This window comes from Alligator mississippiensis, chromosome 5 (genome assembly GCF_030867095.1).
Source record: "Alligator mississippiensis isolate rAllMis1 chromosome 5, rAllMis1, whole genome shotgun sequence".
In the NCBI taxonomy this organism is placed as follows: domain Eukaryota; kingdom Metazoa; phylum Chordata; order Crocodylia; family Alligatoridae; genus Alligator; species Alligator mississippiensis.
The window spans coordinates 128,366,498-128,510,676 of NC_081828.1; the positions used below are offsets into that span (position 1 = coordinate 128,366,498).

General features: G+C 45.1%; 1 protein-coding gene across 1 annotated transcript; it reads right to left on the bottom strand.

Annotated features, from left to right (window-relative positions):
* Nucleotides 1-11,955: 11,955 nt before the first annotated feature.
* On the bottom strand, nt 11,956-55,558 carry NPSR1 (neuropeptide S receptor 1). The gene is made up of 8 exons (XM_059729352.1): nt 55,537-55,558; nt 55,001-55,104; nt 53,903-53,996; nt 46,153-46,354; nt 17,458-17,534; nt 15,287-15,376; nt 12,611-12,791; nt 11,956-12,479 (listed from the first exon to the last, which is right to left on the bottom strand). Exons 1-8 carry the CDS (start codon nt 55,556-55,558, stop codon nt 12,389-12,391), a joined length of 861 nt encoding a protein of 286 aa, XP_059585335.1. The 3' UTR covers nt 11,956-12,388.
* Nucleotides 55,559-144,179: the final 88,621 nt, after the last annotated feature.

The window sequence follows — 144,179 nt, forward strand, 5'->3', positions numbered from 1 at the left end:
CAACTTGAAAAATGGCCCACGCATGCAGTAGTATTAAAAGTATTTCATAGAATAATAGAAAATTAAGATTGGAAGGGACCTCAGGAGGTCATATAGACCAACCCCTCCCCACCGTCTTCAAAGTAAGTCTATCCCAAACTAGATCATCATAACCAAGGCTCTTAAAACCCTTCAAGGATGGAGATTCCACAAACTCTCTGAGTAGCCTGTTCCAGTGCTTTACTACCTGCCTCTTGTGAATTTTTCCTGATACCTAACCTAAATTTCCCTTGCTGCTACTGGAGACCATTGCTCCTTGTTCTGTCATCTGCCACCACTGAGAACAGTCGAGCTCCATCCTCTTTGAAACCACTCTTCAGGTAGTTGAAGGCTGCTATTAAATCCTCTCTCAGTCTTCTCTTTTCCAGACTTAATAAGCCCAATTCCCTCAGCTTGTCCTCAGAAGTCATGTGCTCCAGCCCCTTAACCATTTTCATTGCTCTCCACTGGACTCTCTCCAATTTGTCTAAATCCTTTCTGTAGAGGGGGGCCCAAAACTGGACACTGTACTCCAGATGTGGCCTTACCAGTTCTAAATAGAGGGGATTAATCAATTCCCTTGATCTGCTAGCAACACTTGTACCAATACCTCCCAGTATGCCATTAGCTTTCTATGCAACAAGGGTACACTGTTAACTTATATTCAGCTTATTGTCCAATATAACCTTTGGGTCCTTTTCTGCACAGCTGCTGCCCAGCCAGTCAGTCCCCAGCCTGTATCGGTGCATGGGATTGTTCTGTCCTAAGTGCAGGACTTTGCACTTGTCCTTGTTGAACCACATGAGATTTATTTTGGTCCAATCCTCCGATTTGTCAAGGTCCTAGCCCTAACCTCCTGTGTATCTACTGTTTCCCCCAGCTTGGCATCATCTGCAAACTTGCTGAGGGTGCACTCCATCCCATCTTCCAGGATGTTGTTGAAGATATTGCACAAAACCAGCTCCAGAACCAACCCCTAGGGCACTCCACTAGATATCAACTGCCAACTAGACATCGAGCCATTGATTACTACCCTCTGAACCCGATGATCCAGCTAGTTTTCTATCCACCTTACAGTCCATTCATTCAACTCATCCTTTCTTAGCTTGCTTGTGAGAAAGTTGTGGGAGACCATATAAAAAGTTTTGCTAAAATCAAGGTATACCCACTGCTCTTCCCACATCCACAGAGCCAGTCATCTCATCATAGAAGGCAATCAGGTTGGTCAGGCATGACATACTATTGGTGAATCCATGCTGACTGTTCCTAATTACTGTCTTCTCCTCCAAGGGCTTAGACATGAATTCCTTGAGGATCTGCTCCATGGTTTATCCAGGGGCTGAGGTGAGGCTGACCAGTCTGTAGTTCCCCAGATCCTCCTTCTTCCCTTTCATACAGATGGGCACTATATTTGCCCTTTTCCAATCATCCAGGACCTTTCCTGACCACTATGAGTTTTCAAAGTTAATGGCCTGCATCTCTGCAGTTTCATTGCCCAACTCCCTTGGGTGCATTGCATCTGCCTCATGGACTTGTACATGTCCCACTTTTCTAAACAGGCCCTAACCTGTTCTTTTGCTACTGTTGGCTCCTCAGTTCCACCCTAGACTATGCTGCCAGGTGCAGTAGTCTGGGAGCTGACCTTGCCTGTGAAGACTGAGGTGAAAAGGGCATCGAGTACTTCAGCCTTTTCTATATCCTCTGTCACTAGGGGCGCTTATACACATGATGAAAAGTTCCCTCACACAGTACACGTACGTGAGTTTTGGGGGTTTTAAATGAGTTTGCATTGTTGCAAACTAAACTACATCCCGATGTAGTTTAGTCTGCAACACTGCAACTTGGAACATTGCAGCCATTAGCCAGCTCAACCCCCCAGGCTGCAGGAGAGGCAGGAGGGCTTTTCAGAAAAAAAGAATTGGGCTTCTTGCCACTTCTGCCTTCAGCAGGCTCCTGCAGCCTGGGGCCTCCTGGGAATGGGCTGGCTTTACCCTGGGGAAGTGCAGGGAGGTGGCATGAGGGCAGCTGGATGTCCTGGCAGCTGGAGAAGGTGGCAGAGAAAGGTTTCTACAAGTATGTCAGCAACAAAAGGAAGATCAGGAAAAGTGTGGGTCCCTAACTAAATGGGGGAGGTAACCTAGGGCGCTTGCACACGTGACAGGGTTTTAGTTCTAGGGTTGCATTTTATGCCCCCTAAATCTTTTTCTTGTGTAAAACTCTTTATAAATTTCAGCTTAGGTTGAACTTGAAAGTTCTCAGACCAAGAAGCTACATTTTCTAACCAAAATTATTTTGTCAATATATTCCCAAGCAACTCTTCCCCCTGCATAGAGATAAGCACCTGGTAAGAGGGTATAACTTGGCTATACATTCAGGGGAACTGAGAACTATTTCTGAATGGCCAACCAAATTCAATATCCTTTATAATTATGTTCTTCATTTAATGGACTTAGGCACTTGACAAGCACTTGTCAGCAGAATAATTTGAAAACTACCATTTTGGAAACTAGTTTACCCTATGCTAAAGTAAGTCCATCTCTTCCAGAATCCTGCTTATCTTAGAACTCTGGACTCCTTTATTCCATGCTTTTAAAAGCTCCACTTCATAGCAATTCTTGCTCACAAAAGGGAATAAATCATGGAATTTCAATGGGTATTCTGTATGGGTTGGGTGCCAATTTGCTGTTTGGCCATTTCAAGTATCAACTTGCTTTTGCTCTCCAGTGGCTTCATAAAGCAGCTTTTAGCTTTTAAGATGATCTAGGGACTTGTATTTAATTATCAGCGTGATGTGTTTGTGAAGGATCCAAATCCTTAAATGCAGAGGCAATGAGTTGAATCTGTGGCTACTTTGACTGATGAGCATACATGTCCCTTTGGTATTATCCTCTGGTTTCCAATATGCACTGTTCGCCAGTCATGAAATGCATAATGTTCATAGGATTACAGGTTCTTCACTGCTTTGGGAAATCTTGTGTGTGGGAGTGAATTTAGGCTAGTAGCAAACTCCTTAATAATTAAATGGAACTTGATTGCCTTTAAAAAATCACTATTTGGAAATGAATTTGATATTCTAGCATTAGCTTTTTGAAACAAAGACTTTTACATCAAGGCAAATAAAAAGGACTGCAAAGAATGGGATTTGAATATTTTGCAGTTTCAGGGATTCAGTGCTGACATAATGAGCTGTATTATATGGAGAGTTTAAGAGATTAGTTTCTAGGTACTCTGCTGAGACTTTCCTTGAGGCTGTGCTGTGACCCAATGATTTTAATGTTGGACTATGTTGTCACATAAATATTGCTGTGGACCAAGGTCCATTTAGTTCACTATCTTATCTCCAGCCAGAGTCACTCATACGTTACAAAATAAAGTACAGCGAGCTCCAAGATGAACTAGATCTGCTGGACAAAGGTATTACTTAAGGAGAGACAGTCTCTCCTGGCTTTTTTTAGTGCCTCAGTAAGCAATAAAGAAAATGAAAAACAAGTTATAAATCCTCTAAACATTGCCCCAGATCTTGCAGTGAGTTTTTTGTGCCAGTAGATTCTTGTATTCACATGGAGCCTTACTGAAGCAATTTTGATCCATGCAAACACAGAAATGGCCTATAAGCACCTCATTTAAGGACTGAGGCTGCTATTTATTGGGCCTGTGTACTATGAATTATGCTCCAATCCCAGTGCCCACTAAGACAGTGCACTAGAAAGGATCTTTTGGGTGACCTACTTTAGTTACTTGTTGTTGAGGCAATCAAGTCAAATAATTTCTTTAATAAATTGCTCACCTCTGTCTGAAAGCTAATTGGGTTGTTTGCCCCCAATATGACTATTGAACAACTATTCCAGAATTTATTTCTTCTGCTGGTTAAACACCAACATCTAATTTCCAGTCTAAATTGTCACTTTGTTTCACATTTAGTGTGTTTGTATGTGCCAATGTTGTCCTTTTAATTTAAATTGTTCTTGCCCTTCCTTGGTGTTTACTTCCCTGATGTATTTAAGAAACAATAATATCCACTCAGCCTTCATTTTACTCTCCATTCTCTTGAATATCCTAGTCACCCATCTCTATGCCTGTTCCATTTTGAATTCACCATTCTCTAACGTTGTGATGTGTTCCCGGTTCTTCTCCATTTCAGTTGTTTCTGAAAATTGATCAGTAATTTGTTCATAGCAGAAATTCTCATCGGTGCCTAGGTTAGGGGCAGGCAAAATACGGCCTGTGGGCCAGATCTGGCCTGCCAGGCACTTTTATTTGGCCCACGGTGCCAATGAATTGCACCCCACCCAGCCCTTCTGCCCATGAGGGTGGGAGTGAGGTGCCTACATCTGCCCCCAACATATTCTATTATGCCTTGCTCCCACCCTCGTGGGTGGAAGGACCCAGCCCCACTAGCACTGGGTGGTGGAGCTGCTGCTGCATGCTTCCCTGGCATCCTGTTCCCCCTGAGTAGCAGGTAGGGAAGTGGTAGGGCAGGGTCACAGCTGGGAAGTAGTGCAGAGCTAGGGGGTTGGGGCTGGTTGCAATGGGGAGCCCACGCCCAGGAGGCAGGAGCAGTATAGAGCTTGGCTGGGCAGGGTGTGGGTGGGAAGGAGGGTGAGGGGCATGGGGACCCCTCCCACACTTCCCCTACAGCACAAAGCTCTGGCAGCAAGCAGGGGCTGCAGCATCAGGCTGCTTGTGCTTGGCATCACATCATGGTGAGGAGCCCAGCCCCTGTCAGGCAGTCTATATTATGAGCACTCCCGCACTTGCGTGGCATGGGATAGAAGCCCTAGGTACTAGAGCCGGCTGGGGCAGGGAAGGCAGCCAGCTCCTGGGCCTGGGGCTTCCTTCCTGTGCTGCATGAGTGTGGGGAGTGCTGGCAATAGAGACAGCCCAGTGGGGGCTGCGCTTCTTATTGCAATGTGCGGCACTGGCCAGTCACCATTGCCCCCACCATGGGAGGAGTTGGGGGGGGGGGGCCCTGCACCCCTGCCACCCTGCTTCACACCCCACAAATGCCACCCTCCCCAATACTGCCTGCATTGACTGCAGGAGAGGACAGTGTGTTCCAGGGACCAGTGTGTTTCAGAGCCATACACCCACACCTCACAAACGCCATACAACTCCCCAACATACCCTATCACTCCCATACACAGCCACACCCCCTCACAAGTTCCCTCCACATCCCACCCCCCCCACACACACACACACAGATCCACCATACACACACGCATCCCTACCATACACACACACACACACACACACACACACAACCCCACCCCCTACACAATGTAAAAGACTAAGACTTTATTTTTGAGTGATTATGCAGTCACCTCTATGTACAGTATGCAAATACAAATCATGACAAAAATATTTTTTGTAATAAAATTAAAATATGTTATAGTAGGTGTTTAACTTTTCATGTAGGATTTGATTTTGTTTGGTTCTAAGATGGCAGCCCCTCTCCCCAAAGGAGTAGTTCTGGGGGGCAAGGGAAGGGACTTCCAGTGGCAAAGGTCAGGGGTTAGGGGGTGGGACTTCTGGTCCCAAGATGATGACCAGGGAGCAGGGCAACCATCAAGGGATGGGGCTACCCATGTGGTCCGTGATAGCTCACCAAACCTTGTTAAGTGGCTCTCTACCTGAAATAATTGCCAACCCCTGACCTAGGTGCAGAAGCCTTTCTTTTGTAATGTTAAATTTTATCTCATTCCTATTACTCTAATTCTCAGAGTTACCCAGTTCCTTCTGTACAATAATTCAACCCTCTTCTATTAATGATTCCTCCCAACTGTGCATCATCAGCAAAGTTCCTTAGCTCACTCTCACTTTTTGTGCTAAGGTCGTTAATGAAAATAAAATCAGTCCTAAGACCCATTCTGAGGAACTGCATTAACACCTTAGTAGCACACTGGTATTTCTTTATTCAGTACCACCTGTTGTCTCCTTTCTTGTCAGTCCTTTACCTACTTCATTATTCCTGTGCTAATCCCTTATTAGCCTAATTCATTTCCAATGAGGCACCATGTAAAATGTATCACTCAAGTCCAAATAACAGAGATATACCACACTTCCTTTGTCTAGAAAGTCAGTTGCCAAAGCAAGCTATCAAATTAAGTTGGCACAAACCATCTTTGATCAATCCACATTGTTTTTTTTATTTGATTTTACATTTGTTTCACTGAAGTCTATGGAAGCCCCATATCATGTGTCTTGATCTATACAGCATATGAAATCAACCATCTCTCTGCATAAATATATACAAATCTCTGTGTGCATAAATAAACACATTTTATACTTAGACTAAGTGTCAAGACAGAATGAGAAAAATTAGTTGATGAACCATTCATCTACAGCAGCTCTTCTCTAAACTGAGTGTTTTATAAAATACATGGTATCTTGCTGAAGCAAAGAAAGCCATTTTGAGAGCACACGGAAAGATATTCTGGTATTCAAATTCTAGTTATAGCAGTTATTCAGTTTATTGCATTAGTTTATTTTTGTTTGTGACACCTATTTTGTTGGAAAAAATGGGTGCAATGATTTGTTTTACTATCGCTTTTACAAAGGCTTCACTTTGTCATATTTTTTGTTAATTCATCAGCAGTTCTATTTTCATCATAGTTTTTCAGAGCGTAATGGGGTACCCTGTTGCGAGTTCGATGTTTGACATTTCCATCCCCCTCGCAGCACAGAAGAAAATCTATCTGAAATTTAGATGATGGTTTCCTAAAATAGTTTAATATTTTAAATTAGTTAACACAACTAGACAGGCACAGCCCTCCTCTCATCCCTCCCCTTCCCTGAAAACCCAGAAACAAACTCTCTAAGCTAAAATAAAGCAAGCCTGGGAAAAGTGCTTTCTCTCAAGTTATGCTGCTATGTTTTGTAATGCTTGCATACAATCTCTGTAAAATGCTTCTGTAATAAGGAATTGTGGATTTAAATAATTGAAGTAATTCTTTGGCCAAAAATGATATTTAAGTTTTTTTAATTATGGAAAAGATAATCTTACTGATACGCTTGATCTCATGAAAAAAATATGCCATTAAAGAGGAGATATTTGCATCAGCTGTTAAAAAATCTACTTCAATTTGCATAATCAAACAAGGTTTATTCAGTTGTCTTTTTCAGGGAACAAGCAGAGTGTAAAGGATTATAAAAAAACCACATAAACTTTTGCTTACATAGGAATGCAAATCTTTTTCAAGAGAAATAAACTCAGGTCAGAGTTTATAGTACAATATACCATGAAATACAATTGATCAGAGTGCATTGTCATGCAAATATTTAAAAATGTCTTACAGTAAAATAAACACTATAACTGGCCCATCTGCTAACTTGGTAAGAAGGTATTTAACTTTAAGCTTGAAAACACTAAGAGAGGAGGATTCCCTGAGAGTTTATGGAAGGGATTCTAAATGATGAGAGCATGGCATAGAAAAGCTTATTTTCCAATAGATTCCAGTTGAAGGGTCCGAGTCATGTATTTACTAATATTGGACAATAAGCATTAATATCTCTTCACCTTATTTTAACATTGAAGTTCTTATCATATGGCCCTTTTCAGTAACTCTTCAAAAATCCTCTTAACTCATTTCCTTTCTCTGGGTTCTTTTAACAGTTGCCTTATCCATGACTTTCCAGTTGTGACTCTATTAATAATCTCATTACAGTACTGCCAAAAGACCCTGAATGCATCAGATCCCCTTCTGATAGCTGCTACACAAACATTGCGAGAGCCATCTTCTTCCTGCTGTATGTAGATCCTACTAACAATGCATTCCTGTTGGATTTATCCATGTAAATATTCAACAGAGAAAGAAAACATGTGGGGCTGCAGGTTGGAAAAAGAAGGAAATTCTAATTTAGTCAGAGATTGTGAGCTGAAAAGGAACGGAAGATTATAGGAAGGTGAACAGGTGATGCATGTAGTTAGAAGATGTAGGGATGAGAAAATAATTTAAATTGGAACCAAACTAAATCTGAATAAATATGAAGATTCAGTCCTTGGCCTTGGCTGAAGTTGTGAGCAGGCTCAGCTATATCCAGCTTTAATTAGAAGAGGAATTTTTAAAGATAAAAATGGGGTTATAATGTTTAACATAAGAAGGCTTTGTGTGCTGAGAACAAGGTGGTAAAATCGGATTAGTATAGTGAGTCTACAGTTTACTGCCATATTTCCCTTGATGGGAATGCAAATGAGTACCAATAACAAAAAAAGATGTACAGAAAACAGCACAAACAATATGGTATGGATTTGCACAGAAAATGAAAGCCTCTATTAAAACAAGGATTGCTTTCTACAAGTGAATGTCTGGAAATGGTGTGCTTTACCTGGGAAATGGCCAGAGTCCCAAAGGACACAAAAGACATCTAACAGAATGACAGGAACAATATTCTTCCCACCATTACCCTTATTAGGGAAAAAAAAAGGTAGGTACTACTGCTCTGTTGCCACCAAATGGAGTAGAATTAAGATTAAGATTGCCAAATTGTACATCTGACACACCCTTATGAATGTGAGTGTTCCATCCTCAGGAAGGACATTGAAAAACATCTTGAAGGCCTTTGAATTCTGGTGCTAAAGGAACATGCTTACAGTTAGCTGGCTGATTAGAATAACAAATGGATATTGCAGAGGATGGCATTGGCCAGAGAACAGATGGCTGATATAGTAGTTCAGACTTTGCGGATCTGTTGTGTGACAGTCTTCCAAGGACTCCCTACTGCCACGACTACTAAAAAACAGGAGAAAAGGAAAACTATTCAGGGAAAAGAGGAGAATTGGCTAGATAGATAGCATGACAGAGTGGACTGGAACACAGTGAAAAATGGAGACACCGACTATGACCTGGGACTGAGAAGTAGAAGGTGGTAATCAACAACCACCAAATCAAAAACATCAGTCAACCAACAGAAGAGATTTTACCTTATGTATGGTAGAAAGGTAAGGTTACTTATTATAAACAATACGGTAAAATCTCTATTATCTGGCATCCCCTGGGAATGGAGGATACTGGATAACAAAATATGCTGGTTAATTGAGTGGCCCGGCTGCCGCTTCTCCCACCGTGTCCCTCTGCCCCTCCCGCCCCTCCTGCTGCATTGCCACCCATCCCACGGGCCCTGCGGGACAGGGAGGTGGGCCCTGCACAGCCCTGCACAGCCTGTTATGCTCCCAGGTCATGCTTTGCTCTGGGCTGTGGGGGCTTGGAGAAGCTGGAAGTGCTCACCATGGGCACTTCCAGTTACACTTTTCCTTGCAAGCCAGCATACCGGTTAACAGTGCATGCCAGCTTGTAAGGTGCTGGTTACCAGAGAGTTTACTGTATTACCTAAACTTTACCTACATTTTCTACAGGGCATACTTAAATGCAGAAAAGACTGATGTAAAATTAATTAATTACCTTCAATAAACAGCTAGTTGTCAACAATGAACACTGGATAATACAAAATAAGATCCAAAGGTGCCTATACACACCACAGGGTTTAATCCTCATCAAATTAAATAGGTTTATAAAATTTAAACTTGTTTACTTTGCAGTGTCACATCAGTGTTTGCGCACACTTGGTTTTTAAATGAATTAAGCCTGGTCCCTGGTCGGTGCCACAGGAGAGTGGGATGGTCCAGCACTGCCCTCACCCATGCCCTACCAGGCCTGTCACCCATGCCCTACCACGCAGCTGTGAGAGCATGGAGCCGGCAAACAGCACAAGAAAAAAAAAAAAAAGCAGAAGCAATTCAAAAGTGGTAGCAATTTGAAGGGGTGAACAACAAAAAAGTCACAGTACCATCTGGTGGACAAAGGACTCATTACATGTCTTTGAGTGCTTTTGTGTTTGCATGCAACAAATCCATGGATGTGATGCATTAATTCCTAGTGAGCCAAACTAAACTACATTCATGGAGTTTTACTTTAGTGTACCAGAAAGACTTTTAAAGTGTCTGAAAAACCCGCTCATGCAAACAGTCCTGCCGTTGCAGTGCAAGAAAGAGCAAAAAAACGTGTCATGTACAAAGGCCCTAAAGGTATGATGCTGTAAACACGTATATGTGTGAATTGTTTTATGGACTTTACTGAGACTCCCTGGCCTTACATTACAACACAAAAGCCCCTGTATTATTGGTAAACGATTTAAGCCACCTGCAAAAATGCACTTCTATAAATGCACCATTCATTATCTTTTAAACATTCAGGGCAGGATCCACAGCTGGTATAAACCAGTAGATTCCAAAGCTTCCAAAGCACTTGGTTTATATTGCTACTATTAACATATTCATTTGTATCACCTTGATGATTTGGCCTATTAGTTATTCCTTCCTCTTCTTTGTCTTGTTGTATGCTTTGAAAGTCATCATGTAGCAGAATCAAGCTCTATGAATAAATCCAATTGAAGGTGATTTGACTGGAATGATACCCACACTTCATGTCAAATGTATTAAATCAGGCCCCTGTCTGTAATTGCTATCTGTATCAATTGCATGCTGTGCAATAGAGACCTTCAGGACAATCTTTAAAAATAGTTAGAAAATTCTGATAAAATTTATTTACATTCATACATGCCACATAAATACCTACTAAACACAGTCTGAGAGTAGAAGGCCAAATTCAGTGATAGTGTAAAGATATGCAATGTCCCCTTTACTCCACGGCTGAATTTGACCCTGTAGGGCAGGGGTAGGCAAAGTTTTTTGGCTGGAGTGCCAAAAAACCCACAATGTCTACCTTGTAAGGTGCCGGAGAGCCGGCATGTCACAAAAACAAAACTGGGGTGGGGACGGGGGGGGGCGGTACATGGCAGGATGTACTACATATTTAATACAGTTAATAATCATAAATGTTGCTGCTTCTTTTTTTTATAGTAAATACCAGGTTTTCTAAAAATTCTAAACCTGGTGAAAATAAATAAAACTTCATGTACTGCCTTTGTACTTGTGATTTTTTTTTTCTTGTTAAGCATGTTGTGATGAGAGGGGGAAGAGAGGGAGAGAGGAGCGGGGAGCAGCAGGCACTGTGGGGAGTCACCCCAGGCAGGCTGGCCTGGCCAGGCCCTCAGAAAGGCTGCAGCCAGAGGACAGTGGGGGTCAGATGGGGGCAGGGGCTGCCCCAGGGCTCTGCAGACTCAGGCCACAGCCGTGGGGGGAGGGTGCGGGGGCCAGCAACACTGGAGGTGGGGCCCAGCCAGCCCACGCAGCTCTGCAGGGATGGAGTGCAGTTACCCTGCCCATGAAGGGATGCTGCCTTGCTGGGGCAGGACTCTGGGCTCTTGGCCTGCATGCCGGATATAGTGCAAGTGGGAGCCGCAGCTGCAGGTTGTTCCTGTTCCCCCGGGCTCTGGGAACAGCCGCCACAGCCAGTGCTCAGGGCTGAGCTGGCCAGAAGCCTGCAGCGCAGCGGCTCTGTACAGTACCTGCCCGTGCCCCAGCCCTGGCCCCTTGAGGGGAGCTGTGGGTGGGCAAGGCTGGGGTCCAGGCATGCTGGGGCAGCCGCGGTGGCTGTTCCCAGGATCCAGGGGACTCCCACAGCCAGTACCTTCTATCGGGGACAGCTCTGCCCTGATTGCACTGTGCCTAGCATGCAGGGAGGCTGATTCTGGAGCCGGAAGCCCCCCAAGCCTGGCATCCTGCCCCAGCCAGGCAGCATTCCCTTCTGCCCAGGGTGGCTGTGGCCTATCCCTGCAGAGCTGCACAGGTGAGGCCAGGCCCCACCATGGGTGCTGCTGGGCACCCACGCCTGCATGTTCACTGCAGCTCAAGCCCACAGAGCCCTGGCAAGTCTCCCACTTCCCACCCAGCCCTCGCCTTCCTAAGGTCCCAACTGGGCTGGCTTGCCTGCAGTGCACCCTCCCCCCACACCGCCCAGATCCTGCCCTAACCACCCGGCCCCAGCACTCAGCACCCCAGTGCTGGCGCGCCCAGGTGGAACAGGGTATCTTCCTGCCTGGGTCCAGGGCTCTGTCACCCACTGGAAGCCTCCAGGGTAGTGGCCCTGCGCAGTGCTTGCCCCAACACCAGCCCTGTCTACCTGCAGCTCCCACCAGGGGCCAGCCGAGCAAAGGGCGGGGGCTGTAGGACACAGCGTCTCTGCCTGTGTGCTCCTGGCTCCGCCCCGGTGCCTGCCACAGCGCTGGGACTTGTGGCTGCAAGGGAGAGGCCAGAGCAGCAACTTAAAAAACAAAAATTAAGCAATTTCTTTGCATGCCTCCCAGCGTGTCAGGAAAAATGTCTCTATGCCATGCGTGCCAGGGGTTGCCGACCCCTGCTGTAGGGTTTACCATGAATGAATCTGCAGTGCTATTCCAAAAGACATATGCTGCTGAACATGAATGAGTATTTGCTTTCCCCAGACACTATTTGTGTGATTTTAATACACATGCACTAGATGTATTCAGGGTTGGACAGAACCTGCATCTCCTGCCCATCAGTTCTGTCTCTGAAAGTTCCCCCTAAGTTTCTTGCTCTTCTTTCCCTAAAGAAAATAAAAGGTAAAGTTAAAAAAAAATCCTTTACAAAATGGGTAAAGTTCAATGATTTTGCCGCACTCTTTTTGGCAGAGGGGGATGGTCCAGCATAAAGGGTATTGGCAAAAAAAAGAAATACCTAAAAGGGCAGCAGGGATGATTGCTGAAGACGCAGTATATGAGGGGATTGATGGCACTGTTTAAAGATGGGAGATTCTGAATTATCACGGATGCATAGAAGCGTTCTTTGGTCTCAGGAAGTACATTAAAGTTGTCCAGAATATCAAAGAGAAAGTAAGGACTCCAGCAGAGTACAAATGCTGCAAAAGAAAGAGAGACAACTTAAAAATGTGAAGTTACATGGGATAAATATGTGAGGAGATCATCATAACATTGACTTGGGATTATATCAAACAGTTTGGTCATATCAGAGTCTCTCTCCCCATCAAAGCATCTTAATTAAAAGATTATTTATGAAATCTTCTAGTAAATGTATTCATAGATTACCAACCCCCAGCTCAAGGCAGGATCACCCCTGACTAAACTGTTCCAATTAAGCATTTGTTTAACCTGCTCTTGAGAATGTCCAAGATGGAGATTCCACAATTTCTCTAAGTATCCTCTTCCAATGCTTGACCACCCTCATAATCAGAAAGTTCCTCCTAATCTCCAATTTAAATGTCCCCTGCTCAGTCTTGGGACCTTTGCTCCTATTCCTGTGCCCTACTGTCCCAGAGAAAAGTGGGTCCCATCTCCATCCTTTCTGTAATTGCCCTTTAGGTATTTGAAGACTTTTCTCAAATCCTGCCTCAGTCTTCTCTTCTCCACACTAAATAACCCTAGTTCTTTTAGCCCCCTCTTCCTAAGTCTTGACTCCCAAGTCCCTAATTGTTGCTGCTCTGCACTGGACTCTTTCCAAACTGTCCACATCCTTCTTGAAGAGTGGGGCCCAAACCTAGAAATAGTACTCTAAATGAAGCCTCACCAGTGCTAAAGAGACCAGAAGAATTGCTTTGATTTACCAGTGATAATAATAAAGTCCAGTAGGCTATTGGGTTTTTTGCAACAAGAACACACTATTGTCTCATATTCAATTAATGGCTTACTATAATCCCAGGTCCTTCTCAACAGTACTGCCATCTAGCCAGTCATTCCTCATTCTATATTTGTGCAGTTATTCTGTCCCAAGTACAGGACTTTGCAGTTGTCCTTGCTGAATTCTGATTAACTGATTGATTTCATTGCTCTGAAGAACATATTTTCCAATGGATGCTTGTCTGAGTACATAAGAAATGTATGTGGAAGATGCAAAGTGTTTGCCTTTTCATGTGAAATGTCATACTCACTGCATCTTTACAAGCAGACCACGGTGAGCAGTGTGCCATATGTTTCTTTAAATTACAGAGGTGCCTGTCACAGGTCCGGAGAAAGAGAAAGAATGGCTATAGACTGTTCCACAGCTATAATAATAGCAGTGTAATAGCTATACACTGTTACTACATCCTTGTAGGCTGAGATTTTCAAAAGAACTTTTGGGTTTTCACAAGCCAGTTTCAACTGAAATACCAACAGATTAAGGTCCCTAGTTCCCTTGGACTCCTTTGAAAATCCCAGGTGATATAAGCGAGTTGTACAATAAATTTCAACATTTAATAGAGTTACCATAGTAGATGTTGTCTGACAGCTTTGTAATGGTAGGAATCTCTAAGAAAGGCTTTTTTTTCATTGCAAAATGGACACATTTCAACCAGCTGTGACCTGGATCTTGTGAAAAACTTGAAACAGAGAAATGTATTTCATGTGTGTGAATACTACTGCTGAAATATTAAATAAGTATCTAAACTGATAGTTACTGCCACAAAATAAAGCACTCTAAATGCTGTCCTTAAAAGGAAAAGATAAATGCATCTCTGAGCATGTAGCTATAGGGGGGGCAGTTTTATGATTACAGGCGTGGATGTCAGCTATGTAAGTAAATGGCTACAATGGTCTCCCTGTGGTGAAGCTGCTGGCTAATCACAAGCCCCATGTAATGCTACATTAATTTTTCTTCATATGCTGTCAGCATTACCATTATGCCAATGTAATCTTGTCTCCTTGGGAAATGAATACTGAGGGACACGTGCACTGAGGCATTTGCTACATGATTTGGTAGGAAAATTTATTGTTCCCATTAGATTAATCAGCACGCTTCTAATGTCAATTCAGATTGGTATAGAATTGAGTCGTCACCCCATCCATCCTACTCTCCAGACTTCTGTAGTCCCAGCAGATGTAATCCACGGGAAATGAAGCTGATGTGTAGCAAATCTCAGCATGTTGAGGGTCAGACCAATCACCATATTTGGGATCAGGAAGGAATTTTATCTCACGGTCAGATTAGTATGGACTGTGGGGGGTTTTGCCTTCCTCTGTAGTGGTGGGCATGGCCCTCTGCCCTGGACCTCTTGAGCGTATACTGACAACGTTTTACAGGAGCAAGACACTGGCTGCTGTGGTTCCTTTGCTTTACCTGTGGCAGCTTAGGGCGTAAATCTGTGTTGAGTCAGCATTGAAGGTAGTCTTATGTAGAGTTTAGATTATGGTTGTATGGGATGGTTTGAATAGGGATGATCTTGCCTCAGGCAGAGGGTTGGACTGTGGGGTTCCTTCCAGCACTTTAGAAGAATTATTTATTATAACCCCTTATTATTCAGGTTTCTTCCTTTTTAGAAGAAACCTGCATAACAGGAAAACAATTGCCTGTCTTTCTATGCCATGTCCTTTCTCATTATAGTTGTAGATGTATAGTTGCCGACTGTATCGATTTACTTACCAAGAATAATTACGATGCTGTACTTGACGGCTTTAACTTTAGCTTTGGATATGAGGCCTCGATTAGTAAAACTAGCGCAGAATTTGCCATCTGTGGAAATAAGAGAAGGAAAGTTCAAATGTAGGACTCACCCAGCAAGGGATAAATGGAGTGATGAAAAGTGATGGAGGAGTGCCTTGAGGCTAGAAAAAGTTGAGACCCACTGCTCTACGCCCTCTTAAAATCAGGCACCTAGAAGTTGCCGTACACTTTGCACCTAAACCTGGAGCCAGGAAATATCACAAGTCACTGTTGAAAATCTCAGCTCAGATTTGCATTTACAGCAACAACAACGGTACTTTACACGAGGCAATTTGTGAAAAGCCTGAAAAGTAATTTTTTAAAAAAGATCTTGGCAAACAGGTTTATAATTCATTTACCTGCATTTTGTTAAAACAAATTAAAAGCGGTGTGATTTCATTTATTCAGTCTTGTTCACTGCTTCACTGTTTGATGCCACATGTAAACAGGCCCACTTCTATGTTTTTCACATTGACTTAATAATGAAAAGAAACCTTTTGCTCAAGCGATTTTCAGATGAGGTATACCTCAAATTGTAAAACCCTGGACAGAGTTCTGGAAATCAAGTGGAGTTCCACTGCAGGGAGTTTGAGAAGAGAAACAATTCCTAATAGTCGAATAGTAACCTTCAAATAGTTTTGGGCTTGATTTTGCAGCAGTTATGGATATTAATATGGTTCAACATAGAATACACTTTTGGAGTCATATTTTTTTTTATTTGGGTAACCTTAGGTTAGAAATGAAATGGCCCACTATGTATATTTTAATGTTTTCTGCACTTCTTACAGGACAAGCTTGTCAAGGCTGTGTAATTGATGTAATCAGATTGGAACCAGTGAAAATTCCCACCCAGAAGCCTGTAGAAGCCATTAATGTTAATGGAAGTTAAATATTTGTCCGAAGAGGAGCATATACTTTAGAGATGTGAAAGCAGATTTTTCTTCTTAAGCCAGTTGAGACTGCATCCTAAGGTTAGGAAGTGGTTAGAAATCCAAACCATCCCCGTTCAAGCTGGATAGATTGTGTTAGCCCATGTAAGTCTGCGATTGGCTGGTTTGATGTTATGATTCAGTGATGGCTATGTGGAAGGCTCATGATGTTATTCCTTAATGCTTATGCATAAACAGGCAACAGTGTATGCATTTATATACTTAATTTGGACATGCAAATGTAGGGTATGCTAGCATTAAGAATACACATGCAACTTTTGGAGGTGAAATTTATTACTAAATAAATGCACTATGCACATCATAATAGCATGACACTTGAGTAAAGTCTGATATTTACATTGGAAAATTTAATTCTCTCTCTCTCTTTCTCTCCGGGAATAGTGGACTGCAGTAAATTTCTAGAAAGAGTAACAATTAACTAGGTTTAATATACTAGCCTAGTTATAAATGCAATAGTTGCATTGCTTAGGACCTTAATTCAGCTGGGGTCACTGATTGCATATTTTTAGTTTTATAAAATCATAGAGCTTTTTTACCTGTCTTAGAAGAAAGGTTCTTTCAACTTCCGAGACAAATTATTAATGTTGTGTGTGTGGGAGTGAACAGGTTGGTGATGATGACTGGTGAGTGGAAAACCTCCACCTGTCTGTAGTTTGTGTTCCGATCAAAAACTCAGATATTTCCCCAGCCACCTCCAAATAGAAAAAACCTTTTTGACCTGCATAATTAGGATAGAAATCTCAGGAGGAAGAGGTCTTCTTGAGGTATTTTGACATTTGATTTATTTCTGGGCCTGACTGGAATCTACAAGTGCACAGGCATATCAAAATATGGTAAAAAATAAAGATTTTGGTTGCAGAAATGGGTTAAAGCTTTAGAGGGAATATTAGCTCTACCCCCATTTCCCCAAACCAGTTTGTTTATCCCTTGCAAAAATAGGATTATCAAAGCAAGGAAATTATCCCAGTCAGTTAGAAAGGTGTTGTGAACAGGCAAGAGTTAAAAGATAAGACTAGGTGTTGGACCCTAAATTATTATTAGATGTTGGACACCAAACAAAATTCCAGGTTCATACATTTCTAGACTTTGAGGGAAAAGGAAGTGTTTCCTGTTGCTGGGAATAGGAAAATATAGATCAGAATTTTATGTATTGAGACTCACCAGAGCAGTTGGACATAACCACAGTTTGAGCTTTACTCTTCATCCATATGGTTCGAATCACGATGGAGTAAATGACGCTGCAGCAGGGAGAGAAGAACCATGAGGTATGGTAAACTGAACTGAAGTTCTTGTTTTTCTCCTGGAGTAGGCACAGAAGTCTACCTACATGGAACCCATTATGAGATCAGGGCTTAATAGGAATAACAGTAAATAATACCTAGCTTTCATATAGTGCTTTTCATCAGTAGATCTCAAAGTACTTTACAAAGGAGGGCATTATGCCTTCTCTTAAATGGGGACACCGAGGTCTGCAAAATGAATTGTTTTGGCCAAGGCCACATTACAGCTAGAACTAGATGGAGAATTTTATGATGGAGTTTTTTATGCTGGAAAGTGTTGATTAGTTCAAATTACATTTTTTTTAAGTGTATGCCTATGCCAGTTAGTGACATTGTGTGTTAGCCACATCCAAGACTGGGGATTTTGACCACGGTTTGCCAATGCCCCTGCTGCGACTTAGAAAACCTAGTTTCCTAGTTAGAGGGACTTGCTCCTCCATTCAGAGTCAGAATAATCACCACATTTAAGATGCGGAAGGAATTTTACCCCATGGTCAGATGAGCATTGGCTGTTGGGTGGGGTGGGGGAGAGGGCTGTATTTTTTCTGTATGTGTGCTTCTCTCCCTTGGATCTCTTGAGCATATTTTATCAAACTGCTTTCTGTCCTTCGTTGATAAGACATTGACAGTACCCTTATCCCTCTGATTAACCTGTGCAAATAAAAGGTTTTTTATTTTGGGTTTTTTTATATATATTGCATGCATTATGCCTGGTAGTTGTATATGACAGTTGTTCCCAGAGTTTAAGATATGCAGACTCTAGGATGGTTTAGGTAGAGAGAATAGGCCGTCTTGTTAGGGACAGAGCAAGACTACTCAAGAAGAGGTTAGTTATGAGCTATAAAGTACAGGGAGATTAGTGGAAATATTTGTTAGATTGTAACCAACCCTGAAGGACACAGTCTGTATTAAGTCCTGATTTTTTGCTGTTTGGTAGGATTATGATTTCTTTTCCCAGGCCTGTCTTCTGGAAGTGTTTTGTAAAGTCCCTTTTAAAGTCCCACCCCTCTTTTAGTTAGTAAGTACTCTTTCAGATAAATGATTTTTCTAGGAAGATCTGGGGAACTACTACAAGAGGCTTTTTCATAAACTGTCCATATAAAGGAAAATTAATCTCTTTTATATTTAACTTTCGGGAAAAGTTTGAGTAATCATGTTTCCAGTGTGCCAACCCATCCGGCCCCAGAAACTGGCCAAGAAGCAATAAGGAGTTCCCAGATTTATATAAAAAACCATAGGGGTTAGGGCCACAAGCCAAAGGGAAGGAACAGGGAAAAGGTAAAGAAATATCAGCACTGTGGTAACACACACTCGGGACCTTAATTTCCCACCCACACATCTGGAGGTATCCCCAAACAAGCCTTTAGTCTCTAGAGTACTCAAACAGCAGCCTACAACTGCCCCCAAGTCTGAGTCCAGCTCCCTGATGAGTCCTGGATGATCAAGCTGGTGAGATCTCCAGCTCCACTGTGCAGTCCTCTGCGTAGGGCTGACCAGCTTCCACATGCACGCTGCTCTCTCGTTCCCTTTCTCTAGCCTCAAACCCTCTCTCTTCTTCTCTTGCCCCCCAAACCTGGGGGGTTTCTGGGAGTTGCAGTCCCAATTAACAGTCATCACAGTGTTGTGATGCCCCCTGGTTCCTTCTACTGTTACACACATCACGTTCACATTACATCAGGAACAATTTTTCCTAGAAAACTATATTCCAGTGTCCTTGCATAAAATGTAGGTGCATGCGTATGCATTCATGGTTTCATACATAATAGCCAAAGAGCCCAACCTTCTTTCTTTCACCCTTTTCTTCAATATTAAGCTTAGACTTTCCCTTCCTCTTTTATATTATTGCAAAACTGTCTGCTGGCATAGTTTTCTTTCACTTTTTTTCTTGCAACCTTGAACATTACGATGTCATAGGGATCACGGAGACCTGGTGGGACTCCACCCATGACTGGACCACGGGGATAGATGGCTATACCCTGTACAGGAGGGATCGTGTACAGAAAAGGGGCGGGGGTGTAGCTCTCTATGTTAAGGAAAGCTACGCGTCCCTGCAAGCCGATATTGGTGACCAGGGTGGATGGCTGGAGACCCTCTGGGTTAAAATCCGTGGGGAACACGGCACAGGGGACACAATGGTGGGAGTCTATTACAGACCTCCCACCCAAAGTCCTGAGCTAGACCAGGAGTTTGCCCAGGAACTGGCTGAGGCAGCTTGCTCCAGGACCATGGTTGTCATGGGTGACTTCAATTACCCAGACATCTCGTGGGAGGATCGCTCAGCAAAATCTGAGCGGTCGCAGAGCTTCCTCTCGTGCGTGGATGACCTCTACCTGACTCAAGAAGTCTATGGGCCAACGAGAGGCAAAGCGCTGCTCGACCTGGTGCTGGCTACTGGGGAGGACCTAGTCGGCGACCTAGTGATTGATGGGAAGCTGGGTGACAGCGACCACGAGCTGATCGCCTTCACCATCCGCTGAAAAGCTGGTAAGTCGGTCAGCAACACGCAAGTCCTTGACTTCAGGAAAGCCGACTTTGACAAGCTCAGGAGGCTTGTCAGTGAGGCCCTAAGGGACTGTGACCACAGGGAGAGGGGAGTTCAAGAAGAGTGGTTGCTCCTCAAGGGAGCGATCCTCAATGCACAAACTAAGTCTATTCCATCTCGGAGGAAAGGCAGCAAGAGGGCACAGCAGCCCCCCTGGCTCTCCAGGGACCTAGCAGACCTCCTGAGGCTAAAAAGAAAGGCCTACAAAGGATGGAGGATGGGAGTCACCTCCAAGGAGGATTATTCTGCACTGGTCCGGTCCTGTAGGGAGCAGACCAGGAAAGCCAAGGCTGCAACTGAACTCCAGCTAGCTTTGAGCATCAAGGACAATAAAAAGTCCTTTTTCAGATATGTGGGGAGCCGGAGGAAAAGCAGGGGCAACGTTGGACCCCTGCTGAACCAGATGGGGCAACTGACAACTGATGCCCAGGAAAAAGCCAACCTATTAAATAGGTACTTTGCGTCGGTCTTTCATCAGCCCCATGGGACGCCTGTGCCTGCTACAGGGCCGGGAAGTCCGGGTGAGGGTGATCCCCTGCCCTCCATTAATGCTGACTTTGTGAAGGAACATCTTGAGAAGCTGGATACCTTCAAGTCAGCCGGCCCTGACAATCTTCACCCCAGGGTACTCAAGGAGCTGGCGAGCATCATAGCCCAGCCTCTAGCGCGGATCTTTGAAAACTCTTGGCGCTCTGGTGTAGTGCCCGATGACTGGAAGAATGCCAACGTGGTGCCTATCTTCAAGAAAGGGAGGAAAGTGGATCCGGCTAACTATAGGCCCATCAGCCTGACTTCTATCCCGGGGAAGATCTTAGAAAAGTTTATTAAGGAGGCCATCCTTAATGGACTGGCCGACGCCAACATCTTAAGGGATAGCCAGCACGGGTTTGTTGCGGGTAGGTCTTGCTTGACCAATCTCATTTCCTTCTACGACCAGGTGACCTATCACCTGGACAAGGGAGATGAGATTGATGTCATATATCTTGACTTCAAAAAAGCCTTCGATCTGGTGTCCCATGATCGTCTCTTGGAGAAACTGGCCAATTGTCGCCTTGGGTCCCCCACGATCCACTGGCTGGAAAATTGGCTCCGGGGTCGGACCCAGAGGGTAGTAATTGATGGAAGTCACTCATCGTGGTGTCCTGTGACCAGTGGGGTCCCCCAGGGCTCTGTCCTTGGACCCATACTGTTCAACATCTTCATTAATGATGTGGACACTGGAGTCAGAAGCGGACTGGCCAAGTTCGCCGATGACACCAAACTTTGGGGCAAAGCATCCACGCCAGAAGACAGGCGGATGATCCAGGCTGACCTGGACAGGCTCAGCAAGTGGGCGGATGAGAATCTGATGGTGTTCAACGCTGATAAATGCAAGGTTCTCCACCTTGGGAAAAAAAACCCGCAGCATTCTTATAGGCTCGGCAGTGCTATGTTGGTTAGCACTATGGAAGAAAGAGACTTGGGGGTCATCATTGACCACAAGATGAACATGAGCCTGCAATGCCATGCTGCGGCTAGTAAAGCGACCAAAATGCTGGCTTGCATCCATAGATGCTTCTCAAGCAAATCCCGGGACGTCATTCTCCCCCTGTACTCGGCCTTAGTGAGGCCGCAGCTGGAGTACTGCGTCCAGTTTTGGGCTCCACAATTCAAAAAGGATGTGGAGAAGCTTGAGAGAGTCCAGAGAAGAGCCACGCGCATGATCAGAGGTCAGGGAAGCAGACCCTACGATGACAGGCTTAGAGCCCTGGGGCTCTTTAGCCTGGAAAAGCGCAGGCTCAGGGGTGATCTGATGGCCACCTACAAGTTTATCAGGGGTCACCACCAGTATCTAGGGGAACGTTTGTTCACCAGAGCGCCCCAAGGGATGACGAGGACGAATGGTCACAAACTGCTATAAGATCGTTTCAGGCTGGACATAAGGAAGAATTTCTTTACTGTCCGAGCCCCCAAGGTCTGGAACAGCCTGCCACCGGAGGTTGTTCAAGCGCCTTCATTGAACACCTTCAAGATGAAACTGGATGCTTATCTTGCTGGGATCCTATGACCCCAGCTGACGTCCTGCCCTTTGGGCGGGGGGCTGGACTCGATGATCTTCCGAGGTCCCTTCCAGCCCTAATGTCTATGAAATCTATGAAAATCAATGAGTCATTGTTATTTCTTTTTTTGCTTGTTCTAAGGCTAAGAATTCATCTTATTTTCTTCTTCTTTATTAAAACCTTTTCCTCTGTCAAGAAAGTTTCCTATAAATCCTGTTTGTATGGCATTGTTGTTTACTCTACCTCTGTAACCCAATCTCTTATGGGCCAGAACAATATCTACTTCAAATCCAATTTCTTGTCTACTGTTTGGTTATGGTATTTCCTTTAGCATTGCATTCTTGAGTACATTGCATTCTTTCATTTTTGTTGAATGGAAAATACAGGGGAGGTAACATTCATTACTATGTGACAAGACAAAAAGTTTAAGTAACATGTAACTCCATAGATAGGATTAAAATTTTGCTTTCTTGAGCTCTCCCTTTACCAAGTTTTGAATTCCATCCAGAGCTTCATTGCCTACTAAAATGATGATAAAAGCTAAATCTGGAAGTTTTTCTTCTAGTCTTACTCAGTTCCAATTCAACTTTAGGATGAGTTTTACTCAAGCAAAGGCTATATACAACCTTGAGGAATTAGCATAATCAATAATGCAAAATAATTATAATCAATAAATGTTTATTGCATTTAATGCACAAATGCTTGTGTGCTGCTTTATATGATGAGGGATTCAATGGCACTGCACACCTTCTCTCTATGAGAACATTTAAACACAACCACTTCTGGGACAAAGGGTAGTAGCCAGCCAACACACAGCATTGTGCATGATGCACATTATGATGTGATTGGAATAACAGAAACTTGGTCGGATAGCTTACATGACTGGAGTACTGTCATGGATGAGTATAAACTGTTCAGGAAGGACAAGCAGTGGAGAAGAGGAGGAGTTACTCCTTATGCAAAAGACCTATATGATTGCTCAGAGCTCTAATATGAAACTGGATACAAGCCTGTTGAAAGTCTCTGGGTGAGGGTCAGAGGGGAGAGCAACGAGGGTGATGTCATTGTGGGTGCCTGCTACAGACCACTAGACCAGGAGTATGAGGTAGATGAGGCTTTCTTTAAACAGCTAGAGGAAGTTTCCCAATCACTGGCCCTGGTTCTTATGGGGGACTTCAATCACCCTGACATCTGCTTGGACAGCAGGAAAGAACCATCCCAATGCACAGGAAGACTAAATATGGTAGAAGACCAGCTTGGCTTAGCAGGGAACTCTTCAGTGAGCTTAAACACAGAAAGGAAGCTTACAAGAAGTGGAAACTTGGATAAATGACTAGGAAAGAGTATAAGAGTATTGCTTGGGCACGCAGGGACTGAAATCAGGAAGGCCAAAGTGCAATTGGAGTTTCAGCTAGTAAGGGATGTGAAGGGTAACAAGAAGGATATCTACAAGTATGTTAGGAGCAACAGGAAGATGAGGAAAAGTGTCAATCCTTTACTGAATAGGGGAGGCAACTAGGACTGTGAGATCTGGAGAAGATTCAGCCCAATTTGGAGGCCGAATCTCCAACTCTGAGCCCAATCGCTAGAAGCTTTAAACTTTCCAAATTGATTCGGAGCCTCTGAATCGATTCAGAAGAGATTCAGCAATTTGGAAGACGGTCTTTATGGGTAAACAGAAACTTAGAAGAGAGAGGGGGAGAAGGGAAGTGAGGTGGAGCAGTGGGGGAAAGACTGTGACTGTGATTTCTCCCTGACTGCTGTTCCAATCACAGTGTCTGGGGGGAGGGACATAGAAATAACATAAAAGCCTCTGTGTGCAGGCTTTTCTGTCCCTTTCCTGAGCTGTTTCTGACTGAGCAACAGTGTTTCAAAGGTACAGTGGCTACTGGCCTGGCTTCCTAGTCGGTAGCCTGCTACTTTTTGCTGTTAGAAAGGATTGGATAGGATATAGCTTAGTTTATCTTAGCACCTCTCTAGTTTACTACTTATCCAATTAATTTCTTTCTATTTATGTTTTCTTTTTTTTCTTTTTTTTGCAATACTCTTAAAAAAAGAAAGCTTGGTGTTTTCCCAGGCAGTGTGATCCATCACTGTGCAGGGAAGCACACATTATACATACTCACACATCATAGAAGAAGTCAGATATTCATAGAAGAAGAAGAGATTCAAAACCATATTATATATAGTGATTAGTTATTAATATTATTATAGTTAGTTTACATAAAGACTAAAGACAACACAGAAGTCAGATAGAGATTCAGGTTGAGATTAACACACACAACACAGAACTCAGAGTCCTAGAAGAAGGAAATATATTATTTTAGGTACACATTACAACACAGAAGAAGAACAAGAAGTACAGTAGTAGTCACACATTTGCATTAATAGCACATCGCAGAAAAAGACACCATATATAGTTATTAATAATCAAAGCAGAGTCCAGTGCATGCAACACAGAGCAAATAAAATACACAGCACAAAAGGAGTCACACTTCACATTCATAATTCGTAGTAAATAAATACATCACAGCACAGAAGAAGACAGACAGCACATATTTTTTACATAGTTCTTAATAATCACTAATCAATCAAATGTGATCAATCAAAGAAGAGTCCAATGCATGCAACACAGAGGAAAGAAAACACACATCACAAAAGGAGTTGCACACACGCCTTTTGCAGCACAGTAAAGATTAATATGGAGCGTGCTGGAAAGGCAGGTGCCAGGTCTTCTGGCAGGGGAGGGGGGGGAGAGGGGGAGAGCCAGAGCTGAAAGTTCTCCCCCTCCCCGCCCCCGACACATCCTCTTCCCAAGCAACCATGAGGCTTCTGCTGCCAGTGAAAGCAAGGAGGTGGGAGCAGTACCTGTACCTGATGTCCTGGCACCTGCACCACCTCTCCTAACTCCAGAAAAAGGCATCAGCAGCAGAATCACTGTCTCCTCTACCCCAATGTCATCTCCCAGTGTGAGCCTCCCACTGCCAGAGGAGGAGCTGGAGCTGGAACCAGGGGACTTGAGCATCCTGGCTCAAGCAATTTTGGGGACCAAGGGGGAATCAGAGTGGAGTGCCCCGGGGGTTGGTCCTGAGGCCAGTCTTGTTCAATATCTTTATCCATGATCCGGAAGATGGGATGGAGTGCATGATCAGCAAGTCTGCAGATGACATCAAGCTGGAGGATAGGACTAGGATTCAGACAGACCTAGACAAACTGGAAGATGGACCACAAGAAACCTCATGAAGTTCAATAAGGACAAGTGCAAATTCCTGTACTTGTGATGGAAAAACCACATGCACTGGCACAGGCTGAGGACTGACTGGCTAGACAGCAGTTCTGCAGAAAAGGGTTACAGTGGACAATAAGCTGAACATATGTGCCCTTGTTGCCAAGAAGGCTAACAGCATATTGGGCTGCATTAGTAGGAGTGTTGCCAGCAGATCAAGGGAAGTGATTATTCCTAGGGTGGCCATATAGGACCATGGAAAATCATCTGTACGTGGGACCAGGGGCAGTGGGAGTATATAGTTAGGGATGGTCTTGTTTTGCATGGGGGGTTGGACTAGGTGACCCCCTGAGGTCCCTTGCATCCCTAATTTTCTATGATCATATTGGTGAAACAGGCAAAATGATTGTAGGACAACTTTTCGTAAGATGAATGGTGTCCTGGTAATCTTGAGTCTCTGACTTTTTCAGATTGTTTTATTGTCTCTAGACAGAAGGAACAAAATCCTGTCTTCACTGACAGACAGCTGTGCAGCGTGATAGTAATGGGCTAACTGATTATTTTAAAAGGCATGAGGAATTTCCTTCCATTCCATGGCCAGGCATCTCTTAGCAGACCACTGCAGCATACTGAAGTGTGATTAGTACTTTGCCTTCAACTATGGTTGATATCTATGTCTACTCTGGTGCTGCTGAAGGCATCCTCTGTATTCACCAGCCTAAAACCTGGCCTTGCTCCTTTTAACAGAAATCCGTGTCCCTGGAGGTTACATTATCCATCTCAGAGCATTACACAAGAGCAGTTTTTGGAGTCTGCTATATGCACCAGAACAAAAATTGTGTCCCATCACAATCTGCCTCTGGAATTTTAGCTTTTGGGGCTGGTAGGTGACACTCTGAGCATATGGACATACATATATTTGGAGTCCTTTTGAAAGAGGAAGGTTTCATGTAACAGCTGCTGTCCTTTTGAAACCTCCCACTTTTGAAAGAGCTTCACATATATGTGTGTCAATACCCTGAATTAGATACTCTGAATATCTAGATCCCAGAATCTACAACTCTTTCTGTGGTTTCCTTTAGGATATGTGTCTTTCTGTACCACAGATGTCAGAAAGTAATGTTAGGTCAAAGCTGACTTCCACAATGGGGAAGAATTATGAAGAACTGTCCGTTTATACATAATGCCTAGTGAGGATATGAATATCATAGGATTTTTTTAATTGGTAGGAGATAACTCTTGCTTTTTACATTTTCATCTCAAACATTTCACAATAAATGTCACAGTGCTCTTCTCACAGTACTCTAGAGAATGAAAGATTGAGTCAGTCCTGGCCAATGTTGAGAATGTTGGAGGGTAATGAAATATACCAAATCTAATGCTTATAAAACTAAATTATTGCATTAATTGATATTAAGCATCTTTATTTTTGTCATCGCTCTTATTCTTCAACTGCTCACTCTCCAGCATGCTGGGGTTCTCTGTATCCCACTGAGGTTGAAAGAAATAAGATTGGGAGAAAATTAAAAACTAAACTAAATCATGAAGTTGTAGGAGTAATACACTGTGGCTTCAGACAATAGGTTTGCTGAAGTAAAGGCCTTGAACCCTCTTCATGAATAATACACATTGCACATTTTGTCTGGATAGTACATAATGTACATGCTATTTCTTTTGATCATGATTTTCAAAAATCAAGAGTTCTATTCATGCTTGCTACAATCACATTGACGGCTAATGCAGTTATACCTGGACTGATTTTTCTTTTTGTTGTTACTGTTTATTTTCTAGACGTAGATATTAAATGATGCCTGGAAGTGATTGTGACTTATTTGTTCCTTGATTGGTAATGCTGAGAGGTATTGTAATGCTGCTGTCAAGCTGAGTTTAAAAAAAAAAGGCAATTGATACATAAGTTTACAAATTCTTCTGGTTGGCTGCTTTGTGATGCACAACGGTGCTTTAATTTTAGTTGGGACTCTTAGTGTTACTGCAATTCAAATTATGATTATAGTGCACTGTTTAGTTCTACTGATCTATTGCCTTTTTGTCTGTTCTTTTTTCAGCTACAATTCCACAGAGCTAAACAAATGTAAAGCCTTTATGTTTTTGAAAAGTTCAGGGTATCTAAAAAATTCAGGTGCATCAGTGGGAGTTGTCCTTTTCAGTTTAATTAATCATAGACATCTGCTTACGCATGAAAATAAGAAGCTTTTTTTAATTGAAGGACGAGGGGAAGGAGAGGAGGGAAGCAAAGAAAGAAGAGTCTCAGAAAAGGAAAGAAATTCTCATTTGAAATTAACTAGGATAGCAGCCAAAATGAATGAAGGTAGACAGATGGGTAACAGTTTAAAATACACAGACATTTTATGCACAATTCTAGGCATCTTACAACCTTTTCTGTACCTTCTCTCTGTATCAAAAGATTTAGTGTTGTATTCCTGGTGAAGATACAAAGGTACCTTGTATGCAGACACACTGCAGCCTTGCAATCTCAACAAAACTCCTTTAGCAATCAAGGAGTTTGACATTAATTTGGATGTCTAGAATATTCATGATTACAGGGGTGGGGTGGGGTGGGGATAGGAACTGTGGATAAAAGTCAACAGGAGCTTTGCCATAGTCTTCACTTGGATCAGACTTTCACCCTGTATAACAAAATCTTAATCCTGTCTGCGGGAGACCTAGAATGAAAATATGCAAATCTGAATTAAAATGGAATCTAGACAATTTGGGGGGGAGTCAATTTGGGCAAGAAACATCTCAGGGACAGGACATGACTAGTTATTGGTCTGGAGATATGGTGAGTATCAATAATTGATCAGATCTGTATATGCAGAGAGAACAAAAAGCTCAACAAGATGGTGTTCAGTAAGCAGTCATGTAACCATGGGGGAAGATGAAGGAGCAGCCCCAGGCACTGCCTTCAGCAGAAGGGAGGAGGAGAGACAAAATTAGCCAACACAGCAGCTGGCCTGTGTGCTGCTGCTGAACCAAGAAGCAGAACTTCCCTATTGTGCCTCTGTCAATAACTCAATGTTTTTGAAACTCAAGCAAAAAAATTATTTGGACTAAGCCTGGTGCGGACATGGAGGGGATGTAAATTTGTCTATTATACTGCATTGTCTGTATGGGTTAATTTGTCCCTGTTGTTAATTTAGAGAGACAGAGCTGCTCTAGTAACTTGGGGGTGGTTGTATAGGCTCTACAGTAAGAATTCTAAATGGCTAATGCATGTTAGTGAATATTTATAGGACTGAGCCCACAGTCTATTATTTCTAACTCTAGCATCACTTTTTTTTTGAGCGGAAAAATATCTGCTGGTTAAGAATATCATCAGAAGCAGAGAGGAAAATATACTGGCAGAAACCAGATGTCCTAGCTAATCTTTAGAAACCAAAACTGTATTTTATATATAACAACTATACCAGAGGCGGGCAACATACAGTCCACAGGCTGGATCTGGGCTGCCAAGTAATTTTATCTGGCCCACAGGCACCCACCAATTACTTGTACCTTGCCCAGCCTGCATGCCTCACTCCCACCCTCATGCATGGAAGGGCCTGGCCCAGCCAGCATGCACAGCTTGTGGGTAGAGCTGTTGCTGGGTGACCTGCTCAGCTTCCCTAGCCTAGACACCTCCTCCTCCTGTCCCTGCTGCAGTGCTCACTCTGGGAGCAGGTAAGGAAGTGGCGGGGGAAGAGGGATGGAGCTGCAGCTGGGCGGGAGCATGGGGCTGGGATTGGCAAGAGCATAGAGCCCAGAGCCCATGCTCACGGGGGCAGTGGGAGCACGGCACGTGCGTAGGCACAGTATGGGTGTGTGGGGTATGTGGGAGGGTGGCGGGATGAGGACCCCCCCACAAACTCCCCCTGTAGTGTACAGCCCCTGCCACTGGTGACAGCAGCAGGCAGCAGGCCCTCAGGGTGCTTGTGGCCCATGAAGACACTGCTCCAACCAGTTCAGGGAGCTGCACATGGTGGCAAGGAGTGGAGCAGGCCAGTCCACCTCTTATCATGGGGAGCTCCCCACAGTGCATGTGCAGCTCCCAGCCCTGGCATGCCACCAGGGGGAAGCCCTGCAAAATGGAGCCAGCTGCTTTCCCTGCTGCCATGTGCAGGTCCTGAAAAGTAAGGGGCGAGGCTCCCCTCCACTTCTGGTGGAGTCCCACCAGCTGCATGTGGTGGCAGGGAGCGACACCAGGCCACCAGCTCCATTGTGCAGGGCTTCCTATTGGTGGCACATAGGCGCCAGGAGCTGCATGTGCACTGTGAGGAGCCCTGTGCGATAGAGGTGGGCTGGCCTGGCTCTACTTCTTGCCTCTATGTGCAGGTCCTGGAAATGGTTGGTGCTGTGTGCTGCTGGGTGGCAGCACCTGCATGGGCCACAAGCACCCTGAGGGCCCGCCTGCTGCTGCTGCTGCCACCACTGCCAGTGGAGGCTGTGGTCTCCACACCTCCCCACCCTCCTTCATACCCTGCAAACCCCACACACCTACATCCTTCCCCCACAACGCCCCCACATGTACACACACCCCACAACATACCCTACACCCCCACACGCAGCCAAACCCCCCACACACACACCCATACACCCCCCCACACCCCACCATACACATACACCCAACCCCCAACTACTCCCCACAGACTCCCACACACACATTATAAAAGAGTAAGACTTTATCTTTGAGCTATTATGCAATCATCTCTATATACAGTACGCAAACACAAATCATGACAAAATATTTTTTGAAATAAAATTAAAATATGTTATAGTAGATATTTGACTTTTGGTATATGATTTGTTTTTTCCCTGGTTCCAAGATGGCAACACACCCCTCCCAAAAGAAGTACTTCCAGGGGCAATGGGAGGGATTTCTGGTGGCAAAGGGCAGGGCAGGACCAATGGTGGCAAAGGTTAGAGGCAGGACTTATGGTCCCAAAATGGCAATGAGGGGGTGGGGTAACTGTCAAGGGGCAGGACTACACTTACAGCCCTTGACAGCTCACCAAAACTCATTAAACAGCCCTCCAGCCAAAATAATTACCCACCCCTGAACTATACTGTAACAGTAACTCATCTAGTCCCAATACTAACTACAAAAACATTTATATATGTGCTTGAATTGTTTTTATCTAACTACCTGTTACTCTTTTTCTTTGTTCTGTACAGGGCCACTTGCTGCATTCATGAATGATGGCAATGACTCTGTGACAAAACACACTTCTAACTACTCAAGCCAAAACTTGCTCCAAAAAGTGGCATAAGAAGCAAGGGGGAGTTTCCACTTTTATAGAGAAAATCATAGGGGTTAGGATCACAAGCCCATGGGCCAAAGGGAGGGAATGGGTAAAAGGTAAAGAAACAGCAACATTGTGGCAACATACACTCAGCAGCTAAATTTCCCCCACATACCTCTGGAAATGTTCCCAAACAAGCCTTTAGTTCCTCGAGTGCTCAACCAGCAGCCTGCAGCTGCCCCCAAGTCTGAGTTTGGCTCCTTTAGTCCACAGTTGTGATTGATTGAGCCAGTGAGATCTCCAGCTCCACTGCGCACTCCTCTGCATAGAGCCGACCAGTTCCACAAGTGCGCTGCTCTCTCTTCCCTTTACTCCAGCCTCATTTCCTCTTCCTTTTTCCCTTGTGCCCAGTCCCTGGGAGTTTCTGGGAGTTGCACTCCAAATTAACAGTCAGCACATCTCTGCAGACTGCCCTTTGATTCCTCCTGCTGTTTACACACATTACATTCACATTACACTATTTTTATTCTTAGCCTTTGAGTCATTCTACCAGTCTTTGTGTCATATAGCTTTTATAGCCCTCCAGTGTTTTTAATATTGATATTTTTAATTGATTGCTTATTTTTTTCTACTCATCATTCCTTTGCTGCAGCTTGAACGTACTCACTGGAACACTGGTATTTAGCATCTGAGGAATATTCTTTCTGTATTTGAAAATCAAATTTAAGGTTTTTATGAGCTTGAATTCATAAAAACAAGTAGTCAGGGTAGTATTGAAAATAAAAATATAGAAAAGGTTGTATCTGTAAAATACTGAGAACACAAACCTGTTCTCAATTTTGAATTTCTGAATGCACAGAAGTCTACACATTTTCAAACAGCAAATAGGTATTGACTATATTAATGATTGGTGTGTCAGAATGAGGTAAGTAAGAACCCTAGAACCCTTGGGCATTTATACACCTACATTTTCAAGCTGTGACAACAATGGAGATCTGGGGCATCGGAGCAGACTCAATTAATCAAGCCTGCTCCGTATGCGAGCTGATGCTCACTGCGCTGCATCTCATGCAATTGTATAAGTGGCGAAATGCGTGTCAGCACACAGAAGTTGTGTTTAAACTAAAACACCTTTGATTTGTTTTAATTCAAAAGTGTGCCACCACCATTTTCTCAGCACTGATGCTCATTTTGCCACTTAGAGAACTGCATGTGATGCAGTGCCAGGCACTTTTAAAAGTGCCTGGCACTGCGGCACAAGCATGTGTACAAATGTCCCTAATTCTCTGGCCCAAGATAAGTGACCTGAACAAGTCAGGTTTTGAAAGTTTTGTATGACATATTCTAGCCTATAGTCTCTGTTTTGACCCCTGGTTAACCTGCATGCCTAGTAATTCCTAAGGGACATTCAGGATCTTGAATTACTATTGCTATTTCTGGGAGTTATAGATGTATGGCATTTGTCAGCATTTGGCCAATTGACTTCATAGCACTTAGTCTAAAATATGACTACTGCTGGTTGTTTAAAGACATTCCTGACCATTTTCATTTCAAATGTGTTACAAACTCCAAAATAAGTGGCATTTTTACCCTGGCAATGACTAAAGAAATGGGACAAAATCGAAAAACTGCGAGGAAGAATATGTTCTGCCATATCTGATTCTTACCCAACCAAAACCAAGAGATTAACAGGGTTTTTTTTACAGAGTTAACCATACTTACTTCTGTATTTATCCCTAGCTGAGCTGCAAAAGCATTCACAAAACCACATGACTTTTCATGATTTTCATGGCCCATCAACCCATGGTTGCTGAAAGATTCACCAGTCTTGTGAAGTCCATAATTTTCACTGCAACAGTTAGCTCAAGTACGAGTGACCCAACTGCACTCACCAACTGCTGAAGCTTCCTTAGCCTGACGAAGGGTTTTTGAACCCGAAAGCTTGCTTAATAAGTATTCTCCAACCATTTGGGTTGGTCTAATAAAAGATATCAAATTCACCCAAGGAACCTTGTCTGCCAACTGCACTCAGGTTATCCAGAGAGATCTGATTAGCAGCATAGAGTGATAAAATGAACAGAGTAACTGGATTAGCAGCAGGTGAACTGTTATAACTTGAGTTGTAGCATACCCATTGCATAGTCAGCTTGGCCAACACACCTGAGCTGTGAACTCCTCATTCCCCTCTACACAGACAGCTTCCTCACTCAAGCTTAAAACACCACTTGAACTGACATCTTTCTTGTAGGAGCTAGGTTGCGGGGCAAAGCTCAAATTATAGCTCAAACTAACAGTTCAGTGAAGACAACTAGGTTGATTTTTTTTTTCTTTTCCAAGAGTTCAAATTTTTCCCAAACCTCAAATCGAAGTGTTCCTCAGGGTGTATTAGATTACAGGTTATAATTAGATTATAACTATTATGATGATGTTTGGTGTTTCTTTAAATGCATTTATGACACTCTGTTTGGTGAGTAAATTTGCATACTAATCTATTGCTGAGACTGAGGTTACAAAGAGATGGAGATGTTACTTGCAGGAAAAAGGTCTGTCTAGATTTAGAGTATGTAGAGTAAATTGTCAGTCACAAGCAGGCAGAATTCATGAGTCCAGTCCCTAAAACTGAAACTGTTTTCTTCTAAAAATATGACATTAATAAGTATTATTTTCTACTTCTGAGTATTATGTTGACTTCTGAGCCTTTAGGGAGAATTCAGGTTATGCTTTCATTTTTTTCATTTTTCTGCAACTGGCAGGTCTAGGAAGGTATTTTTTATTTTTAACAAATTTGTTTGTACATTAACACCTTCATGGTCTCCTGTATCACTATATTTTTGCATGCCACATGGCTACAAATAAGACATGCAACTTGTTTTGAAAGGCAAAATGAAAAAAACATGAATGCAGGCCGCAGAGAGCAGGGGCACAGGCTGTTCCTTGAGATCACTCAAAGGCTGCTTGTAATCTTCACAGCTAAAGATTTAACCAGGCCATAGATGCTGCCAAATTGGCATTAGCTTTTGGTTGCTCAGCCAAAAGCTGCTGCCAATTCAGCAAGGGCTGTGATGGGTTAAAGCTTGAGCTGTGGAGTTTGTAAGGGAGAGAGTGAGTAACACTGGGCATGTCTACATGTGACACTACATCACTGTAGCAGTGTATAACAGTAACATAGCATTGGCAGGCACAAACTGTGATGCCACGGCTACATTGCGGCAGCAACACACTCCCTCATTATAGTGCATGGCTATGGTGATGCAGCAGTTAAATTGAACTATGTGCTGCTGACACAGCAGAGTATGGGCTGTTACTGCACTGCCATTTACTACTTTCAAAAGCAAGTACTAAATGATGGCGCAGTAACAATGGTGCTGTAGGAACACATGTAGATGTGCCCACTGAGCAGCAGACTCGACCTCTCTTGTATACAGCCAGAGCCCAGCACATAGCCTGCCCTTGGCAACTATTATAGTATCCCCAGGCATCCATTATAGCGCCCTATGCCTCCATTATGGTGCAGAAACCAGTTTCCTCACTTAAAACATGCACCCCAATTTGGATGATTAATTTTGGGGAAGAGTGCATGTGATATGTGAGAAAATATGGTCTGAAACATAACACCTGTTGTAAAGCTTGCAATTCAACACACGAATTTGAACCAATCACTTTGGAACATGGCAAGTGCTAGAAATTAGCTATTTCAAATGTGGATGGGTAAAAGGCGCTTATGAGATGTGTATAGGAACTGGACTATGACAAGTAAAAGCTGTTCAGCTAAAGTTGAATAGTTAAACTAAATTACACTTTGCATCAACAGATGTACAAATTTATCCTCTGGTTACACTTTTGATATAGCCTACCAGAAAATATACTGTCATTCATTGCAGTACATTACTCTGGAGTGAATGGTCTTTATGCATAGTTAGACAGTAGAACTAATTTAAACTAATTTAGAATTAATTTCACCTGACAGTGCCTTAAAAATATTCCAAGTATCTGTAACACTGTTGAATTAAAGCTGCTTTGACAAGTAAATGAAGCAGATATTCCAAGGAGTTTATTGCAAGAATTCATCTCTCCCTATCTTCATATACATTTTATGTTGTGAAATCCAGTAAGTGCCTGACTTTCTTTTTGGAAACATTCTTTTTTGAGATACATATTAAAAATAACTAAAACTAAATATTAAAAATAACTAAAAATAACAGAGCAGTAAAACTGTCTCAATAAGAACATTTCACCTTAATTATTTGTATCTGAGGTGTTCATATGGGTTTTGGAGTTCTTAATAGCATCTTAATTTAAAGGCCATTTTAATTATGAAACCCTGGAAAAAATATTTGCAGTTTAGTAAATTATGCCTTTCATTTTCATAATTACTGTCATGGTGGTGGAATATTCTACATGGTGATGTGCATATTTGCTAAAACCAGATCCCACTTCTGCTTTTGGGATTCATTTGTGATCAAATCTATAATGCATTGAAGTTTTACACTTAAATGTTTTTAAATACATATATGAATGGGAAATACAATACAAAGAATAAGCTCTTTAGATGAAAATTGGATATTGGAGTATTTATATATTGCTGTTATTTTAGATTAGCCTTTGAATTATCTTGACTTCCTAGGAATTATTTAAAAAGTAGCTAATTCTGCCTTGATGTATATTGATGAGTGCTTTTACATAAGTAGCAGATGAGATAAAGAGCTTTTGAGTGTGGAGGTTGCAAAATACAACTGTGTTCTCTAAAACTTTGTTATTTTCAGTACCTTAGAATATAACAAGCTTTTCATGGTGCATGGTATTCCCTCACTATAATGTTGCAGCTGATTTTACTCCTGCAATACGCCTCTATAAAGTAGTTAGTCATGTCTCCCCAACTGAAGGAAAAGAATGCTGTTGAAGTTGAGGAATAAACTTAAAAAAAAAAAAGAGGGGAGGGGGAGAGGTTCTTTCTTGCAAAGGTATCACAGAATCCTATTGAAGACTGCCGAGACTAGATAATTAATGAGGTATTGATGAAAATTAGCTATGAGAAATGGCAATAATGAAGGTTTCAAAAATATATGTGTTAGTATAAGTGTAATTATGGAATGTATTTGAGAAGAATGGTTTGGTGCTTAGGATGGTAGCTTACAGCATGGGAGGTATGAAGATAAGTCTCTGCTCTAACAGACTTTCTTGGTTAGATCCACAAAGGGAATTAACTGTTGCAATGTCTTAACTGCAGAGGGCACTCGGCCCACTGTTAGAATTACAGCCTCACATTAGACACTATAACCTCCTTGTAGCATGCATATGAAGGAGTTATGCATCTTGAAATGGGATCCAAAGCCAGCATGCTGAGTGCAGAACTGCCTAAGTTAGGAATGCTAAAGAGAGAAATGGCATAGAGGCCTCAGCCACCAAAGGAACTTCATCACTCATGTCCACCTCCAGTTTTTCAACACAACGCCTGGGCTACAGTTAGGTGCCCTAGCCAGATCAACCATTGTCTTCATGGATACTGGAGAAGGACATGAGGATGCACCCCAATATACCTGATAGCACAGTAACAGACTAGACCAGTGCTTTGTATGTTTTATAATGAGGTGACTTCACCTTTTGGCCCTGTGGGCCAGATGAGTGGTGCAGGGTCAGTCCACAGGTGAGCTCAGACCCTATGCACCAAGCCAGGGCCTGCATGCCCAGACCCTCATGGCAAGATTGGGCCCTGGTGCTAAGAGCTGCTTCCATCTGGCCCCATCTGCGGGGATCATGGTCTGGGGGTCAAGCACTGTCCCTGCCTAGACCTGTGTGCTAAGATTGGGACCCTGTTCTGCCTCCTCCCAGCCCCACGTGCTGGGATTGTGCCCCCCGCCCCCCTAATCTCCAACCAGCCTTACAGTCTGGGATTGGGGCTCCAGGGCTCCATCCAGCCCTGCTGGCCCTGTGCTGTCCTGTGTGCCTGACCCAGTATGCAGGGCCATGGCCTGCAGGGCCCCTCATGGACCTGTTGGGTGTCCCACAGGCTGGATGACCCAGTGCCATGGGCTGGATCTAGCCTGCAGACTGGTCGTTGAGCACTCCTGAACTAGACCATTTCTTTGGGAGTGAAGGAGAACAACTGTCAAATCCCCATTCTGCCAGTCAGTGTGGTAATCTGAACTCTCATCTCCAACATCCCAGGAGAATGCCCTACCTATCAAGCACTTGGCTATAATAAGAAGTATCCCTGTTGTGTTTAAATTATTGCTCCCTTTTATATTATTAATTAAATGTGGCTTATTAATATTTAATTAACATTTTATTAATATGTTCCCATGCCCAATTAATATTTCATAATTCACCCAAGGAGAACAAAGTCAGCAGAAAGGACTGAGAGGCTTCTCCCTTAGAATAACCAGTAACCTTGTGGTGAGTACTTTCCCTCAAGATGGGAGAAGACCCAAGTTAAAGTCTGCGTAATCAGGCAGATAAGGGATTTGAAAATAGGATGCTGATTCCCAGTGTGAGAGCTAGCACTTATGATGAAACACAAGTATGTCTGACTGTCCCAAGAGATTCTGTCCCCACCTGTCTTTTAGCCAAACCTTAGAAGTTCTCTGATAATGCCTTCAGGTTGACTCCTCAAGCAAGATAGGTGGGGCTGTCCACCTATCTAGTGTGAGAATCCCGGTGGGGCTTCATTATGCAGTGAGGCTCTAGGAGCTCAGCATACTATAGTTGGTTTGATCACCAAGATGTGGGTGGTTGATTACATTTTTAACTGTTCTCTTTAATAGGGAAAAATTCAGCTCAGACCAAGCTCATACCTGAAGACTTTTTTAAATGCTGTAGTTATGCTGTAGTTCAAAATACAGCATAACTAGAGATATAGGGATATTGGAACTCTCCTTGCCTTCTCTCTACTTTTGACTGCTTAGGTGCTTCTAAGTCTATGACTACAAACTTTAAGGTAAATGCCAACCTATGTTGATCCTCGTGTCCTATAGAAGAGAATGGCTGTTCTGTAACAAGAAGTGTATCATAGTGAATGCATGTGTAGACATTGGCAGACAAGGTTCCTTGGATGAATTTGATATCTTTTATTAGACCAATCAATGGGTAGACATTAAACCTTTACATAGATAACATAGATAAGTTACATCTGTCTCCTGCCTTTTTGTTTTTTAACTTCTAAAACTAGATTATTGCAGTGTACAAGAAATAACCATCTTGCCAAGGAGGAAAGATTGATTAGATGACCTGAAAGGTATTTTTCCACCTCTGTGATTCTCACTATTTTAAAGGGGAACAAATGATGATCTTGCTAATTTGTGACAGCTGTGCAGTCTGGCACTGAGAATGGATTGCTTAACAAAGTTAATGTGGCTATGAGCAAAATACAAAAGTTATTGCTTTCCTCTGGAGACCAATTTCAGGCTAAGTTTAACCAGCATTAAAATCTTCAGCTGACAGATGCTCCACTGGAACAGATGATTTCAGCCACCAAAGGTCCCAGGGTTTTCCATTTTTCATACTGATAGAGATAAATCTGTTTTGACTGGAAGCAGTAGAACCAGATAGCTATGATTAAACAATAAAAAACTACAGAATGCTATTTAATTGCCAAAGCAGCTGAAAGCACATCAAGCTACCTGGCCGCTTGCTGACATAACATTACAACAGCATGATATTACAATACTCATTAGCCTTTGACTTACCTAAACAGTGCTATCATTTCTGGAAACAAAGATCAGAAGCAGCTGGTTCTACTTATATTATAATAAAACAAAAAGACAATAGAGGCTCATGTGCTTCCAGCATCAGCTGTGGTGGAGACCAGGGAGACTGATTGCACTTTTCCCAAAATGAACTGTCCATAAGGCATACAGGTACAGCTCTCCTTTCAAGGACCATACAATATGCCTCCAATTTATGTGAGGAAAGGTATCACAGTAAGGCTGCTTTTCCACAAATAATGAAGCCCAGAGACAAAAAAGAAATCCTCTTGGGATGTTTGTACCAGAAGAAAATGAAGTAAACAAAGTGAAGAGGTAGAGACCGCTCCCTAGCTGTTGTCTTTTCAAAGACGTTGAGAAATCTTGCTCTTGTCTAGGTCAGGTACGCAGCATTAGATTCTATTTTTAGCACTTTGACTTGCTAGAGAAAAATTTTCATCTATAAAAGTGTTTCACTCCTTTATCTGAGCCTTTCCCTATGAAGCTGAACTTCACCTAGTCTTGGTCTCCTTCCACTTTTCCTTTCCCTCAGATGCTAAGGAATGGACTACCTCTTGCACGGGACAGCAATAAATATTCCACAAAGCAACTGAGAACCAGAAGTAGCTTTAAAAAGAGAAGAAGTTATTAGAAAAATAAAAGTTAGACTCTGTCAAAGATAAAAGTTTCAGGATGTACCTAGGTCTAAAACTTCACCCAGCCTTGCCTGAGTAGGCTAGAAGCTTTGAAATTACAGTAATAGTAGGAATCACTAGAATCTGGGAAGAAAACACTTGCATTCTGAGCTGATTCTATTCCTTGTGAAGCTTCCTCTGACACTGGGTGCGTCTACACAAGACAATTTACTGTGCAGTAGAGCAGTTTACTGTGCAGTAAGTGTGTGCATCTACACATGCACATGTTTACTGCACAGTAAGCTGCTCTACTCGCAAGTAAATTTACTACCTGCAAATGCAAGTAGTAAATTTACTCATGAGTAGTTACTGTGCAGTAGTAGATGCCAACCAGGAGCAAACTCCCAGTCAGCTCTGGTGCCAGGAGGCCAGCCTTATGTTATGCCCAGGGTCCTGAGGATGGGAGCCTCTCTAGCCCCAGCCCCAGACCTGCAGGCACTATGAGCTGTGGGTCACTCATGAAGGGAGCCTGTGGTAACCTCTGGCCATTGGCTCCCCCTACACAGGCCACAGGCCAGCTCTTCCAGCCTGCCTGCACCTGGTGCCACTCCCCAATACTGCATTGCCACACAGCTGCCACGGCTGTGCCATCCAGCCCCGCAAGATGCTGCAGGCTCCTGGCAGGCCTGACAGCACCTGGGCCTAGCTGCAGCCAACTTCTGGCCACCAAGGTCAGCACCAGCTGGCTGTAGGCAACAGCAGCCTGCCTGGACCCTGCAGGTGCTGTGGGGCACCACCTCGCTGCACAGCTGCCAGTCCCACAGCATGCCCCATCGCTGGGTGCTGCAGGCAGCTGCCTAGGCCTAGCAGCACCAGGACAGCTGCACAGAGGCCCAGTGAGCCAACACGGGAGCCATGATGGCATCCTTGCCAATGCCACATGCTGCTTCCCAGGGCCCCAACTGTTTCATGGAGGATCCTGGGGACCTCATGGCACTATGGGGTGAGGCTGAGGGGCAGAGGCAGTTCACATGGGGTGGATACTCTAATGCACATGTGTACGAGGGGTTGTGAGGCTGAATGTGGGGAGCACAGGCACAGCTGGTTGGTGCGGCAATGCTGCATAAAGGTCAAGGTCTTGCAGACACAGTGAGTCACCATCACCAACTACAACCATTGGGTGGGGAGTGCCTGCAAGTCTATACCCTTTATGTGGCAACTGGATGCCATCCTCATGCCCTGGGACCCAGCATACTGCAGGATGAGCGGCCTGCCCAAGCCCCCACTGCAGCCTGGCACTCACGGTGATGTGTCGCAGCCTGTACCACCATCTCTCCACCCTTGGCATCTTCCATCAGGTTGGAGAGCCTGGGCCAGCACCTGCCCCATCATCTCCACAACCTCAGTCCCAGCCATGAGGTGCAGGCAGTCATGTCCCCACCAGCCACCAGCAGTACCAGCTCCTCCCCGGTGGGGGCTGGCCCTGGAGTGGCTCCCTAGAGAGGCCCTCTGCGGGCAGGGTGTGGGTATGGGCAGCTCCATTACCAGTCATCCAGGAGCCACACAACCCCCCAAATCTGGTTGCCATGAGCTTGGCGGCAGCACAGGAGACAGGCTGGCCTGCAGGAGAAGAAGGTGGGTGTGGGGTCTAGAGTTGCAGTAGCAGGTGCTTCAAGGAGCTAGGCCCATCATGGCCTGGGAACAGGGTGAGGGAGGCAAGCTGCCTTCAGCCAGCACCCAGCAGCCTGCTGTCCCCTGGGGAGTGAGTGGGGATGGGGCTGGGGTGGTAGCTGCCTAGGCCTACCCCCATGGTCTGTGGACAGCCGTGCACACACGACCCCGTTTGAAGCCAGACAGTGCACAGCCCCCTGGTACAAAGCATCTTATCTCAGAAATGTTGCCAACTCTCACAAACAGCTTGTTTCTCATGGCTCTGTACATCCTGCAGCTGCATGCAGGGAAGAGGCTGAGTTGGCAGCCTGGTTGCACCATCAGGGTCACCAATGCCCTTAGCCACAGTCCTATAAATGTGCCAGCTCCACAGGAGGACGACTTAGAACTGGCTGTTGATAGCCTTGGAGGACCAGCTGGTAGATGCATGGCCATGGTGGGCAGAGGACATCTACTGCCAGGACGCATGGGACCAGCACTGAGAGGCAAAGGACCAGGCAGACTGGGAGTTTAAGGCACGCATCCTGGCCCTGGAGAAGCATCATATGGAGGCCCTGGAGTGGCAGGCTGTGCTTGCTACCAGGGCAGTGGAGGTGATGGAGGAGGACTGCTGCATGCTGGACACCATCCTGATCCTGGCCATTGCCTTTGTGCCACCCACTGCCCTGCCTACCCCCTGACAGCTGCCCACTGCCCAGAAATACGCCCTCTTGTGGGCCTGGGTGGAGGTTCAGTGACATCTCCATTGTCTGAGAGCCCCTGCCACAGACCCACCCCTGGGCTGGGCTGGGCCCAGCCATGCCTTTTGCCCCAGCTTCACACAGCTGCAGAGCAGGATCTAGGACTGCAAAATGGCCCTTTCCCTGGCCACTGGCTGCCAGAGGGGGAGCTACCCATACTGGAGACCGGCAGCTGCCATTGCCCCTGGGCAAGCCCCCAAACTGCCAGGCTTGCTACAGTTTGCCTTCCCATGAGGGAATAGCCCGAGGCCAAGATGTTGGTCACCTGTACCTGGGCTCTGCCCACTAGGCACCCCACCCCTGCTGCCCCCACCCCAGGAGGGAAAACACAATTGCAAATGGTTTATATGGGGAAGAGGGTATTTTATTGGTGGTGGGTAGAGTTGGTGGTGGAGGGGACAGGGGTTTTTTTTGTTGGGGGGGGGAGGGGGTCTGTGTGAGGGAAATAAAGTATTTTTCAAAGAACTGCCCACAGTGAATGTGGCACTGGGGCGGCGGTGGTGGGGAGGGTCTGTGGGTGGCTGTCCAGGTGGGCTGCAGCAGGGAGTGCCGGAGCAGGTAGGTCAGCCAGCACCTCTTGCACCTGGTGCTTTGCCCTGACTGGCAGGTGTGTGCTTCACCTAGGGCCTTGGCTGGGGGGGACGGGGTGTCTGCTGCTGTCCCTGCTGCTGAAGCTGGTCCTCCTGCTGCCAGGTGTCCTCTGCCCGCTGTGCTTCCTATGCCCAGGCCTTCTGAAAGAGCTCCCCCGAGGCTTCACAGATGTTATGCAGCATGCAGGCATGACAATGACCTGGGAGATGTTGGCCTCAGAGAACTTGAGGTGGGCCATGAGGGTTTACCAATGTCCCTTCCACCTGCTGCAGGTGTACTCCACGAGGGTGTGGGTCTGGCCCAGGCACTGGTTATAGTGGGCCTGGTGGGGGTCCAGCTGGCTGGTGTAGGGCCACATGAGCCAGGGGAGGAGTGGGTAGGTAGAGTCCCCAGTGAGAAGGGGTGGGATCACCATGGCACTCAGTTGGAGGACTGGCACCCTCAGCTCAAAGTGCCCATTCTGTACCAGGCCTGGCAGGGTAGAGTTCCAGAAGATGCAGGTACTATGGGCACTTCCCACCCAGGTGGCACTCACATTCACAAAGGTGCCACAGTGGTCGGCGATGGCCTGGAGCATGATGGAGTGGAAGCCCCGCTGGCTGTAGTAGGGCAGTCACCATGGGATGGGCAGATGATGGGGATGTGGATCCCATCCAGGCCCCAATGCACTGGGGGAACCCTAGGGTGCAGAACCCCACCACCACCACCAGGGTTTTGTGCATGCAGAGCACCATGTGCCCCAGCATATCCTGGAGGGTGCCACACACCTCCAGGATGGCCTCCCCATCAGTGACCTTGCCCACACCAAGTAGCAAAGGCTGGAGGGCATGGCCAGCTTCAGCAAGGTGATGGCCAGCTGCATATCCATGGGGAGGAGCTGCTGCATGGCAGTGTCCTGCTGCTCCAGGTATGGGCAGAGCTGCTCCAGGAGGTCCAGGAAGGTGCTCCAGGTCATCCAGAATGCCTCCAATCACTGCTCTTCATCCCAGATGGCCTGAACAACATGCAGCCACCAGTTCTGGCTGGCTGGGCAGGCCCAGAGGCAGCAGGGCTAGACACCCAGGAGAGTGTGGACAGCCCTGGCAGTGCATCCAGGAACATATGGTTGGCACCCGCGCTGGGGTCCGGTCAACAAAACAAGGTCCAGGCAGCAGCTACATGGTGGCAGGAGGCCTGGGATGGCACAGTGTGGCCAGCCAGGTGTTTGTTGCATGGGGGGAGCCAGTAGGGCCCAGTTTCCCATGGGTCTGATAGCGATCACTGTGGCAGGCCAGCAGGAGCCCAGGGCACTGAGTATCGCTGCCAGGGGCAGAGGCTTGAGCAGCCATGGTGCAGGGAGGCAGAGGCTACAGGGAGAGAGTTGCCATGCTCCTGCCTCCTCACTGTGCACACTGCTCCTGGCCAGAAAAGCAGTTGGCCAGGGAGCGCTGCCTTTTAAAGATGGCCTCCAGCTCCCTCTGGTGGCAGCAGAGGCCTGATGCAGGGGGTCTCAGGAAGTGGGATCAGTTTGCTGCTTGGAAAGGCAAATCTGCTCCCACTTCCCTGCAAATGTAGATGCCTCCCCAGGAGTGTTTACTTGCAAGTAGTTTATTCATGAGTAATCTGCTCCCAGTCAAATGCACGTGTAGATGCACTCTGAGTCCTTGACCAACCTCTACCAGAACTGAAAACTGCTTCTTCTCCCTGCATCTCTCTCTTACTAGTCTAGTCATTTAATCAGTTTCTAGCATCCAGACCAACAGGTGACATAGCATGTTACATGACAAATTAACTTTGCCCAGCAGCAGTACCCGCAAATAATCCATGGGAGGCTGCCTCTTTAAACAGAAATATTCTAGCTACTTGTATGTGATACCACAGGGGGTATAATTAGCATGGGCTGGGCTATTTAACGCTATCATTCAGCAGTGCTAACTAGTTTGTCTGAAGCACTCTATGGACATCAAAGATACACAGCTTTCAGTTTAAGAGGCAGCCTCCATGGTGTATTTGAGCGTTGCAGATTGTTCAAAAGTGCTGCTGCCTACTGCCTCACTGGCTAAGTTTGCCCTTAGATATGTCCTCACTCTACAGTCTTTTTAAATCTGTCTTGAAATCCATTTCCTTCCTTGAAATGGAAACTCTTGTAGATTTTATATTTTCTAGCCTATTTTGAACTATTCACCTGTTCCATCCGATTGCTCCAATACTTGGTAATTCACCCCTGAGACTATCACTTAGTTGTTTATCGCAGTTGGGAAACTAATACAGCAATATAACAAAATACATAAATTTCACACATCAGAAAATTCTTATCTATTTCTGTAACAAATAGGTTATTCTGTATCCTAGATGGTACAAATAAAATGCCAACTTCATTGAATCATTTGATGTTTGTAGCTGATTGAGCAATAGCCAGTCACCAGTTCCATTTTGAAAAATACAGAGCTTTTAAGGCTGGAAGTGGCCTCTATGATTATCTAGTTCGAACTGCTGCAGAACTGCCGACTGAGTCTTGCAGTGTTAGGGGAGAAAAGAAAAACCCTGTCTGATTTTCTTGTTACTGTTCACTATATGGTAGCTATTGCTCATAAGAAATAAAACTTTTGATACAAGAATAAGTCTGTAAAACATATATTTGGGGTCTGAGCCTCTTCTCATTGCACAGGGCAGGATCAGGACCCCTGTTGTGCGCCTTTATTCCTGAAACATCATTTTGTCTGTGCAATGCTACATGGGTGCTTCTGCTTTAGTAGGTGACATGTTTGAAGCAACTTGGGCATTTGTTTTTTGTTTTTTGTGTAACTTGCCCACTGTCACCTGGTGGCATGGATGCCAGTGATTAATTAAGCAGCTAGTAAAGAACAACTTTACCACCTAAATAAGCATCCATATCTATTCACCATACAGTTAATTTAATCATTGATTTACCTGCAGAGAAAAATTAGTAGTATTAATATATTAGGTAGGGATTTTCAACCACGATATTGCGGCATCCTCGGGTGCTATGCGATCCTTTGAAGGGTGCTAAAGGAGGTGTGAGGACCTAAGCAGATAAGGGCAGGCTCAAGCTCTCCCTGCTTAGCCACTCCCCACCCATGTTGTCCTGATCTTTTGCAAGAAGGTAAGTAAGCACTGTAATAAATAGATTAGTTTTTGAAATGGGGTGCCACTTACCTGACAAAAGTTATGAAAAGGCTCCCAGAGCCTTAAAAGGATGATAACCATTGTATTAGGGGATTAATATACGTATGAGGAAGAATTATTTAAGGGATTTACAGCATATGAAAGATACAGTGTTCAACAGGGGTGAACTGGTTTCTAATTTAAGGCCAGAAAGTATGTATTTTCTAGCAGAATTCTTCCTATTTATTCTTGCTAAATAAAAATGCATTAACAGTTCAAGTAGTTCAGTATAATATCTAGCAATGACCACTGACAGATGGTGTAATGGAAGACCATAAAAAGCCATAAAGTTTTTCTCTTCGCACCCCTCTGTAAAGTTTGAGATATTTGGTGACCTCTACCCCATTCCAGTTTCTACTTAAGAATTTCTGCCTGACTTTGGGCAAGATATTTAATTTTTTGGTGACTCCTTTCCCCCAGTGAAAAGTGGGTGGAAGTATTCTTCGGCCTTGTTGATGTACATTTGTTTTTTTTAAGGTGCTTTGAGATCTCTAGATGAAAGTTACTACAAAACCTATATATCTCTTTCCCTATTATGCACCTAGTTGTATAGTACCATCAAGTAAAATGACTTCCTGATTGCTGCTAAGAACCAGTTTGTTAATATGCTGAAGCTTGAGAACTCAGGTGGCATCAAGTTCACATTAATGTAATTTGAGTAAATGAAGTTTCTGTTCTTTTATTAAGTGTGAGGGGTTTTTTAATGAAATGTCAAATGAGTGACAGTATGGTATAATGAGGTCTGTGAAGTCTGCACTTTGGAGAGACATCCACTTGTGGATTCTATTCTTGTTCAGATTAACACTTTTTACTATTAAAACTGCATGGAAATCACCCGGTGTAATCGGTCTGCTCTGTATATGAGACAAATGAATAAACTGAAGAAATACAGAGTTTTACTCTGTACCAATTTATATCAAAGCAGCTTTTATCTTAAACTTTATGAATGGGTAGTAAATTAAAAGACTGAAGTGACTGAGCACCTGACAATGACAAGTTTTTACTACCAAAGTACCCATCAGGTATTGTTATCCTCCAGGACTCTTACCTGATGATAATCAAAGGAATGAAATATACCAGAAACGCAACCACTGTCATGTAAGGTATCCAATAGGAGTCATCTGGCCACAGGGCCCAGCACTGCACTTCTCCGTTAGATAGTTGCCGCTTCCCAAATATAATCAGAGTCGGAATCGAAAACAGGAAAGAGAGGCTCCAGGCCACCACAATAAGAATTTTTGCCTGCCTTTCTGTTCAACAAATTCAAACAAACTTTGTTAGTACAGATGTGTTGGCATTTCTAGGTTGTTTCTTTGGAGAATCTCATCAATTCATAGGCATGCATGGAAGAAAAGGCCTTGGGTTGGGGAAACTGGGATTCTTTCCTGCAATCTATTGCCACTGCAATGGAAGGAAGCTTAGTTTTTAGGATCTAAACCAGTTGCTTTATGATATTGACCTTGCTATTTTAGGGTAATAGAAGTCAGCTGAATTAGAAGTACTATGACTAAAGATATAGGGCAGGTGCAACAACTGAGAAGTGAGAGAGCTCATAGATTCCAGTTAGACAAAGTAGCCACCTCCAACCAAGGTGATCTGGGCAATTACCTGGGCAAGTACCTCTCCAGCAGTGCCCACTCATACAGCTGTATCAAAGACAGGGTTGAAACAATAGCATGTTAGTAACAAAATAAAAGAAGCCTCCATGCTGCAAGTGAGACAAGACAGCTGAGAGGACACTTAACCCTGGAAACCAGGCTCCCCAGTAACCCACCATAAAGATTAGCAGGAAACTAGGAAGTGTGCTGAAGTGAACCTGTTTGTATTACGTCAGAAGTTCACTGAAAAAAAGAGACCTTTCTGCAAAACTACTCAGGTTCAACACACCTACATGTTTTTAATGAAAATCGTTTTGGGCTTTGGCAAGAAACAGATATCAAAATGTATTTTAGGAGAGATTAGAACAGCTAGTAAATAGAGCAGCACTGATTCATAGCTGTTGAAGATCTCACTCATACTCACACACAAATATGCTGCTGAGTTCGTGTGATTCTATACACCTAGATATTGTCCTTGAAATCACTTTAAAATGTGCACATCTATACTACTTAAAACTCAATCCTTTCCAAAGAGCAATATAAAAGTAGATAAGAACAGTGTTCAAAAGGTAATTTTATGCTTTATAAAATATCAGCTGTAATATTTATCCTTATAATTTTTAAAAGCTTCTTTTGTTCAGTGTAGGAGAAGCTTGTTTATTTAAAGTCCTCAGAGAAATTCCATAACAGTCAGGTAAAACACGGGGGTTAAAATAGTGGCATTAACATCATGTAGGGAAATGAATGGTGGAAAACAGCACAAAGGGGCAACAGATTACATTAGCAGAAGGCAAACTGCAAGTCTCATGAAATATTTTCTATAGAGAGCTCTTGTAGACCATGAAGTGCAGACCCATTTGAAATATTTGAAATTACAATGGTTGATTTGCAGGAAAATATACTCTAGAAACACACCTGAAACAGAAGAATGGATAAGATGACCTGCAAGTTCTTTTCCAGTGCTGATTGTAAGGGCTATACATTTGTACACGATATGGGAAAGTTGCCTAGTGGTATTAATTAGACCTGGGTGAATACTTGGGCTGAAAAATTTTTCTTGTTCACTGACAAAAATGCAAATTCAGGCCACCCAAACTTAAATTAATTTGTTGAATTGTTTTGGCCAAAAAAGAGAAAAAATATTCTGAAATTCCGAAATGTTTTATTTTGAATATGCTTTGCTTATAAATCGAATGAATTCAACCTTCAAAAGTTAAAACCTCTCCAATTAAACATTGAATTTTACCTCAAACACTTTTATTGTCATTTCCCCAAATAAATTAAAAATGTTCATTTTGGAAAATCCCCACCACATTTTGGGACACCTGGGCAAACTCCCAAATCATTTATTGTTACAATGTTTGTTAGATCAATGAACTGGGAATAGGATGTACATAATCCTGCCTCTAGCAAAGAACTCCTCATTGTCCTTGTTTAAGCCTTTAACATTATTGTGCCTTATATCCACCCAGAAAATTGTCATAATATTTAATTATTTATGGCCAGTTTTTTTATGCTTATTTTCTATGAATAATATTTTGCTTCTCAGGTAAGTCCACAGAAATTAATGGGACCACTCATGATCTGGAGTGCATCAAAACATAAGCAATGTCAGATGTAGGGTGAGGAATTCCACTCAGGGGGAATCATGATGTTTCCCTCATTTTTTTTTTTTCATTTTAAGGTCTTGTAATTAAAAGTTTAAAGCAAAGTTCCAAACATTTTGGATCACCACTTTTTTGATCCATTAAGGAAGTTTTCTACTACGATACTCTGGAATTTTCTCTCCCTGTCCATTGCTTCAACACATCCTGAATTTGTGCCCTTTTGCTGCAAAATGCAGGGCTTGTTTATGAAGTGTTTCTCTGAGGTATGGTTTGAAGGGAGGCTCAAACTTTTTTGGTTTAGTTAGTGAGTTACTTTGTGACTACTTTTGTTTAGCTACCTGATAAGTAATATTGTTATAAGGGATAAACAAAATCCTATAACATCAGTCTCTGAACATGACATTTTAATCAACTAACTCAAAAAAAATGACGCCAGTTTAAATTGAGAACCTTTATATGATGGCCACAAATAGCATTTAGTTCACATTGGGCATGTCTACATGTGCTATTGATGTTATAAAGGCTTATTGCGCAGCAAAATACAGTAAGCCTTCCCTGGGAGCATGTCTACACATGCTCCCTGTGCTGGGGTACAACTGGGGCAGCTTGGTACAGGGCTACTCCTAGGGTTTGAATTACACTTCAGCTCTTGGGGAGTCTATGGCAGTGGCAGCCAGAAGGAGCCGCTGCTGACACCACCACCTGGGCTGTTTAGAAGGCTCAGGGCAGGCAGGGGCTGACCGGCCCGCAGGGGTGTTCTCTTCTCTTATGGGGGGGCTCTTGTCTCTTATGGGGGGGTTCGCCCCCCCCAAGTTCCCCCATAATTCAAACCTTGGCTGTTCCTACCCTGCTCTAGCCCCCTGCAGCAGCCAGGAAGAGCTTCTGATGTGCATGAGGCCAGAACCACTCTGGCAGCTGCAGTGGTACCTATCTCTTGGCCCTATGCACACCTGGAGGGATCCTGATGTGCAAAGGGCTGGGAGACAGCTGCCATTGCAGAGCTCTCCCAGCCCTGTGCATATGGAAACAAACTCCATGCCCAAGAAGGCTTCCCCATGCAGCTGGGGATTGTTCAAGAGCTGTTCTGCTTCTGGGGCAGGTCCCAGCCAGCTGGCAGCTGGGTGGGGATTTCCCTGAGCAGCCCAGGGCTGGCTGGGAGCTGTCCCAGTTGTGGAGCAGCTGCCAGCCAGCTCTGGGATGCACATCAATTCCCTTGAGCAGTCTGTGGCTGGCTGGACAGAGATTTCTCTAAGCAACTGGGGCCTGACCAGGAGTTACCCTGCTTCTGGGGCAGCTCCAGGCCACCCTGTGGCTGGGCAGAGATTTCCCTGAGAAACCCAGGGCTGGCCAGGAGCTGCCCCAGAAATGGTACAGCTCCTGCCCAGCACCCAGCTGCATGGGAAAATACCCACTCAGCCTGGGACTGGCCAGGAAGTTAAGCTACCCAAAAAGTGGAACAGCTTCCAACCAGCCCCTGGCTGCATGGGGAAGCAGAAAGTTTCCAAATCCTAGTGCTGCTAGGCTCCTGTGGGAGCTGAGCAGTGCAAGGACCAGGGAAATTCCCCATATCCTGTGGCCCGCTGGTGTTGGGGCTGACCAAGAAGAAATTTTGCTCCAAGTCAGCATCTAACCATGTGCTACTGCACAATAACTACTGCACAGTTAATTTACTGGCAGTAGCTAGCTGCACAGTACACTAATTTACCGTACAATAAATGTTGTGCATATGTAGACAGTGACACTTTACTGGGCACATCTACACATGCATTTAATCTGGAAGTAGTTTATTCTCAAGTAAACTACTCAAATAAACTACTAGAGAATAAAAACTCCTGGGCACATGCCTACACGTGCAGGGATGCAGGAGCAGATTTGCTGCTCCTGGCAGCAGATTGCTCCCATTCCCTGCTGCCCTGCAACCAGCCCCTGCAGCAGCCAGGAGGAGCTCTAGGATCCCACTGGGTGCTACCCCAGGGATCAGGAGACACTTGTTCCTGATCCTGGGAGCTGCCTCCTGCCAGGATGCATTCTGCCATCAAATCCCAGGCCAGGACAATGTCCCTCTGCCCTGGAAACAGACAGCTCCTGGTCCCCACTCCATGGTCATATGGTGGGAGCTGGGAGATCCTTCTTTCCCAGCACCAGCTCCATGGTTGTGGGGCCAGCGCTGGGAGATCCGTATCTCCCAGCTCAAGCCCCGCAGTTGCCGGACCCAGGCTGGGAAATCCTTCTCTCTCAATGCCAGCTTCACAACTGTTGAGCTGGCACTGGAAGAGAAGAATCTTTTCTCTCTCAGCACTGGCCCTATGACTGCAGAGCTGGTGCTGGGAGAGAAGGATCTCCCAGTTCGGATCATGCAACTGCAGAGCTTAGGCTGAGAGATAGGAATTCCCCAGCGTGGGCCCCATGACCATGGAGCTGGCACTGGGAGATAAGGATTTCCCAGCCCAGGTCCTATGACTGTGGTGCTCAGGCTGGGAGATAAGAATCCCTCAACCCGGGTCCCATGACCATGGGGCTCAGGCTGGGAGATACGGATTTCCCAGCCTTGGCCCAATGACCATGGACTCAAGCTGAGAGAGAAGGATCTCCCAGCCCCGGCCCCACAATCACAGAGTGGAGTGGAGGCTGAGAGCTCCCTGCTGCCAGGGCAGAGGACATTGTCCCCACCCAGGCTTTAGTGGTGAAGCCTACCTCAGCAGCAGGCAGCTCCTGGGGGCAGGGAGAAATCTCCTGCCCCCAGCTGCCTGGCTGACCAGAAACACATTTGCTCCCAATCAAGTGTCTACGCATACACTAGTTTGCAATTACTAATCTCAAATACATTTTCTACTTGCATTTTCAGGTAGCAAATTTACTCATGATTAGAGCCAATTACTGCACAGTAAGCATCTGCATGTGTAGACATGGATGCTTACTGTGCAGTAATTAGCTCTGCTGCACAGTAAAGTGCGTCTCAAATGTCTTGTGTAGCTATGCCCACCATGCAGCAAAGCATCCTGTGTAGACACACCCATTAAGCATCAATTGGGAACTGCCTACCCATACATCCCCATCCTAATTCTGCTACTGTCTCTCTTTATGGATTTGTTCATTTCACTGACTTCTCTGCTTCACAGTCTCTGTCAATAAACTAAGAGAATGTGATTTACCTAAGCTGTTGTGAGGATCAATTATGCAATGTTGGTAAAGACTTTACATTATAAAAAAATGCTTCAGTAATCTATTTTTTATTATATGTTTTATTATTTATAATTAGTTTGATTATTAAATTAGAAGTCTATAGAAAACAAAGAGCAGATATTAGGACACAGGATTTACTATTGCTTTGGTTTTTCTATAGTCACTTGTGCCTGTGCAAAATGAATATAAAATAGTTAATTGAACTATCAAAGGTAACTATCAGGACTAAATTGATCTGATTAAAAAAAGAAATAAATCACATTCCCCTCCCCCATGAAAAAATGTTTTGTATTAAGTTAATGAACATTTTAATTTAATTTAAAATGAATTTGTTTTTCGTTTTGACATGAAAATAAAGCAGAACATTTTGCTTTGGGGAAGCAGACACTTCCTACCATTTTTATTTCAGCTACCAATAGAAATATTGAATTATTTGCACAGCTGTATTTAGTAACAATAATCTTTTTGCTATCACTAGATCTTGAAGTCCTTTACAAAGGAAAGTAAGCTTCACTATCCTATGGAGGGAAGCTGAGGCACAGAGGCTGCATTGATGAAACATTGGGTAATTACACCTGTGTGCAAAGGGTTAATAGGGATATGTGCAATCATTTTTATTATTATGTATATGAAAATTACTATTTCATTCTGTTAGATGATCAGCTCCATCCACTTTCCTTCTGAAGCATGTGTAAATAAGTGGGAAATGGCAGTGTCCCTCCACTGCAGATATTAAGTACAAATTTAACATTGTCAGGTTAAAGTGGAATTTGGCCTTCCTTTGGTCAAGGTTTCCTATCACATTCCAAAGTGGGGTGGAAACCGGACACCTTTATGTCCTCTATTCTTCTCTTCTTCTGGAAGAGAAAAAGAGAGAACATAAAGGTATCTGGTTTCGTATCAATAGCGGACAGAGGACAGAGTAGCAGAAAACCGGAATGTCCTCTATGATGGCCACCCTATTCCAAAGTGATGCCTATAGGAATTTTCAATTAGCCATGCAGTTGGACAAGGCTGGTGTTTTTGTTTTTCTCTCTTTAAAAAAGATCATTAGAGTTTGCTACTTGACAGAGATTTGAGGAATTAGTCCAAGTTAAACCTGGCTCCCGGCATTGCCAAACAGGTCAGGGGGTAGCAATTTCTTTCTAATAAATCTTTCATTTTTATTTTCTTCTCTCTTTTAGGTTTTTTGTTTGCCTGTTTTGTCTTTACCAGTTACTTTAGTGAGGCAGCATGAAAAACATGGGCCTCAGTAGCTAATAAATCAAATCGTTTTTCAGCATTCTTTTTTACATTTTAATGTAATAAATTATTCTGTAGCTCTTGGCGTTTGAGATATTACACAAAAGAAGAGATAATTTGATTGAGCCTGTCAGGGGTGCATTTGTATGACACAAAAGGCTCCTCCCTCCTTGTGCAAGGAAATTTATGATATGGGATTAATTCTTTAACCTTAACAAAATTTTCTATAATACTATGAAGCACTGGTAAGGCTTTTCATGTCTTCAAAGTGCCTTACAAAGATTAATTAAATTGGTTCCTCACTATTAAACACCTCTTCCCTAGAGGTAATGGAATAAGAGCTATTATTCTTATTTTACACATGAAGAACCTACAGTGGCAAAATTAATCTTCATATTAAGCACCTAAATCCACGGTCAGAATTTTGAATGTCTTGTGAGCATACTCTGACATCAGTGGGAACTGCTTGGCATTTTTGAAAGGAAAAGTTTCATTTTAGTCACTCAGTTCTGGAAATGTTGGCCTAATTATGGGAAATGGTACCAAAACCTACACATACTGATGCACATGCTTTAAATACAGAGGTACTTGTTCTGATTGATTAAAGGATGTTAAGGCCAAAAGGGGGCTATTAAACTGAGACAGGCTGTAGAGTTTCATTGTTCCTGTAATGTGGGTAATAATTTATGTTTTACTAGAGTATATTTTCTAGACAGCAACAATTGGGGTAATGCTTGTTTTCCTCAGAACATCATCTCTGGATTTACCGACCCCAGTACATCATGGGTAGCATTAGGCTATAAGCTCCTTCAAGATGGAATTGCATCTTTCTGTTTGCACTGTAAAGCAGCCAACACACTTTATCATACTGATAGTAATATAATAAGTGAACTTAAAAAGCTTTATCATCACCACTTTGAATGGTCACTTTAAAAATAGTTAAATTCCCAACTCCTTTACCCAAATGATTTCATGCAGTGACATACTGGTGAATCTCACCTAGTGCTTATGATTGGACTTTATGTCCCCACTTTAATAACATTAATTTAACATTATTAAAGGATCAATAGCAACAAGACTGCTCCTGTCACTAAAAATTTGTTCATTGAAATAAAGCTGTTAAAACATCATCATTTCTAACAATAGTGAGGTACAAAAATTCTCCTACCTCCTTGCAAGAACTTCATTGGATAAACTATGGCATGGTATCGGTCTATGCTAAGTGATACCAGGACGTAAGTAGAAGCATAGAGAAGGACAACCTGAAGAAATAAGAGAAAATAGCATTTTTCTATGAAAGCGCTTTAAACCATGATAGTCTCAATATGTGAGATTTGAAAACCTAACTATTTGCTTACCAATACTTATGGCAAGAGTTTGCTACTGTTCATATTGTACATTATTCCACGAGTAGCTACACTGAAATCAATCAGTGGGTCTACTTTCTCAATAAAGGTACTATTGAATGTAACTGAGGTAGAATCTTTCCCTAAGGCAGCCAAAGATTTCATTTGGTATGTCATGCTATGATATGCCTGTCCGTGGTGTTCATTGCCTTTAGTTAAATGATCCTGAACACAGTACCAAATGAGAATGTGTATCCTCATAGCTCAGTTATGATTTTCCCTACCCGATAGTATGTGGGGAGCTTGGCTGTTTCAGAGTTGGTTGTTATTGGCTTGGCCCTTTAACTATAATATAGGCATCCAAGGTTTAAAACAGCAGTTTTATGAAACACCGTCAATATCAAATCTCAAGAGTGAATCAAGTACTGCATAAAAGTATTATTATTTTGAGTCTGTTACACACATTCACAAGTATTTTGAATCATGACTCATTATTTTCAAAGAGCAAGACCGAAATTAGCTCCCAGTTACAAAGATATGAACATGAAGTAACTAAATGAGTTCTGTGAGGTTACATTCACTTTACCCCACGTATTGTGAAATCAAATTCTGGCCTTCTATGTTTAGAAAGAAGACACAACCAATTTTTTGGAAGAGGAAAAAGGCATAAAAGGATTTTTCAAAAGCACAAATGTTAGATACCTAATTCTCAGTGAACATTAATGGGAATTAGCAGGCTTATTGCCATTTTTTGCCTTTGAAAATATTTCCTGAATATAAATCGCTTTTAAATGGAGTGTTTTTGTCCTAAATAGCAATTTAATGAGGAACTGCTATTGCCACGCATGAGGTTACAAAACTGTGAGCTCTTATCTGTGTTTTGGTGTATACATATATTAGATATTGCATAGTTTCTGTACCTGCAAATAGCGAATGACTCGGCAAACAAAATCAGGGGCCATGAAATCGCCAGTGAAGCGCCAGATAATATCAGTCATTATGTTTATCAGTCCTGTGAAAGAATCTACAAGAAAATATAAATTAAGATACATCAATAGAGACAAATGAGTATAGTTTATCTGTAGGCTGTAGTGTTCCAGTAGTATGTATTATTGTACCGTTTTATCTGTGAAAGCTCCTTATTCTGCTGAAAAAGCCAGCCATTTTGTGATCTGTTCAGTGCAGACTGTTACAAAGGTTGGGAATACACCAAATGGAGACATTACTTTTTTTCCTCTTTTATCCTGTTCTCTTAATCCAAAATGAAACCTTTCAATGAGAAAGTAACCATTTTTTTGTGCATAGAAGAATGTAACAATGACAGTCTTAGATTTGTATGTGGGTAAAGCCTAAGGACTTTGCATTAGAGTTAGGCAAAATGTTCTCAATCAAAATTCACACAGTGCTTAATTCTGCAAGGAGTTGTCTCTACGTAGTCCCACTCGACCTCACCTACCAGCAGATTCTAGTTCATCCATCCCATTAGAAATCTCTTTCCTTTTTTATTCAGAATCATGGAATTCTAAAGGAATTCCATTTTTAATTCCATGCTTCTCAATATTAACTACTGCTATATCTCCCCCACACCACTCCAATTGTATCTTCTTGTTTACCAAGGTAGCATCTTGTCTGGTCTTTGTGGATTTGTGTAACTCATGCCGGAGCACTAGGCTGGGTGATGTGCTGCATTTCGGATCCTCAGGGTGCTAGTAGCTCTGGGAACCCCCTCAGGCAGATCTGCTGACTGAGGTTTCCCATGTAGAGGTGTGTGCCTTACCCTCACTGCCCAGGAATTTACTCCAAACCCAATGAACGCATTGGTTTCTTTATAATGTACAACTATATACAAAAAATAAATGATTAAGCAGCAGAAGAAAAATATATATAATAACAATAGTTAATAATAAAACCAACTCTTTGAATAACATTTACAACTGCAACATTACGTGGATAATTCCAATACACTGGGTAGACTCACTTGTGTCAAACAACTTCAATAATTGCATTCACCTGCTTATAACCAGGGATCTTGGTTTTCCCTGATAAAAAATTGCAAATTCTCTGATAAACCCCCCCAAATCCGTGATTAAAATTAAAGGACCCTGACAGCCTGCCCAGCCCTAGTGGTGTGCCTCACTCCCCCCATAACAGGCCCCCCCCCCCCCCAGCCTCACACATGCAGGCACAGACACTGACACACAGGCACAGACACAGATGCACACATGCAGACACAGACATGCACAGGCACAGACACGGACATGCAGGCACACATGCTCACACAGGCACACAGGCACAGACAGAAATGCAGGCACCAACATACAGGCACAGACATGCATGCAGGCACAGACACAGATGGACACACACACACACACACACACACACACACACCCCCCAGCAGGTAAGTGTGTATGGGGGAAGGGGCAGGGGAAAGGGAAGGGGCTGGGAGGAGCCAGATCAAGAATGGGGTGGGGGGAGTGTGTCTGTCTCTGTGCCCGCTCTCAGGAGCAGGGTCAAGGGGACGAGAGCAGCAGTGCTCCTCTGCGAGCCGCATATGCACTATCCAGCCAGATGCAGGGGGAGGTTTCACACGCAGCAGCTGTCACTGCCCTACACCACTGCCACTGCCGCACACCGCGTTGCTTTGCTGTGGCCAGATGCACATGCAGCACTGTGGGCAAGTGGTGCAGCAGCAGTGGTGTGGCAGCAGTGCCACAGAGCAATGGTGGTGATGGCTGCCATGTGCGAGTCCCCCCACATCAGTGCTCCTCTGTGGGCCGCACACGTGCTGCCTGGCCACACGCATGCTGCCGCTTGTGCACAGAGCTGTATGCATGACTGGCTGTGGCAAAGCAGTGCAGGGTGGCACCACAGGGCAGTGGCAGCTGCTGCATGTGAGCCCCCCAATCTGTCCGGCCATCTGGCCAGGTGGTGTGTGTGTGGCCCACAGAGGGGCACTGACGACAAAGCAGTGCAGAGCATGGCAATGGCAATGGCAGTGGTGTTGTGGGGCTGTGGCAGCTACTGCATGCGATTTTCCCCCCACCCCATCCAGCTGAGTGGCAAGTGTGCAGCCCACAGAGAGGCACTGCTTTCCTCACCCCCCAACCCTCCTCCTGGGAGTGGGCACAGAGACACATTCCCCCCTCCCCCCATTCTCAATCTGATTCAGCCCCCAGCTAGCTTCCCCCCAATCCTGCTCTACAACCCACAAGCCCCACTTACCTTACAGGCTCCAAGAATGAACAGTGAACCTGATCCAAGCTTTGGGTGAGCACGAGCCTCAGGCCCCACCCTTCCCCGTCTGGACAGGGCTGGGGGTTTCCCTACCCTTCTGCAATTAGCTCTTGCAGACTGGAACTCTGCCAGCCTGCACAGCTCTTTGCAAAACCAGGAAATGCATGGGTTTCTCTGCTAAAAGGTAAAATCCACTTTTTTCTGATAAAAACGGGACATTTGTGGTTTTCTCTTTTTCCATGGGAAACAGAAAACTCAGATCCCTGGTTATAACCCTTTAAAACAGTTTCCCTTCTGGTCAAAATCCACTCCCCATACAGTAAATGGCAACAGAACTATAACTACAATCCACCACTAGATGGTGGAGGTGAGGCTCCTGTTGCTCTGGGTACTCTGAACTACCTTGGTCCTTCCTGGCCTCTGTGAGATGAGCATCCAGTCGACTGTTGCAGGCAATAGGCTCTCTTTTATTCTTTCTGAAATACAGCTTCTGCAAACATTATGGGATTAGGTGTCCTCTCACACCCCCCTATGGTTTGTGTCCTTTCAGCCTGCCCCCTCTTTGGACTCCCCTCCCAACACTTCCACTCACAGATAGGGGATTTCTCTATGCAAGTCCTTGTTCCTGCAGCCCTGAGCTCAAACAGGGGCTTCCTGCCACAGGTCTCTGACCTGGCAGCTTCTCCCACCTTCCAGTCACCCTACTCGCTTTGCTGACCAACCTTTTCTCCACTTCTCCTGGACACCTGTGTCCAGAAGTTGTACAGCTCCACACCCAGTGGGGATTCAGCTCCTCAAGGGGAAACACAGGCTCTCCCCTGTCCTGGTGTCTTCTTCCTGAGCAAGTCTCAGCTCCCTTTCCCCTGGCAGGGGGCTGTGTCTCTACCCCCTCTCTCCAGGCTGGAGTTGGACACTCCTCTTCTCTTTTCCTGCTCTCATTGCTTTTCCAATGCCAGACCGCAGCCAGCAAAGCCAACTGCACCTTGTCATGCATCCAAAGATGCATCTCAAGCCGGTCCAGAGAGGCGATACCCCCCCTTTGCAAGACATTGGTCTGACCTCAACTGGAGTACTGCATCCAGTTCTGGGCACCGCACTTTAAGAATGATGTGACCTGCCTTGAGAGGGTTCAGAGGAGGGCCATCTGCTTGGCTGGAGGGCTACAGGGCAGGCCCTATGAGGAGAGGCTGAGGGACCTAAACCTGTTCAGCCTCAGCAAGTGGAGGCTGAGGGGGGATTTGGTGCCTGCCTACAAACTGTTAGGGGAGATCAGCAGCAAATAGGAAGAGTCCTGTTCCCCCCAGCAGCACCTGGGGTGATGAGGAACAATGGGTAGAAGCTGCTAGAGAATAGGTTCAGGTTAGAGATTAGGAGGCACTATTTCACTGTCAGGGTAGCTAGGATCTGGAACCAACTTCCTAGGGAAGTGGTCCTCCCTCCTACTTTGGGTAAATTCAAGAGGAGGTTGGATGAACATCTGTCTGGGGTCGTGCAATCCCAGCGTGCGCTCCAACCAGTGATGGGGAGTTAGACTAGATGATCTATTCAGGTCCCTTCTGACCCCTAACTGCTATGAAACTATTAATTGATCCAAATTCCAATTGGACTACATTGGTTAAAGAAATCCTTTGGTTATTGACTGACTTTACTGTGTTTAGTTTCAAGTGCAAATCAAACTGGGATCTTTCTAAATCATAGAAGCATGTCCATACAAGACATTTACTGCATGGTAGACTAATTAGCTGGGCAGTAAATGTCACACATCTGCACATGCACCTCTATTAGGCTGGAGTAACTGAATTTTCTCTGCACCTGCATAGTACTTGTAAACACAAGTACTGTCCTGCTGCAGAGATTTTTACTCCACAGTAGTGCACAGGTAAGCCATTTCTAGATGGCACTTTTTAGTGTGCTTAAAGAGGGTTAAATGTCTTTTGCACAACTTTAAAGGCATTGTTGTTTCCACATGCAGCAGCATATTGCTTGTTAATTCAGCTGCTGTAGCACATTTGGTGGTGTAATGTGACTTAAATGATTTTGGCATGCAGCAAATGACTTTGGGGTGTTGTAAAGTAAAACACCTCCGAGGAGTTTTAGTTTCCTACCCTACAGCTGCAGAGGGAAGCAGGGAAGCACCAGACTCCATGCAGCTCAGGGGCTGTGCAGACAGACCGTGCAGGCAGCAGTCCAGGAAGGCAGGCTCCACAGAAGGGAAAGAAAAAAAAAAAAACAGAGAGCCTGGTGGCTCCCCCCCCCCCCGAGCCTTCCTGTCTGCCTGACTTGCATGAAGGTCCAGTGCTTCCCTCCACAGCTACTGTGTCCCCTGGGACTGCCTGAGCTGGGTGCCTGGAGGCGGGTGCTACCTGGGGGGGCGGGGCCGCTGCTGCCAGAGGGAAGCACTAGCACCCGCCCCCCGGACAAGTGTTTTATAACCTCAGACTCTATCAAAATTTAAATCTATGTAGATACTACATATGTATCTACAAATATATATACAGACATACATATATATATATATATGTACATATACACACATATACATATACACATACACACACACCTTATCAAATACTTAGACTCATAATATCAGATTAAAGATTTTAATATAACTCAATAATTTTAGACTTTATCAACTTACACTTATAAAACATGAAATATAAACCATACAATACCCAGCACCCACTAACAAAATATAAGGCACAACACCCTTGAATATAATATACTCTTCTAGGAACCCCAAGCCCAGGCTGTTCTGGAGCATTGGCTCCCCCGGTGCCCTTCAGCATTGGTTCCCCCCAGCCCAGCCAAAATATCCTGTAGTGCAAAATAAAACTTAAAACTTGGGGAAACCTGACCTTCTGGGATTCCCCTTGAGTGGTTGGCTTCCCTGACCTGGATGGATTCCCCCTCCCCTGTGGGAATCCCCATCCCTGGGAACTCACAACTCCAGGGAGCTGGATGAAGGGTCCGTGTCTCTCTCCCAGTAAGTTGCCACCTCTCTTGCCGAGGCTTCAGCTATCTCTGGCTCCCTCTGGGCCTGACAGCCACCGATGGCCCTGTGCACCAAGGGCTTTACTCTTCTGCTTGTCACTGGGGACCCAAGCAACCCTGCAGGGTTACAGGGTCTCGGTTTCAAACCAGGCCCTCTGTCCGAGGCTTTAGCTTTAGATGCCTGGCCTTGTGCCAGTGGTGCTGGGGGTGCAGGGGGGTTGTCCCCAGTCGCCCCCAGTCACCCCACGTAGCTCCTAGGGCCTGGGTCCGCTCCTGGACCCTCTGTGCAGCATCACCTACACCAAGTCTTCCTGGCCTTCTGCCAGGGGTTGGAGACCTGAGCCACCTCATACAGCTCCAGGCATGAACACCGGGTGCCCCCAGAACCTGGAGGGGCATGGTGAGTTTCCGCAGGTGGCAGCAATGCCATTGGTGGCAGGAGTGTGGCAGTGGCAAGCAGGGAGCTCCCACAGGTGGCCGCAGTGCTGTTGGTGGTGGAGGGGGTGGCGAGTACCACCCAGAGGTCAGTGATCATCTGCAGACACAACTGGCAGTAGCCAGCAGTGGCCAGCAGTGATCACAGACTATCAATGAGGGGGATGACAAACAGCGACTGTCCACAGGTGCCACCAGCAGTGTCAGCAGTGCCTTTTCACAGGGGGTGCACCGCCATGCTCAGGGGGTGCACGTGCACCCATGTGCACCTCCTATGCATCACCAATGGCTCCAGGGCCTCAGTCCCACTTGGACCACACTGTGCACTGAGATCCTGGCCACTTACCAGGGATTGGGGGACCTGAGCTGCCTTGTGCAGCTCTCAGGGTCCTTGTCCTTCTTGGACCCTGTCAGGGTGCAGACCCGAGCTGCCTCATACAGCTTCTAGGGTCTGACTCCATGCACCAAACTGTGCACCGCCAGCGCACTTCTTAGCAGTGTGGCTGTGGGCTGCACCACTTGCTGCTCCCTCTGGTGAGCAGGTCTTCGGGCTCTTCAGGGCTACTGCTCTGCCCTGCTGGGCAGCTCTCTCTAGCTCCTCTTAGTCATGCTCTCTTCTTCATCCCTCAATGCAGCGTGTCTGTGTGTGTGCCAGGCATGCTGTTCTTTTATACCTTTCAAAGGCTCCAGCCCCTGGATTGCAAGAGGACCAATCAGGGTGAGGGGAAGTATATCCCTCACCCAGGTTCAGGCTCTTTGCCTAACCCCAGGCAAGGACAGGGCAGCCTCTCCTCCACCACCACCTGATTGGTGGGAATGTCCCACCAATGGTTCAAAGCAATTTTGAGACAGTGAGTCAGGCTGCTACTGGCATGCACGCCACATTAATAAGTGCATTGAACAGCACTGGGCCCAGGACAGACCCCTGTGGGACTCTACTCAGAATTCCCTGACATTCTGATATGTCTTCATTTATAATTACCCCTTGCTTCAGCTACTGAGCCAATTGTCCACCCACCTTATGGTAGTTTGTCTAGCCCACATTTTTCTAATTTGTTTATGAGAAAATCATGTGGTACTTTGTCAAAAGCCTTGCTGAATACAGTACATCTACAGCATTCTCTTCATCGATCCAGCGTGTTATTTTTCTGAAGGAGATCAGATTGGTTTGGCATGATTTATTTATAGTAAATCCATGCTGGCTGTACAAGATCAGCCTTCTCTTCTCTATATGCTTGCAAATGGACTCCCTTATGATATGCCCCAGTAATTTCCAGGGTATTGAGGTGAGGCTAATCAGTCTTTAGTTCCCCGAGTCCTCCTTTTTGCTTTTTTAAAAGAGACACACCATGTTGGCCCTTTTCTGGTCCTCTGGTGCTTCTCCCATTACCCATGACATCATAAATATTGTTGTCAAGGGCTCCAAGATCTCTGCCAGTTCCCTCAGTAGTCGGGGATGAAGTTCATCAGGCCCTGCTGCACTGTTTCTTTTGGTATCTAATCCCTCAGTTTGTTCCCCTCCTTATGGAAATAATCCTTATCAGCTCTCCAGTTTCAGCCTAATTTTTTTGTGAAGACTGAGGCAAAGTAGTTGTTGAGCAGCTCTGCTTTCTTTACATCTTCTGTTGCAAGTTCTTCCTAGATATTTAATAGTGGATCCACAGCTTCTCTGGCCTGTTTTTTTCTGGCCAACATATTTATAGAATCTCTTCTTGTTGTCTTTAATTGTCTTTACCACATTAAGCTTATTTTTTCACTGTTCTGTCCTAATTTTGTCCCTTCAGGTTTTTGGTGTTTTCTGGTAAGCTTCCTTATTGACCTTTTTCCATTTCCTGCATTCTTTCCTTTCACATTAGTTGCATCCTAGTAGATTTTTTGCACATTCCTTGGTCTCTAGTCATTCTTCTTGTGGTTCCATCATATCAGAACAGCTTCTTATTGGGCTTCTAATACTGTGCCTTTACAAGCTTGTAGCCCTCCTGCCTGCCTTTATCCTTCAGTATTTCCTCCCATGGTACCATGCCTATTAACTCCATTATTTCTTTGAAATCTGCCTTTTTGAAATCCAGTGCCTTAGTTTTGATGACCTCATGCTTTCCCACTGTTAGGATCATAAATTCTATCATATCATGATCACTTCCTCCCAAGTTTTCCATCACCTTCACATTCTTCACTATAGCTTTAACTTTTTATCTTCAGCCACATGAATTCTGATCTGATACCTTCTTCCTCCTGAACCACAGAACAAGTGTATGTATTATAACATACAAGGAAAAACCACCCATCACCTTTTCTCCCAACCCTTTCCTTTCAAAACAGAGTATAACCCTCAAAATTGACATTCCACCAAGAGTTGTCTTACCAAGTCTCTGTGCTACTAATCATATCACGGTCTCTTTCACAAACTGTGACTTCCAGCTTATCTTGTCTGTTCTCCATACTTCTCGCATTTGTATACATACATCAGACATATTTTGCATTCTGACCTACTTGTTTTCTTTTTGCATCACTTAACCAAAGAGGACTAGTTGAATCATAGATGAGTATTCAAAACAGTGGATTCTCACTTGAAGTCAAATTCATGATGTGAACTGAGAAAGCAAATAGTGCATTCATTTTGCATTCACTTTCTACCAGCATCATAATAACATTCTTAACAGGGAGGCAAGTTTATTGAAGGAGTGAGTGTTAATTAAAAGTTGAATGTTCTCAGTAACAGAATTTTAAATGCGTCTCTCATCCACACTGGCTTTCTGGTAGTAAGAGATAATAAGGTCACTGAATCAAAATACCTTAGATTTCAGTTTTAGAATAATAAAGAGTCAAATCAATTTTGTGCACAAGCCCTTCACAACATCCTGTATAATATAAATGGGTTGGCATTACATATGAATTGAGTAATTTCAATTTATGAACAAATTTGTAAAAATCATGTTCTGTTTGTAGAAGGGATGAAGTCTGGGGAAAAGATGTTTGCTACAAATAGTGATTATAGACTGATGCATCTACTGTAGAATTTACATATTTTAAAGATCCTTACTTAGCTGCTAATGAGAGGCAAGGATTTCTTAAGATGATATCTTTTATTGGACCACCTATGTAGATGGAACAGAGTTAGACCCTAAAGCTTGTTGGTAGAGCTTCCTAACTCTAATTAAATTAACTTTTTATTGCTACCACTTTTTTGCCTATAGAATGGGAGTAATAAACACTACCTGTGAAAGAAGTTGTGAAGATCAATAACTTGTATTTACAAAATGCTTTGGGATGCTCAGATAAGTGCTTTACAAGACCAGGGAGCTTTTTGTTTATGGTAATTACTGGCTGTGTCTACACCTGTACTTTACTGCAGAGTAGACTAATTAGCTGCTGAGTAAAGCATCACCGTCTACACATGCAATGGTATTAGGCTGCAGCAAACTAATTAACACCACCATAAGATAATATTCTCATGGATGTTTTACTATTGAGAACAGTACATCTACACATGGGTGCATCTACACATGTAGACACTGCACCCAAGAGCAGCTTACTCTGGCTCAAATTGCTCTGGAGTTTATTGCTTCAAATTAATTGAACATGTAGATACACCCATTGGGCGTGTCCAGATAAGTGTACACATGCCTCTTGCTCTGCCTCAAACCCCTGAAAATTAGACCCCTGGATATCCAGGGGTCTAAAAAAAGCACTCTGCAATAGAGCGGAGCAAGGCACAGTTCCAGACCATGCCCGGAGCCAGTCCTCCAAAAGAGAGGCTCTGTTTCAGCCAGAGCGTCTCTTTGGTGTTTCTCCCGCCCCTGGTGCTATCCAAGGTAAGTGTGGGGGGGGGGGGGTTCATGGCTGTGGGTGGGTGAGGGGTGGCAGGGGGGATGTCCCCGGGGCTGCTGGAGGTGAGGACCTGGCCCAGATCCCTGCAACTTGCTAGCCTAGCTTTGCACTGGAGTGGGTCACACGGCTCCGGGAGGCACGCACAGAAGCCATGCCTCCCGGAGCCCTGTGACCCACTCCGGTGCAAAGCCGGACTAGAGAGCCATGTGGGGCTGGGCCAGGTCCTCATCCACCCACAGGCACAGGGGACAGAAGCAGGAGCCGGCCCTGAGGCCTGGCCCATGGTGACAGGACCCAGCACAGCACACGGTCCCTGAATGCTGCGCCAGGTCCTTCCCGCTGGCCAGGCCCCTCCTTATAGCAGCAGGACTTGGCCTGGCATGTGGAGCCTGCGTGCCGGGCTGAGCCAGGCAGCATGAGCAGCCTGGGGCCAGTAGGACCTGGCTCAGCTCCGCATGGTCCCCATGTGCTGAGCCAGGTAGCATGAGCAGCCTGGGGCTGGCAGGACCTGGCTTGGCTCTGCGCAGTCCGCGCACGCCAGGCCAGGCAGCAGAAGCAGCCCAGGGATGGCAGAACCTGGCTCAGCTCTGCATGGTCCCCACACACTGGGCCAGGCAGCATGAGCATCCTGGGGTTGGTACGACCTGGCTCAGCTCCGCCCAGTCCCTGCACGCTGGGCCAGGCCAGGCAGCATGAGCTGCATGTTTCCCATGTGCTGGGCTGGGTCCTGCCACTATAGGAAGGTCCTGGTAAGGTGGTAGAGCAGCCCCAGGGGCAGCAGGATCCAGCTGGGCCTGGCATACTGGGTCTAGCCACCATGGGTCCGGCCTGGCCGGGCTGCAGAGGGGCCCCAGGACCTAGCTGGGCCCAGCCTTCAGTGCCCGCATGCCATGCTGGGTCTTCTTGGCATGGGCCCAGCCCAGCCAGGTGGCAGAGGAGCCAGGGTGTAGCTGGGCCTGGCCTGTGGGTCCTGCCACCATGAGACCACCCCAACTGGTGGCAGGAGCAGCCCCAGGGCCAGCAGGACCTGGATGGGCTCAGCACATGGTCCCCCCACTGCCTCTGTGAAAGGTTAGTTACAGGCCCGGGGGGGGGCAGGGGGAGGGGGGGGGGGCAGTTAGGGCCCTCCAGGGTGCCTGGGACCCTGGGCAGGGGCCCTGTGGGGGGGAGCATTCCATGTGCTGTGTCAGGGGGCTGCACCCTGTGGGGGCCAGGGGATCCACCCCTCCTGAGCAGCCCCCCCTCCCCCACACCCACAGTCCCTCCAGCAATTGCCCCACACCTACCCACAGACCAACCCACACACCCCCATCACACACCCATCATGTGTGAAGAAAACCAAAAGCACACATCAACACATATAGGTTTTTTTAATTTATTTTTTCATGATGATAGAGACACTGGTAGGCTTCCACATTGCTTTAACATTGTAAACATAACAATAAAGCATTACCCAACTGATCGTCATCTCTCTCTCTGCGTGTGAGTCAGTTTTTTGTTTTAGCTGTGGAAGGACATGGATTTTGGGGTATTTTTAAAAATGGATTTGGGATGCTGCTGCAGCAGTCCAGCTGGCACAAGGGGTAGTGTCCCCAGGTACCAATTGACTGGGCCCCAGAAGCTCCTGTCTGTTTGTATCCTTCAAGTATCATGGGCTCTGAGGCCCACCTGGCTAACTAATAGCCCCTACTGCGTGGGGCCAGTAGGTGAAAGATACAACAGAATTCTTGGGACAAAAAAAGGCAAAAAACAGGATAGGAGCATTGTGTGGGTCAGAGGGTCAAAATGTGAAAACAAATGCATCGAGGGGGACACTGAGCAGAGCCCCCCAGGCCACACCCACCGGTCCTCAAAGACATCCAAGGAGCTGGTGGGTGCTGCCCACTGGTGCTCTGCCTGGAGACATGCACAGACAAGTGAAAGGAAAGTGACCCTACAGTCTATAGGGAACCTTCCCATCCAGAACCTCCTTCCTGGTCAAATACAGGGTGCATTTGGCGAGGGCCAGGAGGAGGTTGACCAGGAGGTCCCGGGATTTGATGGGGCCACGGATGAGGTGACCAAAAACAAAAAGGTGGGGGGTGAAATTCAACCAGAACCTCAAGAGGAGGCTTAGATGTAGAGGGGCTACAGCCTGGTGCACTTGAGGGTCATATGCACCAGGGTCTCCCTCTGCCTGCAGAAGGGGCAGGAGACCAGGGTGTCCATGAAGCTCATCACATACACACCCGTGGCAATGGCTCTATGGAGGAGCAACCAGCTGAGGACCCCAGTGGCTCATGGGATGAGGGTGGAGTACAGACTCAGCCACTGGGGTGCCCCAGCCATGCCCTCGCTGAGCTGGTCCCACCACTTGGTGTCTGGGCAGGACACAAGGGCGGCATGAGAGACAGTGCAGTGCACAAGGGTGTAGAAGTGACAGCGATGGACAGTGGAAAAGCAGACCGGTCTGGTGTCCTCCAGTCAACTCAGTTGGTGGAGCAGGGAGTGCCATGAAGCTGGGCAAGACGCTGGCCCCACGACAAATTCCGGTGGGCTGAAGGACATGGGGGGGCGGGGACCACTGCCATGCAGGACCTGGTCAATAAAGGCAAGGGCATTGGGAGGTAGGGCAGATTTCACCTCCTGGACCAGACAGCAGGTTGCATGTGTCATGGGCAGACCCATGCACTGGGCCAGTGCAGAGGGTTCCACCCACTCCTACCTATTGTAGTCTAGGAGGTATCCAATACAAGTGACGCCAGCCAGGATCAACCTCTGTCACAACCAGGGCACCTCTGCTGCCAGCATCTCCAGCTGGGGGTTCCAGAGGAGGGGCTCGATGAGTAGGTTGGCACCCTGGGCAACTGCTGCGGGGGACCTGGAGGCAGAGACCAGCCTCCAGGCCCAGAGGAGGTCCTGGTAGAAGTTTGGCAACCTTTGCAGGTCCTGCAGGGAGAAGCCCCGTAGGCTGAGGAGCTGCCAGACATATCAGAGCCCCCGGAAGTGGAGAAGGAAAGCACGCCCCAGGTGGTCCCATGCCATGTGGCTGCCGACACCATATAGCAGTCACTGCAGGGCCTGAAGGCAGAATGCCAAGATCTGGCTGTGCAGACAAACCAGGCCCAGGCCGCCCTCCCGCAGGGGGAGATTTGGGGCTTCTGCAGCAAACCAGTGCTGTCCTGGCCAAAAAAACTTCAGTGCCCATCTCTGGAGTCCTGCCAGAACCTCAGGGGGCACAGTCAAGGTGTGTAAGCAGTGCCAGAGCATGGACATGACCAGCTGGTTCAGCATCAGCACTCTCCCATGCAGGGAGAGACATTGCAGGAGCCCTGCCCATGCCCAGAGCCGCTCCATCACCCTTACCTCCAGCTGGTGCCAGTTCTCTGGTGGGGAGGGGTCTGTGGGGGACAGATAGACCCCCAAGTAGAGCAGCGAGCCCAAGCCCCAGTGGATCCCGCAGAGTGTGGCTGGGAGTGAGTTCATCTGTCACCTACTGCCAGGCCAAAGCTCTTGAGCCAGTTGACCTGGGAAGAGGAGGCCACCAAGTACAATGCCTGACAGACCTCCCCCTGTGCCGGGTCACCTGAGTCCTGGACCATGAGGAGTACATCATCAGCATATGCTGACAGGACCAGTTGCACTGCTGGCTCCTGGAGTATCAACCCATCCACAGGAAAATGAGCATCCACAGGAGAACAAGGAAGGGCTCCAGGGCCTGACAGCAGGCAGCCTTGATGCACCCCTCTCCTGAATGGGGTGGGCTCTGTCAGGGTCCAGTTTAGCTTGGCCAAACATTCTGCAGAGACGTACAGCACCTGGAGAGCCCGCACAAAGTGGGGCCCCAAAGCCAAAGGCCTGCAGCATGCCTGTGAGGTACCCATGATCCACTCTGTCAAATGCCTTCTCCTGGTCCAGGGATAGAAGGGTGAAAGACAGGTCCTCCCAGCATGCTAGCTCCAGGAGATCCCAAACCAGGTACAGGTTGTTGAAGATGGAACATCCCGGCATTGTGTACATCTGGTCGGGATGGATCACGTCCATCAGCACGGACCACAGGTGCAGTGAGATGGCCTTCGCTACCACCTTGTAGTCCATGCAGAAGAGGGACACAGGACACCAATTCCTTAGGTTGCAGGGATCTCCCTTCTTCGGCAGGAGGGTCAGCACGGCCCTCCAGCATGAAAGGGGGAGCTCCCCTCTTCTCTCGGATTTGGCCCAGACTGCATCAAGGTCCAGGCCGGGGACATCCCAGAAAGCCTGATAGAATTCCGAGGTCAGCCCAAAGATGCCTGGAGCCTTGTCGCCAGGCATCAGGCGGAAGGCAGACAAAAACTCAGCCACAGTGAGAGGAGCTTCCAGCCAGTCCTGGTCACCCACACTGACCTGCAGGAGTCCCTCCCACAGGGCCTGACAGGCCTTGGAATCAGTTGGATCCAGGGAGAAGAGCTCTTCATAGAAGGCCAGCACGCGCTGGTGCATCTCGCCTGGATCTGTGAGGGGGGTGCTGTCATCTGCCAGAAGGCAGGCGATGTACTTCTTGGCCCCCTGCCTCCTCTCCAGGGCATAAAAGAAGTGGGATCTGTGGTCCATCTCCCGAAAGAGCTGGATGCGTGAGCAGACAAAACGCACCGCAAGCACAGTGGTTGTCCAGAGCATGAAGCTCTTCCCACCTCTCCTGACATTCTCTGCAGAGGGACGGGTTGGTTGGGTCAGTGGCCAGGTGCCTCTCCAGCTCTAGCACGTCCCACTTGAGCTGCTCCCAAACCTCCTCCCTCTTCCAGGTGTGCCCCTGAGCATAGCCACGGCAAAAAAGCCAGATGCTCACCTTTTCCACAACCCACCATCTCCGAGCCAAGGGGAAAGCTGCCCATTGCTCCTGCCAGGCCAGCCAGAACTCCTGGAAAGCCTCCCTGAAACCCACATCCTCCAGCAGGCTAGCATTAAAATGCCAGTAGGCCGACCCCAGATGCCCAGGCCCCAGTGTGGCCTGGGTCCAAACAAAGTGGTGATCACTGAAAGGGGTTGGCCAGATGCCAGAGGAGTGGGCCCAGGTAAAGTGTGGCAAAGAGATATAAACCCAGTCTAACTGGGATTGGCATGCCTGCTTCTCCCCCACCCTCACGTAAGTGAAGGTAGGGGATTCAGTGGGGTGACAGGCACGCCAGATGTCCCCCAGGGAATAGTTCATCAGGATCTCCCCGAGGATGCGCATGGTGGCCTGGTTCCGCTCTTTGCCTGACCCGTCTCATGCATCTAGGACGACATTAAAGTCCCCACCAAGGACCAGGCATTCACGAGGGTTGAGGGTGCCCATGTATATGGCCACCTGGTGGAAGAAATCTGTGAACTCTGGGTCCTTCATGGGGTGTACACGTTCAGAAGGTTCAGGCCCAGCCCCCGCACCTGGACCCGGTGGTACAGCAGGCAGCCCGGCACCACCTCAACATCCTGGAGAACCTCCAGCTGCAGGGCCCAGGGAGAACAGGGTGGCCACCCCAGATGAGGTAGCTAAGAGGTAATTTAAAAAAGACCCTGCCTCCCCATTCCAACCACTAATTTGGTTCATCGGCTAGAGTCATCAGGGTCTCCTGCAAGAATACCATGGGGTACCCCCCTCCCCCCCGAAGGAAGGAGAGCACCCGGCACCTCCAGAGACCCTTCCTGCAGCTGTGGACATTGAGGGTCGTGATCTAAAATGACCTCAAGGCTGGGGGGCGTGGAATAGATGGTTCAGAAGGGGCCTCATGCATCTCAGCGCCCACTGTGGGGCCCGCCGGTTCACATAGCATCCTCCAATACGCATAGAGTGCATCTATGAAACTGCGGGCCTGCCTATAGATCTGAGCATTGCAGCTTTTGGGCCCCTTGCCTTCCCCTACCAGTGCCCTCGCAGTGGTGAGGATGCTGTCAAAATGCCCCCAGCAGTCCAAGGCTAGCAGTACCTTGCTGGCGGACCAGCGGGTGTAGTCATGGTCAAGAAATGCAAGTAGCTCATCCCTGGGGACTGCTAGGACTGAGAGGTCAGCAGGCTCCATGGAGCCTGCTGGTTCTCGGGCGTCTTCCTCCTGGTCCTGGAGCTCAGAGGGCTCTTCTGGCACCATCTGAGGCCCCCGGTCCGCTAAGACCAAGGACTCTGGATGGGATTGGGAGAGCCCTGGAGCCCCCTGGGACAGGTATGGGGGTAAGGGTGGGGGTGGGGCTTCTTCACAAAATGGTGGGGTAGAGATGGAGCCCTGGGGGGTCTGTTCAAAGTCCCCAAGATCAGCCCATTGATTAGAGGACCCTAGCACGACCTCCTCTGGTGTGGGACTATGAGGCAGGCTGCAAGTGAGATTTTCCTGGGAGGGGGAGGGAAGAGACCCACCAGGCACCGGGGTGGCTCTAGCGTCTGCCTCGGGGTCCTGGGAAAAGGGACCTCTGTATCCCTTAAATCAGAGGGAGGAGGCTATTTAGCAGCCCCAAAACCTCCTCCGTGGTGATCACCTGTTTGATCTTTCCTGGGGGTGGGGTGTCAGGCACAGCTGGGGAGGCCCCTTGAGGCTGGGCTGCTCCTCTCCTTCCCCCCATGTGGTGGTCTTGGGAGGGGAAGAGGAGTCCTCCATGTCAGAGGGCTCCAGGTGTGCCCGGGACTTCCTCTTGCCTTTACACCCTGAGGGGACCTGAACCCACTCAGCCATGGGGTGGTCCTCAGGTGGACATGCTCCAGCAAGAGAAGGTTAGGGTTGGGGGGGGGCAGCCACAATGGGGGTATGACTAGGGGCAGGGGTGCCCTGCTCCCACTCTCCCCATGGTTGCTGGTGCCCTCCCTGGGACTCCACTAGACTTGATTGGGAGGCAGGGTCCCTTGAAGTCACAGGTGGGCTCGTAGTTGTGGCTGGGGTGCCAGGAGGGCCTGAGGGGGGTGAGGCACTGGTGGTAGGGGCACCCCTTTTTCCAGTGGGACTCTCAGATGCCCTCCCCACCTGGCCCAGGGGGCACTCATGATGCGAGTGCCCCAGGGCACGGCACCAGAAGCACCGCGGGTCCCCCAGTGTATAGAAAATCCTCACCAGGGCCCCCTGATAAGGAATTATCAGGCACCCCTCAGCCTCCAGCTGCACTCCTGCCATCAGTTGGATCATGACCTGGTGATGGAAAGAGTGCACGTGGCAGAGGCCACGGTCTCAGCACCCCAGTGAGGGCCACCACCAGGAAGATAACTCTCCCCAGGGTTTGGAGTTGGGGGAGCAGGGCCCAATTGGGGATATAGGGAGGGCACCTGGTCCCTAGCTCTTCTAGAGGCTTGAGGGGCACATACTCGCCCTCCACCATGAGCCCCCTCTCCATCACCTTTTGTGCAGTGGCCTCCAAGGCAAGGAAAAAGACCCCCTTGCCATGAAAGCAGGAGGCCAGCACAAGCCAGGGCCTGCACCCAGGTCTCAAAGTGCAGTTCTCCCACTTGAGCAGTTTGCACTTCACCCCATGCCTGCGAGTGAGTGCTGGAGAGGGGGCCCCGCTGCCTGAGCTGGAAGGGTTGGTGGTGGAGGGTCCAAGCCCCCCAGCTTTGGGTCTCCCTGCAGCTGTCTGTGCATAGCTGTGGTTCCCCCACCACCGGGGGGCCATGTTGGTGGGACCTGAGCTAGGGCCAGGGACAGGCTGAGTGAGTGTGCTGGCTGGTGTAGTGTACGTGGTCCCCTCAGGCACTGGTGGTCTAGGCTTCAGGGCCCTTGCCCTTCTTACCCCCAGCTGTGGAGGAGGCTGAAAAGGAGCCCTTCCCACTGCCCTTGCCCTTGGTCCACAGTGATGGGAGAGGGGGCCTGGGAACCCCTCTGGGAGGGGGGGCCTGGCCAGTGGTGACCCCCTGGCCCTGTTGGCTCCCTACCAGAGTCCCACCTGCCCCTGCAGTGGAGGTTGCAGGCTTCTCCATCCCTGGAGGAAGTTGGTTGGACTCTGCCTCTGGGGTGGAGGCTGCAGGAGCATGCATCCCCTTGGGGGCTTGGCTGGGATCCACCCCCATAGTGGGGGCTAGAGGAAGCTCTGCGGGGGCATCATTGTTTCACATGTGCACAGAGAAGACAAAAAAGAAAAAACAAAATATCCCGCGGGGCTGACGAATCTAGTAGGGGCAGAAAGGGGATAGGGAGGAAGGGGGCTGAAGCTCACTGAGCCACAGCCCTACAGGAAAAAAAGAACTGGGAGGCCTATGTTTTGAGAATGTGTGTGGGGGTGGGGGGGGGGAAAAATGCACACACACAAGGGCTGGGGAAACTCAAGCTGGTTTACTGAGCCACACAACAAACACCAGGTCAGGGGGAGTGGAGCACAGGACTTACTACACAAGGGCAAAAAACACACATTGAAGGCTCCTGAGGTAGGTGTAAAAGATGGCTGGAGCTGTGGAGGGGCTTTGTTTGTGGAAGATCTGTCCAGAAGCCCCTCAGGCCTCCAGCTGGTCACTCAGCAGCAGAGCAGGAGGCAGGAAGACAAATCAGGATCAGATGCAGTGAGGTAGCTGTGGGGGAGGGTAGGAGCAGTCAGTCAATTAGGAAGTGATCCAGTGCAGGTGTGGTGTCAGGTGGTGCAGCAGAGAATCTCCTTCTCTCCTGAGAGGGGGCAGCAGCAGAAATAATGGTAGCAGCAGCAGCGATAGTAGGAGCCATCTAGTTTAGCCACTTAGGGTGTGCTCCTGGTGAAAGTGAAGGTGAGGGTGGTCTGCCAAGGCAGCTGGGGCAGGCAAGGTTCCTTTAGGATCCAGCAGCGATGGTGGGGGAGGGGCCCACAGGTAGCACAGGCTCCTTCCCCAGGCCGTCCCCCGACCACAGCTTGGTAGCGGGCTGGGCAGCAGACCAGGAACGGGGGTGTAGAAGCTGGGGTGCGGTGCAGTGCAGTGGGTCCCTCCCTGAAGGAGGTAGCAGTGTGCAGTAAGGGACCCCCCCTGGAGGGGGACAGCAACAGCACCCACCCAAGGCAAGAAGGGGTGCGGCCAACTTACTCCAAAAGCTCTGAGACCAAGCCAGCAACTAATAGTAGCCAGAGGCAGGAAAGGGCCTGGCCATCTTCTCCCCAGAAGCTCCTGCGACCAAGCTTGCAGCAACCAGCCACAGCAGCAGCAGCCTGGGACAGGAAGAGGTATGGCCAACTTCCTCCCAGACGCTTCTCCCCCAGAAGCTCCCGAGAACAAGTAGCCCAGGGCAGGTTTTCTTTATGGATGGGGCTAGGGCAGGGCAGCTCTTTATACTGCTGGGGACAGCACAGGTGCTGGCCCCAGGCTCTAGCTCCCCCTGGCTGCAGAACCAGGAGGCGGCAGGCAGGGTTATTTTGCCCCAAGTAGCACAATTTGCTCCACAACAAAGTACATGTCCGAGCATGTGTGCTGAGGCAAAAAACCCCAGCTCAAACTTGCACCACTTCTATTTGAGCTGCTGCAAGTGCATGTTCTTGTGTGTGTGGACGCGCCCATTGTGTACAAAAGTGGAAAAGTGAAAAAGTAAGAGAATTCAAAATTTCTTCCTTCTCAAATAGCTGCATGTGTACTGTAAACCATATTACATGCTGGTGTATTGTTAATTAAAATATCATCCATAACAGATTAGATCAGATAGCATATATCTGTATCAATGTGTCAGATACTTTTGAACTAGTTTGTCCAGACCATTCATAATAGAGGTGTAAAATATTTGCAGAAATTTCAACTTATGTGTTCTAATTTAATTTTGAGCATGGCAATTTTCTTCCACATGTTACACGAGCAACAGTCCCTGCCCTGAAAGCATAGCAATAATGTTATTGCAGCACTGGATGTCAACCTATGAAAACCATTTAGACAGCTCATATAAAGGTGAAGGTGTTGCTTATAACCTTTAAATATGCAGAGTCAGAAGTGCATTGATGCTCATTACAGATCATAATATGTTGAGATAAGCTGTATTTGAATCAGGACTCTTGTTTTTCAACCTGACAGCTGCTGTTGTCCTACCAATCAAGGTGGTTGGACTCTGGTTTTCAGTCTAATTCAAGGGGACAGATACTTGAATAGTGTTTTGTTAGGAGCATCAGGAGAAGCTGGTGATATGCTCCCTGGAGTTGCCTCCAATATCTTGTACATAAGGTTCTAATTAAAAGTGTACCAAACAATTTGACACTGTTTGACATCAGCAAATGGAATCCTTCCAGCCCTCAAGGATCTTAGGAGCTTCCTGTCAACATGTAGCTGCTCAGGCCAAACGGTTTGCACACCTGTCATGGGGCTCCTGGCCTGTATGGAGAGCTTCAAAGAGCTCCCACCACAGGAGGAAAGAGCTCTTTGGCTGTCATTTCAGTGCAAGTGAATAGAAAATAATCAACCTGTGAGATCTCCCTATTGTAATACTATAATGGATTTATTGAGAAGTAAGAGATTTTGCTTCATGAAGAGGAAGAGATGCAGTGTTTTGACATGTCTGTAAATTAAAATCTTGCCCTGCAGCCTTTTGTTTAGCTTTCATTATAGGCCTAATGCCCTATGTGGCGAGCCAGTAGGGGGTGCTCCTGCACTGGGCCACCCACCTCATTGTGCCCAACCTCCTTCCAGGCTCTGAGTGCCTCCCAGAGGGTGTCTCACATCTAGCCGATCCCCTTTCTGGAGCACACCCGCTAGCCTGGGGTCTGGTCTGGTCTGATCTGGTCAGGGTCTGGTCCGATCCTGGTACTGTGCCCCCTAGGAAACACAGGCCTAGTAGTCCTTGAGGGTATTTGACCCACTTCAAGAACTGGGGTGCTTCTCTCAGTCTGAAGCACAAACAGTGGTCTCCCTCAGTTTTTAAGTCTCCCATGCTAGGTACAAAGGAGAACTTTATTGGTTACAAGGAGTAGGTTTGGAATAGGGTACAGGTTGATCAGTATCAGAGAAATCCCATAGAGCAAACAGGGTGGCCTGGGTAGCCTTTGATCATTCATCTGAGTTACTGCAAGCTATATATCTAGTTAGATCTCAGGTATCTTACTCACAAGTATCATCCAGAGGCAGGTAGAGTTCATTGATCATGAGTTTCAAGAGAGAGAGCAAGTTTCAGACGGTCCAGCTCTTCTCTTTCTGAGTTTTCATCCTGGTTACTGCTCTCCTCCTGGGCAGTCCTTAACTTATACAGACCTTATGATCTCATTTACCTGGTCCAATGAAGGCCAGCCTCTGTTGGCCAGCCAACCAATTTGAAATGCATCACTGGTTGCTGGGCAGATTGGCAGGGTCTCTAGAACAATAGGGAGCCCAAGCCCCTCACCCAGGTGTGTGATGCCAGTCACGTAGGCAGAGGGAGCAGGTTTTCCCCCTCCCTTAGGAATGTATCCAACTCAAGGTACCTAAGGAGATAGAATGTCTGCCATCTGCAGGGTTCATGTTAATCAAACCGTCACAGAGCAGAGGTTTTGGGGAGAGACAGAGGTGGCATTCTGCCACACCCTACGTGCTCTCATCTCCTTAAATAACACCACTGGTGGTTCTAAATACCTAAAATCTCTAAAGATCAAGCCATATTTGGGTTGCTAATAATTTGCCTGGGGCAAAATTGTATAGTGTAGCATGCTCCAGTTTCCAGTAATACAAGTTGACTTGCAGATTTCCACCAAAACAAACAACTATGTTTGATGGGGTGGGGGGGAACAGAGCTCTTTCTCCTTTTAGTACATTGGTTGATTGACTAGCATGAAAAACTAGAAGGCTGGTACTCAACTCCGTTCCCCTCCCCCTGGACCTCTGCTTGTAAGGTGCAGCTTTCCTTATCCCCGGCAAGCCTGTTACATATCAGTAAGAGTGTTTGTTTCTTTTTTTTTTTTCCCGTGAGAAGGCTACTGTATTCATTCATGAAACAGGAAAGGGAAATCCTGTCATTTCCTGCCTGGCTACCCTATCCCACCAGCTAGTGAACCACTGCCTCTGCAAGTGCATATAAGGAAAGAAGAACCTCAAACCAGGAGTCCAGTTAAAGGCTGACATGGATGACCATCTCAGCTCAGAAGCAGGGGGAGCACCAGACTTGCACCCATAGCTTCCCCTGTCAACTATTCACCCTGATGCAAAACAGAGACAAGAAGGGAAGCCAAGTAGACTACTTGCCACTAGTAGTGAATTAAGCCACCAGTCTACAACTGCTCTTCTTAATGTGAAAGAAAGCAACTGTCCAGTAAAGAAGAAAACCTCACATTAAGAAGAGAAAACAATCTCCAAGATCCAGAAAGATTTGCTCTCCAACCTCTGCCCCAGACCAGGCAGAGACTTAAACTCAGAATTTTTCCCATCTCTTTCTCTCTCTCAAACATCTCCCCCACTCCTCTTCTCCCCACTAGACTACCAAGGGTGTGAGTTACTCTACTGTTTTTGCCTGGGACTGAGGCACTTACACCAGATTTGGGACAGGACCATGCAGTGGCTCTTCTCTGATCTGCCTCAAGAATATATGGAACATGTGCACTGAACAACTTCCCCCTGGCCTGTTATACCAGTTTTGGGCCTGGGAGGGAAAAATAGGCCTTTTTTCAACCTAGATCCATCAGTTAAATTCCCCAGGGCCTTTTTTATTTTCTCAGACTCCTCTATTTATTCAGAAAGCATGAAAGGGATGTCCGGTCATGACCTATTCTGTCCTAGCCAACTGTAGAGCCTGCCTTCTGCTCTCTCCCAGCTAATCAGCCCAGCCCACCAACTAGAGATCCACTCTCACTGCCAGAAGCATAAGAAAAGGCCAACCACAAAAAGGGATTAGGTTGGGGGCTGGCATGGAAGCCCATATCAGTTCAAAAGCAGGGAGTCACACAGTCTTGCTCCTCTTAATCAGTGGACTACCACAAACTATTGTTAAGGGTGTTCAAGTTATTCATGAAAAAGGAAAGGGGAAACTAGGTCTCCTACTAACAAAGAAAAGGAAGACTACTAACCCACCCAACTCTGGTTGGAAGATAATTTCCATGATATCCCTCCATCCCACTCCTACAGATCATTAGATTTACTTATGATGCCAGAAGGCTTATGTTCAAATCCCCTTGTTTTGGCCCTTGGAAGAGCCCTTCCTTGTCCAATGTGGGCCTGCTAATTATGGGGCTGGGGACTTTTTGGGCTACTGTTTGCTACCATGCAGTAGTGATGGCAATTTTGATCACATGCGGGTCTCCTCTACTAACTGCCATATCCCACCTGTTTGGAAAGCCATTCTCTCTGCAGGTAACTGTAACCAGAAAAGCTGGCCTGGACTTCCATCTCCACTCCAAAAACTAGAGCAGAAGAGATACTTGGACCTATAACCTTGACATCCCACCACTGGGATGAAGTGGTCTGTTGCCCTTGACTGCATATGCCCTGCAAGAAGATAGGCCCCTTCATTAGCTCTAGCAGTTTTGAGCCTGGCAGGACACGTTGGGTCTTTCCTTGTCACCAGCCTGTTGGTGAACCTGCAGACCATTTTTCTGCTGAGGCTATTTATTTATTGAGCATGGAGGGGTTATCAATAACTCCCTGTTCTGGCCCAGTCAACTGTTGATCCTACCTAGCTAAAGGCTCACTTACTGCCAGAAGCACAGGAAAAGGGCAACCGTAAACCAAGAGTGGGTGCAACCTCATCCCGGCAGAAGCACACATCAGAAATAAACAAACAGCCTCAGCAATTAGAGGCATTAGCAGAAACCACTGTGTACACATATCTTGCTTTCTCTACTGCTGGTGGAGTTGGGATGCCAAAGCAGGTCTCCTACACAGTGGCCCTTTTCTGCAATGCCTCAAAAACCATTCTATAAAGGCAATCTCAGGCTGAAAAAGACCCATTTCCCACTTTAGCCCAGAAAATAACAAACTCATCTGTGAAAAGTAATGACCTGTGTGCTTGACTTCCCTGCAGTACATGTTATGATGCTGGGCATTGGTGATGTATAGGGGGTGAATGCAGGTACACGTGCAACCCCTGAGCTTGGCAGTGCACCCCCTGCAAAAAGGTGCCACTGACGCTGCTGGCAGCACCTGTGGGTGATTGCCATTCACCACGTTCCCCCCCGGGCTGCCAACACTGCCGGCAGCATCTATGGGCGGTCCACAATTGCTGCTGGCTGCTGCCAGCCAACCACCAGTGGGTGCTTGCCACTCCCACTGCCGACAGTGCCACAGCTGCCTGCAGGAGCACCTCACTTGCTGCCGCCACGCTTCCACCGCTGACAGTGCCGCTGCTGCCTGCAGGAACTCGCTGTGCCCCCGCAGCCTCTGGGGGCATGCAGCGCTCATACAGCTGGGAAAGGACTATTCTTTCTTTCCTGACCCCCAAGTAGCTCAAGTGAGTGCTTACACAGACCTGGCTCAAGACTCACTGAATGGATGGGAGCCCTTTTCCAGAACAGAAGCCTGGGAGAACTTTCTCTGTCAGATACATAAAAAGGTGTAAAGAAGGAAAAGTCTCCTCATTGTCCCTGTACTTGCCATTACCGATCAGCTAAAAGAGACTTTTCTTGCTATAAGGAGAGCAGTTCCTTAGCTTCATGGCAAAAGAACAGACCCCAGGGCAGGGAGTTTGAATAGGAATCCCTACTCTCAAAACCAGTCTGATCAGTTGAGGGTTTTCTGAGTTCTTTGCAACAGAAGAATTGCTCTATTATTTGTATTATTTAAAAAGAGTGAAAGCTAAGAGCTGGCACACTCCAAGGGGGTGCCTTGGGTCTAAATAGGAACACTTTACCTTCTATTTAACTAATTTATAACAAATATATGCAAGCATAAACATTTGCCTGACTTAGTCCATGTGGTACTCTTTTGGTGTCTTCAGCCTTCTCCTGTGCCCCTCATACAGCACGCTCCGATAAGTTTCTACTCCAAAGTTCCTCTACCTGATGCAAAGCAGAGCTGAGAGAAAAATCCAGGTCTACACACTGACCTGGGAAGTGCCATTACTCTTCTTAATATAAAGGAGAACAACACTTTAGCCAGGTAGCTAAGGACACATTTTAGGGAAGAGACAGGAAGAAACCTGAGCTTCCCCATGCCAGGTACAGTAGGAGAGACTCAGCCCTTTTCCCTGTTTGAGATGCACAAAAGCCACTGAGAAGTGGTATGTTGCATCCACCTGGGGCATAGGAGCATCCACGTGTCAAGTAGACAGGGCTACCTAGCAGCTGCACCTTCTCCAAGAATACAGGAACTTTGGTGCCACAGTATAGTCACCAGTGAGTGACTGGTTGACAAACACTGCAAAGCTGACAAACTTACTGCAAAGGGCTGGCATTCAAACTCCACTCCCCTGCCTGCTTGGAGTCTAGTATGGGAAAAACAGCTTTTCTTATCATAGGAAGCTTGTTAGACACAGCATTAGGCCTTTTTCCTGCTGACGCTGCTATATTTATCTATGGAGCAAGAGAAGACGATCCTGGGTCACTGTGTTGTCTTCCAGCCAACTGCTCCACCCCACCAGCTAGACAGCCACTCTTGCTGCAAGAGGTATAAGAAAAATTGAAACCCCTGTAAAGGGTATGGTCTGAGACTGACATGGGCCATCTTCTAAACTCAAAGGTAAGGGAATCACAACAACCTGCCCCCAAAACCTGTTCGTCTTACAAACCACTGGACTATCACAGGCTACTGGCATTGCTGCTAAGAGTATTCAAGTTATTTAGGAAGCAAGAAAGGAGAAAGCAGGTCTCACTCATAAGCCAGAGGGAGCTCTGCTGGAAGAGGTTAACAGTTGCCATGCCTCAGGGCCCAGTCAACTGTCCTATTCTACCTGGCTAGAGGGTCACACTCATTGCCAGAGCCATAGGTTATAGTGGACCTGAAGCTGAAAGGTGGTTGGGGACTGAAGTTGGACTCTTATCTTCCACTTTAAAGCAGAGAAGCAGGACAGACTGCTTATCCTTCCACGTGATGAACATGAACTCCTTGTACTGTTGCAGGCTAGAGCCTACACAAGATGTTTAAATTATTTATGGAGCACCCAAAGGAAAACTAGACAAGTTCTGAGCATGCTAATTTTTAACTTGTACAGATGCCTGGGAGGTCTACGAGCCAGGTGCAGATATCTGTCCAAAATGAATGTAATCAATAAAGCTGAAATGTGCTTTCCTTAATAATGAAACCTAATGAACTACATTCACTAAGGAGTGTGTAATCTGCTGTCTAGGTCACTGGGTTAGGTCCTGCAGGCTTCTTGTGTGACATTGGGGAAATCACTTTTTCTAAGCTAGAGGTAGCCATTCCTTTCTGCCCAAGACCTTTATCTGCCGTGTGTCTATAGGTTGCTGGCTGCCACACAAGAACTGTATCTTATTGTGTGTACACACACAGGAGTGAGCATAATGTGACTTCAATCTCAACTGCAACTCCTTGAAGCTACTGGAATAAAACTAAATATCTAAAGCTGATGCAATAGTGTGCGACTCTTCTTGGCTTCAGTTGACATTGTCATATGGCAGCTCTTCTGAACTGCGCAAGTTGCAACACTTTCAGTGAATTAACCTCTTTCTCTCTAAACTTTTTAAAAATAGATAATGATTTTCTTCAATTACTTTTTCTGTTGTGCCTCATGCAATGGATTTCAATCAATGGATGGCTCTCTAGCAGTTTCCTGTGTTTTTCTTTGATTATTCTGCGTAGATAAAATTAATGCTGAAGCTGTAATTTTTCAGCAAGGTGGCAAAATATTTCTCCTTGAATGGATTACCTAATTGTTTTACAACCTATTAACATAAGACTTTAAGAACATAAGAACAACCATTTGCTGGGTCAAACCACAGGTCCATCTTGCTCAGTATCCTGTGTCACACAGCAGCAGAGAGTAGATGCTGAAAAGGAGAGTGAAGCATATATGACCAGGGTTTTTTGCCACTGGTCCCGTCTCACTTGCAGCCTCTAGCATTTGAGGTCTAGGAAACTCTCATTCAGAGGCTGTATCCCTAACTTATGTACTCAATACCTACTGAAGTCCCTTTACCTCAAGAATCTGTCCAATCCCTTTTTTAATTTAGCGAAATGGGTTTTTTTTCCTTTCTTCTGACATAAATTTTGTGTTATTCTTCTCTGTGCTCAGAGGCAGACCCATCCTTCCCTTCCCATTCCTATGCCCTCTGCCTGCTACTTCCAATATCCCTGATGTCTGCACTGTGCGGGGGTTGAGCCCTGTTCTGCACCAACTGGGCTGCATGGGGGCTGTGCTCAGCCCAGGACACTGGGAGTTGTGGTGGATTGGTGTGTTCCATTTTCCTATACCTGCTCCCTGGTGGCAGGAAACAGCCAGGGGAGTAGGCAGAGGGGGACCCTCCTGCACACCACCACTGGCGGTGTCTTGGGCTGAGCCAAGGCAATGTGCAAGTGACACTCCTGTTAATACAATCCAGTATGCTGTTGGCTTTTTTTGCAACAAGAGCCCACCATTGGCTAATATTCATCTTATGATCTACTGTAACCCCCCAGATCCTTCTCCATAGTACTTCAGTCTAGCTACTCAGTCCCCAGTCTGTATTTGTCTATGCAATTATTCCATCCCAAGAGCAGGAATTTGCACTCATCTTTGCTTGATTGCAGACTGTTTTTCCAGCCTCTCTAGGTCATTTTGAATCCTAGTCCTACTTTCTGGAATGTGTGCCACTCTACCCACCTTGGTGTTGCCCACAGATTTGCTAAGCATGCACTCAATTCCATCTTCTAAATCATTAATGAAGATATTAAAAATTATCAACCCAGGACAGATCCTTGGGGAACCCTGCTTGATACCTCCTCCCAATTGGAAATTGAACCATTCATGACTATTCATTGGACACATCGACATGAGATGCTAAATGCGCAGTAGTGACTGCGCATTCTACTGCACATTAGTGTGATATGGCAAAAGCCGTGTCACTAAAAAGGCATGTGCCAGAGCTAATATGCAGTAGCACTGGTTACTGAGCATTCAGTACCTGTTATTATAGATACTAAACTTAATACATGTGTAGATAAATCCGCTGAGTACAAAGTTCCAACCAGATCCACCTTATAGTATATCCACCTTACAGTACATTTGTCTAGTTTGTATTTCCTTAGCTTGTTAATTAGAAAGTCATGGAAAACAGTCTCAAAAGATGTGCTCAAGTCAAAGTCTATGACATCTACTGCCACCCTCCCCCCTGCCCATCCTCAGAACCTGTCACCTTATCGTAGAAGGAAATCAGGTTGGTCAGACATCACTTGCTCTTGGTGAATCCATGCCGGTTGTTCCTAATTACCTTGTTTTCCTCTAGGTGCTTCACAGTAGATTCCTTGAGGACCTTCTCCATGACCTTTCCATGTATCAAGGTCAGATTGACTGGTCTGCAATCCCCCACATCCTCCTTCTTCCCTTTCTTAAAGGTGGACATGTATTTGCACTTTTCCAACATCCAGGATCTCCCTCAACCTCCACAAATTCTCAAAGAGTATAACAAATGTCTCTGAAATTACCCCAATTTCTTCAGTAACTTACAGTCTATCCAATCCATCTCTGCCAACTTGAGAGCATCTAACTTCTCTAAGTATCCCTTAACCTGTTTTTCCATTATTCTAGGCTGTTTACCTCCTTCCTTTGCTACTAACTGTACTTGTCATCTTGTAGTTGCTGCCTATTAGTGAACACTGAAGTAAAAAAGGTATTAAATACTTCAGCCTTCTCTGCATCAGCAGTAACTAGATTGCCTTCTATGTTTTATGGCTTCTCTGGTCTTTCTCTTACCTTTGACATACTTGAAGAATCTATTTTTATTGTCTTTTATGTCCCTTGCCAGTGGAATCTGAAATCATGCTTTAGCCTTCCTAATTTTCTGTATGCATGCCCATGTAATACTCATACTCTTCTCTAATACTATGACCAAGTTTCCACTTTTTATAGGATTCTTTTTTGTGTTTCAACTCCTTGAAGAGATTGCTATCTAGCCAGGCTGGTCTCCTGTTGTACTTCCATTCTTCTGTTGCACTGGGATAGCACCTGCCCCCAGAGTCAGCGGTGCTGCTGCCCTGCTGCAGAGGGACTCCATTCAACGGGCCAGGGAGCTGGGCACGGTGTCTGCCTGTGGCAGGGACTGCTAGCTACAGCCCCGTGGAGACAAAACAGAGGAAGCAGGAGCCTGCAATGAACAGCCAGTGACTGCTAGCATGGGGGCTCTGGTGCCCTGCAGCTTCCACAGGTCTCCTTCAGGGCCCAAAACACTGCTGGCCATGTGCAGGTGAGACTCAGCCAGAGCCCTCCTCTGCTCCCCTTTGTGGGCCACTGACCCCAGCCTGAGGCTCCCTGGATATGCCACTCTTCCCTTCCCTGCTCCACCCAGGCAGGAACAGGAGCTGCTGCCACTGCTGCCCCTGTGTGCAGAATCCTGGGCAGTCTATTCTGCCCAGCTGAGACCCCCTCCCCCCAGCCTGGCATTACACAGGGCCCCGAACAATGCCGCAGGCTGGCGCTGCTACCTACCACTTGTAGTGTGTGTGTGTGTGTGTGGGGGGGGGAGAGCATGAATGCCGCGTGCCACCGGAGGCTGGGGTTCACAAGGACCGCCTGCAGGTGGTAGCAGTGGTGGCAGTGGTGGCAGTGGCAGGGGCATGGCAGCAGCAAGTGGGGAGCTCCTGCAGGCGGCCACAGTGGTGTTGGTGGCGGGGGGGCAGTGGTGAGAACCAACCAGTGGCCAGTAACCACCCACAGACGTCACCAGTAGTGGTGGCCAGCAGCAATCAGGGACCGCCTGCAGATGCTGCTGGTGGTGTCAGCAATAGGGAGGGGAGGGTGGCAAGTGGCAACCATTCACAGGCACTGTCAGCCGCATCAGCAGTGCTTTTTGCAGGGGGTGCACTGCCAATCTCAGGGGGTGCACGTGCACCTGCACCTACGTGTTGCCAATGGCGGGGGAGGCTCCCCTACCCCAACCATGTTGGCCATGTCACCCACCTCTAATGCTAGCCCTGTTTGGAAGCTTTTTTCAATTGGTTAAAGAAGGCCTCATCTACTGCCTCCTTCTGGTTTGGAGGCCTGTAGCAGATAACCACCATGACATATCCCCTGCTGCTCTCCCCTCTGACCTTTACCCAGAAGCTTTCAACTGCACTTCCAAACACATGTACGTGTACACATGTCACCTTTATATATATGGCAAGACTTACTCTTTTTTTCCCTGCCTATCATTTCTGAACAAGCTATACCCATCCATGGCACTATTTCAGTCATGTGAATTATCCCACCAGAGCTCTAGTCCCAATTACATTATAATTATGTGCTTGTACTAGGACCTCCAATTCTTCCTGTTTGTTCCTCATACTTCATGCATACTTGCCAGTCTAGTTCTCAGCTTTTAGTAGGTTTAGTAGGTTTTTAACAAATTTATAGTAAGCTTTTATTTTCCTTCCTTCCTTCAGTTCAGCCATCAATGATTTTATTAGTACCAGCAAATGTTTCTAAACATAAAACTACATTTAAAAAAAAAATCTCTGGGTAAACAATACTTGTGAGCACTTCTATTTTACCATGTAGTAAATAATATGCAGTGGCCAACCGTACAGCTTGGAGAAAGTAAGGTATGTGCACAGTAGTTACCTAATGGGAAAAGAGGAAAGGTATTTACTGTGCAACAATTATTCCACAACTGTCAATGTTTGTGCTTTTACCATGTGGTGGGTAAAAAGTAATTCTCTGCAACTCACCTGTCTGAGGATCTCCAATGAACATAGTGACTAAATTGTAAAAATGGCTCTGGCCCTTAAAAGACCTGTTGTCATCCCATAGAGGACCATGTCTAGCAGATGTGAATTATAGTTATGGTAGTCAGGTAGATTAGGAGGTATAGGCACTGCTAGTTGTCTATTTGTATCTACCCCTTGAATAAATGGCCTTTTGTAGTCATAATAAAAAATAAGATTGAATAGAATTAAACCAATAGCTTTTGAAAGAAATTCAAGAGTGACAACCTTTTTTCTCTAAGGTACTTTTAAATATCCCATAGAATTATGAAATATGGATGTCATTATTAAACAAGATCTACAAGATAGATAAAAAAATCTACTCTATAAAAATATCTAATCATTGGATTTTCTATTAAATCTTTCCCCACAAAGTTCATCTCATAAAAATATTTCTACAAAGACTGCAAAACATAAAGAAACTGTCTTGTACTATGTAAGAGTGGGCTTGTCCTTTCTTCTTCCATGTTCAGGCCTGAACATATCTCAAAGCAGATTCTGCCTGCTCTTATGTCACAAGTTCAATTTGCAACAGAAGCTAAGGACATAAAATTCTAAGGCATGGCCTGGAAACATACCTAACAAAACGTTGTGTCATTTTATAAAGTTATAACAAGTGCAAAATGACACTGAATGACGCAGGTAATGTTTAAACAGAAATATTACAATTGAATTCTAGGTACAAATGAGTAGAACGTTAATAATTCTGAGTACTTGAATCTTTTCCATTCAAGGATCTGAGCATTTTATTAATTTAATTAAGTCTCCCAACATCTATATGAGCAAATTTATTTGCACCATTTCACAGACAAGGACCCTGATGTGTAGGAAGGTTGAATGACACCTCATTGCAGAACAGCTAGGATAAGAATCAGGTATGAAAGAACACTTTTGTGATCCCCACTAGGCTCACTCAGCATGGTGCTCTGTTCCTCTTACTTGGGGTGCTAGACTACATGGAAATGCTGGCAACGAAGATCAAATATTTTCAAACTTTTCAATTAGGGTTGCCAATTATATGTAGATAACTTAAAGTTCATCTGTAAATATCTATACATTGAACTGGCAAATTCTTCAACGGGCTTGTTCTGTATAGCTGTCAATAGTTTGTATATTTTTGGAGTAAACCAAAGCAAATCTACCCTTGTAATGGTCTGACTTATTGTTACAACAGAGGGTGAAGTTTGCTCTATGATTTAAAATAAAGAACTAGCACCACTGTGTTGTGCTATAAGTGAGACTGATACTAGATCTGGAATATAGGCTGCTAATATTATAATGCGCTGTTCACTTTCAGTAACTATAACTACTGTCACATAGGCTTCCTTCATATAGGTTTTAACAGCACAGTCACTAAAGTGCTGATGGGCTATTTGAAATCCAGTCTGCACTCAGAATCCCACTACAGCTGGCATTTCTGGGACTCCCTCAGTGCTAGCAACTATGATATTCCTGCCCTCAACCCCCTTCCCATCCCCAAGAAAAGGACCAGCACAGACAAAGCCAAAGATGCAAGAAGCTTTACCATGGTAAAGGCAAAGTAAATGATCCATGGGTTACTTCTCACTAATCCAAAGCTCACTGAAGATGAAAAGAAAATGGATTTCAAAGAAACTGTTTACTGTAACGGTTAGTTTAATAAAGCAAAATTAAGATGCAAAACGCACGCTGCATGTTTCATTATGCTGAAAAAAGGGAACATACAGCTTCTCTCAACTTTAAAGACTGACTCCTATTTCATCTATTTGGTTAGAGCTACTAGGACAATCAAAGAAAGATGATTAAAATTCATTCCAGAGAATCTCAGGGAGATGACTAAGGCTTTATGAAGTTTGCTAAAAAATTAGTCTGGGAGTGTATTTAGTACAGAATAGTACAAGTAAATAAAGCTATGCTTTGTTGGACCACACTTTAAGAACAAGTTCACCCTAAAGAAATTGACTACTTGCAGACCTTAAAAACCCCCACAAAAACTGTGATTTACTTTAAACTCAGCACACTCCTGCACCAAGCCCAGCTCATGCCCAGAAGAGGCATTGCATTAGTGGGACCCAGCTTGCCCAATGTTTGTATAGATTGGGCACTTTAGTCAGGATTTTCGGCACTTTTATCTAATAGCTGATTGACTCAGCTTCAGATAAAAGCACCAAAAAGCTCCACTGAAGCACCCAATCTTTACAGACACTGTGGACCCAGGTCTAAGTAATGTGCTACTGTGTCTGGTAAAGAACGTTGGTATTTTTTAACGTCTGCGAGCCATTGTACCATGCATCCTCTGTGATGTGTCTTTGTTTCTCAGGGTTTGCTCAGAGGATACTCTGCTTCAGTGTTTACTTATATGTTCTTCCTTGTTTGGTCAGCACCATCTAGATTTTGAGCTTCACTCTCAAGCAGAATGGGGATGATACCTCCACCCAATGGCTTGTTTTCATCTTCCCCAGGTAACCTCCTTGTGCCAGAGACTTAGACTGGTACAGTCTGGCTTCAGATTAGCCAGACTGTAAGAAGCTGGAATGAATCTGAGCCTACATTTACAAAGGAGTTTTAACTCAAGCATTTGAACTTCTGGTGCCAAAATGATGTGAAGTTTGCTGATTTCACATTGATCGTTCTGTTTGTGCTAAGTCTGATCACTCCTGTGTACCACTCATCGGGTCCATGAGACTGAAAGTTTGAGCACCACTGTTCTGAATCCTTTCTGGTGTCCAAACAGCATGCCAAATCCTGAGAGGAATATAGGACTGCCCCATGAGACCATGAAATCCAATCTGCTGAGTTCATGATATTTACCTGCGGATTCACTGCCATTTCCAGCCTTCCGACATAATGAATGACAAGGCACAGACCAGAAACACCAAGAACACGCTACAATATGCCATAGGGAAAAGGAGGGAAAATAATGGCACTGTCTCTGCCTTGTGATAGAGAAGTTATTGGTTTATGATGTGGCTCTCCCCAAAAACTGCTCTGTGACAATTTGGTTAACATGGGCCCTGTAGATGGCAGACATCCTATCTCTTTAGGTACCATGAGTTGGATACATTCCTGAGGGAGGGGGGAATCCTGCTCCCTCTACCTACATGACTGGCATCACATACCTATGCCTGGGTGAGGGGCTTGAGCTCCCTCTTGTTCTAGAGACCCTGCCAGTCTGCCTGGCAGTGATGCATTTCAAATTGGTTGGCTGGCAGCCAACAGGTCGTAAGGTCTATATAAGTTAAGAACTGCCCAGGAGGAGAGCGGTAGCCATGATGAAAACTCAGAAAGAGAAGAGCTGGACCATCTGAAACTTGCTGTCTCTTGAAACTCATGATCAATGAACTGCCTGCCTCCAGAGGGCATCTCCACCTGCCTCCGGATGATACTTGTGAGTAAGCTACCTGAGATCTAATTAGATACATAGCTTGCAGTAACTCAGATGCATGATCAAAGGCTACCCCAGTCATGCCAGTTTGCTCTATGGGATTTCTCTGATATTGCACTACTCTGTACCCTATTCCAAACCTATTTCTTGTAACAAATAAAGTTCCTCTTTGTACCTAGCATGGGAGACTTATTGGGAGTGGGTCTAGATTATGGCTTGGGGTCCCCTTGGTTTGGCTGACTAAGGGAGACCACCATTTGTGCTTCAGACTGAGGGAAGCACCCCAAGTTCTTGAAGTGGGTTGAGTACCCTCAAGGACTACTAGGCCTGTGTTTCCCAGGGGGCACAGTGCCAGGATCAGGCCAGACCCTGGGTGGTGGTGGCACTACCCCCAGGCTAATGGGTGTGCTCCAGGAAGGAGGTCGGCTAGATATGAGGCACCCCCAGGGAGGCACTCGGAGCCTAGAAGTTGGTCAGGTGCAATGAGGTGAGTGGCTCAGCACAGGAGCACCCCCTACTGGTCCACCACATATGATGCCCCTAGTCCTGACTTGTACTCCTAGCCCTGTCCCACTTTCCGCTCCTTTCCCTCCATCCTCTCTTCTCACCTTTTGTATTCAAACCATTCCTCTTTATAAACTGCTCTGTCCTCTATGGATCTGGATCATGGAGCTAAATCATGCAGCCCATGAGGCTCTCCACAAGTCTAGAAATTTGGCAGTAGGGGAGTAATGGCAGTGTTAATTGCCACAGCTCTGGGAGCACTCTGATGTGTGACCCCAGACTTGATGAGTGTCTCCAGACTTGGCCAGTACCCTGGACTCAGCACAGGATCACTGCTGGCACATGGCTCCAGACCCAGCATATGGCCCCAGACCTATTTCACATGGTCAGAGCTAGTGTGCAGCCCCAGACCCGGCACATGGGCTCAGACCCAGTATATGGTCCTGAACCTGGTGCATGACTTGGTCATGGCTCCAGACCTAACAGGTGGGGTTGAGCCTGTATCATGGCCCCAGATGCCATGTATGGCCCCCAACCTAGCACATGGGGTTGGTTCATGGGCCCCATCCAGTCCTCAGGGTTGGCAGCAGATTTGGGAGCAGGCTCAACTCCCTAGTTGCTCTTACTCAAGTTACTACAAGGAAAAGCTTTTTTCCTTCAGGCTGCCTTTCAAAACAAAGGTGCATGCTATATATAAGGACATGAATTCAAGAAAACATGGTATCATTCAAACAACTAGAGTAGTTGTTGTTCAGCCAGTCCTCATAACCAATTTATAGAAAAAGTCTCTGATGCTCCAGAGGCATCCATCCATTCATCAAACACTGACTTTTTTATTCAAAGGTATAAAATATGAATCTTAATGTGTTTAAATTAGACTAGTACAAAAAAAACCACAAAAGATTTGTTGAAAATATTCACATGAGCAAGTGAGGAAGCATACCTTTCTTAACACCCTACTGTTTTGCCCCTCGCATTATATAAAGAGTGCCACCAAATTAATTCTATACTCACTCATGCTAGTAGTGGAAATTTATTCCTACTGGGTGCATCCCTATGAGTGTACACGTGCATTTCCTAAGGACAAATAGCAGAAACACATATTTTAATTTGCCACTCCAGTGCACGGCAAATTGACCCAGGTAGGGTAGGGGGGCTTGGGCCAAAACATGAGCTGTCTCCAGCAGCCTTACCTGAGGTTTTAGAGTTCTCATGGTGCAGCCGTGGCAGTGATCCAGACATTTGGAGCCTACTGGGCAGGCAAAGCATGGCTCTGGCCAGCCAGGCTCCTCTCTGTACTGCATGCTGCTGCTGCATGTGCCATGCCTTTTTCTTTAATATTTTTGGAATTGTTTTTTACATCAGGATCTCCCAATGTCAAAAAACCCCCACGGTGATGCAAATTCCCAGCACGGCAAATGCATGCATGTGCACCACTTGCAGTTTGCAACACTGCAAACAGATCTGTGGTGCCACAAACCTCACTTGTGTGCTCGTGGGGACACACCCATTTTGTCCAAATATATATGACTATGCAAGGTGAAAGCAGTAGGGAATGTTCAAAGCTTGTGCATTGTTAGTTTTAGGGTTGGATATCTGACTGGTCAAATAAAGTTCAGTCAATTAACTAGTCAAATATCAGTCAATAATTGTAAAAAATTGCCAACAGGTCCAAATAATAATGGAAAAATTCTGCTTTTCCTGTATAAGAAATGTGTCAAAAAACAATTTAAAAAATCCTATTGTAGTAAAAAAAACTAGAAAAAAATGCAGGGGCTTTTTTGGTAAAATTGTATAATCTTTGATCAGTCAAAAATATGCAGTTAATTGACCAGTCAGCAGACAGTATTTGGCCAGTCATTTGACTGGCTTGCCAACTGACTTTGGTGTGGCAGAAGGCCAGAACTGAAAATTAACTAGGGTTCCAGCCTGGGGACCACCATGGAGTCAGCTGGAAAATGAGGTACCTAAATTCCACATTAGGTAGAATTTGTGTGCCTTAATCCTAGAGAGAGATAAAAAAAAATCCCATCTAGCTTCTTGAGTTTATGAGAAGTGATTGGGGGTCCAGCCCTGGCACTGCACAGGAGTCAGTTTAAGACTCCTGGGGCTGGAACTGATTGTTGGTCTCTGTCCTGGGACCACACCAGAACTGTCAACCAAACCCCACCACATAGTCAGCATCAGGTTTCATGGTGGGGGAATCCTGCCACACATTCAATTTAAGGTGCGATGAAAACCAGTCACAAAATTATTCCACATATTTTGTAGAGCAGTTTTGTAGCTGGTTTTGTGTTTTGTGGCACCACTAATCCCCTGAACATGTGACTGGGTTACTATTTAAGATACAATTAACAGGTTAATTTCATCCTAACTGTAACATTTGCTGGGAGCCTCAGACTATGAAGAATGATTAGTCTAGTCTTTGAATCTGTTCATGCATTATTTCTGTGTATTCATAGAAGATATGCACTCAACCTCAGTCTTACAATGGCCTGATTTCTAAGGGTAACAATAATGTCTCCACTGTGGCATTTGGAACATGTAATTTACTCTCAGCACTAAGTACAACATGCAGTTCTCGAGCTCTAGTGGAAGCATACTACTATGTTGCTGCAGCTGTTTCCAAACAATGTTCTTTTGGGTCTAGAAAGCAGAGAAGGAGGCATGCTTGTTCTGCCATAGGGAGCAGTTCTGTGCTTCCTTTAGTAATGTAATTTGCACATCCAGCATGTTTAGGCAACTAAAAACTTGTTCCATTCCACCCCACCTGTCAGATACACTGATAGCTGCAGCACTTCCCTGCCCATCTCTGATGACCAGGCAGGGGGAATGCAGAGCTTCCCCTGCCACAATGAAGACTCCCAGCAGGGTGAGGGGGTCCCTCATAGTCAGCACCCAGGGCAGGTGCCCCTTGCCCCACCCTAGTTAAGTTATTGCAACTCTGACTCATTTAACAAGAGTGTCTCTTTCTTCCCTACTTCCAGCCTAAAAGCACATGTGTTGGAAGCAGAATCCAGCACAGATTTTCTTGTCTGATTTCTCTTTCACCGAGATAGGGAAGTTTCCTCTTGTTGCTGAGTCAGTGCACATTCTAAACGAATGCATCTGCAAATAAATGTTTATTTGATAGCTATCACCTTGATTTTTTGAAAGAGTAAGCAAAAAGTATGTTTCCATTAGGTTTTATCCTTTGAGAGAGTATCATGTATAAATAAATAAATAAATGTTCAGAAAAGCAAGCACAAAATAATAAAAGACTATTATAAAGCTCCTGTTGAGCTGATACCAGGTTCTAAAACAGGCTTCCTATGGTTCCCAGTCAGAAATGTAATTGTGATAATTAAATGTAATAAATGTAATTGTGATACAATAACATCCTTTTACTGTACCTTCCAGCCACTTAAGTAGGTTTGTGCAGAAGCCAACATCAAACAAATGGTACCACACAAAAAAGATATATGAATCTGCTAACTCTAAAACAGGGACCTCCTGCAGACTCATTAAAACCAAACCCCAGAGGGTCCAAGCAGCAGCTACTCAAACCATGGCCTCCATGACCTTATGGCTGCAACCACATGGACGTTTGTTTCCCTGGGTCAAGAAGCCTTGACCTTGTGCTGCTGCTACTGGTCACCAGGGAATGCCTGTGCCACATGCCCTCTGCACACAGCAGGTTACCCTGGGTGGTGTAGGGGAGACTGGAGTGTCTTACCTGGGGCCCTGGGGGAGTCTCTGGGGGCTGCAGCAGTGGCAATCCTGCCACCGAAGCCTGGCCAGGCTCCAGTTTGGATGGTGTGCACTGCCTCTGTATGCGCCACTCAGCTTTTTTTTTTTAATGGATTTTTTTTACCCCAGGATCTCCCAGGGTCAAAAAACACCCCTGTGCTGCTACCTTGCAGCATAGAGAACATCTGAATTTGGGGTATGTGTGGTACGTACCACATGGCCACAGTCATCTGGATGCAGCCTATGAACCTAAACCTTTATCCTAGCTTTCCAGTCCCAAGCAGATGCAAGCCTCAACCTAGCTGCAGTCATAACCCTACCCTAGGGAGCTGTACCAGCCCAAACCAGAAATCTAGTCTCCAGAGCCATATCAACAACTCTAATCCAACCCAAAATCCCCTTCTTATCCACTGCTAAGACAAACTACATGAGCTTCAGCAGCTCTAACCCTAATCCCAGCCCCAACCCCAGAGTTAAAAAGCCACAATCCAAAGAAGATACTGGGTTCACCTAAGAGCTCCAGCACTTACTTTACCTCTATAGGCTCTTGAAGCTGCATCCCTAACTCTTGGGCCCCTACCAGACATGCAGATAAATGCACAATGGGACCTGATGACCCATCCACACTTCTTGTCATGCCACACCTGCATGGCAGGAGGTATGATTGTGGGATCACACATCAGATCCCATCATGCTGTATTGCCAGTTCAGAGGAAACCTGGGACCATGAACCTCGGACCTGGCAAGTAGCAAACTCCTGTGGCTGGGAGCCCCATCAGCTGATTCAGGCTCCCAGATGCAGGGGCACACCATGCTCTCCCATGGTTAGGAGCTCCATCCACTGATCTGGACTCCCAGCTTCAGGGGCATATGGTGAACACCCATGCCTGGAAGCCAAACAGGGGTGTACCTGGCCACTCATTCAATTAATGGTGTGATAAGAACCAGCTACCAAATTATTACATATTTGTTGTGGAATAACTTTGGGCTTAGTCCTTGCTTTGTGATGCCATTAATTGGTTTAATGCATGGCTAGGTCACAATTTAAGACATGATTAAGTGGTTAATCATGTTTTAAGTATAATATGTGGCAGGGACCTAAGAAAGGAACTTCTGGAAGTCTCAGCATGACCTGAGGCTGAAGAATACTCTCAACTATACCTGGGGTGCCCTCCCAGCCCACCCCCCTAACCCAAGTTGGGTAAACCCTAGCACCTCTTACCTTAACCTTGTCCCCAATCCTATTCTGAATCCAGAGAACCTATCCTAGGTTGGAGATCCATGCTAGCTCCATTCCTCACACTAGCTTTACAAACCTCAGCAGCTCCAAACCTAATCCTACCCACAACACTAACCCTACCAGCAGTTGTGGCTCTACCAGCTCCACCTATGAACTTCATGTGCAAGCCCCACCAGTCACAACCCTAATCATAGCCCAGCATGTCCCATCTTTGACCCAACCCTAAGATGAGCTCTGTGAGTCCTAGAAGCTCTAACCCAAGTCTAACTTCATCCCCAGACCCAAAAGTCACAAAACTAAGTAGATGCTGGGTTGACCTACCAGCTCCAATTATGCTACCTCTGCAAGCCCTTGCAGTTGGACCTGTCATTCTAACACAATGACCTCTAGCACTCTCAATAACAGCCACATGTTGCCTGTGCACAGAGCACATGCCAGGATGACAAAGTGCCCCTTCCTGCTACACCTACAGACTCACTTACCATCCCCTATGCATCAATTCACATTTGACCTCAAAAGTCTTACTGCCCCACAAAGCAGGGCAATACTAACATATCACGGAGGCTGTCAGATACTTCATTTGGGAGATGAGGTGGCCCAGACAGAAAATTTTGAATGACAAAGGACCCAACAGAAGAAGGTATTTTGACTGTCTTAATTATCCCTTAGCCTCCTCTCCTCACTAGTCTATTTACATGGTATTTGTAGCTCGATAAATTAACCCTGGCTTAGAAACCCCTTAACTAAGTGCAAGTCAATATTAGCTCTCCCTAAAAACCAAATCTGCCTTCCAAATAGGAAAAAAAACAAACTAGGTTAATTTGTTTTAAAAAAAGCAAAATGGACAGCTGGTAATCTGGGATTGATGTTGTTATACTAATTGTAATGATATACTAATTATATTCGTCTCTTGTGTTTCATAATTAAACTGTAAGCTCTTTGAAAGACAAACAATCTTTTTTGTTATATGTGCTTTCAGCATCGAGAACAGTGGTGATCCAATCCTAGACTGGGGCCTCTATGTACTATTGTAATGCAAATTAATGGCAACAGTGAAACCCAGGGTCTGCATACATCTATTCCAATAGGAGGAGGCTGCTGGCAGTCTGTATTAGAACTGAAAAGGAAACCCAACTTCTCCAGTCCCAGCCCAGTGCTAAAATGATGAGATCACTTTCCTTTCTACCTCTTCTAAGGAACTTTGCCACTGACTTCTATAGGCACAGAAACAAGATATGCTGCTGTTACAGAATCAAATAAAGATATTTAAATAATGTAGAACCTCCCTTTGCTTTCAAAAAAAATGAGATTTGAGTGCTTCATTAATCAATAGCCCAAATGAACGACAAATGCTATACTTGGTTATTGGCTACTGATAGTACAGCCATGGCTCTGTGGAGGCACAGGAATTTTACCAATCTCATGAAGTTGCTAGTTCTGTTCTAAATACTGTAAACTGTTCTATCATCACAGTCAATGTAGCACTGGACAGTCTGGTTTTCATGATACAGTTCCTCCCTGACCCCCCTCCATTTCCATTGTGTGTCAAAACTCCTGTATACCTAGCCCAGCAGAAAGATGAGTGGGAAGTTCAGGATCAACTGGAAATCAGCCTCTCATGCGTTCACCAGAGGGGAAACTGTTAGGGTGACTGTATATGGATTTTGGGGAACACTGGATTTGTAGCTGAATAAAAGGATACAACCTGTGGCCTAGCAAAAGCTGCCAACCACAAGGCAGAATGATATATTAAAAATAATATTGCAAGATGCTTAGACAAGCATTTTCTTAACAATATAATAGTGTTGTAAAATATGTACCATTAGAAGTTAAAGCAGATTTTGCTTATAAATGCTTATACCGAGCCAGCCATTTGCTTATGCTAAGTAACCATCTTAACTGTATCAACCATTTTCTGAGAAAAAGCAGCAAGTGAGTATGTGTAAGTCTACGTGCTGTGAATAAGGTGAAGTCTTAGGAATGTGAAAGATGGTTTAACCTGGGACTGAAAAACAGACTGGAATGTGAAAGACAACATGTAATTGGTAACAGAATCCGAGATAAACATATGCAAAAAGGTGAATGGTGATTGGTAAAGAAGACTCCAGAAGCTTCCAGGTTTTGGTGAAAGTCCGCCCATTGACCAAAGAAGTGGAATCAAGGTTTTAGATATGCACTCATAGCAAAAAGACATGTAAATGAGTGAAATGCATAGGTGATTCCATGCTAATGAAGTAAACAGTAAACAGAGGCAGAGCTTGGGAAAGGAAGAGATATGGTTGAAACCAAAAGAGGGGCGAAGGTGGAGAAAATGTTAATGAGCATGAACCAAGGTGTATAAATGTGGAAAGAACTATTGTTCACAGTGGCTCCCCGGTTTCACAGGCTGTGTATCTGTAAGGGAGCTAGTCTAAAGCTGTTTCCATTCTGAATAAAGCTGTTGTGAGCAATGTGTGCTGGTGTTTGTTCTCTGCTTGCTCTGGCTAATGAGTAGCAGGATCCATGAGCAATTGGATCGTCATCTCCCTAGTCGTTGGGCGCTGCATGGAGTCGGGGTCTAACAGAAACTATAGGGGAATGCTGCTCAAATCATGGAGCCATTAGAAATACCTTTCAAATTAAAATTGCCTTAACAATCTTACGAGATTAACAGTTAAAAACTAGTCTTCCTGTCTCACTCCATACTGACAGAATCTGAGCTCCAAATTTTACATAAATTCTTCAGTGGACAATTGAATTTTCAAGAACTATCTATATTCAGTATAATGACTTTCTAAACAATTAAAATTGCTCCCTTTGTTTTGTTTTGTTTTGTTTTGTTTTGTTTGGTAAGAATTTTCCCTGCATCTCTTTGGGTTCCTCAAGCCAATCAACCCTGATCCCCAACCTCCCTTCATCTTCTGAAAACAGCTTGGATACTGTCCTCTTTTGTATGTTAAACTTAGTGCTGTTGCCCTTTGCATGTTTATTCCAATTGCTCATCATAGGCTTCTAGATGACAAATGTTTTGTGAAGTTACAGAAAGGCATTGACACTACACTGATGTTTGTAGAGGCATTTTATAGTTTAGCTACAATGCTGTGGTCCTTGTTAAAAAACAGATTACCCTTTGGGCTGAGCCAAAGAAAGTTTGTTGAATTTCCCAGTGGCCAGGTAGAAACAGAACTGAGCATGAACAAAGTATTTTCCTGCTGATAAGATATATTCCATATACCTTTTCATCCCTGAAAAATGTACTGAAAATTGGCTTCTCTGCAAAACTTCAAACCCGGCACAGATGATAACCTCACTTCAAAGCCCATAGAAGTCAGTGAAAAGATTGCCTTTGTGCACATGTACTAAGCTTTGTGGGAAAATAATACAGTTGCCATATTTAGAGAGGCCAGGTCAACATGAATACTGGTGAAAAGGAATGCAATTCCACTGATGGTAACAGGATTTCACCAGGTTATGTCTGTAGCAAATAGGGCCCATTCTGTTCACCAATGCAGAACTTAAATGCACCTCTTCTCTGCCGCAGTTCTACTTACATAACAAACAGAGAAGGCAAAGTTGTTCAACTCACAGTCCATGCACCACATGAGGCCCACAAAAGCTTAATGCGCTCACCCCAGGTATTCACTAAGCTGTGATTCTGTCAATTGCTCCGTTTGCAGTAGCAGTCAGAGTTTTCAGGCTCCCCCATCCTTCCTTCAGCTGCCACTTCTGCCACAAGGCAGGACAATGCAGTGAGCTAAAGCTAGAGCTGTGTCCAGAGATAGATTGAGGTTATATGCTGGGGACATGTCAGTGTGGCGTGCAGGGGCACCTGCACAGGCACACATTGTAGCAGGGAGTGGAGGATCATGCTCATGCACCCACACAGCACAGCGGGGGGGGGGGGGGGGCATTGCCCACATGGGTGCACAGTGCCGACTTGGGCAAGGGGATCATCTGCACAGTGCACCTGGTGTAGCTTTTGCAGCCCCTGGGGGCTTCAAACTTGGACAGCTGTGAGATAAGGAATTGCAGCAACATTCAGTTTTTTCTCTTTTGCCAGCTGGTACCCCATTGCTGACTGAAAGCATAACCTGCTGAATATGGCTAAAGAATACCAAGGGATTGCATGCAACTCAGATTCCTGAAGCTCCTTGAACTTTGTTAGACTCAAATCTCTGACTTCTAGATTCATGTATATCTTCTGTTTCTAGTGTAACCATTTACTGCAGCTTGAGGAAAAATACTACAAGTCTCAAAACATGTACCTAATCAACTTCTTATGGGATCAAACAGGAAAAGTACTAACAAGATCAGGATCATCATTATTTCTTTAATCATTGTTGCCTACCCACAAGAAAGTTCTGCTTGTCCTGAGACCCAGCCAGATTGTCCTTTGTACCTCCACTTGGTCCCACTGAAGTCCAAGATCAGTATGGGTATAGTGCCCCAGCTTCACAGTTCTCTGTGCAGGAGCAGAGAAGACATTTACTATGAAAGAAGAAACTGAGCTCCTGGTAAAAGACTTGTGGGTAAGAATGCTCACCGTTTAGTTAGACTCATGTCTAGTTGGGAAAGATATTTTTATGCTAAGCCCTTGACATTTGAATGCAAATGGCTCTTTTTTTAGGACTAGAAATGGTAAGTATTGTTCTCAGCACCTAGAGTGTTTATGTGGTTTTTCTTCTCCACGGGAGCACTGTGCATCTATAAATGAAAGAAGGCTGCAGTTGTATAGAGCTGATGCATCTAAGGATTGTTTATTATCTTCCAATCCTATCAACACTGCTTTGTCATCCAAGAAAACAGAGAGCAACGTGTTCTGTTCAAGTTCAAAATATTCCAAGCAAGGTAGGGTACCTGTGATTTGATGTATGAATTTTCCACATGATAGCCCACTAGGAAGTTATTTATTAATTCTATTCCAGGAATGCTCAAGGGCACAAACAAATAGTATTTGTTTCCTTGGTATCCTTCATGCTGCATGTCACATGGAGTCTACAAGAAATCTCTCTCTATCAGCTCCCTGTCATGCATCTTCCTCAGGTTTGAGTCATCACCTTGTTTTGAAAAGAGTGCTTGAGCTACTCAATACTCCCCCTTTCTTATTAGAACTTGGGATTGGTAATGCTGAAGTTTAAAGAAATGTTAGGGCTAGGCTTTTCAAAACAGCTTCAGTGATTTGAGGTCACACGGATTTTCAGTGAGACACTTATTTCTAAGGACATAGGTGGATCCAGGATTATGAAAAAGGTGGTGCAGGAGCAGCAAGCAGGGCTGCATGGGAAACTGCACTCCCCTAGTCCCAGTCTTTCCTTCTCCCTACCCTGGGCAGGCAGACGTTGCCATGAGAGTAGCATCTGGGGAATTTTTTTAAGCCCCCAAACCAGGTAAGGATCTCTGCCACCCAACACACACTCTCCACATCTCCTCCCTTCCCCTCCAAGCTCAGCAGCACCTTCTCTCTTCTCCCATTCCAAGACACACATGTGCACACAGGCACAAGCAGACACACACACACACACACACACACACACACACACACACACACACACACACACAGAAACATGCAGATGCAGAAACACACACGGACACCCCCATCCCAGCAGATAAGTGTGTGTGTAGGGAAGGAGTGGGGTGGGGCCAGATTGAGAACGGTGGGGTGTGGGGGTAGTGTATCTCTGTGCCTGCTCCTAGGAGAAGGGCCGGGGGGGGGGGGCGAGGGCAGTTGTGCCCCTCTGTGGGCCGCACACACCCCACCCAGAAGGCTGGATTTCGGGGGGGGGCTCGCACCTCCACCATCACCATCACCACCCCGTGCCACCGCCACTGTCACACCCCACACCACTTTCTCACAGTCAGTTGCATGTGCAGCTCCACAGGCTGGTGACGGGCCTCACGCCCGGCCAATTGTGTGCCCATCACCAGCCCGTGGAGGTGCACATGTGACTGGCTGTGAGAAAGCAGAACCCCCGGATAAGAAGCAAAGTATGGGAACACATAGGGGTAGAATCTACCACTGTGCCCTGGGGCGTGTTCCCTCCCTGCCTGCCCGCCCACCCACGCATACCCCCATGGCCTTTCTAAGTACCCTTAGGGGTATGCGTACCCCCAGTTGACAACCCTTGAAATAGAGTGCTTGCTGAAACAGTTGCTTACAGTGGTTTCAACTAAGTGCTATCCTGGACATTTCCCTGGCCAACTGCAGGGCTTCTCAAGACCATTATCCATGCAAAACAGGTTGGAAATTGCTGTTTTCAAAATATTTGCAGAATAGGCAAGCTTATATATCTCTGCATTATAGCAGGAAAAAAGACAGCTCTGGCATTTATCAGGTTAAAATGAAGAGCATCAATAATAGTGACTAACAATGTTTTTCTTTGAGCTGGATGACAGTTCCCTGCTCCCTGCCTCCAACAGCAGACATTAGAGATTTCATTATTGTCCAAGCTTTCATTAGGGCATTTCAGATGGGAGCTCTGGAATCCAAACATTGTTCTAAGATCATGCCATTTTGTTTCAGATGTGTTTATTGAAAACCAGGCCACAAAAGACCATATCCCACCTTGTTCAAGACTGGGAAAGTCTCAAATAGAGTACAGGTGGCAGAATACACACAGAAATGTTACTCTATTACATTGTCTTCCAAATAAATCTTTTTCAAAGTTGCTAAAATGTGATCTTTAAGTGTTTTTCAGAGTGCAGGCTGCAAGTCCAAGCTCCGTATGATTAAAATTGGCTTTCAACTCAAAAACGAGAGAGCCTTGTGTTAACATAAATTGGAAAAAAATATTTTGTTTTTTCAACAAGTCAGTAATGACCTTTGTAGGTAGTGAACTTGCATCACCACCCTAGCCAAAGTCTCCCTGCCAATCTATCTTTTGCCTCTTCTGTTTGGACCCCATACACCAAACCCACATGCTCTTAAACTTCCCTGAGTCTGGGTAGACTCTAGCACTATCTTTTCCTCTGTTTGTGTCCGGTGCAGTTCAGCTGCATTAGGATTGGTGCTAAGCACCTAAAGCACTCTGATTATTTACACACACCCTTTCCAGAGCCCACAACTTGTGGGAGCTCCTCCTCACTGTATATTTCCCCAAGCCTTTGAGATAACTGAAATACACATACAGGAACTTTGCAGATGGTTCCAAGACCAACCATACCATACCTGAGACAGTTAAAGAAAGATATGTATCTAGAGAAAACATCCACAGACTAGTCCCTGCTTCATGTTCCTCACCACTCAGAAACGTTCTTCAGGACCAGGACCTGTGTACTTTTAGGGTGCCAAGCCCTCTCATTGGGCTTCTCTCCTTAGACAGCTTCTCCTCCAGGACATGGCATGTCCTCCCTTTCACTTCTCTACCCAGCAAGCTTCCTTTTACCTTAACTAGTCCTGTAGCCAAATATAGTTGCTTCTCCCTTTAAAAGCTTGTTCCTTTGTTTCTCTCTCTCACCCGCACAACTCCTGTCTGTGTCTCTTTGAATATTTAAATGCTGACACTAACACCTGGTTTTGTTTGGCTTCTTAGGAAATCCCTTTCTTCCAAGTTCTACCACTCTGACGAGAGATTGGAGGAAAGTGGTCTTATTTAAGATGCTGTTTCTCCTCTGTTCTTCGCAGGCAAGATTTACTCCTGTGTTGACAGACCTATTTACGCATGCCCTGTTCCTTCCCACAATGGGGCTAAAGCTCACTCATTTCTTTTGACTGTAGCCAACAATGATTGAATGCAAAACACCACTGGGATAGCAACAGAGACACCCATTCTCTCAAGGGCAGTACACTGAGACATAATTACTCTGGCTTGCTCTCTTCCTTCTGATCCCCAGTAGGCCAGCTTCAGCAGGCAGGAAAAGACGGTGCACTTAGCAATGTTTAGACTATGGCCTTATAATTAGGGCTTTTTTGCTAGGAAGTGGGAGATATTGTCCCATGCCCTCACTGATAAGAGCTTAAAACTTAAATCTCATGCTCACTGGGCAAATGGCCACTAGGTTCCTGAGTTAAGAAGTAGAAAAGTCTTCTCCTTTTTTAAACAGTGACTAGTTGTGGTTTTTCTGCAACTAATATTTTGGGGACTTGCATACAATTCACATTTTTATTCAGGATTGAAGAGGACCACAACAGAGCATAAATGGCCAGAGATGGCCCACTTGCACATTGAGTTGGGCCACTATGTAGCCGCTCAAATCCTGAACAAAGACACATAGAAAGACCCTTCTTTTCCAGGGAACAATGCTTCTATGCTACCATTACAGAAAGGACATAGCATACCTGAATGTAGGCACTCAGCCAAGACATCCTACAGATGGTACACTGAATTACTGTACACTGAACAAAAAAAGAACAGAAGCTTTCACTAGTGTGGTCATAGTAAATGTCTGTGGTGGAATAGTGAACTTTTAATCCTGTTTTTCCTTGTTTCATGTCACAATCACTAGGCAGCCCTTTTATTGTCGAAAGGGCAAGAAAAAGATAGACTAGGTGGATTTTTCGTGCATCTAATGGAAACACAGATTAAGTACTTAGGTGCTGAAAAGCTTGCTAACTGTTGTGACAAAATATAGACCTCGCTCCTGCAGGTACTAAAAGCTGAACTTGGCTTTGGACACAAACAAGTGGTGTTAAGAAAATAAGTACCCCTACTGCACTGTCTATTCCCAGCTGTGTCTTCTTTATATCCCAGCTGCTACTTTTGCTCATGATAAATTGATTCTCATTTTGTGCTGAGACTAAAAAATCTCAGGAAAATAACAGTTTTATTAAACTTTAAAGCTTCCTTGGTCTGCAGAAGACTGGATATAACTGTACAGATGAGACAGACTAACAAATAAGAAAAGAGGTGGGTTATCTCACAGATGCTTCTTTTTAGGCTTCTACCTGCGTAAAATTAGGCATCTGGCCCCAGGAGGGTAATTCAGATAGACAGGGTTGAAAACCCCTATCTTTATAGTCAGTTGGGAGAGTTCAGTACCTCTAAAGAACCATCTTGAGTGCCTGGTTTAGGGTTAGCTCAATCTAAATGCCCACTTGGGCAGATATTCAGAGGGTTTAAACTGGCCAAAAATGGCATGCCTAATCTAAGTTAGTGCACCTCCAGAAGTGCACTAGAAAGGGTCTTAGATCCAGAAAGGGTCAACCCAGCATGTGTTCATAGGACAACTCCAGGGCTAGGGAAGCCCAGGTCCCACCCCAGCCCCAACCCCAGGCCCAGGGCCATGATATTCCTATCCCACCCAACCTTGACTGGGCTATTTTTAGCCCCACTTTGGCCCCTCCCTGGACCCACCAACCCCCCTGGACCCATTAGCACCTCCCCTCACCCTGAATTACTTAGCTTGGGCTGCTCACACTGTGTCTAGCAGTGGCAAATGGCTGCATGTGCAGGTCCCAGTATAGGTTTTGGCAGCTTAAAGTAAACTGCCTAAACCTAGACCAGGCATTGTAAAGTTTTTCACACCTGAAATGGTATTGGCATGTCCATCTTTTGCAAAATTTCTCTAATCTAAAGATTAGAGAACTTCAGGCTCTGAGCATCTGCAGAAACCTAAGTCCAAGCACATAGGGTTCTTTTCAGCCCAAAACAGAAGTGCTGAATGAATTTTAACTTCCTGATGGGTTTTGCAACAGCTGGGGTTGGATTGATTTGGATCACTTTGCATGATGCAGGTCACGTTGCTACAGTAAAACCTAGAATACTCTAGGTTTTAAATATATAGAAAATACCTAGAATGGATGGAGGGCTTTTCAATCTGAGATGTTTTCAGCCAAAGACCAAAGTACTCAAACAACCATCCTTGACCTTTAATATACTGTCAGCTGTGCCATCCTTGCATGCACTGAGGAAAACCTCCAAGCTGCACTGGATCTTTTCAGAGAAGCCTACTGAACTTTTGGCCTCTATCTCAACATGGAAAAGATTTGAGTGTTCTATCAGTCTGACCTAGGCAATGAATGTGACCTCCCCACCCCTGCCACCCCATATTGAGGGAAAGACCCTAGAGGTAATTGAGCATTTAGCCTACTTCACTAGTCACTTCTTTCAGAGAGTGAGCATTGATGAAGAGATCCAACACAAGTGCCTTCTTTGGGAAATTGCTTTTGCATGCCTTTATTTATCATGAGCTCTGGAAAGACACCAAGATCCAGGTCTAAAACGCAGTCTTCATCCCCACTCTCCTCTATGGGTGTGGAACATGAGTGACCTACCATTGCCATCTTAAGAGCCTGGAGAGGTATCACCAATGATGCCTCTGAAAACTCCTCCGCATCAAATGGCAAGATTGTCGTACAAATGTCAGTATCCTTGCTGAAGCCAATGTTACCAGCATTGAGTCAGTGATCCTCAAGAACCAACTTTGCTGGACCAGATATTGTGTATGAATGCCCAACCTAGACTCCCAAAACAAGTGCTCTGCTTCCAACTTAGTAATGGCCTGAGGTCTCATCATGGACAGATGAAATGGTACAAGGACATATTGAAGGCATACCTCAAGAAAATGTATACCTACATCAAGAGCTGGGAGGAGCTAGCTGCTGACTGACTTCAATGGTGCCATATTCTCAACTGCATTTGTCTGTTTCAAAGTAAATCATCTTGCTTTCAAAGCAGAGGAGAGAGAACAGAGTAAGGAAAAGGAGAGAAAGTCTAATCTACAGCTAACTCTCCCCTGCTGAAAATCCTACAATTTCTCTGGACAGGTCTGTGGCTCAAGGATTTGACTCTTAAGTCATCTCAAGACCCCTCAATGAGTTGTGGTACAGATCATCCTCAAACTGAGAGATTGCTGATGACTATGACAAAAATCTACCGTGTTGCATTTCTCTAGCTTGCTGTGTAGATACAGCCTTGGGTGCATAGTTCTAGTTATGCCTCAGTGGGTGTGTCTACATGTGCCCCTAACTGTGCAGTTGTTAGTAAGTACTAAATGTCTGCACAGTAACTGCAATTACTGTGCAGTCCTGGTGGTGCACGGGTCGTTTTTGACCCTACTGTGCAGTAGAAACGAGCACCACCGTTGGTGTCATGGTTTGTGCCTGCTGATGCTATGTTGCTATAGTGATGAGCTTCATTGCCATAGCAATGAGCGATGGCAACATTGCATCTTGTGTAGACTCATCCAGTAAGTGCTTACCTTACCAGTTTGCATATGACCCTCCTGATATAATCCTCACTTCACCTGCAACCCATTAGAAGGAAGGCATTGTCAATTTATGAAAATGAAAACTTTGAATATTTGTTTTCAAGCAGAGGAATTCATTCACTCAAGTATGCAGGGGGTTGGGTTGTAGCCGGGTTGGTCTAAGGACATAGGCAGACAAGGTTCCTTGGGTGAATTTGATATCTTTTATTAGACCAACCCAAATAGTTGGAGAATAGTTATTAAGCAAGCTTTCGGGTTCAAAAACCCTTCGTCAGGCTAAGGGAGTTTCAGCAGTTGGTGTGTGCTCTTCCTGGATGGAGTGAAAAGTATGGCCCTTGTGTTATTTCATGTCTATTTATGCTGAGAAAAGAACAAGTTTCATGAGACTAAGTTAAAATCTTCTCATTTCCCCATCCTCTGTCTGGCATATGTTCTTCCTGAGGTCAGAGACATGCAATTAAAAATACAAATCATGTAAAGATCACTAGAGATTTTTTTTTCTATCTGCATATTAATGACAGTTTGAAGATTCATTAGGTAATCATGGGAATAATTTGCCTACCATACATATTCTAGAACTTGTGGACACTGAATTGTCCATTCTGGTGCTTTGAGGGAAAAGCCAAGTAAAGGTAAACCACCCTAGATCTCAGATGACCCCCAACTTTTCCCACAAATAAACAGGAATTGAAGAAGAGGTCCAAATATACAGCTGTGCGGGAAAGGATGAACAGATATCTGTAATCTCTTCAATAGCACCAATAAATACCCTTTGCTTCAATCTTTCACATTAAACTTCTGGGACTTGGGTAAGCAGTCATGTAAATTGAATGGTAATGAGCAGGTACCCAGGTTGTAGCTGTATTGGTCTAGAGGAAAAAGCAATCAGGACTCATAGGAAAGTTGATATCTTTTATTAGACCAACAAGATTTTTGCAAAAAAAAAAATTCTTTAGTTGCAAGCTTTTGGGCACAAACACCCTTCATCAGGCACCGGAGAAAAGATTGTAAAAGTTTTCCTGATTTTTGTACAAATCTTGTTGGTTTAATAAATGATATCATCTCTACTACAAGTCCTGATTGCTTTTTCCTCTAGACCAATATGGCTACCACCTGGATACCTAACACGTGGAAGATATTAAATTTTAGCTGATTTTTAAAATGAAATCTTCATATTTTCCCAAGCAGAAAGCAACTGTGACCACTTGAAACCTGTGAGAGTGCTCCTGCCTTTGTTTCGAGGTCATTTGCATCATCACAGATCCTCACAGGAGGTGAGAGTCTCCATACCAGCTATGAACTGACTGCCCAGAGGAGTTTTCCATCTATTGACTCTGTGAAATCCTATGAAATATGAACTTTCATTTCTACCCAGGAGAACTTTTACAATCTTTTCTCTAATTGCCTAGTGAAGGGTGTTTGTGCCCAAAAGCTTGCCATTAAAGATTTTTTTTTCACAAAAATCTTGTTGGTCTAATAAAAGATATCTCTACTACAAGTCTTAATGGCAATGAGCATGCATTTTCCAGTCTTCCATGGATCTTCATCATCTTATACGGTAATCCAGCAGAGTTGCAGGAACACGCATTAAAAAGTCCTGTAGCGTTAACTCTATATAATCATGGTCATGTTGGTATTCAAGCACACTGAAAACATAAATGAATTCATACTCATGGCTCCTCAGAAGTACAGCAGCATTATAATCCCCACTTTACAGTTCAGGAAGTGAAGCCCAAGAAAGCTGTTTATCATGTTCATTTTGGTACTGCCTGGAGACCAACTAAAATAGGGCTCCTTTTTGCATGGCATTGCACAAACAGAAAGGAAATCACAGTCCCTTTGTCACACAGCTTATGATTTACCCAGACAAAAGAGCCAAAGAAAAAAGGATAGGGACATAGCATAGAGACAGTCTGCAAATGTTATGTTACTGCCATAATTATTTTGACCTGAATTTGTTATATATTTCTTTTTGGTGGTGGCATCTTTGGAGGGATATCTTTGTGAGAGAGATTGCCAGGCTGTGAGAGAGGGGAGGGGTATGATTATATTCTTTCATGTTTATCCATGCTAGACAGTCCCTTACTTCCACAGTAGTTGTACATAGTCAGGTTGACAGAAGGCCCACATTGCCTGGGCCAAGGTCACACAAAGACATTGGCACAGCTTGCATTCCTGTACTTTAGCTTATAAACCATCCTTCCTCTGATTAGCAGAAGGCAGAAAAAAGAAATGTTTTCAAGCTCCATGGAAGCTATTTGAGTCTGCCTTTGGTGTTAACGGTGGAAAGTCTAACCCTGCCTTCATAGCTACACCTACCTGTACATTACTGCAACGAGTTTCAGAGGACCCTGCCCTGCTTGTTTACATAACAGAATTGCATTGGTTCCATCCAGCTATAGAAGCAAGGATGTGATTTACCCCTAAGCATTTCATTGTAAGACACCATAAATCTACTGAGGCTTCTGTAATAAACTACTATACCTAAAAGGTGCCATAGTGCAGCTTTTTGACCATGTTCTCTCCCCACTAAGTAAATGCATCACTTATGGATTGAGTGTTTCTAAAATATCCAGTCTCTTGAGGATAAACAAAAGAAGTTGACACTGATACAGAGGAGCATTATTAAAATATCTTCCTTATTATTTTTATATAAATCTGAAGTCATCCCATATGATTCAGCACTTAAATAGAAAAAGAAATTTTAAAAACAAGGCAAAAGGCTTGAACTAAATATGAAAGTAAAAAGTTGATTCCAAAAAATATATTTAATTAGTTAAAGGGAGACACAAACCCAACGCTGCATTTAAACCCTAATTAAGATTAAATTCTAAAACAAAATCAGTTTCAAAAACTGATATAATACAATTAGAGTTACACTGGCATTATGTATACTATAACCCAATATATTTTTGCTTTGTTAAATTGAGTGGTGCAATTTATTAGAAGTAAACCTACATTCTTGATTCTGTACTGTATTTCTGTTCATTATGTCCCTGACAGCACATAAGTAAGTATATAGATTCATTGATACCAATAGAACGATGGCCATTATTAACATTAGGAATGTGTTAAAGTAACTGTTTGAATTGAGCCCCCTGATAATGTAAGAATAGTTTTGGGCTAGCTTAAGGCACGAAGAAGAAAACACCAGAAATATACCCAAGCCCAAATATAAGACACCCCCCCTCCATAATTAGATTCTATACATGGAAAATGTATAAATGGTTATAACACTCCATAGATTTTATAGATTTCATAGACATTAAAGGCTAGAAGGGACCTCACGAGATCATCAAGTCCAGCCCCCTGCCAGAGGCAGAAAGTCTGCTGGGGTCAAATGATCTCAGCAAGATAAACATCCAAACACCTTTTGAATGAGTCCAGAATATGTGGTTGCACCATCTCTGAGGGAGTCTTTCCAGACCCTGGACACACGGACTATAATAGAATCTAAGCATTGGGGATCGGTCTAAATTTGTTCCTACCAGGCATCAGGAAAAGCAGCGGTTCAGGCTGAGGCAGTGGGAATGGTAGTAAGGGGACAGGCAATGGGGGAAGCAGTGGGGAGCAGGTGGTGAAGGTAATAGGGGGCTAAGTGGTAGGTTGTATGATAGAGGGAGCATTGGGGGATAGTCTTTAAGGGGCATGTGGTATGGAGATGGTGGGGGAGACAGTGGGTGCAGGCAGTAGGAGGGCAGATGGCTGAGGAGGTAGAGGGGCAGGCAGCTTGCCCCCTGCCACCTGTCCCTTCCCCCCCCACACACACACACACTTACTCCCCCTCGTGCCTGACCCTCTGCAGCCTCAGGCCCTTGCTTCTCCCATCTCCCCACCTGCCATTCCCCACTTACCCTTGTTTCGCTGCCAGCAGGCTCCATCCCCACTGCAGCCTGAGTCACAGACACAGTCCCAGTCTGGAGGGGTGGGGGAGGTGAGCCAAGGGCCAGAGGCTGAGAAAGGGCAGAAGCAGTATGGGGGGAGACAGGGAAAGATGGGGAAGATGGGGCCCAAGGCTACAGGAGAGAGAGGCAGTGGGTTCAGAGGCCTTGGGACATGAAGAAGAGGTGCAGGCTGCTGCAGATGCTGCTGTGGCTGCAGCTGCAGCCCCAGCCTGGGTTTGAAGCTATGGCCACAGGAGCTGCCTCCGCCTGCTCAAATTCCAAAATGAGGGGCTTTTTCCCCCATGTCTAAATGGGAAACCTTGTTTGAAAATCAAGTAAATATGGTAATATTCACAATATGCCAGCTCGACTTTTCAGGAGCAGCTGTATTTTTGGCCACTTGCCAGAATCTTTATAAATTCAGTCATCACTAATAACTATATCTGATTGAATAATATTGGCAGTATACTATTTACCAGCTATATTATTCAACAGCTATTATTTGGTTGATAATACAGCTGGCCAAATGACATAGTATTAGAAAAGCAGTTGTAAAATGGCGCTTGTAAAATAGCACTACAAATAGCACTTGTAAAATGGTATTTGACCAAATGTGGTCACAAAACACAGTTGTATACCTATTTTTACTCTCATGCTAAGTGTAAGGTTTACAAGAGGCCTCAAGTGGTGAAAGAAAACTTGCCCGAATCTCAGTTCATGAAAAATTGCTCTGTGCTGAAAACAATTGCATTTCATCATCACTTTAAAGCTGTGTTTCTGGGACTTCAGTGTTGGAAATCGGTTGAGCACTTTCAAAAGAAAATTATTCAGTGGAAGCAGGTTGACAGGTCAGTTTGTCTGAAACTCATTTTACAAATTACTTCACCAAAATTAGCCTTCTCCTTTTCTCATACATCTGTATCACTTATTCTCTTTCCATCCACTTTGTAATTAATTTTAAGCGGCTCAGGGAGCTCTTAACCCCAGGATTGTCTACACATTAAGAAGGGTAAACTAGTTTTAAGCACCCTTTAAGCATCTTAAAGTTATGTCATGCTATTATTATTGCACCATTCAACATAATACTGCACCATTCAAACTGCATTATGTTCTGTATATCCTAAAAAGTAACTTCACTGCAGTTATGCAGGAATGTCTGTAGTTTATAACTATGTCAACCCTGGATTTTCTAGAAGGATACAGAGCTTAAAATCTTAATAAAGCCACATGCATTCTGTATAACCAATAGGCTTATGGGAAGGAAAACTGTAAAATATTATAATTGCTTTTTAAATTATGTGAGCCATATTTTTCCCTTACCCCCATTTTACCTTGCTGTAACTTCAGTGATTTGAATGGCAATATTCCTGATTTATACCTCTGAGAAGAGACTCAGACTTTTTTTTAAAGGAGAAATATGGAAAGAATGAAATACATCTGAAAAGTAAATTTTGTGCAAGGCAAATGTATTACAGCTCCTCCAAGTTAAATGTGTAAAGATTAATATTGTAGATTAACACACTTGATTAGCACATGGTTAAATCTAAGGGCCTTGTTACACATTGCACTTTAAGCTTTTCAAATGTTGATCAGTGTTAGTGTTAGTTCAAGTTTAGAGTAGTTACATGTTCAAACTAAAAACCTTCTCTGACTATCCCCCACCTGCACAGCTGTGACTTAGCACTAGAGGGCTGGCAAGCAAGGGTCTGACTAGGGGCTACAGCTGTGAGTTGTCCACTCAGAAAGGGGCGGGGGGGGGATGACACACTGTCTCCTGGGACCCTGGAGGACTACAACTCTGGCAGCTTGTCTCTGGGGAGTGGGCGCACATTCATGGAACATAAACTGAGTAACACAGATCAAAACTAAACCTGTCCTGGAGTGGCATAAGTTTAAGATGCCTAAAGGGTGCTAAAAACTAGTTTACCCAGCTTTATGTATAGACAATCCAGGGGTTAAGAGCTCCCTGAGCCATCTAACATTACTGTATAACAAAGCCCTAAGATGACTGCAGTGAGACTTCAGCAGGTACTGGAGGATATATTTACTTTCTTAATGAACAGGAATTGACTTAAAGCCATTTAAACAAGTTAAGTACTTTCCTGAATCATAGCCTCAGCAAGGTACTTAAGGATGTTGTAGTCAACAGAACGATTCAAATTCATGAAGCTGAGCATACCCTCAGGGAGCAAGAAAGGTTTCTGATTCTCCTCGCAGAACCTGCAAACCCCAAGTGAATTAAATCAATGGATTTAGGAGGAGATGGGAAGAAGTGCTTGGCTAATTAGTTGCTTTCACTTTTCCATCCAGCATGGGCAGGCAGGTGGCAGCTGCAACATTGCAAGCTTACTATTTGTGTATTAAAGATAATCCATCATGAAAAGATTGCTTAGTCTATCACCTCTGTGAGTTAACTGAGCTCCCAGAAGTAGTGTAGAAACAATAGAACCACATTGGTTAGGGCAGGGGCAGGCAATTATTTTGGGCGGAGGGCCACTTACTGAGTTTTGGCAAGTCATCTAGGGCCGCATGACAGGCAGCCAGGGGCAGATAAATATTAATTTTCTAAATTTTTTAGGGGCTCCGCAGGCTGGATAGAATGGCCTGGTGGACCACAGCCGGCCCCTGGGCTGCATTTTGCCCACCCCTGGGCTAGGGACAGACATTACATATAAACCAGTTCAAGCGATCAGAAACTGGTTTAAACCTGTAACAGAACAGCTGTTCAGTGTACATAACCCAGTTTGAAAATGGCTGAAGCCAATTTGAGATAAACGTGGTTGAATGTAGTATCAGACTTAACTGATTTGGCTCAAACCATTTTATGCAATGTCTGTCCCAGACCCTTTGCTAGTTTAAGGTAAACCAGACTCCCTCAGTATCCCATCATGCTCTATGGGCTGGGAGGGGCTCTCTGCTCCACAGCAGGGCTGGGCCCTCCCCTCTGCTCCCTGGACAGAGCTCCTGCAGAGACTGCAGGCACAGCAAGGTCTGCCTTGCTTCCCCTTGCCCCCCTCCCCCCCCAGTGCTCGCTGCTCACTGCTCAAGCAGGAAATCCCCCCCCCTTTCCCTCCCATCTCCTCCAGCACAGACCCCCAGCCCATGGACCCTAGGCATGTGGTATGCTAGATAATGCTGAGAGGTGTCTGTGTGTATCTCCAATTTCACTGGGACAGGAAGACAGAACAGTGACCGCTTAGGTCTTTTTGGAGCTAAACAACAGGTCAGCTGGTAAGCTGTTTAAGAAGAGTTTGAAGTAATGGAGAGAGGCTATTGCTTTGCTGATCAGGTTATAAACACTGTTACCAGCCTTCTGCTGGCTTGCTCACCTGTCAGTTTGCTGCAGACACTATAAAGAAGCAGGGAGGGAGACTGAAAAGGTCAATATCATCAGCAGATAGATGCATTGCATCCCCTCCCTTGCCTCAGAGAACTAGCAGGGGGTTGGGAGCTGGCAACATTTTTGCCCCTTGAGCAGCCAGTGGGGAAAAGCCTGGGATGGTGCAGGCAGACCTCCCTAATCAGAGCATCCTGCCTGGGCCTGGCCATGCTGCACCCCCCCCCCCCACCGCCCCCGCCCAGCTTAGCACTACGGAAGGGAAGGAAGGGCTGCTTCAGCGCCCCCTGGCTTCTAGCCTGACCCACTGCAGGCATGTGCCTGAATTTCCTCAGTCTAAAGAGAATATCTGTCTGGTTACAAACAGGTTCAGCCTAACCAGTTTAGACTAACCTGCAAAGATTGAATCAAGGCAGGCTCAGGCTTTTTGAATGTCTGTCCCTAGCCATTAGCACAGAACTGTAAAGCACCCTGCTGAGACCTGGCTTGGCTATCTCCACACAGTTCTGTATTGCAAAGGTGCTCAACCCCCCAGCCCATGGGCCAGATCTTGCCCATAGCACTATGTCATTCGGCCTTCAGAGTCCCCACAGATCTGTGGGAAAGTCTGCAGGCCATGGCTCTGCAGCCTAAATTGGGTGCAAGGGGCATCAGTGGGCCCAGACCAGGGTAGTGCAGGGCCCCTGGAGCGTGATCCCAGCAGGGTGGGACTATGAAGAGGGGGTGTGGGGCCCAATCCTAGTGTTCAGGGTTGGCACAGGATCTGCTCTGGCCTGCAGACTGGCCCCATGCTATTCATCTGACCCAGACAACCAAAATCACAGGCATCACTGCTCTACTGTACTGTGAAGATACACCCTAAGTCATATTAAGGGCAAAACCAGCTCTCCAAGGCTTTGCTCACCTCAATGTCAGGCAGAGCTCCCATGTATTATAGCGGGAAGCTCATTTACTTGTGAACAGTCTGGGTAAAAATCTGAGGACTCTATGCCACTGCTTTTACAGTTTTACAATCTTCTCACAGCCATGACAGGAGGAGGCAGCAAAATGACTGGGCAAACAAACATACCTTTGACTGCTCTTTATTGGAAATGTAAAACTGTTCCTGAGAAACACTGCCTATGATAAAGATACAGCAACAATTACTCTTTGTAGAAAGGGGTCATTGAAGAGACATAGCACTGGGATCTGGGGACATTTTCCCTGCAGGAAAAATCATTTTGGAATACCTGCAATTCAATCTGTTACAATGACCACAAAAAGTGCATGTCAGAAATGCTTTTGGATTACGCAGGTCACTTATATTTTTGTAGTGTGATTTGATTCCTACCTGTTGTAACTACTTCTTCAACAACACATGAATTTCTAAACTCTCTTTGTATATTTTCAGTCTTCTTCAAAACCCATAGACTACTTAGAAATATTCTCATCAACTTAAGTAGGCTTTGGATCAAGCTGCTTTCCTCCTTATAAACAGTAGCATTTTTACTTACAACCTTTAGAGACAAACCAGAGCCCCTTGTAATGCAGAGAGGAAGTTGCTTTCTTGCCTCAGTGCCTGCATACATGGATGAAACAATACAGTCTTAAAGTCCTTTAAAGAGGTTGTAGCAGGAGAGCATTGGTGACTCATTCAACCCCCGTTTTCTTTACATCTCTGATAGCACTTGGGAATAATGCTATAGGGAAATGACAGAAATCCAGACTGCAAGAAAAGCCCTTGTAAAACTGTCAAAATGCAGGGGCTGTATTCAACACAGATATTGCAACATGTAATAACATGCATGTGACCAAGAGCAAATTCAGCAAATGTATCTGCTTTGTGATCACTGTATCATCATATGCTAAATAAAAAAACACACACACATATAAGCCCACTAACTTCAGCCTATTTACCTCCTCTAGGGCAGAACTTATGCTCAGTGCAATGGTTCATTATAAATGGCAACCAAATTCTTCACATTTCATCTTGCATTTGCTTATTAATGCAAAATACCCTGTCAGTCTGAATCCTATAACCCACACCATATATCCATATCCCCACACATTACCTGTGATTGCTAACTGTGTGACAAAGAAGGTCATCCTGGATTTTCTCTTCCTCTTCCAGGTAGAAAACAGCACAATGGAGTTTCCAGCAATTGTGACAATAAAGAGAATCCAAAGAGTAACCAGCTGCTCTGTCTGTGTTAGAGGGAAAAACAAAACACTGAGGTGAATGGATCAGCAGGTACATAAAGATAAGGGTTAAAAAAGGTAATGTGTGGGAACAAATGGGATGGCGATAAAGAAATTGTGATTTAATATGAGTTTTGACAACTGACTTTTAATTTTCTGGGAAAACCATTTTCTGGGAAGGGAAAAAGGCCTAGATGTGTCATAACTAAGCCTGTGAAACCCCCGTTTTATTCAATGGTGGTTAAATGTGGTTTCCAGTTTCACAAAGCCAATACAAATTTTCAGTTATCAAAATTAGGTGGTCCTCAGTCTTATTTTGTTGCTCTAGTAACCCTTCCATCTTACTTTATGGAAGAAATATATAAATGGCTTCCTGAAAAATGAGGGGAAAATACAGTTTCATTTTTCCAAGTCCTGGGAAGTGCTAGGATCGGTGAGCAACCCAGCTAGAAAATATAATATTGCATCACAGTACAAGTGATGAAGCAGAGTGGTGTACAAAGAAATACATGATGGCATAAGTCCCTCTAGCATTAGCATGTGTAAGAAGTTACCCAAACATTTTCAAAGCCTTGGAAATGTTTAGCCATAAGAACAAGGGAATATTAATATTTTCTTTTAAATTAATGTGTATGAAAACTGACTTTCCAAAGCCATTTGTTCATGTCTTACTATTGGCACAAACCCTAATTGCAACAGTGAAAGTCAGCATGTTCCTTGGCAGTAATAACTTTTCGTTGTTATTACTGCTTATTTTGGCCATGAAAGTGAAACACAGTTTGTTTCCCCCTATAAATACTATACACTCCTCTCAGTAATGCCTATATTTCAACATTTTTCACCTCTACCCATAATGTAACTTTGATAGGTGAAATCTCAAGAGCTTCAGACTAGCTGTGCAGTAACAGAATTGGGTAAGCAAATTGTCCAAGATAATTAGGTCTGAAAATCTCTTGAAAACAGGCTGTCTTGTAAAACATGTGGAACCACCTTTTGCACAAAACAGAAAAAGCAGAGGTGCTCATATAGTGCCAACAATGTATGTTTGTGCTATAGATGAGCTTGAAGCTTGTTACTGGGAAGGAATGAAAGAAAAGGTACCACAAACAGCACTGATTTAAATGAGTTTACACCAGGGATGAGTTAGTGTTTTTTCAGTTAAAAAAAAAAGCTACTTCACATAAGAAGAAAGGCAGTGGAGTAGTTTTGGTTCTTGGTTTCATAGGAGTATCTCCTTAGAAAACAGTGACTGTATAATTCTGACAATAGGGTGGAATCAGGCCCTGCGATGCTAAGATCTTCATGGGATTTAGACAGAAGGAACACATGTGGATTTGGAAATCATGCATTAGAGTGGATGATTTCTCTGGAGTACAAAAGGCAGAACAAGAAATAAACTCAATATAAATACAATCATCCTTAGTTAAAGAATAATACTAAAGATATGCAGTTCCAATCTAAACAAATGGACAATTAAACTCCCTATACAGACAGAATGCAAGCTGAATGCGAAAAGGTATATTTGAATTATCTTAATATAATTACACAGTGAAAAAAGAGCAAAGGAAGAAGCCTTTTTTAAAAATCTTTCTGTGACACATCAAAGAAAATAGGACATCTGAATTAATATGAATTAAAATTTGCGATATGTTATGAATTGCTGTGTGTATTCAATTAAGGCCAGTATGGTTATGATGTTTACATACAGTCTTTTTATTTCAATGGCTGGCTTCTTGACAGCAAAGCATGCCATCTCAATTTTCAGCTATGATTCTGAAACTGATTTGCAAAAACATAAAAACAGCCTTCATTAAAAAGTGATCATTTTTCAGACACTGTAGTTACCATTTCTTCTAAATAAAGGAAGAGACTATGATGTCTTGTGTACTACTAGGTGTGTCTACACGAGATGCTTTACTGCCTAGTAGTGTAGTTTACTGCACAGAAAGCGTGTGCATTTACACGTGCAAATGCACAGTAAAAATGGCTACTTGTGAGTAAATTTGCTACCTCAGTGCTGTGCAGTTGCCAGACCCATGTCATCCAGGCCTGCAAGCTGCTGCCAGGCCAGTCAGCACCCAGCACCCAGGCCCAGCTTCAGGAAGCTCCTGGCCACTGGAACCAGCTCCAGCTGCCCACTGCCAACCCCCATTAGCCTGCCCAGAGCCTGTGGGTGCTGCAGAGCATTGCCTTGTTGTGTGGCTCCCAGTCCCGTGCCATGCCCCTGCGCTGAAGGAAGCTGCCCAGGCCTGGCAGCACAAGGACAGCTGTGTGGAGGCTCACAGAGCCAGCATGGGAGGCCCAATGGCCTCATCATCGCCCACACTACACACCATCACCTTGGGTCCCTACTGATCCATGGAAGAGACTGGCAAACTTGTGGCACTGTGTGGTGAGGCGGAGGTGCAGCAGCAGTTCACGTGGGACAGGTGCTCCAATGCCCACATTTATAAGGGGCTATCAGGCTAGATACAGGAGCACAGGCACAACTGGTTGGCGTGGAAGTGCCTCATAAAGGTCAAGGCCTTGCGGGCACAGAGGGTCATCATCATGAACCACAACCATCAGTTGGGGAATGCCTGCAAGTCCATGCCCTTTATGTAGAAGCTGACTGAAGACCCCCCAGAGCCCAGGCCACAGCTGTGCTGTGTACTGCAGCACGAGCAGCCTGCCTGAGCACCGACTCTGGCCTGGCATCAGCAGTGATGTGTTACCAGGGGAGAGCCCCTGAGGACTCCAGTAGCCCATCCCACTGAGTTCCTCGGTCACAGCCTCCACCAGCAGCTTAGGGATCCTTGGCCAGTACCTGCCCAGACAGCTCTGCAGCCTCAGCCCTAACCACAAGGCACAGCTAGCCAAGACACTGGCCTCCAGTAGTGCCAGCTTCTCCTGGGGGAGAGCTCCTGGCCAGGTGTCCACATGCTTTGCCCCGCATGCTTTGCCCTACAACCTGAGTCCACTAGGAGCTGCATAGCATCACTGGGCATGCAAGCTCTGGCCACATGGTAAGCCCCACACTGTAGGGAGGGCCCTCGCTGCCCTGGCCCCTGCTCCCAACCTCCTCTCCCTGCCTGGGACAGCCATGCTCCCCTGGCCCCAGGTTTCCCTCCACAGCATGCAAGGAGGTGAGAACCAGTGCTAAACTTTATTGAGCAGCCTGTGCCCCAACAGATAAGTGGGCATGGGCCTTTCACATTCTGAGGAACATTTTGATGCCAGTGGAGATAGCCTCTTTGGCTGGGGGGGGAGGGGGGAGAACAGGGACAGGTAGTGCAGTGACAAGTAGCTCTCCAGGCAATGGCAGAGGTTGTGGGGCAACCCAGACTTGCTCCCTGCACCATCGAAGCTCTGGGTCCCATGCCAGGTGTGCAGGTTCACCAGGGCACCATGGCAATCAGCAGCAGGGTGTAGTGGATTGGGCACCCCTCCATCCATGCAAATGGCTCCTCATGCAGTTCCCAGGACATGTGCAACAGGGGCATGCTCAGGGTGCAGAGCCATCACGGGTGGAGAGGAGGCTGGCCCCAGGGTGCCTTCCAGGAGAAGCCCACTGCAGGGAGGGTGGGGGCATAGGCAGCTTCTCATCTCGGTCATCTGGGAGCCCTGCATCCCCCTAGCCTGGGTGCCATGAGTTTGGCAGCAGCATAGAACAGCAGCTGGCCTACAGGAAGAAAAGGGGGGCAGCAGGGTCTGGAGCCATGGCAGCAGGAACTGCTAGAAGCCTGACATGTCCCAGACTGGGAATCAGGTGGAAGAGGCAAGCAGGCACCCAGCAGCCTGCCCATCTGATTTATCATGGTTCCTGGGCATCCGTGTATGCCTAACCCCCAATCTGAGGCTAGGCAGTGCACAGGCCCCTGTTACAGAGCATCTTCTCTCAGAAATGTTGCAAACTCTCACAAACAACTTTTTGTATGCAGGGGAGAGGCCACAGCTGGCAGCCAGCATGCAGCTTCAGGGTCACTGCTGCCCATTCCTGGGTCCCTGTGGATGTGCCAGCTCTACAGAAGGAGGACCCAGAACAACACCCTCCTCCTGGACGTGCTGGTGATGGCTGCAGAGGCCTGTCTGGCAGATGTGCACGTCTGGTGGGTAGAGGATGTCACCTGCAAGGATGCATGGGACTGGGAGGACTGAGTATTCCGGGTGCATCTCCTGGCTTTGGAGTGCAAGTGTGTGGAGGTCCTGTGGGAGTAGGGTGCACTCTTGGCCAGGGCATTGGAGGCCATGGAGGAGGACCACCAGGTGCTGGACACTGTCCTGGATCTTGCAGTTGCTTTCATGCTGCCTGCTGCCCTGCTGTAGTCCCATATGGCCTCTGGCAGCTGCTCACCACCTAGTAGTAGGTCCCCTGAGCCTTGGTGGAGGTCCAGCACCACCTCCATGGGTCAGGAGACCCTACCCTGGCCCCCACCTGGGTCCCCTGCCAGCCCGCCACCCCCACTTGGCCCAGCCCTGCCGCTCGCCCCAACCCCACATGGGCATGTAGCCAAAACTGCCTCTAATGGGCCTGAGACTATATGCCAGCTCTGCTGGCCCTAGGCACTGGCTGCAGGAGGGGAAGCTGCCCATGCCAGGGGACCAGCAGCCACTGTTATGCCTGAGTTTGCCTCCCAGCCATGGGCCTCGCCTCAGTGTGTTCACCCATGCGGGAGTGACCAGAGGCCAGGGTTCAGGCTGCCTGTCCCCAGGCTCCACTCCTGAGAGCATCCCACCCCACAGCCACCCACCCCTGAAGGGCACGCACGCAAATGGAGCTGAGCAGGGAACAAGCTTCCCAGCCTGTTCCCCACCTAGCTCTATGCTCACAGAGCTGAGCAGGGTACAGGATCCCCAGCCTCTGCCCAACAATCATGGGGTGGGGGCTGGGTACTGTCCTGGTCAGGGTAGGTCCCAGTCCCCCTGCCCCAGTCCACTAATGGGGCAGCCAGCAGCTGGCTAGCTGCCCCACCAGTGAATCAGGGCAGGGAGCTGGGACCTGCTTCTCCCTTGCAGCTCTTTCCAACTTCCCTGATTGGGGAGGCAGGGCCAGGAGCTCTCTGCTGCTGGGGCAGGGGCACATTGTTTCCGACCCAGCAGGAGGTAGCCCCCAGAGGCAGGGTGTAATGTCCCAGCCCCAAACAGCTGTCTCCAGGCTTTGTGCTCCCTGCCAGCCCCTGAGCTAGGACCCAGGAGGAGTCTAGAGCTCCACCTGGTGGCATCAGGGGCCCATTGCAGTGCCCCATGAAGTGGGAACAGTTTGCTGTCATTAGCAACAAATCTGCTCCTGCTTTCCTGCATGTGTACATGCCTGTTCAGGAGCATTTACTCGTGAGTAAACTGATCCTTGATCAAATGCACATGTAGACACACCCAGTGTGTGGTAACATCTGGCAAATGCTATCTTTTTTTAATTATTACAGTAATTAGGCCTTACAAGATCACTGTCAGGTATGTAAGGATCACAGGATGCATCTACATGAGATGTTTACTGCACAGTAGACTAATCAGCTGAACAGTAAAGGTCATGTGTCTATATGGGCACCCCTATTAGGCTGGAGTAAACTAATGAACTGCAGCAGTAGTTGTAGTACCTGTGAAAACAATTACTATCATGCTGCAGAGATTTTTACTCTGCAGGGGCACACGTGTAGACACTGCCTGGCTGGCTGGTGCTTCAGTGTGGGCACTGCCTGCTGGCTAACCCTGCATTGGAGCACCCTTGTGCCCCAGCCATCCCCTCTACAGCATGGTGAGCTGGGGGGAAGCAGCCCTGGGATGGCAGCTGACTCCACGGTCCCCCTGCCAGCTGGGGCTGCTCCAATCAGCTCAATATATTGTGGTTTCAGGCACATATGAAGATGCAGAGGCCAGGAGCAATAAGCTCCAGAGTTTATTCATGTGCATTAATTGCATGTGTACATGCACCCACACAGAGGTAAACAGAAGCAAGATGGAGTTAAACAATTCAATCAAGGTCACAAAACAAATCAGTAACAGAACTGAGAATTAAATGTACCAAGTTCTAATATCCTATGAAAATCACACTTTTAAATATACTACAAGGGGAAGAAGAAAGAGAGAAAGAAGTTTCAGACACTAGGTATCTAGCTATGCATAAAGGAGCAGTAAGAAAGAACAGAGCTAACTAAACAAGACAAGATTTTCTGAGGGGTCTTGGGCATCTCCCTGCTGGCCAGAAACAGGTGCTGGAAAGAGGATACTCTAGTGATTGTACATGCAACCTCTACTTTTCCTAGCTAAAGCTGGTTCCCCTCATAGTTGCCTCCTGCAGCACAGAGCAGAAGCAGATTAGTAGCAGCTCTGGGGCTTCCCCTGTGTTTGCATGAGCCAGGGACAGTAGCAGGGGAGTACATCCTGCTTCCAGTGCTGTTCGCAGCCGGGAGGGAATACCTGCAAGGGAGAAACAGGTAGGGAGCACATGCTGGAAGTATAAACCAGAGCCTGTGGCTGGAGCAGGGCAGGACAGGTTCGAGAGCCCACCCCGGTGCCAGATCAGCTGTGAACAAAGGCAAAAGGGGAGTGCAACAGTACCCCTTACAAGGATCCTGCACTTGATCCTGTTGTAAAAGAGGTACAGGGCTATTTGGGCTGGGGAGTCAAAGACATCTGGACATATTGCTTACTGCATCACTTCCGCATCTGATGCTGGTTACAGAACCAGGCAATCCTTAACCATGTTAGCCCAGGCTGCTAGGCCTTTTCTGCACGAGCCTATTGCTATAAGTTACGGCAGTGTGCATATAATATTGCTCAGCCTCTTTCCATACCAGAACCAAAGAATTGCCAAAGGTTGCTTAAGTACATTCTTAGAGGCCTGGAACCACTGTAGTGCTAAATGCTAACTTCTGCATGTTTTTATTCAGGTATAACTCAGCAATTAGTAATAAAGATGAAGGACTATTAGCTTGGTTACACACTCAGTGAGTATCCCACTGCTGTATTCTCTACTCAGCCAGCAGTCTGTATGTTAACAAGGTGGAAGCTGAGACACATTATACCACATGATAGCCAACAGGTAAAGTTTGGAATCAATTTTTCTTAACTTCCAAAAATATGAGGAATGGGAATTAAATAGAGAAAGTATTGTAGGCATGGTGAGCTGGAGAAATCTTTCTCCCTGTGCTAATCTTATGCTAGTATTAGTGTTGAACTAGGGTCTGTTTGCCTCTGAGGTATTCATCAGTAAAACTGATACTGAAAGTAAGTGATGAAACCTTGGGGAAGAAGGAGGGTGGCAGAAATCATACAACTGGAAAGGACCAGTACGATCATCAAGTCTGGTGCCTTGTCGCGGGCAGGTAGTATTGGGCTCAGACCATCACTGTTAAGAATCAGGGCTCTATTTCTACTACAGAAATGCTTAGCTTCAAATTCCAGTTATTCAATCTGTCTGCTAGGCTGAATCTCCCAGATGTTTTCTGTTTCTCATTTAGGTATTTACAAGCAGTGATCAAACCAACCCTTAACCTTTCTAATAAGCTAGATAAGTTGAGTTCCTGGAATTTTGGACTATAAAGCATTTTTAATCCTTTTTAAAGTCTTTTCTAAACATTCTCTAAATTATTTATCAGCATCTTTCATGAATTGAGGACACCAGAGCTGGGTACACTATTTTAGCTGCAGTCACCCAAGTACCAAATACAGGGGTAAGATGAACTACTCTTAATTTATATTCTTTTAAAATATCCAAATATCATATTATCCCTCTTAGCCATAGCATCACATTAGGAGCTCATCTTCATCCAGTTATCTACCCTTACCCTCAGCCTTTTTCAGAAGCATTGCTCCCTAGAGAAGCCTCCCTCTTTCTGTAAGCATCATCCACAACCCTTTCTCCTAGAGGTATGATTTTACATTTGTGCATGAAAATTATTGTTTGCTTGTGGCCCTGCTTACCAAACAACTCTCATTATTCTGTATTCATGCCTGTTCTTCATCATTTTCCACTTCCCCAGTCTTTGCTATCAGCAAATGTTATCAGTAATGATTTGTTGTTCTAAACATTAACTAGCATAAAACGGAGAATTAATCCTTGTAGAATCCCACCAAAAACACTCACTCGTTGATTTTCTGTTTGCAATTAAACCTTTTAAGACCTATCAGTTTGTTATTACTATTTAGTCTGTGCTATGGTGACTTTATATCTTCTGGTTTCCTAGTCAGCATATAATGTGGTAGCAAGAGGAGTGAAGGTAGTTCTTTTTGTACTGGTGGAAGAATAGGGATAATGAACACAAACCCCAAACCAGCAAAACCCAAGGGGATGTTGCGTAGCAGGTTGAATACATTGATTCAGCACATACCTACTGTATCGTCTACATATGAGGCTTCTAAGGGAGTATGGAAATCCTAAAGAGTGAGGTGGTGATAAGACCTACCAGCCACAAAGATGATTTGCCAGAGTAGTGTTGTTACCTTCTGTAATGATAAGTGCAAAACACATGTGCTTCCTTTTCATCAATGCAAGCTACCGATTGCCTCAAAAATCAAACATTTCCATGCCATTCAACTGCCAATAATGAATGTAAGCCATTTCCTTTTTGCAGTGTTCACATGGCATTTCTCAGAGCTAGAAGCAAGAAAAAGCAGCACAATTCCAACAAGAAGTTTTCAACTAACACAGCCAGGTTTCCTTCAGAAATAGAGATGTTTTGTGACTGTTCTACTATCATTGTATCCTAACTATGGTAATTTACCCAATACCCTGATTATTGAGCATCTGCCTGCCTGGAGGTGTTTTAGTCATGGAGTTAACTGTCACCTTCATTACTTATTGAAATGCTGTTCCAGTAAAATTATTTTGACTTACAGCCCAGATTTAGATCTGGGGAAAGGAAAAGGCAAAATATTGCACTTGGTCCTATTCTATTTCCACTACTACTTTAGAAATCTAAATTAAGACTTTCCCTTAACTGAAAGCTCATTGGAGATAATAGAGGAGAAAACAATATTACTAGTAGAAAGAAGTCAACAGTGTGTTAATTTTTATATTCAAGTAGAAACCTAGAGTAATTCCTCATACTTCAATAATTATGCCAGCTTTACACTGCTGTAAGATAGTGGAGTTCAACCTTTTTAGCAGTCATGCCCCAAATTAGCTGCACAACTTCCCTAAGTGCCACTTCAATCCCTTTCCCTTGCTTGATCTGCTACTTTGCTTTCTGCTCCCTGCCCTATCTGGTGTGTGCCACACACACAGGCTGCCCATGCCACTTGTGGTATCTGTGCAGCATATTGGCCGCCCCTGCACTAAGAAATCAGAATTGGTTGCTAAAGTACATCCATCTAGATATCACTTGCTCATTATCATCTGAAAGCCTAAGTCTACGTTTGAAGTTGTGAGTAAGTAAATAACTTCCAGAGATAAATTACGGCATTTTTAGTCACCTGTTTAATAGCATTGACTGAAATGACTCCACAAACCATCACAGCAGAATAGTGCATGACATGCAGCCTGAAATTAAGTGCCATATAATGGATGCCAGCAGCCAAAGCAATCAGAATTGAGGATGTAACTCATTAGCACCCCCACCTTTTCCCAACATCTATATACTCCTATGCTGGAAAAAGCAACATGCTACTCTTGATAAAAACAAAGATGATAAAATGTATTTATTCTTAATGTCCCTTTCACTATCATGCCTAACACAGCTTTTAAAAATAAAAAAATACTTTTTTCAGAGACTTTACAACTCTCCTTTAAACCTAAAGAAAGTGCAATCAGAATCTCTTGATCAAGAGATGCACCATACATTGCAGAGGTAGATGGAAAATTGATACAGACCCCACATATTGTGATCATGACTGTAATAGATAAGGTGAAAGATTTATTCAAACAAGAAAATCCACTGATTTCAGTAGAACACATGAAAAATTACAATACGTCCATAGCATCAGCAACCTACCACAGCACATTATGGCAGACCTTTTAAGTTTTTAGTTTGAGGCTTATGTTACTTTATTTTTCAATAATTGCCTGATGCATGAGAATAGTCCTTACAAAGAAAACTGCAAATATCAATCATAAGTTTACACCAAGAAGTCTCTCACAGTGTTTATCCCTTCCTTGTAAAGGTACTGAAAAGGCAAAGTGCAGCAAGCATGTGAGACCAGTGAAGCATGCTGTCTGTACCTTAAAGGAATAATAAAAGGATCCCCATTCCTCTTCCTCCACCACTTCAGTGAAAGTCACTGTTTCTGTGCAAGTTACAAGGGTAAAATCCAGCCAGTCTGTACTTCCATTTGAGCTGCTCATGGCTTCTGTAAAACTGTCTTGCATTTCTAGGTTTTGTTTGAGCTCTCTTGGTTCTTCTCCTTGAGGGAAAAAAAACAACCCCAAATCCCCCAGTTAAACAGATCCAAGCTCTTTGCAGAGGAGTGCAGCCGCAAATACAGCTTTTCTGCTCTACCACTGTCTACCACGGGCATCAGGGCTTCAGTGCAGCTGAGTAATTCAAAACCAAGCTGGAGTCTTTCCTGGAAGCTGTACTGTGATACAATTCAGACACCAGCTGTCCACACACACTTCTCCATCAGCTGAAGCAGCAGCCAGTAACGTCACTACTAGCAGCTGTGGAATCATATCTAAGCTTCGCTAACTCCAGACTGTCTTGCCTTCGCAGCTTCCCACTATAAGGGTCAGGATTGGCTTTAAACATGTTAACATCCATGAGGTATTATACCTCAGCAGGCTGGCTATTTCTTGCTGCGGTTTAGTTTTTTATCTTAGTGCAGCTCAGTCTGACTTGAGGAAAATAACTTTATAATTACAGCATGCCCATAGGAAAGTGGCAACATGCTATCCTGCATAATACAAGACCCTTTAGGGGTTTTTGTTGTTGTTGTTGTTGTTTGGGGCTTAAACTATTTTGCCTCTGAATAACTGCCTGACTCACAAAATAGTCCTTACGTAGATAATCACAAATATCAGGTAGGCATGGGTAGCACGACACTTTTAATTCAATAAATACATTGTCTTAGACCCTTCCTTGTAAAGCTACTGAAAGTGCAAAGTACTACAAGCTTGCCCCAAACAAACTGATGCTTCATTGTATGAAAGAGTCCCCCACGTGCTACCTTTGGAGGCTGGGTCCCAGCAAGAACACTGCTATCAGACTAAGTACCAGCACCCACCTTCCCTAGGCCTGTTAAGAAATCTAATCATGTCTCACTCTTTGATCCAATTGGCTTGATTGGCTGTAGTCACCCTTCTTGGACGATCATCTGGCCATGTGACAGAAGCATCCTCCAGTCGCAAAGCATATATCCCAAGGAATGGCACAACATTTATAATTGATACATCTCTGAATTATGAAAAAATCTGTACAGAAAATGAAAACGAGAACAAAAGCCTCAAATCACAGGTCAGTCAAAGGATGCTCAAATTGGTATAGTTTTCACCTTTCTCCATCCCAACAGGATCACATACAGCACTGGGAGGGCTCAGTTCTGATCTCGGTTACATTGTATGAATGTTGATTTTTTTTTCCCCCATAGGCAATGGTGTTACTCCAGACTGACACCAACATAAATAAGATTATGCACCTTCCCCTCACTCAGACAAAATCTGATCCTTTATCATAGCATAAATTCAAAAGCATTTGTTCCAATAAAGTTATTTTGCTTTTACCCCGTAAATTTAGAAACAGGATTTGGTCTTTTTACATTCCTACATACCAATGTGTAGTTTCTCTTTCCTTACGCAACAATTGCTGAATCCAGCCCTGCATTTTGAACTGATTTTATAGCTTAGCAGAAGAAACAGATTATTTTCTTCTTCACGTATTAGTCTTTTTTGGGGTTGCATACTCCTTTAAGTGTGTTATACTGCTCTAAACTCCTATCAGTCTATGTTATAGATAGTAAAAAAAAAAGTAGTAGGGTCATTGCAACAGCAGTATAACCTTTTCAACAACCTGTGGGATATTGTAGAATTGTTCTCCTGTTTTTCATTTTTCTTTCTTTATACATTTCTATTTCTCCTTCCCCTCTTTCTGATTTACTATTCATCCTCTCGTATAACTCCAAGAGTTCACTGGTTTGAGAAATTCTGTTGTATATATTAAAGAGGGATCTCAAGTAGTGAAGTGAAGGTTTGAAATTGTCTTCCAGGTAGAGAACATTATACTCCAACTCTTCAATCAGATGACTGACTTTTTTACATTCAAGTAGTTACAGAAGCACGCACTTGGAGGCAAATTTCTCCCCCACCCCCTTCCAAGATACTGAATAAGATGAGTACAAACTTATTTGATTAAGGGAATAATAATATGAAATGAAAAAGAAATTTTCCAATATGAACAAATATAAAACAGGGTGCTGCATTAAATTATAAACCTCTGCCATGAAGAGAGTAAGGCAGAGAGAGGAACAACTACTACCTTGTTTTACCAGCTAAGATTTTTGACTGTGAGAGATTTGACTGCACCAAAACATTTGGATCTGGTTCTGGATTTTGAATCAATTACTCTGAAAATTTGAGCTGCCAGTCTCAGATCTTAGTTTATGCCTGTATCTTAATTTAATATAATTAAGACAGAACAAGAGGATGTAGACAAACAGTGGAGTAGATTTCCCCTTTTGTAAGTCTCACAAGTCTCCTGCATGTACCTTGAATAGGATAGTGGAAAACTAGGCGTCCTGGATTCTGTGCGTGTGTTGGTGCAACGTGTGCACTAACAAAGTAATAGCAGCTGATGCACTCAAAATCCTGTCTTCTTTTACCTCTGGTCCTGATCTTTTAAATGCAAGATTGAAATGGGGGGCTTCTAAAACTAAAAGCATAATCTACTATAGCCTGAGCTAAAGAGCCGTGGATCTGTGACTGAAAGCTGTAATAACTGTCACCCTCACATCTTGTCAACACCTACATACTTGAAGTCCCATTATCGGAGTATTTTCTCTGACCATTGAGAAGATGCTAAATGAATCTTTCAGGCATGTTGTGTTATAATCATAACTGAAGTTAGTAAATGTATCAGATGTTGAGCTGGTGGGTAGTATTCCTGGCAAAAAGAGGCTGAGTAGCTGAGAGACTAAAAGCAATAAATAGTGCAAAATGGAAAGCTTCAGGAATGCTTCCCAACAAAGTCCCAAGTTCCCTGTACCCACAGCTTTCCATGAAGAAGGTAGAACTGATATGCTTGGTGCCGCCTGGGCCAAATGACAGAGCTCTGTGGGCCACAACTGATCATAAACTGTTTGGCACTCCTACAATATGCCATTAGTGTTGTTTGACGACCTACAGAACATTCTGCTGTGTTTAAACATGCCCAAGAGTGTTGCTTGTTCAGATTGCTGGTCTCCGGATAAAGCATCCAACGCCATTGAAATTTGGACACCGATGGCCTTATGACCCGTTCCGATAGCACTGAGTGCTCAAGACTGTGATTATAAAAGGCTCATCATGTAAAATCTTCCAGAAAATGGAATTTCCTTTCTTCACCCAGCTCTAGCCTGGGGTTTTCTGATCCTTGTCGGCATGTGATAACATCACTCTGATCTGTATCCACTGAAGTACACATCAAAGAGAAAGAGGGTTTTTGAAAAATGCTGATTTCAGGCCTGATTCAAAGCTTATTTGAATCAGTGTGAATGCAGCTTTGGTGCTAACTTCGTGAAACATCCACGTTTAGTAGAAGAATTGATCTACTTGGAATCACACAGCACTTGCATGGGTCTACTGAAACAAAATGGCATTGTATTTTTTCCCTGAAGCTACTTAGTTGGATAAAATATACCTGTGTGTATAGGCATGTATGTATGTATACACATATTGTATAATATTATATAATATGTGGGTTCAACATTATATATACATATTCTCCCCCTCATGTTACTGTTTCTGAGCGGTCTTATTTCAGACTGGTTTATTTTATAATGAAACCAGATGGGATTCCCTCCCTAGCCTTTTATTTATGGTGGGTGTAGAACCGTTTGCAGAATGAGAAACATCCTTGGATACAAGGAAATAACTGAAGGGAACAAAAAACAAAACCTCATAAAATGTTGATGTCCTCAATTCTCCAACCTATTTAAATGTCTTAAAGAAAAAGCTACCCCTACCCACCATGTTTCCCCTATGTAAAGCTCTGGAACCTGACTAGTTTCTCCAGCTCTGTTGTAAATCAGGAATGGCTTAAACTGGTGTGAATTCATTCACTTAAAGTAAGTGACAGAAGAATCAGACCCTATGGACTGAAAATGGAAACCATGATAACCCATGAGTTCCCATAAAATCTGTAGGACCTTCACATAATCATTTGAAATATTTATGATTTTCAATAGCTGAGTATTTGTCATCTCACTAGGAAGCCAACTTGTGCATTGTCACTCTTACTAGACCCTGACAGCTTAGTGTCTGTCCCCATATCACTAATAGAATTAATTTACATAAATCACACATGATATTCAGAAGGATATTATTCTTTCACTGGTCTCTAGGCCTAGTTCTAATGATGTACCTGCCTGGTTGGATTACCTGGTGCAGCTGAAATATCTGAAAGGGGAGTTGCCAGGTGGACAGACAACTTAAAATACCCCCTCTGCCCTGTTACTTGGGTGCATGGCAAGAAATCAGTTAAATTGTTGGGCAAGAGAGAGCAGCAAATTGTGTCCATAAGTAGGATGGACATTGGAGTCTGGCACAAAAAAATCAGGCTTCTTCCACGTCCCTTCATTTTTAATTCAGCCACTCAAAATCCCAGTCATGCCTTTAACATGAACGTGCACTGAATGTTTGAGAGCTGGGCAGCCAGAGAAACTGTCTGGAGACAGACACTTCTTTTCACCTCACTTGAAAACTACAAAACATTGGCATTATATATGTATTTGTGTTGTGTTCAGGAAGTTATGCTGTTCCATAGACCTGTTCAGTGCAGCTCAGAAAGGGTGGAAGAGATAAAAAAAAAACAGGTTTCACAAACCATCCCTGAAGAGACTTAATTTAAAGCAGCATCAGGGTATCTGTAAAATGGGGACATACTAGCTCCTTTCCCTACCCTGTGTCTATTTGAACTGTAAACCCATGAAGTCAGGGACTATATTAGTATGTGTTTGTAGACAGCACAGCACAAAACAACCCAGATCTTAGCTATTATATCCAGAAGGACGTAGACAAGCGTACTTCTTTGTAGAAATGAGATATGTTCTTCTACAGTTATCATTTGGTATCCTTAGATGCCAAACACTGTTGAAATTCCAGCGAGCTAAAACCAATTGTGCATTGAAGATCCTCAGGATCCACTGGAAAGTGTTTCATACAAACATCAGAAATTTTAAGTAGAGCAAACCAAGCTAAAACATCAAACATGACAAGACAACAAAAGATACATTTAGAGCATGCTCCAAGAATGATACCAACAGGACTTCCAGAACAAGCAGTAACATGGATACTACCGAAAAAGAGAAGACTACAGCAACCAAAGAACAACAGACGGGGAAGCACAATCCATCAACATGAGACTACAAAGCTGGAGCTGATCTCCACAGGACTGCAATAAAGAGTGGAAACTGGCAGACACCAAAGGCACCTCTGAGTATGAGAGGCACTTCTAAAAATGTGGAAAGAAATTATATGGAATTTTCAACTCTCCATTCTCTATTTTGGGGAAAAAAAGTTGTATTTTGAGTTATGAACTAATCCAGTATTTCTGCAATAAGAAGTTGATAGTGAAAGTACAGATTTACACTGAAGTAAACAAGGCCCTGCATAAAGTTGCAATTTCCTATTGTCGATTATGGTTCCACAGCGGGAGAAATGACTAACTGATTTCCAATTACTTAATGATTTTTATAAAGGCTCCAGGAACTATGCAAGGTTAAAGCAGTGGTAATTTGTAACAAAAGGTATGTTACCCACTGCCTTCAGTTACGCAAAATAGAAAAAAATAGATATAATTGAACAGAAAGGATCAGATTATACCCAATTCTCCAAGATGTAATAAAGTAAATTTAACTGCATTTCTGACAATAGCAAGCAGATGGGATATAACGTACTAAGCATGATTTGCTCACACAGAATGCCCATCCTTCCAAAAAGGGAAGGCATGCTGACGCAGTATGCTTCCTCCAAAGGCACACAGGTAGCAAGCTGTGCACAATTTGAACAGCCCCAGAGTACAGTAGAACCGCTACTGAGTGAGATTGTTCTTGTATTGGCAGTGGCATGTGGCCATTTCTCCAAGGGGGCAACATATACTTTCAACAGCAGCTGGCAGCAAGCAGACACGTTATTTCTGAGATATTGATGTTCTATTGATTTTGTGCTGTCACATAGTAGAATTCATATCCACTGGATTGCATAGGAGAAATGGAGGGGAAACTGAAGTTCTGACAGCTGAGGTCTCTGTTCCTTTACGTTTATCTTAATACATGCAACTGCACATCCCTAAAAATTATATTTCTAACAATATGCATCAATAGCAACACCAATCTAGAGCACACACACACATGCATGTATGCATGTACAGATGCACAGATTTTTTGTTTGTTAGATAAACCACACAAGGGAAATTCAGCATGGTCAGATCCTCACAGTCCCAAGGCCAGGCTATTCTTTCTCCTGTGACTCAACACTTTACTCCCAGTATTCAGTAACCTTTTGCAAATACATTTTTCAGGCTTGCCTCTTTTGTTATTATCATTACACTGGTTAGCCAAGCAACCAAGGGTAAAAACAGACATTGTTTTTTGAGTAGAAACAGCTGTGCCAGAATGCATCTCAGCAGAGGCAATCCACTTGGTTGGTATTTATAGATGTTCCCCAGGGCTGCTGTCCAGCAGGCTCATGCCCTTGCTGTTTCTGGGGCTGTAGGGTCCTGATCCTGTGGGACAACAGCCCTGAGTGCCATGCCCCAGGTCTACAAGCTGGGGAGCCCCCATAGGTCAGGGCACTGCAGCAAGGTATATGCAACCTGGGAATAACCATGCAGGGGTTTCCTGCAATGTGTGTATGCAAGTGTCCCCCCCCTCCCCCCCCGCCTTAGGTTTGGGGCACAGCAGTGAGCACATTTATTTGAAAAGTGGGGAAAAGTGTTCTGGAATGAACAGAACTGTATGCTGATGCTGCTTGTAAACTATGGTAGGGTTAAAACCGAATTAGAATATTATCAACATTTCTGCTAAAAATGGTTAAGGAGAACTTATACTTTCTGCAGCTTGTAGGAAACTGCTAAGTAAATCTTGTACAGGAAATTGCATCTGACCTTCCATCCTTTGGATCACGGTATATGTTTAAGAAGTCTAGTCATGTTCCTGATGAATCCACTTGTGGCTGACAAGCCCAATTTGAGAGTGATATAGCTTGCTACAAGTTTCACAGATCCATGTGTTGTCTGAACTGGAGTCCAAGTTTACAGCATGCTGCTTCCTTCTTTCTCACTTTGCCTCAATCCTCTGCAAAAAAGCAGTTTCATGTTGAGCTGCACCCAGTGCCAGATGTTCCCTCCAGACTGGACAGGATTCTGCACACTCCTCCCAAGTTTCTACATTGATGTTGAACGACTGTATCATTTTGCACATGTTGTGGCACCACCATAGAGGGTGACTCCACTTTCTAGCATTGTCTCAAATCTCACTGTATAAAATACTCTTAGAGAAACAGTCATTTAGGTGTCTCTGTGGTGCAATAGGTCAGCGCGTTTGTTAACTGAAAGGTTGGTGATTTGAGCCCACCCAGGGACAGCCTGTTTATTTTCATGAGTGACTGCAGGGCTCTGGGGGATGAGCTTAAGGGGTTGGGGGTGAAGGTAGTTTTCGCCTCAGTCCTCCCACTTACAGGTCATGGGTACAGGAGGGACAGATGCACAGAAGCAGTGAACAGAAGACTCCAGCACTGGTGCTACTGCAAAGGCTTTGGCTTCTTTGACCACAGCATGCACCCCAGAGCCTGTGGCTAGAATGGCAGACCTCCTGGATAGGGATTTAAACTGAGATCATCAGGGGATGGGCCAACAGCTGCCATTTCTTGGTACAAACCCAAGAAATGGCAACCTTGGAACCAGCATACCAGGGTACAATAGAAAGCATACTCTGACACTGGCCAAAGGAGAGTGTCCTTTGCAGCTCACCAGGAAGCATACGGCCTCCAATGGCAGGCTTAGTTGCTGGTACACGAACATCAAAAGCATGAGAAACAAGCAGGAGGAACTGGCCCTCCTGTTAACCAACAAGCAATACAATTTCATAAGGATTATGAAGACCTGGTGGGATTCCACCTATGATTGGACCACAGGTTTAGGGAGCTATGCCCTGTATTGGGAAGAAGGATGGAGGAGTTGCTCTCTACATGAAGGAACATTACACCTCTCTAGAAGCAGAGATTGGCAACAAAGAAGGGCAATTTGAGACCCTCTGGGTAAAGATATGGGGAGAGCATGGGGAAGGGGATTTTACTGTAGGAGTTTACTACAGACCTCCAAACCAAGAGGAAGAGTTTGACCAGGAGTTCTCTAGAGAACTGACAGAAGCTGCACGCTCTTGGAATATGGTCATCATGGGTAACTTCAGCTACCCAGGCATCTCATGGGATGAGCACACAGCAAGATCTGATCACTCACAAAGCTCCCTTGCTTGCATGGAAGAGTTCTATCTAACTCAAGAAGTCTACGGGCTGACCATGGAGCAAGGCACTCCTAGACTTGGTTCTGGCCAAAGGGAATGATCTAGTGAGCAATCTGAGGATTGAAGAGAAACTGGGTGACAGTGACCATGAGATGATCATGTCCTCCATCCACTGTATACCAGGGAAGTCAGCCAGTAGGGTAGAAATCCTTGATTTTGGAAAAGCTGACTTCCACAAGTTTAGGAGATTGGTTAGCGAGGCCCTGCGGGACCATGGTCTGATAAGGAAGGGAGTACTACAAGAAGAGTAGTTGTTCCTCAAAGAAGTGCTCCTAGGAGCATAAAGGAAGTCTATTACCTTTTGTAAGAAAGGCAGAAAAAATAAAATTAGAAATTAAAAAGACAAGCTTATAAGGGATAGAAGTCAGAAATAACCACCAAAGAGGAGTACTCAGCAATAGCCTGCACCTGTAGGGAGCAGATTAGGAAAGCAAAGGCACAAACCAAATACAAATTGGCAACCAGAATCAGGGAACAAAAAAAGTCCTTCTTTAGATACGTAGAAAGTCAGAGAAAAAATAAGGGAAGCATAGGGCCCCTGATGAATGAAATGAGACAGCTGATAATTGACACTCAGGACAAAACTGAATTCCTAACCGAATACTTCACGTCAGTATTCCACCAGTCCAAGGGTGATAGCCTGCTTGACAGGATACAGGATGATCAAGGTGGGGGTAATCACCCTCCCACAGTTGGTGAACATTTGGGGGGGGGAACACCTAGAGAGCTTGAATATCTATAAGTCAGCAGAACCAGATGAACTCCAACCAAGAGTGCTAAAAGAACTGGCCAATGTAATCACATGACTGATGGCAGAGTTATTTTGAAGACTCAAGGCACTCAGGAGAGGTCTCAGAAGACTCAAAGAGGGCCAATGTGGTGCCTATCTTCAAGAAAGGGAGAAAGCAGGACCCAGGGAATTACAGGCCAATCATTTTGACCTGAATTCCTGGTAGAATCCTAGAAAAAAATTATCAAAGAATCCAATAGTGATAGGCTAAAAGAAGGCAGTATTCTAAAGGATAGCCAATTGGCTTTGTTGTGGGCAGGTCATGCCTGATCAACCTCATTTCATTCTACAATCAGGTAACTCACCACCTGGATAGGGGAAATTAGGTTGATGTCATATACCTGGAATTTAAAAAGGCCTTCAACCTAGTCTCCCATGGTGTCCTCATGGTAAAATTGGGAAAATACAGCCTTGACTACTTTACGATCCAGTGGCTAAGTAACTGGCTCTGAGGTAGGACCCAGAGAGTATTGATAGACAGAACTGAGTCAGCATGGTGGAAGGTGACCAGTGGCATCCCACAGGAGTGCGGTGGGGCCTGCCCCCATACTCGGCGGCAAACCTGGAAGTGGACTGGATGTGGTCTGTCAGAGAGTGTGCTGGGGGCCCCCCCATGCATCCCCCTGGCTCAGTGATCGGGCATGGGGGGACCCCAGGTGTCCACCCAGACACAGGAGATACCAGTTGCTGAGCTGGGCAGGGGCTCCCAGCATGCTCCCCGGCAGACCCAGAAGTGGACCAGAAGTGATTCTGGTCCACTTTCGGGTCTTCTGCTGAGCGTGCTGGGGAGCTCCCTGTGCTCCTGTGGGACATTCCATGTGCCTCAGCATTCATGAGCTGCCTGGTACCTACAGGTCTGTAGAAAAAACATTTAAAGCTGTGTCTATGTCCAAATCACCAAATCTTTCTGAATCTCTCCGAATCAATTCAGAGGGTTCCGATTTGATTCAAAGAGATTGAAGGGTCCTCTGATTCAATTTGGATTTTGAGATTTGGCCACTGAATCGGGCTGAATCTCCACTGAATTGAATCAGGGACTGAAGCTTCACACAGCCCTAAAATTTATGCTCCCCCTGGGTGCTAGCCTGGGGACTGGCAGGGAACATGGGGCCAGTCCCAATGTGCATGGGGCCAGGAGAGCTCAGCCAGCTTCAGTGGCAGCTGTCTCCTGGTCCCATACCCATTGGGAGGGGTGCTGGTGTGGATGGGGCTGGGAGACAGCTGCTGCTGCACAACTCTCACCCCGTACACATGGAGACAAGCCCTGTACCCAGCAGGGCATCCCTATGCAGCCCTGGGCTGGCCAGGAACTGTCCCTTTCTGGGGTAGGTCTGAGCCAGTTCTGGGCTGTGAGGAGAGTGCTCCATGCAGCCTGGGGCTGGCCGAGACCTGTCTCTCCCCCAGAGCTCTTTCCCAACCCCCTGCCTTAATCAGGCAATCAGGGCAGGGGGTTGGGAAAGAGTCCCCTCCCACAAAGGTCTTTCCTAGCCACTTGCCCCAATCACCCAATCAGGGCAGATGGCTGGGAAAGAGCTGTGGGGGAGGGGACTCTTTCCCAGTCCCCTGCCCCAGTCTGCTGGTGGGGCAGCTCGCAGTGAGCCCCTGGCTGGGTGGGGAATCCCCACTCAGCTGTGGGTGGCCCCTGCTGGTGTGGCTGAGCAGGAGCAAATTTGGTCCCTCTCAGCATCTACACAAGCCCTACTGTGCCGTATTTAGTGTGCAGTTTGTTTAGTACCTGTAGTTGCAGGTACTAGCTAACTTCACAGTGGACTAATTTACTGTGCAGTAGCTTATGAGCATGGTTACTTAGTGATGCTTTACTGCACAGTCTACATTAGGTTAGTCTACTGTGTAGTAAAGCAAATCATGTAGACACACCCAAAGTGGAATAAAGTGGTATAAAACACTATGAAAGACAAGCTGTCCTGCAGTGCTATTGTGCCGGCTAGAGTGGTTCATACTTGCAGGACAAACTTGGAGGACATGAGTTCAGCTTATTTCCCCAACAAATTGATGCAGATACGCTTTGAAATAATAAGTGTTATCACTTAACTAGCTGCCAGTGGGACTTTCTTTGACATGGATGTTTATATCTGGTGCTCTAATTTGGTTCCAGCTTTGCTCTCAACAAATGTCACTTAGCAGTAGTAGCATTTCCTACTGCATAACACATGGGTGGACACACCATGGCTGTTGATGGAATTATCCTGGTATCTTTATCAGTGCTTTGGAAAGGGTCCCGAATGGCTAATAAACAATGACTGTCTGCATAGGGCTGACCTGCTTGACAACTTAATTACTAGATGGAAAAGGCTTAAACTTAGGGAATTTGTGTCATGTTTTTTGGAAAGAAAGTAGTCTGGGGGATTGCATCATTAGTATCCTGTGTTGATGTAGCACTTGTAATGGTCTGAGGCTGTGAAGAATACTCTCCCAGGCACTGTGCCCACTCTTCTTTATACTGTGGCTCATCTATACTAGCACCGCAGTCAAGGTGGGCTTAATTCCCAGCCTGCAGGACAGATCAGGTCCATGGAGCTGTAATATTTGGCCTGTGGGGTTCCCTATGGGTCCATAAATTTGGTTGTGCGGGAGTGGTGGCACTGTTAATTAGAAGTTCCTTGCTGCCAAATTTCTGGAACTTTGGGAAGTCCCCTAGGTTGGATAATACGGCCCTGCATGCTGGATTGCTCCAGTACATGACTGGATCTAGGCACGTGGAGTGGGGTTGGGCAGGCACACAGCCAGGTCTGGGTTTGCAGTGTTGAAATGGACCAGTGAGCACACCCATGGACTAATCTTGCACAGCTGGATCCAGATATGCAGTGTCACACCCATGGACAAACACCATGAAGGATCCAAACCATGGACTGACCCCCTTGCCACTCCTCTGGCTTGTGGGGCCAGAGGTGGGGCCCTACTAGTCTATACTGCTACAAAGTAGTGCACAGAAACCCATGATAATTTTAAACAAGTAGCCTTAGGTATTAGCAGAAATTTAATTATGGTAGCACAGAGCTCCATATGGGTTAAGGTATCTTGCAAATTTGGGTGCCTCTATACTGCACTGAAGTCTACAGTGTATTTATACCTCCTGTCAGACTGACCACGTTCTTAAGAAGTTTAAGCAGGTATGTTTATAGCCTGCAGAAATGTCCCACAGGATAGTTTCTTAGGGAGAGAGGCTGGCCTAGTATTTAGAACGAGACTGAACATCAAGACTGCTGGCTCAATTCATAGATATTGCTTTTTGTGCGCTCATGGCAGGAATAGGATAAAGGTAGCTTTAAACCACCTTTGTCCTCCCCTTATTTTAGAGATGGAGATGTGCTGAAGTTTGCCTGGTTCAGTGTAAATTAGTAATTTCAGGGCACGTCTACATGAGAGTTCTACTGCTTACCTAATTAGCTCTGCAGTAAACATCTCACGTCTGCATGTGCAGGGCTGTTAGACTGAAGGAAACTAAAAAACTCCACAGCAGGGTAGTACTTGTAAATACAAATACCATCCTACTATAGAATTATTTATTGTGCAGTAACGGACATGTAGATGCTGACCCAGGCATAACTTGTGCCCGGTTGCGACAGTGGATCCCCTTCTTCCATGTTCCTCCTCCTCCGCCATTCTGCCTCCCTGACTGTTCACCAGCACCTCCGTCCAGTGATTGAGGGTTTTGGTGCTGCCCATGCACATGCTCCCCTTCACCCTCGGGTCACATATGGTGGCCAGCACATGGACCATACTGGACTGCAAGGTATCAAGCCATTTTCTGATGCCCTCCTTCAGCAGCCTCACCAGTACCTGCATGTCTGGTGACAGCAGCTTGCCCCAGCCAGGAAAATTGATCCCTTGGAACTTTTCCATTTGACTCTGAAGTTCCCTCACTATGGGGATCACATGGCTAAGGAGGGCATTGGCAGTGCTGAGGGTCTCAGTGGCCTCAAGGAAGGGCTTGAAGACCACCAAGATCTAGGAGTTGGTATCCCACTCAGCTCTGTTAAGGGAGCTGCTGATTCCAATCTCCCCAAGCAAGGCCATCTCATGGATGGCCTCCTGTTGCTCCACCAGCCTCTCAAGCATCAGGTATGTGTAATTCCACCAAATCTCCACATCCTGCACGATTTTGTGCTCCGGGATATTCAGCTCTGCTTGTTAGTCCCGCAGCATCTTGCCCCTCTTGATGCTCTGGCGGAAGTAGCCTGTCACCTTCCTGCATTTGGAAATGAGATCTCTGGTGATGCTGGCACCATCACTGGCAACCCTGACCCCTCCAAGGCATCCCTGACAATGAGGTGGAACTTGTGTGCCACACAACAGATGCCAACAAAGTTGGCATCATGAACCTCCCTGACTATATTGACCCCATTGTCAGTGTCCATGAACCCACAGATGAGCTCGCCCTGCCCAATGAACCACCCCTGCACCAAGTGGTTCATGGTCCCCGTGATCTCTGTTGCTGTGCGAGACTCATCCATCACCTCGGCTTGAAGGCAAGCCCACTGACGGCCTGACTGGTTGCACCAGTGCCCTGTGAGGGAGAGGTACACGTGATCTCCACCCTGGCTGCTTCAGATGTCCTAGGTGAAGTGTAAGGCCACCTGCAGACCTGCCTTGCAAAGCTCCTCCCTCAAGTATATCCTGCATGCCTTATAAAGGGAGGGTACCACCAACCTGCTGAAGCTGGTGTGTGCAGGCACATGGTATGATGGGGCCATGAGCGCCATGAGTCGCCTGAACCCTGGCTGCTCAACCAAGGAAAGGGCTGGCCATCCACAGCAAGCATCTTCCCAATGGTCTGGGTGACCTCGCTCGCCTTGAGAATCCGCGCTCCTTTGTCTCCACCTTTTCTCTACTGGTCCAGAGTGGCCTGCCTCTGCTTCTTGAGGATGGGGGCTTTGAAGCGAGATGGGGACTTCCTTTTGGGCACAATCCCACTGATGCCAGGTTGAGGAGGAGCAAGGACAGGGGGATGGTGCTTGCAGAGATTCATCAGCATCCCCATGGTGCTCATGTGTTTTGTTCCCTTGCCCCGGCTGGTTTTGGCTCAGCAGTGTAGGCAGATAGCATATGTAGAATCATCTGCCAGCTCAAAATGATCCTAGGCCACACACTCTCACCTCTGGGGTGCAGGCACATGTGTAGATCTCCCTCCTCAGCAGGCAGAAGCACAGCAACAGGAGGAACAGACTCAGTTGAGCCACTTGCCTCCACAACCTCTACCTCAACCTCCTTTAAAGTGCCTTCTGGGGAAAGAGACCTGGTACAAACTCAGATAATTCCCCCTCCTTCCCCAGAATTTCCCTTGCTATGGCACTCAGATCCAGATCCAGCTCCAGCTCTTCCTCTGGCACTGGAAGGCTCAGGATGGGAAGTGAAATGGGGGTGGAGGAGACAGTCATGCTGGTGCTGTTGCTTGTTGTCATGGTGGTAGTGGGGGTGGGGTTACGGCTGATGCTGTCAGAGGGGATGCAGGCACAGGCACTGCTCCCCTTGTTGCCTATAGAACTAGTGAAAGCCTCATGCTTCTTTGTTGTAGGAAAGAGGCTGTGTCTCAGTTTGGTGGGAGAGGGGAACTTACAGCTTCTGCCCCTCCCTGAAGGCTTGCCTGCTGCCATTCCAGCATGCTTCATGGTGTGTTTCCTAGTGTCTTGTCTTTGCCTTGGTGTGCTGGAAAATCTGTGTCTTCTTCTGTAATGTTATCTGATTTATGTAATATATGTAGGTAAGACAATTGTATGCATGTGCATTTGTGTTTTTATGTATAAATGTAATAAATAAAATAAAAATATATAAAAGTGTATACATGTGTTCCTATATAAATTCTATATTATAAATATGCAATATAATTATGCTGTGCTTCCCTGCACAGTAAATGGAATGCACACAGAGAGAAAGTCTACTTTGTGCTAACAAAAACAAAAAGGAGGATTTTGGGGAAGGAATAAATTGAAAGGAATCAATTAATGTAATAATAAAATAAAAGGGTATAGAAAGAAAGCAAAAGGTATTGCTGAATCCCACTTGCTAGGCTAGCAAGTAGGAAATGAATGGTAGCCTTTGTTATTTGATGCTGCTGAAAGACAGCTCAGTAACTGACCCCAAGGCAGAAAGCAGCCCAGTTCAACCAATGCTGCTTTTTATGCATCCGTCCCCGAGAGCACTGGGATTGGAAGGGACCTCAGGGAAGGATCATGGTCACTGGCCAGCTACACAGTCAATATCAGAGTTGTCTTTCCTCCCTCTTCCCCCTCCCTCTCCTTACTTTCTGTTTCCCTGCAAGCAAGCCCGGCTTCAACCCCAGAACTCAAAACATTTAGAAACTTTCAATGTTTCAACTGCCCTCATTTTGTTTCAAGGCTGTTTTGAAGTCCTTCATTTTGTTTTGATTTCACTGTTTCAAGTTTGAAACTAGTCGAAACAGCTGATGGAATTTCACAGAGCCCTAGTGCCTATCATATGTAATCCACATTTTCTGAACCATAAAGTAGGGATGACAGCATACAAATCTTGTAGATTCACAGCTTCACCTTAGTTGATAGTTTGTTGTTATTTCATGCATGTTTTTGTAATAACCCCAAATTCTTAACTGCTTTTTCAGTTCTGTTAGTTCAATCTGATAGTCAAAATTCTTGCTGATCATAGAACCCAAGTAGCAAAAACTGTCAATGACACTAAAAGATTTATCCTCCAGAGTGATATTCTTCCGCCCCTTGGTATGTGATCACAGTCTTCTCGAGACTAATTATCAGCTGGAAGCTCTTGCACGACACAGAAAATCTGCCCAAGAGATTTTGCAAGGAAGATTCACTGGGGACGACCAAGGCCGCATCATCCATAAACAGGAAATCTCTCAGAACCAGCTCTTTCATATTGGTTTTCACTCTGAACCTTGCAATGTTGAACAGGCCTCCATCTAGTCTGGTTCAAAGATAAATGCCATCATTGCTGTCCTTGAATGCATGAAGAAACAAAAATAAAAAGCAGATGTTAAAGAGCATGGGGCCTAAGACACCCATTCCACTCCATTGTTAATGTCAAAGACATTTGATTATTGTTTTCATATACTACAGTTGCCTTCATACCTTGATGTAATGAGCAAATGATGTTCAACATGCCAGGGGACAACCTATTCTCTTCTGAACGGTAAAAAGACCCTGCCAGTCGACCATATTGAAAGCCTTTGTCAGACAGAGGAAGGCTATATACAGTAGTATTCGTTTTTTTCTCTATGCTTCTCTTGGAGTTGCTCGATTGAAAATATCATATCAGTGGTGGAGCATCCTGTGCAAAAACCACACTGACTTTCAAAATAGATCCTTTGACATTGAGCTTGCAGCCTAGGAAGCAGAATGCGAGTGGCAGCTTTTCCCAACCATGTTCAAAAGGGCTACCTCTATAGCTGTTAGAGTCACTTCTATCCCCCTTTTTTTGTATACTTTTAAAAACCAAGCATCTTTGAAACTTTGTGGTATCACTTCCTCTGTCCAACAGAGCAATGCAACTTCATGGAGCTTTTGAAGTAATTTGTCATCGGCACATTTGTAGATTTCAGCAGGCAAGCAGTCGTTGCTGAATGCCTTGTTCCCAGGAATCAGTTTAATGGCTTTCTGCAAATCTTCTAATGTAGGTTAATTGTCCACATCCATCATAACTTCAAATTGTGGTAATCCTTTAAGCTCTTCATTTTTTATTTCAGTCTCACTGGAGTATAGAATTCCATAGTGTTAAATCCAATGCTCGAGTTGTTTTGGTTTATCAGTGATGACATTTCTGTTGTAGTAAACTGCAAATGCTAAGTAAATCTAGTACAGGAAATAGAGTGAAAGCAAAATGATTCTCACAATAAAGAAAAAAAAGAGGTAAAAAAAATATATAGGAGTCAGCAAATGGAATAAATGCTTTTTTTTTTTTTTTTAAATGCTTACAGTAATCATACAAAAAGTCAATTAAGAATATATAGATTATTCTGCCCAGAATCATGCTTTCAATAACTCTCATAGGAAAAACTGTTGAAAATTATGTAGCAGGATCATGGTCCTTTGTCTTTCTTTTTGGCATAGACAGGAATTTTGGGGAGGGAAAGGCAGTAGCATTTTAATTGATACAGGTTTCCCTGTACCTAGGTTTCTCCTGATAAAAGATATCTAGAAGATAATAAATAATGAAAAAATAATAGTTTCTATAGCCGCAGTATATGAACCAGTATACATTAAAATTAATTTTAGGCAAAAAAACAACCCCCCCCCAAAAAAAACACCACATTTTCTCTGATTGGGTAAATGACAAGTCTGGACATTGTTGAGTAATGAACATCTTTCTCAGAATAAATAAAAAAAATAAATAAAAGATTTGTTAAACATCCTAGGCTCAGGAGAGAAAAAGAAAACTATGTGTATCTATTGTCTTGATCTTATTTCTCTATGATTCATTTTTTTCCCCATGCATGTTTCTTAATGTTAATTAGACATTTCTCATGCTTCTCCCTTTCTTTTAGAAGATGACCATTTTAGTAAATTTATCCTAGTAATCTCCTATGAGGTTATAACTCACTTTTGAAAAGAAAATTGAAATGAGATTGTGTGTGACTTGCATAAAAATGTGCAGAGAAGCAGTAAACCAGGTTAGTCAGAAGTTAGGCAGAAGCACCACATTAGGTTGTTGCCAGTGAAAGCTCACACCTCTCTGAACCCTGTCTCTAAGACCTGGGGCAGATGTTACTTTTGTTGCATGTTACAGGTGCCTACTAGGGTTGATTTGGTGGCCGAATCTCCAAATCTGAATTGAATCAGGAGACCCTTTAATCCCCTCAAATCGAATCGGAACCTTCTGAATCAATTTGGAAAGATTCAGTGATTTAGACGTAGACACAGCACCAAATCTTCAGATTTGGATTCAGCCAAATAGAATTGGGGACAGTGATCTGAATCAACAAATCAAATCACTGTCCCCAGTTCAGGGAGAATCCGAATCCAAGTCAAATACAGCCCATTTTGCTCATTCTAAGTGCCTACTGTATCAGGAATTGTAATACTGAGCTAACAACTTCTTTGTGGTGTAGAAGTATCCCACAATAATTTTAAGGTGTGACCAGTTGACATGTTAAGATTAATTGCAAAATAATCACATAGAATGTGAATCACATATAATGTCTGCCAGGGGCCTGAAGTATGACCACGTCCTAGCTTCTACATAACATATATGTAAACCCTGATGATAGAAGCTGTCCAAGAAGTGCTTTTACTTGTCTGATATTGTTCCTTCTTTTCCCTTGACCTTTAACTCATGCTTCTGTTTCCTTAACTGAGGAATTGGGTGGAATACCCTTGTTATTTCAGGCTAGGGAAAAGAGGGAGGTAAAGTCTCAAGAGGAATTACAGTAGGAATCAAAGCCACCACCCAAAAAAACCTGAGAATTACAGCAGCAAGCTGCACACAATGCCCATTTCATAAGCAAATTGACATACTGCTGTCTCTCATACCTACTGTTATATTCACAAGTAGTGAAATTCATCACAGATATGGAAACTTTTATTTTTAATAGACCTGCATGGAATTTCATTTATTTTTCTTTTCTTTTTTTAATTCAAAATTTAGGAAATCCTGTAAGAGTTGACAGTGGCAATTTTAATTTTTTTAAGTCAAAAAAGATGTAAACCAAAACATTTTTGCGCATTTCTTTCCACTGGAATATTTTTAATGTTTAGTTTTCCAGTTTAAAATGTTAAAATACAGCAGATATATTTTTGGAGGGGGTTTTTTTGTTGACAAAACAAATAAGGAAAAAAAACTACCTCAAAATAAATTACATCAGATGCTTTGTAAGCCTTAGTGGTCATATTATTTGTTGCTCTGCAGAATTATTTCATACTCTGAATATGGTTAGTTATAATTTGGGCCCAAATTAGCTAAAATGTGTTAGCTGAATACAGTCAAGAATTCTTTATTGTAGACTCAGTTTAACACCTTTGAACTTACTAAATTTTACCTTAAGCAGTTAAAATTGAGGCAAAAGGAAATAGCCACCAGGACTAGGGACAGATATTACACTTAAACCAGTTTAAGTGATCAGAAACTGGTTTAAACCTGTGACAGAACAGATGTTCAGTGCACATAAACCAGTTTGAAAATGACTGAAGCTTGTTTGAGATAAACCTGGTTGAATGTAGTATCAGAATTAACTGATTTGGATCAAAGTAGTTTATGCA

Coding starts and splice junctions, on each gene's coding strand:
- NPSR1 (XM_059729352.1), bottom strand. CDS start 55,558: ATGGATGAACTAGAATCTGCTG. Junction 55,105..55,536: donor GGATGAACTAGAATCTGCTG/GTAGGTGAGGTC, acceptor ATTTTCTTGTAG/ATTCTTTCACAGGACTGATA. Junction 17,535..46,152: donor ATTCCTTTGATTATCATCAG/GTAAGAGTCCTG, acceptor TCCCTGCTGCAG/CGTCATTTACTCCATCGTGA.